Below are 144,179 nucleotides of genomic sequence, written 5' to 3'. Positions count from 1 at the left end.
TACAGAGTCAATGTGGAGGCTATATACAGGGGGGTACTGGTACAGAGTCAATGTGGAGGCTATATACAGGGGGTACTGGTACAGAGTCAATGTGGAGGCTATATACAGGGTATTACGGTACAGAGTCAATGTGGAGGCTATATACAGGGGGTACCTGTACAGAGTCAATGTGGAGGCTATATACAGGGTGTTACGGTACAGAGTCAATGTGGAGGCTATATACAGGGTGTACCGGTACAGAGTCAATGTGGAGGCTATATACAGGGGGTACCTGTACAGAGTCAATGTGGAGGCTATATACAGGGGGGTACTGGTACAGAGTCAATGTGGAGGCTATATACAGGGGGTACTGGTACAGAGTCAATGTGGAGGCTATATACAGGGTATTATGGTACAGAGTCAATGTGGAGGCTATATACAGGGTGTACCGGTACAGAGTCAATGTGGAGGCTATATACAGGGTATTACGGTACAGAGTCAATGTGGAGGCTATATACAGGGGGTACTGGTACAGAGTCAATGTGGAGGCTATATACAGGGTATTACGGTACAGAGTCAATGTGGAGGCTATATACAGGGGGTACTGGTACAGAGTCAATGTGGAGGCTATATACAGGGTATTACGGTACAGAGTCAATGTGGAGGCTATATACAGGGTATTACGGTACAGAGTCAATGTGGAGGCTATATACAGGGTATTACGGTACAGAGTCAATGTGGAGGCTATATACAGGGTATTACGGTACAGAGTCAATGTGGAGGCTATATACAGGGTGTACCGGTACAGAGTCAATGTGGAGGCTATATACAGGAGGTACCGGTACAGAGTCAATGTGGAGGCTATATACAGATGGTACCGGTACAGAGTCAATGTGCTGGCTATATACAGGTGGTACTGGTACTGAGTCAATGTGCTGGCTATATACAGGTGGTACTGGTACTGAGTCAATGTGGAGGCTATATACAGATGGTACCGGTACAGAGTCAATGTGGAGGCTATATACAGGGGGTACTGGTACTGAGTCAATGTGGAGGCTATATACAGATGGTACCGGTACAGAGTCAAATGTGGAGGCTATTACAGGGGGTACCGGTACAGAGTCAGTGTGGAGGCTATATACAGGGGGTACCCGGTACAGAGTCAATGTGGAGGCTATATACAGGGGGTACCGGTACAGAGTCAATGTGGAGGCTATATACAGGGGGTACCGGTACAGAGTCAATGTGGAGGCTATATACAGGGGGTACCGGTACAGAGTCAATGTGGAGGCTATATACAGGGGTACCTGGTACAGAGTCAATGTGGAGGCTATATACAGGGGGTACCGGTACAGAGTCAATGTGGAGGCTATATACAGGGGGTACCGTACAGAGTCAATGTGGAGGCTATATACAGGGGGTACCGGTACAGAGTCCATGTGGAGGCTATATACAGGGGGTACCGGTACAGAGTCAATGTGGAGGCTATATACAGGGGGTATCGGTACAGAGTTCACATGTGGAGGCTATATACAGGGGGTAACCGGTACAGAGTCAATGTGGAGACTATATCAGGGTATTAACGATACAGAGTTAATGTGGAGACTATATACAGGGGGTACCGGTACAGTGTCAATGTGGAGGCTATATACAGGGGGTACAGTACAGAGTCCAATGTGGAGACTATATACAGGTAGTACCGGTACAGAGTCCAATGTGGAGGCTATATACAGGGGGTACCGGTACAAGTCAATGTGGAGGCTATATACAGGGGTACCGGTACAAGAGTCAATCAGTGTGGATGCCTATTACAGGGGTTACCGGTACAGAGTCAATGTGGAGGCTATATACGGGGGTACCGTACAGAGTCAATGTGGAGGCTATATCAGGGGGTACCGGTACAGAGTCAATGTGGAGGCTATATACCAGGGGGTACCGGTACAGAGTCAATCAAGTGCCCGTACAAGACAACAAACATATTACCAGGGGGTACCGGTACAGAGTCAATGTGGAGGCTATATACAGGGGGTACCGGTACAGAGTCAATGTGGAGGCTATATACAGGGGGTACCGGTACAGAGTCAATGTGGAGGCTATATACAGGGGTACCGGTACGAGTCAATGTGGAGGCTATATACAGGGGGTACCGTACAGAGTCAATGTGAGGCTATATACACAGGGGTACCGGTACAGAGTCAATGGGGGTGGCAGGCTATATACAGGGGGTACCGGTACAGAGTCAATGTGAGGCTATATACAGGGGGTACCGGTACAGAGTCAATTTGGAGGCTATATACAGGGGGTACCGTACACAGAGTCAATGTGGAGGCTATATACAGGGTACCGGTACAGAGTCAATGTGGAGGCTATATACAGGGGTACCGGTACAAGAGTCAATGTGGAGGCTATATACAGGGGGTACCGGTACAGAGTCAATGTGGAGGCTATATATACAGGGGGTACCGGTACAGAGTCAATGTGGAGGCTATATACAGGGGGTACCGGTACAGAGTCAATGTGGAGGCTATATACAGGGGTACTGGTACAGAGTCAATGTGGAGGCTATATACAGGGGGTACTGGTACAGAGTCAATGTGGAGGCTATATACAGGGGGGTACCGGTACACAGAGTCAATGTGGAGGCTATATACAGGGGGTACCGGTACAGAGTCAATGTGGAGGCTATATACAGGGTGTACCGTACAGAGTCAATGTGGAGGCTATATACAGGGGTACCGGTACAGAGTCAATGTGGAGGCTATATACAGGGGGTACCGGTACAGAGTCAATGTGGAGGCTATATACAGGGGGTACCGGTACAGAGTCAATGTGGAGGCTATATACAGGGGGTACCGGTACAGAGTCATGTGGAGGCTATATACGGGGGTACCGGTACAGAGTCAATGTGGAGGCTATATACAGGGTGGTACCGGTACAGAGTCAATGTGGAGGCTATATACAGGGGGTACCGGTACAGAGTCAATGTGGAGGCTATATACAGGGGTACCGGTACAGAGTCAATGTGGAGGCTATATACAGGGGTACCGGTACAGAGTCAATGTGGAGGCTATATACAGGGGGTACCGGTACAGAGTCAATGTGGAGGCTATATACAAGGGTACCGGTACAGAGTCAATGTGGAGGCTATATACAGGGGGTACCGGTACAGAGTCAATGTGGAGGCTATAACAGGGGGTACCGGTACAGAGTCAATGTGGAGGCTATATACAGGGTGTACCGGTACAGAGTCAATGTGGAGGCTATATACAGGGGGTACCGGTACAGAGTCAATGTGGAGGCTATATACAGGGGTACCGGTACAGAGTCAATGTGGAGGCTATATACAGGGGGTACCGGTACAGAGTCAATGTGGAGGCTATATACAGGGGGAGCTATATCCAGGGGTACCGGTACAGAGTCAATGTGGAGGCTATATACAGGGGTACCGGTACAGAGTCAATGTGGAGGCTATATACAGGGGGTACCGTACAGAGTCAATGGGAGGCTATATACAGGGGTACGGGTCAGAAGGAATGTGGAATATACAGGGGGTACACAGAATGTGGAGGCTATATACAGGTACCGACACGAGTCAATGTGGAGGCTATATACACAGGGGGTACCGGTACAGAGTCAATGTGGAGGCTATATACAGGGGGTACCGGTACAGAGTCAATGTGGAGGCTATATACAGGGGGTTGTAAGGTACAAGAAGATGAGGATCAATGTGGAGGCTATATACAGGGGGTACCGGTACAGAGTCAATGTGGAGGCTATTACAGGGGGTACCGGTACAGAGTCAATTAGGCTATATAGGTGGTACCGGCTACATACAATGTGGGGGGGTATGGGGGTACCGGTACAGAGTCAATGTGGAGCTATATACAGGGGGTACCGGTACAGAGTCAATGTGGAGGCTATATACAGGGGGTACCGGTACAGAGTCAATGTGGAGGCTATATACAGGGGGTACCGGTACAGAGTCAATGTGAGGCTATATACAGGGGGTACCGGTACAGAGTCAATGTGGAGGCTATATACAGGGGGTACCCGGTACAGAGTCAATGTGGAGGCTATATACAGGGATGGTACAGAGTCATGTGGGGCTATATCAGGGGGTACCGGTACAGAGTCAATGTGGAGCTATATACAGACAGGGGTACGGTACAGAGTCAATGTGGAGGCTATATACAGGGGGTACCGGTACAGAGTCAATGTGGAGGCTATATACAGGGGTACCGGTACAGAGTCAATGTGGAGGCTATATACAGGGGGTACCGGGGTTACTGGTACAGAGTCAGATGTGTAGGGTCTATATACGGGGGTACCGGTACAACAGAGAAGAGTCAATGGGAGAGGCTATATACAGGGGGTACCGGTACAGAGTCAATGTGGAGGCTATATACAGGGGTTACCGGTACAGAGTCATGTGGAGGCTATTACAGGGGTGGGGTACCGGTACAGAGTCAATGTGGAGGCTATATACAGGGGGTACCGGTACAGAGTCAATGTGGAGGCTATATACAGGGGGTACCGGTACAGAGTCAATGTGGAGGCTATATACAGGGGGTACGGACAGAGTCAATGTGGAGGCTATATACAGGGGTACCGGTACAGAGTCAATGTGGAGGTATATACAGGCTATATACAGGTTGTACCGTTACAGGAGGTACAGAGTCAATGTGGAGGCTATATACAGGGAGGGGTGTGACAACAGAGGATACAGGGGGTGGGTATGAGGAACAGGACAGGGGACAATGGGACAGGGAAGGGCAGGGGGGTACCGGTACAGAGTCAATGTGGAGGCTATATACAGGGGTACCGGTACAACAGTGTCAATTGGAGGCTATATACAACATATGAGGAATGGGGGGTACTGGTACACGAGTCAATGTGGAGGCTATATACAGGGGTACCGGTACAGAGTCAATGTGGAGGCTATATACAGGGGTACGGTACAGAGTCAATGTGGAGGCTATATACAGGGGTACCGGTACAGAGTCAATGTGGAGGCTATATACATAGGAACTAGGGGGGTACCGGTACAGAGTCAATGTGGAGGCTATATACAGGGGTACCGGTACGAGTCAATGTGGAGGCTATATACAGGGGGTACCGGTACAGAGTCAATGTGGAGGCTATACTATAGACAGGGGGTACCGGTACAGAGTCAATGTGGAGGCTATATACAGGGGTACCGTACAGAGTCAATGTGGAGGCTATATACAGGGGGTACCGGTACAGAGTCAATGTGGAGGCTATAGGAGGGTACATACAGGTGGAGGCTATATACAGGGGTACCGGTACAGAGTCAATGTGGAGGCTATATACAGGGGTACCGGTACAGAGTCAATGTGGAGGCTATATACAGGGGGTACCGTACAGAGTCAATGTGGAGGCTATATACAGGGGGTACCGGTACAGAGTCAATGTGGAGGCTATATACAGGGGTACCGGTACAGAGTCAATGTGGAGGCTATATACAGGGGGTACCGGTACAGAGTCAATGTGGAGGCTATATACAGGGGGTACCGGTACAGAGTCAATGTGGAGGCTATATACAGGGGGTACCGGTACAGAGTCAATGTGGAGGCTATATACAGGGGGTACCGGTACAGAGTCAATGTGGAGGCTATATACAGGGGTACCGGTACAGAGTCAATGTGGAGGCTATATACAGGGGTACCGGTACAGAGTCAATGTGGAGGCTATATACAGGGGGTACCGGTACAGAGTCAATGTGGAGGCTATATACAGGGGGTACCGGTACAGAGTCAATGTGGAGGCTATATACAGGGGGTACGGTACAGAGTCAATGTGGAGGCTATATACAGGGGGTACCGGTACAGAGTCAATGTGGAGGCTATATACAGGGGTACCGGTACAGAGTCAATGTGGAGGCTATATACAGGGGTACCGGTACAGAGTCAATGTGGAGGCTATATACAGGGTCCGGTACAGAGTCAATGTGGAGGCTATATACAGGGGTACCGTACAGAGTCATGTGGAGGCTATATACAGGGGGTACCGGTACAGAGTCAATGTGGAGGCTATATACAGGGGTACCGGTACAGAGTCAATGTGGAGGCTATATACAGGGGTACCGGTACAGAGTCAATGTGGAGGCTATATACAGGGGTACCGGTACAGAGTCAATGTGGAGGCTATACAGGGGTACCGGTACAGAGTCAATGTGGAGGCTATATACAGGGGGTACCGGTACAGAGTCAATGTGGAGGCTATATACAGGGGTACCGGTACAGAGTCAATGTGGAGGCTATATACAGGGGTACCGGTACAGAGTCAATGTGGAGGCTATATACAGGGGTACCGTACAGAGTCAATGTGGAGGCTATATACAGGGGGTACCGGTACAGAGTCAATGTGGAGGCTATATACAGGGGTACCGGTACAGAGTCAATGTGGAGGCTATATACAGGGGGTACCGGTACAGAGTCAATGTGGAGGCTATATACAGGGGTACCGGTACAGAGTCAATGTGGAGGCTATATACAGGGGGTACCGGTACAGAGTCAATGTGGAGGCTATATACAGGGGTACCGGTACAGAGTCAATGTGGAGGCTATATACAGGGGGTACCGGTACAGAGTCAATGTGGAGGCTATATACAGGGGGTACCGGTACAGAGTCAATGTGGAGGCTATATACAGGGGTACCGGTACAGAGTCAATGTGGAGGCTATATACAGGGGGTACGGTACAGAGTCAATGTGGAGGCTATATACAGGGGTACCGGTACAGAGTCAATGTGGAGGCTATATACAGGGGGTACCGTACAGAGTCAATGTGAGGCTATATACAGGGGGTACCGGTACAGAGTCAATGTGGAGGCTATATACAGGGGGTACCGGTACAGAGTCAATGTGGAGGCTATATACAGGGGGTACCGGTACAGAGTCAATGTGGAGGCTATATACAGGGTACCGGTACAGAGTCAATGTGGAGGCTATATACAGGGGGTACCGTACAGAGTCAATGTGGAGGCTATATACAGGGGTACCGGTACAGAGTCAATGTGGAGGCTATATACAGGGGGTACCGTACAGAGTCAATGTGGAGGCTATATACAGGGGTACCGGTACAGAGTCAATGTGGAGGCTATATACAGGGGTACCGGTACAGAGTCAATGTGGAGGCTATATACAGGGGGTACCGTACAGAGTCAATGTGGAGGCTATATACAGGGGTACCGTACAGAGTCAATGTGGAGGCTATATACAGGGGGTACCGGTACAGAGTCAATGTGGAGGCTATATACAGGGGGTACCGGTACAGAGTCAATGTGGAGGCTATATACAGGGGGTACCGGTACAGAGTCAATGTGGAGGCTATATACAGGGGGTACCGGTACAGAGTCAATGTGGAGGCTATATACAGGGGGTACCGGTACAGAGTCAATGTGGAGGCTATATACAGGGGTACCGGTACAGAGTCAATGTGGAGGCTATATACAGGGGGTACCGGTACAGAGTCAATGTGGAGGCTATATACACAGGGGGTACCGGTACAGAGTCAATGTGGAGGCTATATACAGGGGGTACCGGTACAGAGTCAATGTGGAGGCTATATACAGGGGTACCGGTACAGAGTCAATGTGGAGGCTATATACAGGGGTACCGGTACAGAGTCAATGTGGAGGCTATATACAGGGGTACCGGTACAGAGTCAATGTGGAGGCTATATACAGGGGGTACCGGTACAGAGTCAATGTGGAGGCTATATACAGGGGGTACCGGTACAGAGTCAATGTGGAGGCTATATACAGGGGGTACCGTACAGAGTCAATGTGGAGGCTATATACAGGGGTACCGGTACAGAGTCAATGTGGAGGCTATATACAGGGGGTACCGGTACAGAGTCAATGTGGAGGCTATATACAGGGGGTACCGGTACAGAGTCAATGTGGAGGCTATATACAGGGGGTACCGGTACAGAGTCAATGTGGAGGCTATATACAGGGGGTTGGTACATCAATGGGGTACCGGTAAACACAGAGTCAATGTGGAGGCTATATACAGGGGGTACCGGTACAGAGTCAATGTGGAGGCTATATACAGGGGGTACCGGTACAGAGTCAATGTGGAGGCTATATACAGGGGTACCGGTACAGAGTCAATGTGGAGGCTATATACAGGGGTACCGGTACAGAGTCAATGTGGAGGCTATATACAGGGGTACCGGTACAGAGTCAATGTGGAGGCTATATACAGGGGGTACGGGTACAGAGTCAATGTGGAGGCTATATACAGGGGGTACCGGTACAGAGTCAATGTGGAGGCTATATACAGGGGGTACCGGTACAGAGTCAATGTGGAGGCTATATACAGGGGGTACCGTACAGAGTCAATGTGGAGGCTATATACAGGGGTACCGGTACAGAGTCAATGTGGAGGCTATATACAGGGGTACCGGTACAGAGTCAATGTGGAGGCTATATACAGGGGTACCGGTACAGAGTCAATGTGGAGGCTATATACAGGGGGTACCGGTACAGAGTCAATGTGGAGGCTATATACAGGGGGTACCGGTACAGAGTCAATGTGGAGGCTATATACAGGGGTACCGGTACAGAGTCAATGTGGAGGCTATATACAGGGGGTACCGGTACAGAGTCAATGTGGAGGCTATATACAGGGGGTACGGTACAGAGTCAATGTGGAGGCTATATACAGGGGGTACCGGTACAGAGTCAATGTGGAGGCTATATACAGGGGGTACCGGTACAGAGTCAATGTGGAGGCTATATACAGGGGGTACCGGTACAGAGTCAATGTGGAGGCTATATACAGGGGGTACCGGTACAGAGTCAATGTGGAGGCTATATACAGGGGGTACCGTACAGAGTCAATGTGGAGGCTATATACAGGGGGTACGGTACAGAGTCAATGTGGAGGCTATATACAGGGGTACCGGTACAGAGTCAATGTGGAGGCTATATACAGGGGGTACCGGTACAGAGTCAATGTGGAGCTATATACAGGGGGTACCGGTACAGAGTCAATGTGGAGGCTATATACAGGGGGTACCGGTACAGAGTCAATGTGGAGGCTATATACAGGGGGTACCGTACAGAGTCAATGTGGAGGCTATATACAGGGGTACCGGTACAGAGTCAATGTGGAGGCTATATACAGGGGGTACCGGTACAGAGTCAATGTGGAGGCTATATACAGGGGGTACCGGTACAGAGTCAATGTGGAGGCTATATACAGGGGGTACCGGTACAGAGTCAATGTGGAGGCTATATACAGGGGGTACCGGTACAGAGTCAATGTGGAGGCTATATACAGGGTACCAGTACGGTACAGTCAATGTGGAGGCTATATACAGGGGTACCGTACAGAGTCAATGTGGAGGCTATATACAGGGGGTACCGGTACAGAGTCAATGTGGAGGCTATATACAGGGGGTACCGGTACAGAGTCAATGTGGAGGCTATATACAGGGGTACCGGTACAGAGTCAATGTGGAGGCTATATACAGGGGGTACCGGTACAGAGTCAATGTGGAGGCTATATACAGGGGGTACCGGTACAGAGTCAATGTGGAGGCTATATACAGGGGTACCGGTACAGAGTCAATGTGGAGGCTATATACAGGGGTACCGGTACAGAGTCAATGTGGAGGCTATATACAGGGGTACCGGTACAGAGTCAATGTGGAGGCTATATACAGGGGTACCGGTACAGAGTCAATGTGGAGGCTATATACAGGGGTACGGTACAGAGTCAATGTGGAGGCTATATACAGGGGGTACCGGTACAGAGTCAATGTGGAGGCTATATACAGGGGTACCGTACAGAGTCAATGTGGAGGCTATATACAGGGGGTACCGGTACAGAGTCAATGTGGAGGCTATATACAGGGGTACCGGTACAGAGTCAATGTGGAGGCTATATACAGGGGTACCGGTACAGAGTCAATGTGGAGGCTATATACAGGGGGTACCGGTACAGAGTCAATGTGGAGGCTATATACAGGGGTACCGGTACAGAGTCAATGTGGAGGCTATATACAGGGGTACCGTACAGAGTCAATGTGGAGGCTATATACAGGGGTACCGGTACAGAGTCAATGTGGAGGCTATATACAGGGGTACCGGTACAGAGTCAATGTGGAGGCTATATACAGGGGTACCGGTACAGAGTCAATGTGGAGGCTATATACAGGGGGTACCGGTACAGAGTCAATGTGGAGGCTATATACAGGGGGTACCGGTACAGAGTCAATGTGGAGGCTATATACAGGGGGTACCGGTACAGAGTCAATGTGGAGGCTATATACAGGGGTACCGGTACAGAGTCAATGTGGAGGCTATATACAGGGGGTACCGGTACAGAGTCATGTGGAGGCTATATACAGGGGGTACCGTACAGAGTCAATGTGGAGGCTATATACAGGGGGTACCGGTACAGAGTCAATGTGGAGGCTATATACAGGGGGTACCGGTACAGAGTCAATGTGGAGGCTATATACAGGGGGTACCGGTACAGAGTCAATGTGGAGGCTATATACAGGGGGTACCGGTACAGAGTCAATGTGGAGGCTATATACAGGGGTACCGGTACAGAGTCAATGTGGAGGCTATATACAGGGGGGTACCGGTACAGAGTCAATGTGGAGGCTATATACAGGGGGTACCGTACAGAGTCAATGTGGAGGCTATATACAGGGGTACCGGTACAGAGTCAATGTGGAGGCTATATACAGGGGTACCGGTACAGAGTCAATGTGGAGGCTATATACAGGGGTACCGGTACAGAGTCAATGTGGAGGCTATATACAGGGGTACCGGTACAGAGTCAATGTGGAGGCTATATACAGGGGTACCGGTACAGAGTCAATGTGGAGGCTATATACAGGGGGTACCGTACAGAGTCAATGTGGAGGCTATATACAGGGGGTACCGGTACAGAGTCAATGTGGAGGCTATATACAGGGGTACCGGTACAGAGTCAATGTGGAGGCTATATACAGGGGTACCGGTACAGAGTCAATGTGGAGGCTATATACAGGGGGTACCGGTACAGAGTCAATGTGGAGGCTATATACAGGGGTACCGGTACAGAGTCAATGTGGAGGCTATATACAGGGGGTACCGGTACAGAGTCAATGTGGAGGCTATATACAGGGGGTACCGGTACAGAGTCAATGTGGAGGCTATATACAGGGGTACCGGTACAGAGTCAATGTGGAGGCTATATACAGGGGGTACCGTACAGAGTCAATGTGGAGGCTATATACAGGGGGTACCGGTACAGAGTCAATGTGGAGGCTATATACAGGGGGTACCGGTACAGAGTCAATGTGGAGGCTATATACAGGGGGTACGGTACAGAGTCAATGTGGAGGCTATATACAGGGGTACCGGTACAGAGTCAATGTGGAGGCTATATACAGGGGGTACCGGTACAGAGTCAATGTGGAGGCTATATACAGGGGGTACCGGTACAGAGTCAATGTGGAGGCTATATACAGGGGGTACCGGTACAGAGTCAATGTGGAGGCTATATACAGGGGGTACCGGTACAGAGTCAATGTGGAGGCTATATACAGGGGGTACCGGTACAGAGTCAATGTGGAGGCTATATACAGGGGTACCGGTACAGAGTCAATGTGGAGGCTATATACAGGGGTACCGGTACAGAGTCAATGTGGAGGCTATATACAGGGGTACCGGTACAGAGTCAATGTGGAGGCTATATACAGGGGGTACCGGTACAGAGTCAATGTGGAGGCTATATACAGGGGGTACCGGTACAGAGTCAATGTGGAGGCTATATACAGGGGGTACCGGTACAGAGTCAATGTGGAGGCTATATACAGGGGTACCGGTACAGAGTCAATGTGGAGGCTATATACAGGGGTACCGGTACAGAGTCAATGTGGAGGCTATATACAGGGGGTACCGGTACAGAGTCAATGTGGAGGCTATATACAGGGGTACCGGTACAGAGTCAATGTGGAGGCTATATACAGGGGTACCGGTACAGAGTCAATGTGGAGGCTATATACAGGGGGTACCGGTACAGAGTCAATGTGGAGGCTATATACAGGGGTACCGGTACAGAGTCAATGTGGAGGCTATATACAGGGGGTACCGGTACAGAGTCAATGTGGAGGCTATATACAGGGGGTACCGGTACAGAGTCAATGTGGAGGCTATATACAGGGGTACCGTACAGAGTCAATGTGGAGGCTATATACAGGGGTACCGGTACAGAGTCAATGTGGAGGCTATATACAGGGGGTACGGTACAGAGTCAATGTGGAGGCTATATACAGGGGTACCGGTACAGAGTCAATGTGGAGGCTATATACAGGGGTACCGGTACAGAGTCAATGTGGAGGCTATATACAGGGGTACCGTACAGAGTCAATGTGGAGGCTATATACAGGGGTACCGGTACAGAGTCAATGTGGAGGCTATATACAGGGGGTACCGGTACAGAGTCAATGTGGAGGCTATATACAGGGGGTACCGGTACAGAGTCAATGTGGAGGCTATATACAGGGGTACCGGTACAGAGTCAATGTGGAGGCTATATACAGGGGTACCGGTACAGAGTCAATGTGGAGGCTATATACAGGGGTACCGTACAGAGTCAATGTGGAGGCTATATACAGGGTACCGGTACAGAGTCAATGTGGAGGCTATATACAGGGGTACGGTACAGAGTCAATGTGGAGGCTATATACAGGGGTACCGGTACAGAGTCAATGTGGAGGCTATATACAGGGGGTACCGTACAGAGTCAATGTGGAGGCTATATACAGGGGGTACCGGTACAGAGTCAATGTGGAGGCTATATACAGGGGGTACCGGTACAGAGTCAATGTGGAGGCTATATACAGGGGTACCGGTACAGAGTCAATGTGGAGGCTATATACAGGGGTACCGGTACAGAGTCAATGTGGAGGCTATATACAGGGTACCGGTACAGAGTCAATGTGGAGGCTATATACAGGGGTACCGGTACAGAGTCAATGTGGAGGCTATATACAGGGGGTACCGGTACAGAGTCAATGTGAGGCTATATACAGGGGTACGGTACAGAGTCAATGTGGAGGCTATATACAGGGGGTACCGGTACAGAGTCAATGTGGAGGCTATATACAGGGGGTACCGTACAGAGTCAATGTGGAGGCTATATACAGGGGGTACCGGTACAGAGTCATGTGGAGGCTATATACAGGGGGTACCGGTACAGAGTCAATGTGGAGGCTATATACAGGGGTACCGGTACAGAGTCAATGTGGAGGCTATATACAGGGGGTACCGTACAGAGTCAATGTGGAGGCTATATACAGGGGGTACCGGTACAGAGTCAATGTGGAGGCTATATACAGGGGTACCGGTACAGAGTCAATGTGGAGGCTATATACAGGGGGTACCGGTACAGAGTCAATGTGGAGGCTATATACAGGGGGTACCGGTACAGAGTCAATGTGGAGGCTATATACAGGGGGTACCGGTACAGAGTCAATGTGGAGGCTATATACAGGGGGTACCGGTACAGAGTCAATGTGGAGGCTATATACAGGGGGTACCGGTACAGAGTCAATGTGGAGGCTATATACAGGGGTACCGGTACAGAGTCAATGTGGAGGCTATATACAGGGGTACCGTACAGAGTCAATGTGGAGGCTATATACAGGGGGTACCGGTACAGAGTCAATGTGGAGGCTATATACAGGGGGTACCGGTACAGAGTCAATGTGGAGGCTATATACAGGGGGTACCGGTACAGAGTCAATGTGGAGGCTATATACATAGGGGGGTACCGGTACAGAGTCAATGTGGAGGCTATATACAGGGGGTACCGGTACAGAGTCAATGTGGAGGCTATATACAGGGGGTACCGGTACAGAGTCAATGTGGAGGCTATATACAGGGGGTACCGGTACAGAGTCAATGTGGAGGCTATATACAGGGGTACCGTACAGAGTCAATGTGGAGGCTATATACAGGGGGTACCGGTACAGAGTCAATGTGGAGGCTATATACAGGGGTACCGGTACAGAGTCAATGTGGAGCTATATACAGGGGGTACCGGTACAGAGTCAATGTGGAGGCTATATACAGGGGTACCGGTACAGAGTCAATGTGGAGGCTATATACAGGGGGTACCGGTACAGAGTCAATGTGGAGGCTATATACAGGGGGTACCGGTACAGAGTCAATGTGGAGGCTATATACAGGGGGTACCGGTACAGAGTCAATGTGGAGGCTATATACAGGGGGTACCGGTACAGAGTCAATGTGGAGGCTATATACAGGGGGTACCGGTACAGAGTCAATGTGGAGGCTATATACAGGGGGTACCGGTACAGAGTCAATGTGGAGGCTATATACAGGGGGTACCGGTACAGAGTCAATGTGGAGGCTATATACAGGGTGTACCGGTACAGAGTCAATGTGGAGGCTATATACAGGGGGTACCGGTACAGAGTCAATGTGGAGGCTATATACAGGGGTACCGGTACAGAGTCAATGTGGAGGCTATATACAGGGGGGTACCGGTACAGAGTCAATGTGGAGGCTATATACAGGGGGTACCGTACAGAGTCAATGTGGAGGCTATATACAGGGGGTACCGGTACAGAGTCAATGTGGAGGCTATATACAGGGGTACCGGTACAGAGTCAATGTGGAGGCTATATACAGGGGGTACCGGTACAGAGTCAATGTGGAGGCTATATACAGGGGGTACCGGTACAGAGTCAATGTGGAGGCTATATACAGGGGGTACCGGTACAGAGTCAATGTGGAGGCTATATACAGGGGGTACCGGTACAGAGTCAATGTGGAGGCTATATACAGGGGGTACCGGTACAGAGTCAATGTGGAGGCTATATACAGGGGTACGGTACAGAGTCAATGTGGAGGCTATATACAGGGGGTACGGTACAGAGTCAATGTGGAGGCTATATACAGGGGGTACCGTACAGAGTCAATGTGGAGGCTATATACAGGGGGTACCGTACAGAGTCAATGTGGAGGCTATATACAGGGGTACCGGTACAGAGTCAATGTGGAGGCTATATACAGGGGTACGGTACAGAGTCAATGTGGAGGCTATATACAGGGGGTACCGGTACAGAGTCAATGTGGAGGCTATATACAGGGGTACCGGTACAGAGTCAATGTGGAGGCTATATACAGGGGGTACCGGTACAGAGTCAATGTGGAGGCTATATACAGGGGGTACCGGTACAGAGTCAATGTGGAGGCTATATACAGGGGTACCGGTACAGAGTCAATGTGGAGGCTATATACAGGGGGTACCGGTACAGAGTCAATGTGGAGGCTATATACAGGGGTACCGTACAGAGTCAATGTGGAGGCTATATACAGGGGGTACCGGTACAGAGTCAATGTGGAGGCTATATACAGGGGGTACCGGTACAGAGTCAATGTGGAGGCTATATACAGGGGGTACCGGTACAGAGTCAATGTGGAGGCTATATACAGGGGTACCGGTACAGAGTCAATGTGGAGGCTATATACAGGGGGTACCGGTACAGAGTCAATGTGGAGGCTATATACGGGGGTACCGGTACAGAGTCAATGTGGAGGCTATATACAGGGGTACCGGTACAGAGTCAATGTGGAGGCTATATACAGGGGTACCGGTACAGAGTCAATGTGGAGGCTATATACAGGGGTACGGTACAGAGTCAATGTGGAGGCTATATACAGGGTGTTACGGTACAGAGTCAATGTGGAGGCTATTACAGGGTGTACGGGTACAGAGTCAATGGTGGAGGCTATATACAGGGGGTACCAGGTAACAGAGTCCAATGTGGAGGCTATATACAGGGGGTACCGGTAAGAGTCAATGTGGAGGCTATATACAGAGGGTACCGGTACAGAGTCAATGTGGAGGCTATATACAGAGGGTACCGGTACAGAGTCAATGTGGAGGCTATATACAGGAGGGTACCGTACAGAGTCAATGTGGAGGCTATATACAGAGGGTACCGGTACAGAGTCATGTGGAGGCTATATACAGAGGGTAACCGGTACAGAGTCAATGTGGAGGCTATATACAGGGGTACACGGTACAGAGTCAATGTGGAGGCTATATACAGAGTGGTACCGTACAGAGTCAATGTGGAGGCTATATACAGGTAGTACCGGTACAGAGTCAATGTGGAGGCTATTACAGGTAGTTAACCGGTACAGAGTCAATGTGGAGGCTATAATACAGGGTAGTACCGGGGTACAGAGTCAATGTGGGAGGCTATATACAGGGAGTACCGGTACAGAGTCAATGTGGAGGCTATATACAGGGGTTACCGGTACAGAATCATGTGGAGCTTTACAGGGGGTACCGGTACAGAGTCAATGTGGAGGCTATATACAGGGTGCCGGTACAGAGTCAATGTGGAGGCTATATACAGGGGTGTACAGTACAGAGTCAATGTGGAGGCTATATAACAGGGGTACCGGTACAGAGTCAATGTGGAGGCTATATACAGGTGGTACGGTACAGAGTCAATGTGGAGGCTATATACAGGTAGTACCGGTACAGAGTCAATGTGGAGTGCTATATACAGGTGTACCGGTACAGAGTCAATGTGGAGGCTATATACAGGGGTACGGTACAGAGTCAATGTGGAGGCTATATACAGGGTGTACCGGTACAGAGTCAATGTGGAGGCTATATACAGGGTAGTACCGGTACAGAGTCAATGTGGAGGCTATATACAGGGTCGTACCGGTACAGAGTCAATGTGGAGGCTATATCAGGGCTGTACCGGTACAGAGTCAATGGGAGGCTATATACAGGGGGTACCGGTTACAGAGTCAATGTGGAGGCTATATAAGGGTGTACGGTACAGAGTCAATGTGGAGGCTATATACAGGGTGGTACCGGTACAGAGTCATGTGGAGGCTATAGAGGCAGGGGTACCGGTACAGAGTCATGTGGAGGCTATATACAGGGTGTACCGGTACAGAGTCCATGGTGGAGGCTATATACAGGGTGGTACCGGTACAGAGTCAATGTGGAGGCTATATACAGGGGGTACCGGTACAGAGTCAATGTGGAGGCTTATATACAGGGTGTACCCGTACAGAGTCCATGTGGGAGGCTATATACAGGGTGTTAGCGGTAACAGAGTCATGTGGAGGCTATAATACATGGTGTACTGGTACAGAGTCAATGTGGAGGCCATATACAAGGGGGTACCGGTACAGAGTCAATGTGGAGGCTAATACAGGAGGTACTGGTACAGAGTCAATGTGGAGGCTATATACAGGGTGTAAGGTACAGAGTCAATGTGGAGGCTATTACAGGGGGTACCGGTACAGAGTCAATGTGGAGGCTATATACAGGGTGTACCGGTACAGAGTCAATGTGGAGGCTATATACAGGGGGGTAACGGTACAGAGTCACTGTGGAGGCTATATACAGGGGGTACCGGTACAGAGTCAATGTGGAGGCTATATACAGGGGGTACTGGTACAGAGTCCATGTGGAGGCTATATACAGGGTGTACCGGTACAGAGTCCATGTGGAGGCTATATAAGGGTTGTACCGGTACAGAGTCAATGTGGAGGCTATATACAGGGGGTACCGGTACAGAGTCAATGTGGAGGCTATATACAGGGTGTACCGGTACAGAGTCCATGTGGAGGCTATATACAGGGTGTTACGGTACAGAGTCAATGTGGAGGCTATATACAGGGTGTACCGGTACAGAGTCAATGTGGAGGCTATATACAGGGGGTACCGGTACAGAGTCAATGTGGATGCTATATACAGGGGTACCGGTTCAGAGTCAATGTGGAGGCTATATACAGGGTGTACCTGTACAGAGTCAATGTGGAGGCTATATACAGGGGGTACCGGTACAGAGTCAATGTGGAGGCTATATACAGGGGGGTACCGGTACAGAGTCAATGTGGAGGCTATATACAGGGGGTACCAGTACAGAGTCAATGTGGAGGCTATATACAGGGGGTACCGGTACAGAGTCAATGTGGAGACTATATACAGGGGGTACAGCTACAGAGTCAATGTGGAGGCTATATACAGGGGGTACCGGTACAGAGTCAATGTGGAGACTATATACAGGGGGTACAGGTACAGAGTCAATGTGGAGGCTATATACAGGGGGTACAGGTACAGAGTCAATGTGGAGACTATATACAGGGGGTACAGGTACAGAGTCAATGTGGAGGCTATATACAGGGGGTACAGGTACAGAGTCAATGTGGAGACTATATACAGGGGGTACAGGTACAGAGTCAATGTGGAGGCTATATACAGGGGGTACCAGTACAGAGTCAATGTGGAGGCTATATACAGGGGGTACCGGTACAGAGTCAATGTGGAGACTATATACAGGGGGTACAGGTACAGAGTCAATGTGGAGGCTATATAAAGGGTGTACAGGTACAAAGTCAATGTGGAGGCTATATACAGGGGGTACAGGTACAGAGTCAATGTGGAGGCTATATACAGGTAGTACCGGTACAGAGTCAATGTGGAGGCTATATACAGGTAGTACCGGTACAGAGTCAATGTGGAGGCTATATACAGGTAGTACCGGTACAGAGTCAATGTGGAGGCTATATACAGGTAGTACCGGTACAGAGTCAATGTGGAGGCTATATACAGGGGGTACAGGTACAGAGTCAATGTGGAGACTATATACAGGGGAAACAGGTACAGAGTCAATGTGCAGGGGCACCGGTTAGTCGAGGTAATATGTACATGTAGGTAAAGCTATTAAGGTGACTATGCATAGATAATAGACAGTAGCAGCGTAGAAAGGGGGGGAAATGCAAGTAGTCTGGGTAGCCATTTGATTAGATGTTCAGGAGTCTTATGGCTTGGGGGTAGAAGGCTGAAGACACTCCTGCGTTGTCTAGGCTGTGTGCGTAGGGTCGTTGTCCTGTTGGAAGGTGAACCTTCGCCCCAGTCTGAGGTCCTGAGCGCCCTGAATCAGGTTTTCATCAAGGATCTCTCTGTACTCAGTTCATCTTTCCCTTAATCCTGACTAGTCTCCCAGTCCCTGCCACTGAAAAACATCCCACAGCATGATGCTGCCACCACCATGCGTCACTGTAGGGATGGTATTGGCCAGGTGATGAGCGGTGCCTGGTTGCCTTCAGATGTGACACTTGGCATTCACGCCAAAGAGTTCTATCTCAGAGACTCTTGTTTCTCATTGTTGAAGAGTCGTCATGGCTTGGTTTTTGCTCTGACATTCACTGTCAACTGTGGGACCTTATATAGACAGGTGTGTGCCTTTCTAAATCATGTCCAATCAATTGAATTTACCACAGGTGGACTCCAATCAAGTTGTAGAAACATCTCAAGGATGATTAATGGAAACAGGATGCACCTGAGCTCAATGTCAAGTCTCATAGCAAAGGGTCTGAATACTTATGTAAATAATGTATTTCAGTTTTTATTTGTAATACATTTCAAAGAAATTATGAAAACCTGTTTTCGCTTTGTCATTGTGGGGTATTGTATGTAGATAATTAATTAAATTAATTATTTAATCCCATTTTAGAATACAGCTGTAACCAGCTTTGTGGAAAAAGTCAAAGGGTCTGGATACTTTCCCAATGCGCTGTATATATCTATATATATATTTACTGTAGAGACTCACTCAGACGTGCAGTCATGTGCCTTTCCTGTCTTCACACATTTAAAAATACGATGTGACGTTCTATGACACAATCACACAGAGCACAGGAAGCAGCCAGTCAGACACCTGCAACGTTCTTCCCAAAATATATGCAGTTACCATGAGCTTTTTCTTCGTCAATTAAAGGGATACAGATATTTAGTATTATATTTCAACACTGAAATTAGAACTCAGTGATGTATTATTATTAACTTTCCTTTCATTTTGTTTTATGCGTTACTTTAAATGTTCCCAACAAGTGCTACACCTGTGTTGGTTTGGTAGCTTGTTAGTGGGGAGGTGTTACACCTGTGTTGGTTTGGTATCTTGTTAGTGGGGAGGTGTTTCACCTGTGTTGGTTTGGTATCTTGTTAGTGGGGAGGTGTTTCACCTGTGCTGGTTTGGCATCTTGTTAGTGGGGAGGTGTTTCACCTGTGCTGGTTTGGCATCTTGTTAGTGGGAAGGTGTTTCACCTGTGTTGGTTTGGTATCTTGTTAGTGGGAAGGTGTTTCACCTGTGCTGGTTTGGCATCTTGTTAGTGGGAAGGTGTTTCACCTGTGCTGGTTTGGCATCTTGTTAGTGGGGAGGTGTTTCACCTGTGCTGGTTTGGCATCTTGTTAGTGGGAAGGTGTTTCACCTGTGCTGGTTTGGCATCTTGTTAGTGGGGAGGTGTTTCACCTGTGCTGGTTTGGCATCTTGTTAGTGGGAAGGTGTTTCACCTGTGCTGGTTTGGCATCTTGTTAGTGGGAAGGTGTTTCACCTGTGCTGGTTTGGCATCTTGTTAGTGGGAAGGTGTTTCACCTGTGCTGGTTTGGCATCTTGTTAGTGGGGGAGGTGTTTCACCTGTGCTGGTTTGGCATCTTGTTAGTGGGGAGGTGTTTCACCTGTGCTGGTTTGGCATCTTGTTAGTGGGGAGGTGTTTCACCTGTGCTGGTTTGGCATCTTGTTAGTGGGGAGGTGTTTCACCTGTGCTGGTTTGGCATCTTGTTAGTGGGGAGGTGTTTCACCTGTGCTGGTTTGGCATCTTGTTAGTGGGGAGGTGTTTCACCTGTGCTGGTTTGCCATCTTGTTAGTGGGGAGGTGTTTCACCTGTGCTGGTTTGGCATCTTGTTAGTGGGAAGGTGTTTCACCTGTGCTGGTTTGGCATCTTGTTAGTGGGAAAGTGTTTCACCTGTGCTGGTTTGCCATCTTGTTAGTGGGGAGGTGTTTCACCTGTGCTGGTTTGCCATCTTGTTAGTGGGGAGGTGTTTCACCTGTGCTGGTTTGGCATCTTGTTAGTGGGGAGGTGTTTCACCTGTGCTGGTTTGGCATCTTGTTAGTGGGGAGGTGTTTCACCTGTGCTGGTTTGGCATCTTGTTAGTGGGGAGGTGTTTCACCTGTGCTGGTTTGGCATCTTGTTAGTGGGGAGGTGTTTCACCTGTGCTGGTTTGGCATCTTGTTAGTGGGAAGGTGTTTCACCTGTGCTGGTTTGCCATCTTGTTAGTGGGAAGGTGTTTCACCTGTGCTGGTTTGGCATCTTGTTAGTGGGGAGGTGTTTCACCTGTGCTGGTTTGCCATCTTGTTAGTGGGAAGGTGTTTCACCTGTGCTGGTTTGGCATCTTGTTAGTGGGGAGGTGTTTCACCTGTGCTGGTTTGGCATCTTGTTAGTGGGGAGGTGTTTCACCTGTGCTGGTTTGGCATCTTGTTAGTGGGGAGGTGTTTCACCTGTGCTGGTTTGCCATCTTGTTAGTGGGAAGGTGTTTCACCTGTGCTGGTTTGGCATCTTGTTAGTGGGGAGGTGTTTCACCTGTGCTGGTTTGGCATCTTGTTAGTGGGGAGGTGTTTCACCTGTGCTGGTTTGGCATCTTGTTAGTGGGGAGGTGTTTCACCTGTGCTGGTTTGGCATCTTGTTAGTGGGGAGGTGTTTCACCTGTGCTGGTTTGCCATCTTGTTAGTGGGAAGGTGTTTCACCTGTGCTGGTTTGGCATCTTGTTAGTGGGAAGGTGTTTCACCTGTGCCGGTTTGGCATCTTGTTAGTGGGAAGGTGTTTCACCTGTGCTGACCCAGGTGCCATTTAAGAGTGGCTGGCCCAGTCCTCCTGTTGTCTGGAGAGATGTGGATGGTTGACACCTTTTAGTGGGTGAGCCCTATTTTTGATTTCTACACAAACAATCCTTTTATCTGATTTCCCTGGTTTAGTTTTGCTCTACTTTTTTTGGTTTGTTTCCTGTCTTGTACTTTGGTGTGGGTTTTTCTTTTGTTTCCCTGTTCTTGGGGAAATGTCGTTGTCGCTCGCGGTGGTTGTCTTCGGTTGCAGTTGTTGTTGCTAGTGGACTATCAGTGGACACCTCCATGAGTGTATTTCAGAACCCCTCCTAAAAAAACACCTGTTTAGTTTTGGTTATTGTCAGTGATTCTCTGTTTGTTCCCCTTTCTGTTTGAGTGACGATTTATTTTCTGGCTGGGGAACGTAAGTTGCCTTAACAGTCATCACACTCGAGACCCCACTGATCCTGACTAAGGCTATGGAGACATGATCCTTGAAAAGGTTATATGCCCACCTCCACTTGATGGTCAATTCTCTGTTTAAGAACAACAATGTAATCTACTGTATGCAAATGTTTTTGATGCTTCAAATGAACAGTATTGAATGCCATGTATTGATTTGGATTCAAGAAAAGACACTGGCACCCACTACTGGTGAGCCTGTCTGAAACAGAACAGCGTAACGGCAACAGATATCCACAGCAATCATAAGGACATGTGAAGCTTTCCCATCTCATCTAGCATTGCCTTCTGTTCCAACCATCTCCAGCCTACCATTTCTATATGTTACAAATGACATACGATCTAAATCGGTACGTATCATACTGTACGTATCCTGATAAATGCTACAGTTTAAAACCCAACCCGAGCAGCTGCCGCAGCACGTGTACGCCAGTCTGTTTTCCTAATGAAGCACCTGCTAGTTACACATGTTAGCATCTGTTGCCAGTGCCCTGTTTTTGAGGTTTGAATTTGGGAGGTTCTGAGTGGGGCGGCCATGGGGCAGATGGCGAAGAGGATTATCTGACTAAGCCTTTGTCATCTGGTGCTATAAGCTACGCAGCACAGAGCCACGTTGTCTGTGGAGAAATAGGTGGACGGACGCCTTCTGTTCCATCCAGCACATTGCCGTCTAGTTAGACCCAGGGCCACAAAGGTCAGCAGACGTTCAGACAAGGTTCAGATGATCTTTAATATTTTCAATATCGCCTCTCTAGGATACCAGTAAAGACTGATCTTGTTTTTTCTGGACTATACATTGGGCTCCCGAGTGGCGCAGCGGTCTAAGGCCACTGCATCCATGTGTAAGAGGCGCCTCTACAGACTCCGGTTTGATTCCAGGCTGTATCACGACAGGCCGTGATTCGGAGTCCCATAGGGTGGCGCAAAATTGGCCCAGCATCGTTAGGGTTTGGCTGTGGGTAGGCCTTCATTGTGAATTAGAATTGGTTCTTATTAACTGACTTGCCAAGTTAAATTAAACTAAATGTAAATTGCCAGACAGTGCACTAACATCCTAGAACTATACATTAACTGTATGTTAATCGCACTATCTCTGCACGTTGTTGTATATATTAAATGCAGAACCTACGTTTTACGTGACAGTTAGTGTTGGCAATAGCCCAAAAATTAAGGAAATGCTAAATTGGCAGCCCTACCCTAAATTTCACATACACACTAAAGTATAACAGCAATCAGATTATTACACATGCTACTGCTATTGATGTGCCTCAAATGCATTAAGAAGGAAGAAAATTGCCATAAATAACTTTTAACAAGGCACACCTGTTAATTGAAATGCATTCCAGGTGACTACCTCATGAAGCTGGTTGAGAGAATGCCAAGAGTGTGCAAAGCTGCCATCAAGGCAAACAGTGGCTACTTTGAAGAATCTCAACTATAACATATAGTTGGATTTGTTTAACACTTTTTTTTGGTTACTGCATGATTCCATATTTGCTATTAATGAGTAGGTGTGTCCACACTTTTGATTGGTACTGAATGTAAGAAGAACTTTCCTACCCCAAAGCTGCATTGCCCAATCAACACTTACTATAGTGGTGACTTGCCACTATAATATATGCAACTTCCAATTTGCGCTCTGCTACTGAATGACTGTTTTATATATTTTCCACTCTGTAGCACATCCTCTACAGTGAATGTACCCCCTCTACTATAACCTTCATGGTTATTATCTGACCCTCTACTATAACCTTCATGGTTATTATCTGACCCCCTCTACTATAACCTTCATGGTTATTATCTGACCCCCTCTACTATAACCTTCATAGACTGTCACTAACAGGCTACCACCCAGCCATACCATTGTCTCTGACTGTATGGACTCTAGCCAGCCATTCTCATGTCTCTGACAGTATGGACTCTAGCCAGCCATTCCCATGTCTCTGACTGTATGGACTCTAGCCAGCCATTCTCATGTCTCTGACTGTATGGACTCTAGCCAGCCATTATCATGACTGACTGTATGGACTCTAGCCAGCCATTATCATGACTGACTGTATGGACTCTAGCCAGCCATTCTCATGACTGACTGTATGGACTCTAGCCAGCCATTCTCACGTCTCTGGCAAGTCAGAGTCCTTTCCGAACAAATTCTTATTTACAATGACGGCCAAACCCGGACGACGCTGGGCACATTTGTGCGCCGCCCTATGGGACTCCCAATCACGGCCGGTTGTGATACAGCCTGGAATCGAACCAGTCTGTAGCGACACCTCTAGCACTGAGATGTAGTGCCTTAGACCCCTGCGCCAGATGGATAACGGATGCCAGGGTCTTTAGTGACGCCTCTAGCACTGAGATGTAGTGCCTTAGACCCCTGCGCCAGATGGATAAGGCACATCTCAGTGCTAGAGGTGTCACTAAAGACCCTGGCATCCGTTATCCATCTGGCGCAGGGGTCTAACGGATGCCAGGGTCTTTAGTGACACCTCTAGCACTGAGATGTAGTGCCTTAGACCCCTGCGCCAGATGGATAACGGATGCCAGGGTCTTTAGTGACACCTCTAGCACTGAGATGTAGTGCCTTAGACCCCTGCGCCAGATGGATAACGGATGCCAGGGTCTTTAGTGACGCCTCTAGCACTGAGATGTAGTGCCTTAGACCCCTGCGCCAGATGGATAACGGATGCCAGGGTCTTTAGTGACACCTCTAGCACCGCTTCGACCGCTGTGATACTTCTTTGAACGGCGTAGAATCAACACTTCAGGGGAAAAGGAAAAGAGATGCAGAACTCTGCTAAACAAATGTCCCTGGACCAAAGATGATGAGTAGAGAAAAGATCCCTCATTCCTGGGGAACCAGCGTACATATGTCCCTACTTCCTGAGCTTGATTATAGGGACAAACTGATTTGTTGCAGAATGTAATAAATGAAGACTGAGGTAGTGTCTAAAATGGTACCCTGTTTCCCCATAGGGCTCCGATCAAAAAGTTACACACTGTCGAGAAAAGGGTACCATTAGGATGGATAAAGATGCCCCAGAGGTCCCCACAGAAGGAGGATGCTATGTAAGGTGTTACCAGAATGAACAGTACCCGAGCATCAATAAAGACTTTATAGTTGAAACAAGATAGATCCAATACAGACACAGGACAGTGTTTACCAACCGGAATACTTTCTAAACACGGGCGACATGTCGGATCTACAATTGACATGATCACGAGTGTTGGAGACGGTTTCCAGAGTGGCATTCTTTAATCACAGTAGGGCCCTACAGACGGAGGATGCTATGTAGGGTGTTACCAGAATGAACAGCATCAATAAAGACTTTATAGTTGAAACAAGATGGATCCAATACCATAATCACAGGAAGCAAAAAAAACACACAAAAAAACGTTTTCATGTCTAAATTATCCAGATGCATATAAAATAGATTGCTCTCGTCTAAGATAATAGGGCTGGTAGAACATCTAGATCATCCAAACATTTTGTCAGATGTTATGACAATGACTTCTTTAAAAATGTTTGAAGAGTGAAAATGAACTAAAACAATTTGATGAACTTCTATTTCTGCACAAAAAAAGTGTGTGTGTGTGTGTGTGTGTCTGTGCGCATTACAAAAACACCAGTGGCTCATGAGTCACGTGTCCATGGTAACAAGTGATAAGGCGCTGCTTGTACCTATCAGGTACTTTCAGACAGGTGCACATAGAAAAGGGGGCCAAGGAACCGTGGTAGAGGCCAGTGAGGAACCAGCCCCTGGTGTTGCTCCACCTCCTCTCAGCTGAGTTTGGGTCCTTTTGACTGATGGCCATCAAAGCTTTTCTGCTGGCCGCGACCTGGCGTGCGTTGGCCGCGACCTGGCGTGTGTTGGCCGCGATCTGGCCTGTGCTGGCCGCGACCTGGCGTGCGGTGGCCGCGATCTGGCCTGTGCTGGCCGCGACCTGGTGTGTGCTGGGGGGCACGTCCCGGCGTGTCCTGAGCGTCACAACCCGGCGTGTCCTTTGACCTCCCTTCCTCAAGTTTCCACAATGCGTTCCTGAGGAAGCGAGACGCCGCTGCCTTGTCCAGACGGGCTGCTTTCCTCCTGTCAGTGATCTCCTTCACACGGTTCATATACGTCCTGATCCTCTCCTAGTCAGGTGACAAGAAAACAAAGGATTTAGAAAGAAAAAATATTACATGTCACCTATCTACAGTAGGCACCGAGTGTACAAAATATTAGGAACACCTTCAATAGGTCAGGACATGGACTCCACAAGGTGTCGAAAGCGTTCCACAGAGACGCCGACCCATGTTGACTCCTGTGCTTCCCACTATTGTGTCAAGTTGGCTGAATGTCCTGTGTGTGGTGGATCATTCTTGATACACACGGTAACTGTTGAGCGTGAAAAACCAGCAGCGTTGCAGTTCTTGACACAAACCGGTGCCTCTGGCACCTACTACCATACTCCGTTCAAAGGCACTTCAATCTTTTGTCTTGCTCATTCACCCTCAATGGGACACATACACAACCAATGTCTCAAGGCTGAAAAATCCTTCTTTAACCTGTCTCCTCCCCTTCATCTACAGTGATTGAAGTGGATTCAACAAGTGTCATCAATGAGGGATTATAGCTTACCCCTGGATTCACCTGACCAACGTTACATGCAAACAATATGATTATTGTGGGTCGTCAGCTTAATATAATAGCTTGTTTAAAATGTTTACATGCTATGCAAGAAGAACGATTTCCTTAACAATCATGTTTACATGGACATCTGAAATCAGGCTACTGAGGGGACATTTGATAAATGCTGAAAAATGTGTTTAAATCGACATATGTTTACTTCCATTATAACCATACATACAGTGTACAAAACATTAGGAACGCCTGCTGTTTCCATGACAGATAAGCAGAGTAAGGTGTTTACATGGCTAATGTTACGCCATACTCGGCCTTCTGCCATAATTTAATATTGAATTATTAGTGTGTATGTAAACATGCTCTGTCGTGGAAAGAGCAGGTTGTCCTAATGTTTTGTACACTGTGTATGTGGGGTTTTGAATGCAGGTTATGCAAGTTGACAATTGACTGAACAAAATAGGTTTGGGAGGAGTGGAATTCTCTTCAGGGTAAAAATGTAATATCTTACCAACTCTTGTTTGATTGCATGTTCTTTTGGGTTTATTCCTTGTGTGACCAAGTACACTGTAAACAAGAATGACACTGTAATTTAACATGGGGTGTGTTGTGGTGACAAATCATTTCAACATCTTTACACCTCCCCAAAAAATGTGCAGACTGGATATCATTTTATAATATTAACTTGGATTTGCAGGAAAACGAAGCACACTTACTCCAGAAAAGAGAGTTGAGGCTATATGCAGACATTAGGTCTAGCTTGGCTTGTTCCAGAGGATCCAGCTATTAAGAAAACAAGAGACACATTGAGAGGGGTTTGTTTTAGCTCGCCCAGTTCGATAGGTAGGCAGAGTTAGAGTTAAAAGTGATTTGTATTCGTTTTGTAACCAGGCTGCACCCCGGGCATGAGCTGAGAGCCACTGGTGAAATTGGCAAGCAGTAATGAGTTAGTATTCCCTGTTTTCACATGAATAAGTGTTTGATAGAAAACACACATGATTTATCTGCCTTCTGAAGCAAAACTATACTGAACAAAAATAAACAACATGCAACAATTAACAATTTTACTGAGTTACAGTTCATATAAGGAAATCAGTCAGTCAAAATGAATTCCTTAGGCCCTAATCTATGGATTTCACATAACTGGGCAGGGGCGGAACCATGGCATAGGCCCACCCACTTGGGAGCCAGGCCCAGTCAATCAGTTTTTCCACACAAAAGGGCTTTAATTACAGACAGAAATACTCCTTGGTTTCATCAGATTTCCAGGTGGCTGGTCTCAGACAATCTTACAGGTGAAGAAGCCGGATGTGGAGGTCCTGGGTTGGCATGGTTACACGTAGTCTGCGGTTGTGAGGCAGGTTGAAAGTCAAATTCTCTAAAACGACGTTGGAGGCGGCGTATGGTTGAGAAATGAACATTAAATTATCTGGCAACAGCTCTGGTGGATATTCCTGCAGTCAGCATGCCAACTGCACGCTCCCTCAAAACTTGAGACTTCTGTGGCGTTGTGTGACAAAACTGCACATTTTAGTGTGGCCTTTTATTGTCCCCAGCACAAGGTGGACCTGTGTAATGATGCCATTTAATCAACTTCTTGATATGCCACACCTGTCAGGTGGATAGATTATCTTGGCAAAGGTGAAATGCTGACTAACAAGGATGTAAACAAGTTTGTGCACAAAATTGGAGAGAAATGCTTTTTGTGCACATTTCTGGGATCTTTTATTTCAGCTCATGAAACATGGGACCAACACTTTACATGTTGCGTTTATATCTTTGTTCAGCATAGTTTGAGAATTCAAACAAATGTATTTTATAGAAAATACATGTTGTAGCCTGTTTCTGAAGCATGCCTTATGCTGCCTGCCTTGTTGACAATATGACCCGGAGCTGTAGATTTGAGCAGGGCGCTATGTGCACACCAGTTCAGTAATGTAATTAAACCTCTTAATTGGTGAGGGTTTAACAGCAGAGGCCTAAATATTGCTGTTCTGTTCGTTTGAATATGTGACCGACTCAGAGTGACATCCCCAATAATCAGGGGTGTATTCATTACGCCGATACTGTTGAAAAACTTTTTGCGACAGAAACCGTTAAACTACAAACGGAAAATGTGTTGCATCGAAAACTAGAGTTTCTATTGGACAAATTCAGCTAGGTCTCGTTTCGTTTGTGCTCCGTTTGGTTCTTAAGCGGTAATCAACTGAATACACCGCAGGACTTCAGAGGAACTCAATACCAAGTCCTTCTACCCAGTCAGTCTGAAAACATACTTTTTTCACCAGCTCATTTCTTGGCATGGATAGGATGGTTTGCACCATGTTGTTGACAGCACCGACTGATGACTCAAACCCTGTGAGCTGCTCCTCAATCTCAGTAGGGTAGTCTTCCACAGGGATGTCCTCTGCCATGTTGTCTGGGGAAAATTGAGAAAGACAAATTAACATTAGCTAGACAGACATAGTACATTTTATTCACTTAGCAGACGCTCTTATCCAGAGGGACTTAAAGTATTGAGTGTACTGTAGACACTAGACAAGGTGGCTAGCTAGCTACTAATGATACCATGAGTCGTTCCACCTCAACAAGAAGAAGAGGCTCGACACTCACCATCGCAGATAGTTCTGAAATCATTTTGGTTGTTAGAAACAAAAGATTTGCATTCCTGCAACATTATTTTGTTTAAATATAATTTGATTGCATCCAAATTTATAAGATTCATGTAACGCTCAATATATTAGTAATTTATTTATGTTTTCAAAAAACATTGGAGACGGAACATACTTTACACGTTAACAACAATCTAAACCAACCCGTCTGTTTTACACGCGTCGGTTTTGTTGCTAAACTACCAACCCATCTATATATACCACCTGCTTTGATGTAGCCAAGATGAATAGGAAGAGGCGAAGCAATATCATTGATAATGTGGCCAAAATAGCCATGCATATTGCTGGCTAGCTAGCGTTTAAGCAAGCTACGGCTCAGCGAAAACACTTTATTCCTGTCAATGACATATCCCCTCGCAATACTCCGTTAACTACTCATTGTTGAATAGTTTGTCTATTATATTATATATTATATTATCTGGTTAATGTAATAATGAGAAGCTAGCTAGCTACCTGTTTCTCCACACGTTGTTGTCCAACCAGAAATACGTAAGCGGCAACATTCTCTTCTTCTATGTTTTGTGTTTCTCCTATCGACACTACACCGATGCTCAATAGCGTCCTCTACTGTGTTGGATTGCAGAAAACAAAATGTACATTCAATCGCTAAAAGTGCATATTGTGAGGGGCTATCCTGGCTATTTTAAAATTAAAGTTAGTAGAATGTGATTCATTTAGTTGGCAATGGCTTAATAAACAGGACCGTTAACATCATTTGAGTGCTAGCAAAGCGCTGCACAGAGAACAAAATTATGGTTTCCAACATAGACAGTGAGCGTCGGAGGAAACGCTGTAAAATATTACACACTGAGGACATAAGCCATAATTTGTTCTTCATGCTCTTGCAAATTGATGCATTTTTTTTCAGCTGTGTGGTGATAATTTAGTTTGATGGAATTTGAACTAAGGTTTGAATGGGGTTGCGATTGAGGTGGTAGCCGATTGTGACACCTCCATGAAATATTGCACGGTCAACTACAACCTACATTTTCCCCAAACATCTATGATTACCTACTCAAATGAGAGGAGGATAGCCATAACCTTAAGAAAGTAAAGTACTATTCTAATGACTTATACAATGACATGTAATGTGCTGTTTTTTTTTTTGTACCTCATTTAGGCACAGTTTCATTCTACTGTAACTCCAGTGACTGTAATGCCCAAGGTTCCTGATAAAAACATGAATGTTTCAGTGAATGGAGAAAGTGATTCCCAACATTCCCCATTGAAAGTTGGTGAAACTGTTGTCAGTATCAAGGTTTTATCAGCAGATGGCAGCAATTCTCAGGTAAGATGATTTCACAGACTGCTACAGTATCGGCAAAATGTGTCTGGAAACCTTTGGTAAATCTTTGTACTTTAGATAATAACATCAACTATTGAATGAGGCCTAAAGGATTAGAGTGTCTCTTTTCAAATCTCATCCAGATGTAATATGTGCTGGTCACACGAGCAGAATCCCATGGCTGTGGCTTTTAGGGATCTGAAAGAGCAGATCTAGTATGAATGTCCTGTCACTCTGACCGCCCTCTACAGAGTTACTATAACACAGAGGTATTCTAATCCTACCCTGACAGAACAGCCGAGGCCCATTGCAATTTAGAATTTTCTTCAGATGGATAATGGAATCCACTGCTTCTCAGTGCTAGAGATGTCGCTACAGACCCTGGTTAGATTCCAGGCTGTATCACAACCGGCCGTGATTGGGAGTCCCATAGGGTGGTGCATAATTGGCCCAGCGACGTCCGGGTTAGGGTTTGGCCGGGGTTGGCTGTCAACTGACTAGCCTAGTTAAATAAAAATAAAAATGAATAATGGTATTTTATTTTATTATTTAATAAATACATTGATTTGAAGAAGATATTTTATTCTTCAGCCTGCAAGCAAGAGTTTTCATCAAGCTCGCTAACACAGCTAGTTAGCTAGCCAGGGTCTTTAGCTTGCCACCACAACATGCAGTGTGACTGACCAAGGTAAGAATTGTTTTAGATATTAAAGCTCTGAGTTAATGTCATGTAGCTATGTGTTAGATATAATTGAATTGCTAGCTAGTTAATGTTAAATGTTGCTTGCTAGCTAGCTAGCTAGCAAGATATTCTTCAATGTAGCCACCCTTTGCCTTGATGACAGCTTTGCACACTCGGCATTCTCTCAACCAGATTATTGAGGTTGTTAAAAGTGAATTTGTGGAATTTCTATCCTTCTTAATAATGCATTTGAGCCAATCAGTTGTGTTGTGACAAGGTAGGGTTGGTATACAGAAGATAGCCCTACTTGGTAAAATACCAAGTATATATTAAAAATTAAACCAGGAAGTTACTGTGACTCGCTCAATTTGGAAGTGGTCAGATGACGTGAATGCTACACTACAGGACTGTTTAGCTAGCACAGACTGGAATATGTTCCGGGATTCATCCAATGGCATTGAGGAGTACACCACATCAGTCATCAGCTTCATCAATAAGTACATTGACGACGTCGTCCCCACAGTGACCGTACGTACATATCCCAACCAGAAGTCATGGATTACATCCGCATTGAGATAAAGGCTAGAGCTGCCGCTTTCATGGAGCGGGACACTTTTAAGAAATCCTGCTACGCCCTCAGACGAACCATCAAACAGGCAAAGCATCAATACAGGATTAAGATCGAATCCTACTACACCGGCTCTGACACTCGTCGGATGTGGCAGGGCTTAAAAACTATTACAGACTACAAAGACAAACCCAGCCTGCGAGCTGCCCAGTGACGCGAGCCAACCAGATGAGCGAAATGCCTTTTATGCTCGCTTCGAGGCAAGCAACACTGAAGCATGCATGAGAAAACCAGCTGTTCCGGATGACTGTGTGATAACGCTCTTGGTAGCTGATTTCTATTTTTTTTTATTTCACCTTTATTTAACCAGGTAGGCCAGTTAAGAACAAGTTCTCATTTACAACTGTGACCTGGCCAAGATAAAGCAAAGCAGTGTGACAAAAACAACAGCACAGAGATGCACATGGGATAAACAAACATACAGTCAATAACACAATAGAAAAATCTATATGCAGTGTGTGCAAATGTAGAAAGGCAATAAATAGGCCACAGTGGCGAAATAATTACAATTTAGCATTAACACTGGAGTGATAGATGTGCAGATGATGATGTGCAAGTAGAGATACGGGGGTGCAAAAGAGTAAAAAAATGATGTGGGGATGAGGTAGTTGGGTGGGTTATTTACAGACTGGCTGTGTACAGGTGCAGTAATCAGTAAGCTGCTCTGACAGCTGATGCTTATAGTTAGTGAGGGAGATGTAAGTCTCAAGCTTCAGTGACTTTTGCAATTCATTCCAGTCATTGGCAGCAGAGAACTGGAAGGAAAGGCAGCCAAAGGAGGTGTTGGCTTTGGGGATGACCAGAGAAATATACCTGCTGGGAGTACGTGATACGGGTGGGTGTTGCTATGGTGACCAGTGAGCTGAGATAAGTCTTTGCTAGGTAAAGCCCCGGCTTATAGATGACCTGGAGCCAGTGGGTTTGGAAATGGATATGTAGTGAGGGCCAGCCAACGAGAGCATACAGGTCGCAGTAGTGGATAGTATGTGAGCAAGACTTTTAAACAGGTCAACATTCACAAAGCCGCGGGGCCAGACGGATTACCAGGACATGTACTCAAAGCGCTGACCAACTGGCATCTGTCTCCTCTGACATTTTCAACCTCTCCCTGACCGAGTCTGTAATACCTACATGTTTCAAGCAGACCACTATAGTCCCAGTGCCCCAGGAAGCGAAGGTAACCTACAGTGGTAGGCCTGATTACCGCCCCGTAGCACTCACGTCGGTAGCCTGATGTGCTTTGAAAGACCGGTCATGGCTCATATCTACAGCATCATCCTGGATACCCTTGACTAGAGCTGCCCAACCCTCTTCCTGGAGATCTACCGTCCTGTGGGTTTTCAGTTCAACCCTAATTTAACACCTGATTATTCTTATTAGCTGCTCAACAGGACCTTAACTAGCTGAATCAGACATGCTAAATTAGGGTTGGACTGAAAACCTACAGGACAGTAGATCTCCAGGAAGAGGGTTGGGCAGCCCTGCCCTAGATCCACTCCAATTCGCATACCGCCCCAACAGATCCACAGATGATGCAATCTTAATCGCACTCCACACTGCCCTTCTCCACCTGAACAAAAGGAACACTTATGTGAGAATGCTGTTCATTGACTACAGCTCAGCGTTCAACACTATAGTGCCCACAAAGCTCATCACTAAGCTAAGGACTCTGGGACTAAACACCTCCCTCTGCAACTGGGTCCTGGACTTCCTGATGGGCCGCCCCCAGGAGGTACGGGTAGGCAACAACACGTCTGCCACGCTGATTCTCAACACTGGGGCCCCTCGGGTGCGTGCTCAGTTCCCTCCTGTACTCCTCTTTCACCTACGACTGCGTGGCCAAACACGAATCCAACACCATCATTAAGTTTGCTGATGACACAACAGTGGAAGGCCTGATTACCGACAACGATGAGACAGCCTATAGGGAGGAGGTAAGATACCTGGCAGTGTGGTGCCAGGACAACAACTGCTCCCTCAATGTGAACTAAACAAAGGAGCTAATCGTGAACTACAGGAAAAAGCGGGCCGAACAGGCCCCAATTATCATCAACAGGGCTGTAGTGGAGCAGGTCGAGAGTTTCAAGTTCCTTGGTGTCCACATCACCAACAAACTATCATGGTCCAAACACACCAAGATAGTCGTGAAGAGGTCACCTTTTCCTCCTCAGGTGACTGAAAAGATTTGGCATGGGTCCCCAGATATTCAAAAAGTTATACAGCTGCACCATTGAGAGCATCCTGGCCGGTTGCATCACCCCCGGTATGGCAACTGCTTGGGCATCTAACCGTAAGGCGCTAGAGAAGGTAAAGCTACCCCCTTTACAACCCCTACCTACATGTACAATTACCTTAACTAACTGTACCCCCTCACATTGACTCGATACCCCCAGTATATAGCCTCGTTATTGTAACTTTTTACTTTAGTTTATTTGGTAAATATTTTCTTTATCTAGGGGCGAAAGAAACGCACACCTATTTAGGCGAGGGGCTGGCTAGCGGAGTAGAACACTTGAAAAACGTACATCTTTCTTGAACTGCATTGTTGGTTAAGGGCTTGTAAGTAAGCATTTCACGGTAAGGTCTAAACCTGTTGTATTCGGCGCATGTGATTTGAAAGGAAGACTCAGAGTTACCTCTGCTGCAGAGGATAAGTTCATTAGTGTTAACTGCACCTCAGATTGCAGCCCAAATAAATGCTTCACAGAGTTCAATAACAGACACATCAACATCAACTGTTCAAAGGAGACTGAGTGAATCAGGCCTTCATGGTCAAATTGCTGCAAAGAAACCACTACTAGGTGAAGATGGTCAGTTTCCTCTGGGCGGTCTGGAGAAGGCTGCCATCCACTATACCTCAGCCATCAAGCTCAAGCCCAAAGACCCAGGACTCTACTTCTTCCTGGAGTTGGTCCTGGAGAAGCAACACTATTCAACAGAGAAGTATGGATGGAGGAGCTAGAACAGCAGGAGCCCATCTCCTGATTCTGTAGCGTGAGGCAGCTTGATGTACCAAGCACACCCCCTGGATAGGATGCTAATCTACCGCAGGTCCTGCGATAGGAAGGTACATCGTTGTAATCCAAAGCATTTTTTAACGATTCCCTGTATTCCAGAACATAATTTGAATATGTATATGAATCAGTGCATTTCTTCTTCTTACATTTGAGTCATTTAGCAGACGCTGTTATCCAGAGCAATTAGGGTTAAGTACCTTGCTGAAGGGCATAACAACTGACATTTCACCTAGTCGGTTCGGGGATTTGATCCAGCAATCCTTTTAGTTACAAGCCCAAAACTCTTAACCCGCTAGGCTACCCGCCACCCTTCTTCTTCCAGTCTGACGGCGACGGTGAGGACCTGAGCAGTGCCAAGTCCACGGCACGTCAGGATGACATCCTGGCACGCCTACCATAGAGAACCAGCTACAGGCCCGGGACACAGAATACCACTAGCTGAAAGAGCAGGGTAAGTTGGGCAAGGCAGACTTCACCCAGATCCTGTTCATCTTCCTCTCCAAGAATACAGGCAAGATCAGAGGCACCATACATACAAAGACATAAACTCAGCCAAAAAAGAAATGTCCCTTTTTCAGGATTCTGTTTTTCAAAGATAATTCGTAAAAATCCAGATAACTTCACAGGTATTCATTGTAAAGGATTTCAACACTGTTTCCCATGCTTGTTCAATGAACCATAAACCATTCATGAACATGCACTTGTGGAACGATCATTAAGACACTAACAGCTTACAGATGGTAGGAAATTAAGGTCACAGTTATGAAAAATTCAGACACTAAAAGAGGCCTTTCTACTGACTCTGAAAAAACACCAAAAGAAAGATGCCCAGGGTCCCTGCTCATCTGCGTGAATGTGCCTTAGGCATGCTGCAAGGAGACATGAGGACTGCAGATGTGGCCAGGGCAATAAACTGCAATGTCCGTACTGTAAGATGCCTAAGACAGCGCTACAGGGAGACAGGACGGAGAGCTGATTGTCCTCACAGTGGCAGACCAAATGTAACAAGCCCTGCACAACAACTGCCCGAGTTACACCAGGAACGCACAATCTCTCCATCAGCGCTCAGACTGTCCACAATAGGCTGAGAGAGGCTGGACTGAAGGCTTGTAGGCCTGTTGTAAGGCAGGTCCTCACCAGACATCACCGGCAACAACATCGCCAGACAGGACTGACAAAAAGTGCTCCACTGACGAGTCACGGTTTTGTCTCACCAGGGGGGATGGTCGGATCCGTGCCTATCGTTGAAGGAATGAGCGTTACACCGAGGCCTGTACTCTGGAGCGGGACCGATTTGGAGGTGGAGGATCCGTCATGGTCTGGGGCGGTGTGTTACAGCATCATCGGACTGAGCTTGTTGTCATTGCAGGCAATCTCAATGCTGTGCGTTACAGGGAAGACATCCTCCTCCCTCATGTGATAGCCTTCCTGCAGGCTCATCCTGACATGACCCTCCAGCATGACAATGCCACCAGCCATACTGCTCGTTCTGTGTGTGATTTCCTGCAAGACAGGAATGTCAGTGTTCTGCCATGGCCAGCGAAGAGCTTGGATCTCAATCCCATTGAGCACATCTGGGACCTGTTGGATCGGAGGGTGCGGGCTAGGGCCATTCTCTCCAGGAATGTCTGGGAACTTGCAGGTGCCTTGGTGGAAGAGTGGGGTAACATCTCACAGCAAGAACTGGCAAATCTGGTGCAGTCCATGAGAAGGAGATGCACAACAGTACTTAATGTAGCTGGTGGCCACACCAGATACTGACTGTTACTTTTGACCCCCCTCCCCCTTTGTTCAGGGACAAATTATTCCATTTCTGTTAGTCAAGTCTGTGGAAATTGTCTTAGTTGTTGAATTTTATGTTCATACAAATATTTACACATGTTAAATTTGCTGAAAATAAACGCAGTTGACAGTGAGAGGACGTTTCTTTTTTTTGCTGAGTTTATGTTAAAGTAATGACACTACATGCATGATGCTTTCTAGTCAGTGGGACTGACATTCTAGACAGATAGATTAGACTTGACACTGAGATCACAGGACCTGGCTCTATGAGGAACAACCCCATAGGGTGCAGGCCAGGCAGCAGGCTGTTAGCCAGCCTGCCAGCATAGTGGAGTCTGCCATTAGCACAGTCAGTGTAGTCAGCTCAGCTATCACCATTGAGACCGTGTCTGTGCCTCGACCTAGGTTGGGCAAAACTAAACATGGCGGTGTTCGCCTTAGCAATCTCACTAGGATAAAGACCACCTCCATTCCTGTCATTACTGAAAGAGATCATGATACCTCACATCTCAAAATAGGGCTACTTAATGTTAGATCCCTTACTTCAAAGGCAATTATAGTCAATGAACTAATCACTGATCATAATCTTGATGTGATTGGCCTGACTGAAACATGGCTTAAGCCTGATGAATTTACTGTTTTAAATGAGGCCTCACCTCCTGGCTACACTAGTGACCATATCCCCCGTGCATCCCGCAAAGGTGGAGGTGTTGCTAACATTTACGATAGCAAATTTCAATTTACACAAAAAGAAATGACATTTTCGTCTTTTGAGCTTCTAGTCATGAAATCTATGCAGCCTACTCAATCACTTTTTATAGCTACTGTTTACAGGCCTCCTGGGCCATATACAGCGTTTCTCACTGAGTTCCCTGAATTCCTATCGGACCTTGTAGTCATAGCAGATAATATTCTAATCTTTGGTGACTTTAATATTCACATGGAAAAGTCCACAGACCCACTCCAAAAGGCTTTCAGAGCCATCATCGACTCAGTGGGTTTTGTCCAACAGGTCTCTGGACCCACTCACTGTCACAGTCATACGCTGGACCTAGTTTTGTCCCATGGAATAAATGTGGTGGATCTTAATGTTTTTCCTCATAATCCTGGACTATCGGACCACCATTTTATTACGTTTGCAATTGCAACAAATAATCTGCTTAGACCCCAACCAAGGAACATCAAAAGTCGTGCTATAAATTCACAGACAACACAAAGATTCCTTGATGCCCTTCCAGACTCCCTCTGCCTACCCAAGGACGCCAGAGGACAAAAATCAGTTAACCACCTAACTGAGGATCTCAATCTAACCTTGCGCAATACCCTAGATGCAGTTGCACCCCTAAAAACAAAAAAAATGTCTCATAAGAAACTAGCTCCCTGGTACACAGAAAATACCCGAGCTCTGAAGCAAGCTTCCAGAAAATTGGAACGGAAATGGCGCCACACCAAACTGGATGTCTTCCGACTAGCTTGGAAGGACGGTACCGTGCAGTACCGTAGAGCCCTTACTGCTGCTCGATCATCCTATTTTTCTAACTTAATTGAGGAAAATAAGAACAATCCGAAATTCCTTTTTAATACTGTCGCAAAGCTAACTAAAAAGCAGCATTCCCCAAGAGAGGATGACTTTCACTTTAGCAGTGATAAATTCATGAACTTCTTTGAGGAAAAGATTATGATTATTAGAAAGCAAATTACGGACTCCTCTTTAAACCTGCGTATTCCTCCAAACCTCAGTTGTCCTGAGTCTGCACAACTCTGCCAGGACCTAGGATCAAGAGAGACGCTCAAGTGTTTTAGTACTATATCTCTTGACACAATGATGAAAATAATCATGGCCTCTAAACCTTCAAGCTGCATACTGGACCCTATTCCAACTGAACTACTGAAAGAGCTGCTTCCTGTGCTTGGCCCTCCTATGTTGAACATAATAAACGGCTCTCTATCCACTGGATGTGTACCAAACTCACTAAAAGTGGCAGTAATAAAGCCTCTCTTGAAAAAGCCAAACCTTGACCCAGAAAATTTTAAAAACTATCGGCCTATATCGAATCTTCCATTCCTCTCAAAAATTTTAGAGAAGGCTGTTGCGCAGCAACTCACTGCCTTCCTGAAGACAAACAATGTCTACGAAATGCTTCAGTCTGGTTTTAGACCCCATCATAGCACTGAGACGGCACTTGTGAAGGTGGTAAATGACATTTGAATGGCATCGGACCGAGGCTCTGCATCTGTCCTCGTGCTCCTAGACCTTAGTGCTGCTTTTGATACCATCGATCACCACATTCTTTTGGAGAGATTGGAAACCCAAATTGGTCTACACGGACATGTTCTGGCCTGGTTTAGATCTTATCTGTCGGAAAGATATCAGTTTGTCTCTGTGAATGGTTTGTCCTCTGACAAATCAACTGTAAATTTCGGTGTTCCTCAAGGTTCCGTTTTAGGACCACTATTGTTTTCACTATATATTTTACCTCTTGGGGATGTTATTCGAAAACATAATGTAAACTTTCACTGCTATGCGGATGACACACAGCTGTACATTTCAATGAAACATGGTGAAGCCCCAAAATTGCCCTCGCTAGAAGCATGTGTTTCAGACATAAGGAAGTGGATGGCTGCAAACTTTCTACTATTAAACTCGGACAAAACAGAGATGCTTGTTCTAGGTCCCAAGAAACAAAGAGATCTTCTGTTGAATCTGACAATTAATCTTAATGGTTGTACAGTCGTCTCAAATAAAACTGTGAAGGACCTCGGCGTTACTCTGGACCCTGATCTCTCTTTTGAAGAACATATCAAGACCATTTCGAGGACAGCTTTTTTCCATCTACGTAAATTTGCAAAAATCAGAAACTTTCTGTCCAAAAATGATGCAGAAAAATTAATCCATGCTTTTGTCACTTCTAGGTTAGACTACTGCAATGCTCTATTTTCCGGCTACCCGGATAAAGCACTAAATAAACTTCAGTTAGTGCTAAATACGGCTGCTAGAATCCTGACTAGAACCAAAAAATTTGATCATATTACTCCAATGCTAGCCTCTCTACACTGGCTTCCTGTCAAAGCAAGGGCTGATTTCAAGGTTTTACTGCTAACCTACAAAGCATTACATGGGCTTGCTCCTACCTATCTCTCTGATTTGGTCCTGCCGTACATACCTACACGTACGCTACGGTCACAAGACGCAGGCCTCCTAATTGTCCCTAGAATTTCTAAGCAAACAGCTGGAGGCAGGGCTTTCTCCTATAGAGCTCCATTTTTATGGAACGGTCTGCCTACCCATGTCAGAGACGCAAACTCGGTCTCAACCTTTAAGTCTTTACTGAAGACTCATCTCTTCAGTGGGTCATATGATTGAGTGTAGTCTGTCCCAGGAGTGGGAAGGTGAACGGAAAGGCTCTGGAGCAACGAACCGCCCTTGCTGTCTCTGCCTGGCCGGTTCCCCTCTTTCCACTGGGATTCTCTGCCTCTAACCCTATTACAGGGGCTGAGTCACTGGCTTGCTGGGGCTCTCTCATGCCATCCCTGGAGGGGGTGCGTCACCTGAGTGGGTTGATTCACTGTTGTGGTCATCCTGTCTGGGTTGGCGCCCCCCCCCCCTTGGGTTGTGCCGTGGCGGAGATCTTTGTGGGCTATACTCAGCCTTGTCTCAGGATGGTAAGTTGGTGGTTGAATATATCCCTCTAGTGGTGTGGGGGCTGTGCTTTGGCAAAGTGGGTGGGGTTATATCCTTCCTGTTTGGCCCTGTCCGGGGGTGTCCTCGGATGGGGCCACAGTGTCTCCTGACCCCTCCTGTCTCAGCCTCCAGTATTTATGCTGCAGTAGTTTATGTGTCGGGGGGCTGGGGTCAGTTTGTTATATCTGGAGTACTTCTCCTGTCCTATTCGGTGTCCTGTGTGAATCTAAGTGTGCGTTCTCTAATTCTCTCCTTCTCTCTTTCTTTCTCTCTCTCGGAGGACCTGAGCCCTAGGACCATGCCCCAGGACTACCTGACATGATGACTCCTTGCTGTCCCCAGTCCACCTGGCCATGCTGCTGTTCCAGTTTCAACTGACCTGAGCCCTAGGACCATGCCCCAGGACTACCTGACATGATGACTCCTTGCTGTCCCCAGTCTACCTGGCCATGCTGCTGCTCCAGTTTCAACTTCCACCTGACTGTGCTGCTGCTCTAGTTTCAACTGTTCTGCCTTATTATTATTCGACCATGCTGGTCATTTATGAACATTGAACATCTTGACCATGTTCTGTTATAATCTCCACCCGGCACAGCCAGAAGAGGACTGGCCACCCCACATAGCCTGGTTCCTCTCTAGGTTTCTTCCTAGGTATTGGCCTTTCTAGGGAGTTTTTCCTAGCCACCGTGCTTCTACACCTGCATTGCTTGCTGTTTGGGGTTTTAGGCTGGGTTTCTGTACAGCACTTTGAGATATCAGCTGATGTACGAAGGGCTATATAAATAAATTTGATTTGATTTGATTCACATGCATTACATGGAACAGAATCATCAGGGGGGGGGGGGCTGTATCCAACAGGCCCGCCCTGCTGAGGTACCTGGCTCTATGAGGAACAACCCCATTCACATACATTACATGGAACAGAATCACCGCCTTGCTGAGGTACCTGGTCCCAACGGGCCCTGCTGAGGTACCTGGTCCCAACGGGCCCTGCTGAGGTACCTGGTCCCAACGGGCCCTGCTGAGATACCTGGTCCCAACGGGCCCTGCTGAGATACCTGGATCCAACGGGCCCTGCTGAGGTACCTGGATCCAACGGGCCCTGCTGAGGTACCTGGATCCAACGGGCCCTGCTGAGGTACCTGGATCCAACGGGCCCTGCTGAGGTACCTGGATCCAACGGGCCCTGCTGAGGTACCTGGATCCAACGGGCCCTACTGAGGTACCTGGATCCAACGGGCCCTGCTGAGGTACTTGGTTAATGAGCCAAGACTTCTGGGACTACAACTTTCATGTGGGGCATCTGCTGCTGCGACAGAGGCGTAGGGAGGTATTGCAGCACCTCCAGACTGGGTTGGCCCTGCGGCCCTCACTCAGGTCAGCACACTGTGGTATACCCCTACTCACCAGACGGGCCGCGGTCCGGACCCAGAACAAGGTCAATACGGACCTTGGTCCAGACAGCAACAAAATATGTTCTAGACAAAAAAATAAATGCAACATGGAACAATTTCAACAATTTTACTGAGTTACAGTTCATAAGGAAATCAGTCAATTGAAATTAATTCATTAAACCATAATCTATGGATATCACATAACCGGGAAGGGGCGGAGCCACAGGTGGGCATAGGCCTACCAACTAGGGAGCCAGGCCCAGCCAATCAGGATTAGTTTTTCCCCACAACAGAGCTTTATAACAGAAAGAAATACTCAGTTTCATCAGCTGTCCGGGTGGCTGGTGTCAGACGATCTTGCAGGTGAAGAAGCTGGATGTGAAGGTCCTGGGTTGGCGTGGTTACACATGGTCTGTGGTTGTGAGGCCGGTTGGACGTACTGCCGACATTGGAGGCGGCTTATGGTCAAGAAATGAACATTCAATTCTCTGGCAACAGCTCTAGTGGACATTCCTGCAGTCACCATGCCAATTACCCACTCATTCAAAGTCTAATCTGTAGCACTGTGTTGTGACAAAACTGCACATTTTAGAGTGCCCTTTTATTATCCCCAGCACAAGTTGTACCTGTGTAATGATCATGCTGTTTATAATCAGCTTCTTCATATGCCACACCTGTCAGGTAGAAGGATTATCTTGGCCGATGAGAAATGATCACCAACAGGGATGTAAACAAATTTGCATATGGAACATCTCTACAAGCTTTCAGCCCATAAAACACAGTACCTTTACATCACTTTATACATATACATTTAGGTCACAGACTTGAGTATTAAAATTCCAAAGCAATAAGACAATACTAGTTCTCAAAAAGGCCATTTTAATCTGGAACAAGTCCTCCCCAGTAGGGGGGTTTTATAACAAGTCACAGTAAGAACATTTGTAGGCAGAACTGGAGGCATGTGCCAATCAAACACACCCTGCCTCGTAAAATATAATGACCACAAGCATTTTTTTTTCTCAAGCAGCAAAATATGCTAAACTTCATTTAGCAAAGCATTTTTGTTCAGAGTATCAACCCGCCATTAGAAACATAGGCTACACGTGGTTTGAACAGGAGAAAGGATGGCTGGAAGAGAGAGAAACAAAGGATATCGAGTTCCACAAAATCCTCTGTGTGACTTCAATAGAAACTGTTTGATGAGACGAGAGAGGGAGGGCGACTGGAGATAGAGAGAGGGACACTAGAGAGAGTGAGAGAGCGCTTCTACTGAGTTACCAGGAGGAGCGTTTCTCACTGCCATCCGTGGAGGCCAACTGGGTATTCTGTTAGTCATTTTAACTTGGAATAGCAGGCCTTGAAGATAGATAGCTAGTTGGGTCACAGTTCTGCTGGGGTTCACCTCTTCCTTACTGACATTACTTTGCTAATCATACATCTGCTTCTGATGTACCCCCTTCACCATCTGGGGGGGGATGCAAAACTGACCCAAGATCAGAGTCTAGGGGGTACTCCACCGTACACCTCACACACGGTTGAGCTTGGTCACGATGAGGACGCGGACGGACTGGTCAAAGGCGGAGCAGACGCACAGACCCTGCTTGTCGGGGCTCCAGTCCAGGCTGGCGATTGGCTGGGTGGACAGAGTGACGTTCTGCAGCAGGGTGACAGTGCCGGCCACGCCCATGTCCACCTCATCTGAGTCCTTCTTACTTCTCTGAGCCGGGTATTCACTGTTAACAGGACAAAGGCAGCGGGAATCAAGGATGCATCTACACACTAGTCTAGACTCATTCAGGGATACATCCTACATGTAACTTGAGATAAAAGCACATAACTCAGACTGTCACATACAGTACATCATACACTGATGCCAATTATGCATGTTAATCTCAAATTAGGATTCAGACCACACACTGTAACAGGAGTGAAGAGCATTGATTTTGACTCTTACCTAACCGTGTTTGATGTTAGTTATTATTATAGTTACCATTATAGAGACATGTTTCTGAGGTTATGGGTTGAAATCCATTTTACCAAGTTAGTGGAGAATCGATAACGTGACTTACTATTTCCATAGATGAAGGTTTCCAGCTCCCCCTGCTGTCATAAAGATGTCTCTGTTCTGGGGCAGATGTCTCACTTGCCAGATCGTTGATTTATGGGCCTTGGGATGAAATGGAAAGAAACCATTACATACAAAACAATGTGCTAATCCTCTTAAAATGTTCACCTAACATGACATACCCAAATCTAACTGCCTGTAGCTCAGGCCCTGAAGCAAGGATATGCATTTTCTTGGTACCATTTGAAAGGAAACACTTTGACGTGTATGGAAATGTGAAAGGAAAGGAATGTAGTAGAATATAACACAATAGATCTGGTAAAAGATAATACAAAGAAAAAATAAACATTTTGTATTTATTTTTTTACCATCAGAAACTCCATTATTCCAGCCCAGGTGCAATTTAGATTTTGGCCACTAGATGGCATCAGTGTATGTCCAAAGTTTTAGACTGATCCAATGAACCATTGCATTTCTGTTCAAGATTTTGTACCAAGACTTCCTAAATGTGCCTAATTTGTTTATTAATAACTATGTTCAAAATTGTGCACTCTCCTGAAACACTATCATGGTATTATTTCACTGTAATAGCTACTGTAAAATGACAGTGCAGTTAGATTAACAAGAATGTAAGCTTTCTGCCAATATCAGATATGTCTATGTCATGGGAAATTCTCTTGTTACTTACAACCTCATGCTAATCGCATTAGCCTGTGTTAGCTCAACTGTCCCGTGGAACGGACACCAATCCCGAAGAATTAAACATTTTTTAAATGGATATTGCAAGCAGAGAAATATAATTCATAGAATGGGATTTGCATTCAAGTTAATGGGTGGTCATTCTATTTCTGTGATTGCAAGTTCAATCCAAAGGTCTAGTAGCATTTATTCAGCCAAAGGTTAGTAATATCCCATGTCGGTGGCAGATGTACAAGCCAACAACTTTGATTAGGGAAAGAGGCATGAAACTACAAACAACAACTCAACAAATCGGAGTGGATTGAAAAACACTTCCAACCTTCAAATCCCATCCAATATGAGATTAGATATATTTAATGTGCAGACTGTTGATCGCTCAATGAACAACACAAATATTTTAAAGAGGTATAGAGGCAAAGTCCTCTCTGATCTCCCCAAAACACCAGACGAACGGAGCCAAGGTCACGTCACATAGTACCCTAATCCCTAAAAGAGCACTACTTTTGATCAGGGCCCAAAGGGTTCTGGCTAAAATAATACTTTGGTGGGTGTATTATATTTGTCCTATTTCATACATGTGCTAGTGTGTATTAATATGCATGTGTATATGCAAATATAAAAATTGCACATCCCAACTCTCCCTATGACAGACACCCTTGGAGAGCCGGGTCATGGCCAGGATTTGACCCTGGAGCAATTGGGGTTAAGTGTCTTGCTCAAACGCACATTCACAGATTTTTCACCTTGTCGGGTCCTGGATTCGAACTAGCAACCTTTCGGTTACAGGCCCAATGCTCGAACCGCAAGGCTACCCACAGAGCTCTGGTCAAACCGCAAGGCTACCCACAGAGCTCTGGTCAAACCGCAAGGCTACCCACAGAGGTCAAAAGGTTCTCTCTGGTCAAAAGTAGTGCACTATATAGGGAATATGGTCTAAAGTAGTGCACTATATAGGGAATATGGTCTAAAGTAGTGCTACAACAGCTCCCGGAGGAATAGCAACTTTGCATAACTTTCTTCACACATCTCAGTTAAGGAAAAAAATGTCAGTAAGACATTTCTTCTTAAGGTTTTGTGAGGGCTTTAACGCAAGTTTGTCAAGTGTGTTTTCATTTCATGGAGGAACGATTAAAAAGCCACACTCTCCACAGGCCTTATGTGATCTTTGGCAGGCAGCTTCATGGACATGAGCGTGTAAGAAAAACATGGCCGCCACACTGATCCAGTTGTGAAAACAGTCAAAATAATTCTCTCTCCCCATCCGTAACCACAACTGACTCACCGCCACCAGGGGATGAAAAATAACCTTTGACACTTTTTATCGCCTAATTCGGCCAATTACCTTTTCGGAGACGGAGTCGAAGCCCTTGGTGGGGTGCTGGGTCCTCATGTCAAAGACGTGGAATTTCCCCTCCAACGAAGTGGCCACTAGCTTGTTCATGTTGATATCTTTCCTGTCAAACTCCACGTGGCATACCTGCAGGACAGTAATAAGATAACAATCAGGCACGGAGTCCCTGGAGTGGACAGCCGGACAGCCGAGCCATCCTAGAGAAATGACCTCAGTAGAACTAACTTCAGCTCCTGGCACCGAGACAAATGACCTCTGAACCTTTTACTCATCAATCTACACACAATACCCCACAATTACAAAGAAAAACAGGTTTTTAGAATTGTTTGCAAATGTATAAAAAAAATATATATATCACATTTATACAAGTATTCAGACTAAGTACTTTGTTGAAACACTTCTGGCAGTGATTACAGCCTCGAGTGTTCTTGGGCAAGACACTACAAACTTGGCACACCTGTATTTGGGGAGTTTCTCCCATTCTTCTCTGCAGATCCTCTCAAGCTCTTTCAGGTTAGATGGGGAGCGTTGCTGCACAGCTATTTTCAGGTCTGTCCAAAGATGTTTGATTGGGTTCAAGTCCGGGCCCTGGCTGGGCCAATCAAGGACATTCAGAGACTTGTCCCGTGCCACTCCTGTGTTGTCTTGGCTGTGTGCTTAGGGTTGTTGTCCTGTAGAAGGTGAACCTTCGCTCCAGTCGGAGGTCCTGAGCAGGTTTTCATCAAGGATCTCTGTACTTTGCACCGTTCATCTTTCCCTTGATCCTGACTAGTCTCCCAGTCCTTGTCACTGAAATACATCCCCACAGGATGATGCCACCACTACGTTTCACTGTAGGGATGGTGCCAGGTTTCCTCCAGATGTGACTCGTGGCATACAGGCCAAAGAGTTCAATCTTGGTTTTATCAGAGCTGAGAATCTTTGTTCTCATGATCTGAGAGTCCTTTAGGTAGCTTTTGGCAAACTCCAAGTGGGCTGTCATGTGCGGAGTAGCTTCCATTTGGCCACTCTACCATAAAGACCTGATTAGTGGAGTGCTGCAGAGATGGTTGTCCTTCTGAAAGGATCTCCCATCTCCACAGAGGAACTCTGGAGCTCTGTCAGAGTGACCATCCGGATCTTGGTAACCTCTCCCCCAATTGCTCAGTTTGGTCAGCTCTAGAAAGAGTCTTGGTGGTTCCAAACTTCTTCCATTTAAGAATGATGGAGGCCACTGTGTTCTTGGGGCCCTTCAATGCCGCAGGAATATTTTGGTACCCTTCCGCAGATGCTGTCTCGGAGCTCTAGAACAATTCCTTCGACCTCGTGGCTTGGTTTTTGCTCTGACATGCACTGTCAACTGTGGGACCCTATATAGACAGGTGTGTGCCTTTCCAAATCATATCCAATCAATAGAATTTACCACAGGTGGACTCCAATCAAGTTGTGGAAACATCTCAAGGATGATCAATGGAAACAGGATGCACCTGAGCTTAATTTAGAGTCTCATTGCAAAGGGCCTGAATACCTATGTAAATAAGGTTTTTATTTTTAATACATTTGCAAAAATGTCTAAACCTGCTTTCGCTTTGTCATTATGGGGTATCGTGTATCGATTTGACGAGGATTTGTTTTTTTTGTCATCCATTTTAGAATAAGGCTGCAACGTAACAAAATGTGGGAAAAGGCAAGGGGTCTAAATACTTTCTGAATGGACTGTATGGGGAATTGGAAACTATGAAGAAAATTACATTGATAGAAGCTATCTACAATATTAAAGCTGATCTACCCCCTAGGAGAAAAAAAACACAACAACAACATGGAAGGTCATTGTTCCCCATTACTGTGTGCATCAATGTATTGCAGGGTAATGATAGTGAACATGTAGTATACTAAAATAGTATTTATTTAAAGTACAGTTTTAATATGTGTATTGAAGTGAAATGATAGTATGTGTAAAGCATACGTACAGATGTACTTCACTAGTATATCTCATTTCTGAAGTAAATTCTGTTACATTTGTAGTGTATTTAAGTATACATGTAATATATAAAAAATTTACTTTTTCCTCGCTTGGGTCTCAGTGTTGAAAGGGGGGGGGGGGGGGGCCCTTATAGATGTATAACACCATGAAACACTACATATACAACAATTATCCAGGAAACACATTTAAAAATGTCCAATGTAGAGGTTGGAAATTAGGCTTATACTGGGGTATTTTGACGACTTTTTAAGTCAATACCCCCAGTCAGTTTGTGCACTGGGTTATAAGCTTGCCTTCATTTGGCCTGTTACATGATTATTTCCATTCTGAAACTTACCGGTTGTCCCCAGTCACATGACAAGAGACCGGAGCCTCGTGAGTCATTCACTGTTGTGCAGCACGAGCCAGGTGACCTAGTTACTGTATGGAATTCACACTTAAATGTATGCCAACTATTAAGTGAACTGTCTAAAATGTGCTAAATGCGCTGCAGTTGTACATTTGGTTTTATCTGGCTATGTGGTTAGCTTCTTGCAAAATCCGAGAGGGGAAAACTTAACTAGCTGTTATTGGCAGAGAGGTTTGGGACTCATTGTTATTGGTCTACTACACAGGCCAAAACTCCCGCCCATTCAAACAGGCTGATTAGAAGGTCCAGTGTAGATTATATTTTCAACCAGCAACTATCAGGAAATAAGACTGATTGACATTTTTTTTTACACTTTTACAGCTTTAGTTTCAGCCGCTGTTGTACAATATGATACAAAACACAGGTAAAACTGAATTTTGACTGCACAGGACCTTTAATGAATATAAAAGGTTGGCTGTTCACCATTTGAAGGTTTGGGTTGTTACTGTGTCAATATCGATAGGACCAAAAAGCAGGTATAGACCACCACTACCATATCATTCTACAGACAGAAAGGGCCGGTTTCCCGGACACAGATTAAAGGCTCTATTCAGTCGGTAAAGCTGAAACGTTACAGATTCCGCGATGTGAAGGTCATTTCCGATTTGAGTCGACATATGCAGCGCTTACCCTGAATGCAGTCTCCGGCTAAAGCGGGAACATTACCTTTAAATTTCAATCACGCTGTAAAGCTGAACTTCCTGGATGTGGATAGAACAGAACCTCATCATTTTTCTCACCTAAAATCCCCATTGAAAGTGCATTTCTGAATAGAACTGGGTTTAAAGGGACAGTGTGAGATTTTAGTTGAGAAGAAGGCTTAATCTGTGTCCAGGAAGCCAGCCCTAATTTCTATTTACCCAGAGTCAAATGAACTAATTGATTACATTTTTATGTCTCTGTATCCACTATGAAGGAGGTTGTAGGTAATTTTGTGAGCTGTTGCTAACTAGCGTTAGCACAATGACAGAAGGTATACAGGTACTGCTAGCACACTGCACACTTAGACATAAAATTGGTACCCATCAGTTAATCAGACTTTGGGTAAATAGAAAAGGCTTAATTGCCAAACTCTTGCACTTTCCCTTTAATCTGGGTGCAGGACCCCAGCCATTGGTATCTTCAGTTGGTCTCACCCCATTTCTAATGTTGGTTTCCCACCGGAGAGACATGTTCCTGAGGTCAAAGAGCTTGATGTCTCCGTTGTCGTATCCAGCACACACACAGCGGTCCTGGTCGTTGAAGGCGTGGCCTGGGAAAGAAATGGTCAAACGGACCTTAGACGGGTTAACTGATCACTATGATGGGATTTTAAAATGTTGTAACTTGAACATTTAGGACCTATGCTTTGCTACATTCTGTAAGCGAAGGACAACATGAGATCTATTAATTCTGCGGCCCAATGCAGATTTGAGATGAGCGCAGATGAGTGAAGTGACAGGAGCGACGCAGCTTGGGAAACCATGGGTTACCAGTATGCTAGCATTTCTCTCTCATACGTACCAAAAGCTACAGTCCAGCAATCTCTCTTGGCCTCCCCCTCCCCTGGCTCCATGTTAGCCACAGGTGAGTCCTTCTGTCTGGGGTCCCACACCTTCACTGTCCCTGGAAGACAGAAAACAGACAGCAGGGATAACATTTAAAAACCTATTATGATGCCTCACATAAGATGCCGGCTTTGCAGGCCTGTTTTGAGATTACAGATTGGAACATGTTAAAAGATTCACCCATCCAGGACTCATCCATCAACATTGAGGAATACACAAGAAGCTGACAAAATAAAGGAAACACACAGCGAGATACAGTCAGTTTGGACACACCTACTCATTGCAGGGTTTTTCTTTATTTTTAACTATTTTCTACATTGTAGAATAATAGTGAAGACATTAAAACTATGAAATAACACATATGGAATCATGTATTAACCAAATATATATTTTAAATTTGAGATTCTTCAAAGTAGCCACCGTTTGCCTTGACGACAGCTTTTTGCACACTCTTGGCATTCTCTCAACCAGCTTCATGAGGTAGTCACCTGGAATGCATTTCAATTAGGAGGTGTGCATTGTTAAAAGTTAATTTGTGGAATTTCTTTCCTTCTTAATGCATTCCAGCCAATCAGTTGTGTTGTGCCAAGGTAGGTATAGTATACAGAAGACAGCCCTATTTGGTAAAAGACCAAGTCCATAGTATGGCAAGAACAGTTCAAACACGCAAAGAGAAACGACAGTCCATCATTACCTTAAGACATGAAGGTCAGTCAATCCGGAAAATTTCAAGAACTTATAAAGTTTCTTCAAGTAGTCACAAAAACCATCACGCGCTATAATGAAACTGGCTCGCATGAGGACCGCCACATGAAAGGAAGACCCAGAGTTACCTCTGCTGCAGAGGACAAGTTCATTAGAGTTACCAGCCTCAGAAATTGCAGCCCAAATAAATGCTTCACAGAGTTCAAGTAACAGACACATCTCAACATCAACTGTTCAGAGGAGACTGTGTGAATCAGGCCTTCATGGTCGAATTTCTGCAAAGAAACCACCACTAAAGGACACCAATAATAAGAGACTTGCTTGGGCCAAGAAACACAACAGACATTAGACCGGTGGAAATCTGTCCTTTGGTCTGATGAGTCCAAATGTGAGATTTTTGGTTCCAACCGCCGTGCCTTTGTCAGACGGTTTCGGAGCATGAGGTCTGATACCAACAGGTTCAGTGACAGTTTATATCTACAAGCTATCAGACTGCACTTGAACTGGACTGACCACCTGCACATACACTCACTCATGGACACACCCACACATACACAGTAATACTACACACACACACACACACACACACACACACAACTGCTGCTACAAGACTCGTATTTATTATTGCTAAACACTGCACAACTTAAATACTGTGCAATTTAAACATTCACCTCGACTTTTTTTCCACATTTTGTTGTTCCAGCCTGAATTTAAAATAGATTAAAGAGAGATGTGTTTTCAATGGCCTACACACAATACCCCCATAATGTCAAAGTGGAATTGTGTATTTTCAAAACTTTTACAAACGAATGACAAATTAAAAGCTGAAATGTTTTGAGTCAATAAGTATTCAGCCACTTTGTTATGGAATGCCTAAATAAGTTGAGGAGTAAAACTTTATTTAACAAGTCACATAATAAGTTGCATGGACTCACTGTATGCAATAATAGTGTTTAACATGATTTTTCAATAACTACCTAATCTCTGTACCCCACACATACAATTGTCCCCTCTGTCGAGCACAGATTCAACCACGAAGACCTTGGAGGTTTTCCAATGCCTCACAAAGAAGGGCAACTATTTAGTCGGTGAGTATTTTTTAAATATTTTTTAAAAATCTGACATTGAATATCCCTTTGAGCATGGTGAAGTTATTTATTGCACTTTGGATGGTGTATGAATACACTTAGTTACTACAAAGATACAAGCGTCCTCCCTAACTCAAAAACACTGTAATTACTCCACAATACTAACCTAATTGACAGAGTGGAAAGAAGGAAGCATACATCCTGTTTGCATTAAGGCACTGAAGTAAAACTGCAAAAGATGTGGCAAAGAAATTAACTTTATGTCCTGAATACAAAGCATTATGTTTGGGGCAAATCAAAACACCAGTGACCCCTCCATATACTTTCCAGCTTGGTGGTGTCTGCATCATGTTATAGGTATGTTTGTCATCGGCAAGGACTAGGGAGTTTTTTTTATATAATAAAAAGAAATGGAATAGAGCTAAGCACAGGCAAAATCCTAGAGGAAAACATGGTTCAGTCTGCTTTCCAACAGACACTGGGAGACAAATTCACCCTTCAGCAGGAAAATAACCTAAAACACAAGGCCAAATATACACTGGAGTTGTTTACCAAGACGACGTTGAGTGTTCCTGAGTAACCTAGTTACAGTTTTGACTTAAATCGCCTTGAAAATCTATGGCAAGACTAGAAAATGGCTGTCTAGCAATGATCAACAACCAACTTGACAGAGCTTGAAGACTTTTAAAAAGAATAATGTGCAAATATTGTACAATTAGGTGTGGAAAGCTCTTAAGAGACTTACCCAGAAAGACTCACAGCTGTAATCGCTGCCAAAGGTGATTCTAAAACATATTGACTCTGGGGGTTAAATACTTATCTAATCAAGATGAGTTATTATTGTTTTGTATTTTAAAAAATTAAAAAAATATTCAAATGTTAGGATTTTTCTTCCAGTTTGACATTAACGTATTTTGTGTAGATCATTGACCAACCAAAAATTACAATTTATTCTATTTTAATCCCTCTTTTTGTAACAACAAAATCTGGAAAAATTCAAGGAGATTAAATCCTTTCTGAAGGCTCTGTAAATATTATACTATAAATTGTGCCTTCCTGTATTATATTTATGCTAAAATGTTTATTCTATTCTACTGAGCCATTTACTTGTTGGTATTCTTATCTTTTATTATTGTTGTTGGGTTGTCTAGAAGGAACCTGCGTGAAAGCATTCAGTTGGACGGTGTACACTGTACACCATGTGTACTTGAAACTAAAACACAGTTGATGTTATTGCATTTATGACTTCTGTCTGTATTCTATCTTCTACTACAGCATCCTACGAGTGACTGCCTAAGAATCCTAGCCACACCCTCAGGATTAAAGTAATCTTAAAAAAAAAATGTCATAATTACCATCTCTGCTCCCAGTTACAATCTCTGGGGCCCCGTCACCGATCCCTAGGCCCCCGACACCATCTATGCTGTTCACGATCTCCTTGTGGGCCTTCACAGAGTACACAGACACGTCAGGCACCTCCAGGTTCCTACAGACAGACAAGGGGATATCAGGATCAGATGACTATTGCACGGCAAGCGGTACCACAGCACCAAGTCTGGAACCAACAGGAACTGCTTCTAAATAGCTGCTTCTAAATAGCTAATCAAAAGGCTAACCAGACTACCTGCATTGACCCTTTTTCCACCAACTCCCTTTTACTGACTCTATGGACACATACTGGACTCTACCCACACACATACTGGACTCTACCCACACCCAGACACATACTGGACTCTACCCACACCCAGACACATACTGGACTCTACCCACACCCAGACTGGACTCTACCCACACCCAGACACATACTGGACTCTACCCACACCCAGACACATACTGGACTCTACCCACACACACCCAGACACATACTGGACTCTACCCACACACACCCAGACACATACTGGACTCTACCCACACACACCCAGACACATACTGGACTCTACCCACACACACCCAGACACATACTGGACTCTACCCACACCCAGACACATACTGGACTCTACCCACACCCAGACACATACTGGACTCTACCCACACCCAGACACATCCTGGACTCTACCCACACACCCCGACACATCCTGGACTCTACCCACACACCCCGACACATCCTGGACTCTACCCACACACCCCGACACATCCTGGACTCTACCCACACACCCCGACACATCCTGGACTCTACCCACACACCCCGACACATCCTGGACTCTACCCACACACCCCGACACATCCTGGACTCTACCCACACACCCCGACACATCCTGGACTCTACCCACACACCCCGACACATCCTGGACTCTACCCACACACCCCGACACATCCTGGACTCTACCCACACACCCCGACACATCCTGGACTCTACCCACACACCCCGACACATACTGGACTCTACCCACACACCCCGACACATACTGGACTCTACCCACACCCAGACACATACTGGACTCTACCCACACCCAGACACATACTGGACTCTACCCACACCCAGACACATACTAGACTCTACCCACACCCAGACACATACTGGACTCTACCCACACACTCACACATACTGGACTCTACCCATACTGGACTCTACCCACACATACTGCCTAGGCACCTTACCCCTACCTATATGTACAGTACCCCTGCACAACAACTTAGTACAGGTACTCCCTATATATATACACCTGTTAATGCTGTATAGCCACCATCTCCTATGTGGTCGCAAAGGAGTTGGCTAGTACAAACAGACCTGGGACCAGGCGTCTGGACCAATGTCCTTATTAGGGATAGCTTTTATGGTGTATAGCAGAACATGCTGGTGGTAGGGTAAATCTATATGACAAGACATGTGATGTGTCTTTTCAGATAGTTGGTAAATAAATAGGCTACCATATATTGAGATTTCCGTCAAAGTCCCCAGTTGCTATATGTCTTTGTTGTAGAGAGCTGGCCCCGAATGTCCCACACTTGATGGGCTTTGCTTTCTCAATCTGTGAAAGATAACAGGACACTGTTATGCTTGTCCATAACTGAAATTCATTAGATGAATTGCCTAAAAAAAAAGTTACTCTCTTGTCTTTGGGAAACAAGGGTCTAAATAGTTATCGCTAAACGAATGCAACGGATAACAACATGAACATGCATGGTTGCTATTCGTGTATGTTTGTTCTTGACATGGCACTGTTAACAACAGTCAAGTGACCGTAGAAACCAATCTAGCTACAATCGCTGCTGCAGTATCACAGACGGACAGGGGGTCCTTGTGTTACTAGTTGCTATGGTAACGAAAGGTATCCGAACGACATTTCTAGAACAAACTAGAAAGCTAACGTGGCTGGCTAGGTAAAAGCTTGAACTAGCTCGAAAACAAAGCACAAAACAATACAACATGAGCTACCTCTTTTATGAGTTTAACCTCTCCATGTTCCACCTCGTATATTTGCATCACTCCGGTGCCCCTTGCATAGTTTCCCAGACAGACAAACTTTGCACTACAAGGAATCCATTTGCTGTCAAACACTGTGTAGTTTAAACTTCTCTGAACGTGAGCTATAATTTGTGGCTTCTCAAATGGCGTCGACATTTCTTCCCTGGAATGACAATAACGACGATGAGAACGTTATGAGCGCTAATAATGAAAAATAGAAATAGATTTTTCTGACATTAATATAATAGCAAGCTTGTTTTTTGGTTCGGCAACTTTGTCAACACGATTTTGTAGCAAAACGAACGACATGGAAGACCACAAAGTGCTGCCTACATTTTAGCCGGATGAAAAATAGCAAAGACAATATATTTGTTGAATACTTGTGAATGTCGTTATATTTTGCAAAACATTACATACTATTCCCTAGCCAGCATTGAATATATATATAATGCCATATAAACATGTGTTTTTTTAATCCATACAGAATTAAACACTGCACTCAGGCGCATGTTGAACAGACTTTGGGTCCTTTCGAAAACACGGGAACAACCTCGTGTACAACTTCATGTACCTCTCCTAACATTTTGGCTTTATTTACTGTTAAAAAACGAAATTCGTTATGGACACTGATAATAATCCAACAACGGAGGTAGCTGCTACTACTATAGACAGTGAAGACACAACAGAAGCGTTCGTCAAGGTGAAATCAAAGAAGACATCGAAGCGAAAACGCGAGATGGATGGAGTCGATATGGAGGCTGAGGACTCCGTAGCATGCAAGCGGCCTCAGTTTCCACCCATTTCAGGCGACAAACTTAAGGTAAAGTAAATCCCACATTTTTATATATTAGTACATATGTTACTGAATTATTACACTTAGCTTGAATTTTGCCTGTTAGGGTAGAACATTTTTCTCGTCCCGTGTAAGGTCTGGGTCTTGCACATGCGCAATGTCACGCTATTGCTATGATTATTCTTACACTGCCTAAATTGAAGCCTTTAGCCCGCACAAATATTAAGTAGCACTGTCTCACAAGACTACATTTTAGTCAGCCGGGTTTTCTGATAGTGTAGGCTACACAACAATGTCATGAATCTGCGCATACCACTGTGAGAAGTTGCGATGATAGTTCTAACATTTCCACTGTCATATTTTTTTTGTCTCCTTGTTTCAGGGTGGTTCTGATGAGATGCGTAAGGTTGCTGTCCCGGCCCACAGGTATACCCCTCTGAAGGAGAACTGGCTGAAGATATTCACACCCATCGTCGAGAACCTACAGCTCCAAGTCAGATTCAACCTCAAAACCAGAAATGTGGAAATTAAAGTAAATGCAATGAGATTACCTGAGCAATGTTTATTTGTATTGGTGTCTAGAAAGTAGGCCATAATAAGAACGTGTCTTTCATTGCAGACATGTAAAGACACACAGGACATTGGCTCTCTCACGAGAGCTGCAGACTTCGTACGAGCCTTCGTTCTAGGATTCCAGGTTGAGGTAAGCAGCAGCACCTTCTGGGAAAGGAAGGCATTATCTTGTTGGGGTGATGAAATGAGAAGGATCCAGTCATCCAACAGCACTCTACTATCTCTGCTCTATATTGATAGAGTGAGAATTACAGGCCATCTCCCTTCTTTCAAGTCAAATATGTTTAAAGGAATAGTGAGAGATTGTAGAAATTATTGGTACGTTTTTCTACGTATCCAGAGTCAGATGAACTCATGGATACCATTTGTCACTGCGTGGAGTTTAAGGCAGTTTTGTGAGCCATTGCTAACTAGCATTAGCGCAATGCCTGGAAGTCTACCAGAACCGCTAGCATGCACTAGTCTACTGGCCTAAAGCCTAATGTCTATTGAGAATACAACCCCACTGTTTATCATGTGAAAGGAATCTGACACCATGTCTCTCTTTCCCTTGGGAGGCCTCTTAAAGTTCAGTCTAAATATAGGCTATTAATTAACCCTAACGTCTATTGACAATACAACTCCCATGTTCTGTTGAATCTAAACAACACTTTGTCTGTCTCCCCAGGATGCCCTTGCTCTCATCAGATTGGATGAACTTTTCCTGGAAACCTTTGATGTCACAGACGGTAACTAAGGGCCTGCCTGGCTCTACCTTTACAACCTACAATATTTGTAGTCACAATGTGTACTTGCCCCGGTGACATTCTGTGCCATGCGATATCTGAAAAGTCAACATTTCACTAGTCATCGAGCTAGTTAGGCACACTTTCTACTAGCCCGGTCTGAAAAGTACTAGCCTTGGGCTAGTGTGTTATCTTAATTTCATCCCTGTTTGTAGTATGCAAGCTCTTTTCACTACTAAGTGCACATTTTTCACTGACTGTCTTGGTTCTTTCTTTCAATTAATAGTTTTTATTGTCAGTAAAACCAGTCTTATTGTCTACCTTTTTAATATTTTGTGCCCCGGGACAACAGATGAAAACTAGCCAGCTGGCTAAAGATGGCACATTTTTGTAACTTTTGATTGATGTACATTGTCACTGTCAAATAAATAAAGAATGCACGGTCTCTGCCCATACTAAGTGAACATTTTCTCACCGTACTATTTTTTCCTGTTTCGTTGACAGTAAAACCACTGAAAGGAGACCATTTGTCCAGAGCTATTGGCAGGATAGCAGGGAAAGGAGGCAAAACAAAATTCACCATTGAAAATGTGACCAAGACCAGGATTGTTCTGGCAGACTCGTGAGTAGTGCTATATGGCCCCATGTTATGACGTAATAGTTAGAATTCTAGGTCTACATTCAAAGACTATTATTTATGGTTTCATCATGGCCTTTTTTTGTTGTTGGTGTCTTTAATATTTTACAGAAAAGTACACATATTAGGATCTTTCCAGAATATTAAGATGGCACGGACAGCGATATGCAACCTCATCTTAGGTAAGACTGAAACAGATGTGGAAGTTAGTAGAGTGGTGGTGAGGAAGGGGAGGATACAGTGTCCGGAAGTGACGCCATTCATTTTCAGGTTTCACTCATACGTCTTCTCAAGCTTTGTTTTACTGTTGACAGTTACAACTGATTTCGAGATTGAATATCGATTCGATCACCTTAAATATACGTCATCTGATTTGTTTCTCTGAATTGTTTCATCAAACTTATCGCCGCCAGCTCCTGATATCAGGGCATACAAACTGTCTCCTGAATTAGCTTAAGTGCGCATGTGCACCCGGCTGGGCTCACAAGCGAACGAGGCCAGAGTTAGTTTTTCCTGGCTAAACTAGCTGGATAGCTAAAATATGCCACTTTTCGTCCTCATTGCCAAACTTAATGAATACCGCGTCCTCAACTGCAAAATTCTGGAAAGAAACTTAAATGATTTATTTTGTTGAATGGTTTGAAATATGTATCGTAAGATGACGTGGCGAAGGTTTTCATTGCTACTAACCTCAGATACACGTTCAGTTTTGAGATCCATTGGCATCAGCTTAGCTAGACATTTCTTACTGGTCTTGGAACTGACAATGTGCAGCCTCTCCCCGCTTGGCTCGATGGGATATGTAGTGATTTTGCCAACACATCCAGATATGTACACAGTCTTGTACCCTTAACCTGTTTTTAAACTGACTATCGTATTTGTTAATTGAATCAGACATTTATTAATATAATGATTAATCCAGACATGCCAATGACTAAATTACTTCCAGACACGAAGGATCGGCGGCGCTTCTCCACACCACACTCTCATGTGAATTCGTCATATGGTCACGTCTCACCATTGCCCCAAGTCCCATGTATTAAAATGGGAAGTGTTTTAGGAAATGGCACACAGTGTTGTTAGAGCATGGCGCTTGTAACACCAGGATTGTGGGTTCGATTCCCGGGTCACCCATACGAATAGTGTGCTTTGGGTTTAAAAAAAACACCTGCTAATTAGCATATTATATACAGTACCAGTCAAAAGTTTGGACACCTACTCATTTCAGGGGTTTTCTTTATGTTTTACTGTTTTCTACATTTTAGAATAATAGTGACGACATCAAAACTATGAAGTAACACGTGTCATGTGGTAATTCTTGCCATAATGTGGACTTAGTCCTATTTGGTAAAAGACCATCTTCTGTATACCACCCCTACCTCTTCACAACAACTGATTGGCTCAAACGCATTAAGGAAAGAAATTCCACAAATTAACTTAACAATGCACACCCGTTAATTGAAATGCATTGCAGGTGTCACCTCAAAAAGTTACATTACAGGTTGTACAAACTTGTCAAACTAAATATAGAATCAATCTTTATTGAACATTTATGATAAAAACATCCTAATGTTCCAACCGGAGAATTCCATTGTCTGTTGAAAAGCAATGGAACGAGAGCTGCCTCTCATGAGAAATGTGTGTGACTGAGAACGAGTCTGCTGCCAGACCCCTTAGTCAAACAGCTCTCATTCTCTCCCCCTTCACAGTAGAAGCCTGAAACAACGTTCTAAAGACGGTTGACATCTAGTGGAAGCCTTAGGAAGTGCAACATAACCCATATCCCACTGTGTATTCGATAGGGCCTGAGTTAAAAAAACTACAAACCTCAGATTTCCCATTTTGATTTTTTTTCTCAGGTTTTTACCTGCCATATGAGTTCTGTTATACTCAGACATCATTCAAACAGTTTTAAAAACTTCAGTGTTTTCTATCCAATGCTAATAATAATAATATGCATATATTAGCATCTGGTACTGAGTCGGAGGCAGTTTACTCTGGGCACGCTATTCATCCAAAAGTGAAAATGCTGCCCCCTATCCCAAAGAAGTGAATACTTTTTTCCCCGTTACTACATAGTTTTAATGGTTTGGGATGAGTTGGACCGCAAAGTGAAGGAAAACAGCCAACAAGTGCTCAGCATATGTGGGAAGTCCTTCAAGACTGTTGGAAAAGCATTGAAGCTGGTTGAGAGAATGCAAAGATTGTGCAAAGCTGTCATCAAGGCAAAGGATGGATACTTTGAAGAATCTCAAATATAAAATATATTTTGATTTGTTTAACACTTTGCCATATGTGTTATTTAATAGTTTTAATGTCTTCACTATTATTCTACAATGTAGAAAATAGTCAATAAGAAAGAAAAACCCTTGAATGAGTAGGTGTGCAAACTTTTGACTGGTACTATGTTATTGATATTATACATGTCTATTTCCCCATACAGGAAGTCCCCCTTCTAAGGTGTACGGTAACATCAGGGTCGTGGCCAGCAGGACAGCAGAGAGATTCTAAAGTCACATGTGGATTTATATTCTCGTCTCCTGATGAAAGTCAGGTATTCCCCAAGATTCTGATCGAAGACCGGTTTTGCCTTTTTTTAAACCTAAGGTAATATGAATGGGTGGACCTGGTCCTGGATCAGCACTCCTGAGATGTTTTTTGGATGTGGGCCCTTGCCTGACATCTTCCAGGACTTTTGTTGTTGAAGCTGGACATATTGATCTGGGGAATGCCTACCTGCCTTCGACATCTGGACTGGCCTGTCTCTTCCCACAGGGGATATTTGCATGTAAATGATTTGCCCCTGGATTTCAGTTTGATTTAAATAAAATCTGAACCTAAAAGTATTTGGAGGCCAACAATGAATTGTTACACATGAAGTGAAAATTTGAGTTAATGTAAATAAAAATGCAGAAACCCTAATGTGAGACTGTAAAGTGCCAAATTGATCCAGAAACCCTAATGTGAGACTGTAAAGTGCCAAATTGATCCAGAAACCCTAATGTGAGACTGTAAAGTGCCAAATTGATCCAGAAACCCTAATGTGAGACTGTAAAGTGCCAAATTGATCCAGAAACCCTAATGTGAGACTGTAAAGTGCCAAATTGATCCAGAAACCCTAATGTGAGACTGTAAAGTGCCAAATTGATCCAGAAACCCTAATGTGAGACTGTAAAGTGCCAAATTGATCCAGAAACCCTAATGTGAGACTGTAAAGTGCCAAATTGATCCAGAAACCCTAATGTGAGACTGTAAAGTGCCAAATTGATCCAGAAACCCTAATGTGAGACTGTAAAGTGCCAAATTGATCCAGAAACCCTAATGTGAGACTGTAAAGTGCCAAATTGATCCAGAAACCCTAATGTGAGACTGTAAAGTGCCAAATTGATCCAGAAACCCTAATGTGAGACTGTAAAGTGCCAAATTGATCCAGAAACCCTAATGTGAGACTGTAAAGTGCCAAATTGATCCAGAAACCCTAATGTGAGACTGTAAAGTGCCAAATTGATCCAGAAACCCTAATGTGAGACTGTAAAGTGCCAAATTGATCCAGAAACCCTAATGTGAGACTGTAAAGTGCCAAATTGATCCAGAAACCCTAATGTGAGACTGTAAAGTGCCAAATTGATCCAGAAACCCTAATGTGAGACTGTAAAGTGCCAAATTGATCCAGAAACCCTAATGTGAGACTGTAAAGTGCCAAATTGATCCAGAAACCCTAATGTGAGACTGTAAAGTGCCAAATTGATCCAGAAACCCTAATGTGAGACTGTAAAGTGCCAAATTGATCCAGAAACCCTAATGTGAGACTGTAAAGTGCCAAATTGATCCAGAAACCCTAATGTGAGACTGTAAAGTGCCAAATTGATCCAGAAACCCTAATGTGAGACTGTAAAGTGCCAAATTGATCCAGAAACCCTAATGTGAGACTGTAAAGTGCCAAATTGATCCAGAAACCCTAATGTGAGACTGTAAAGTGCCAAATTGATCCAGAAACCCTAATGTGAGACTGTAAAGTGCCAAATTGATCCAGAAACCCTAATGTGAGACTGTAAAGTGCCAAATTGATCCAGAAACCCTAATGTGAGACTGTAAAGTGCCAAATTGATCCAGAAACCCTAATGTGAGACTGTAAAGTGCCAAATTGATCCAGAAACCCTAATGTGAGACTGTAAAGTGCCAAATTGATCCAGAAACCCTAATGTGAGACTGTAAAGTGCCAAATTGATCCAGAAACCCTAATGTGAGACTGTAAAGTGCCAAATTGATCCAGAAACCCTAATGTGAGACTGTAAAGTGCCAAATTGATCCAGAAACCCTAATGTGAGACTGTAAAGTGCCAAATTGATCCAGAAACCCTAATGTGAGACTGTAAAGTGCCAAATTGATCCAGAAACCCTAATGTGAGACTGTAAAGTGCCAAATTGATCCAGAAACCCTAATGTGAGACTGTAAAGTGCCAAATTGATCCAGAAACCCTAATGTGAGACTGTAAAGTGCCAAATTGATCCAGAAACCCTAATGTGAGACTGTAAAGTGCCAAATTGATCCAGAAACCCTAATGTGAGACTGTAAAGTGCCAAATTGATCCAGAAACCCTAATGTGAGACTGTAAAGTGCCAAATTGATCCAGAAACCCTAATGTGAGACTGTAAAGTGCCAAATTGATCCAGAAACCCTAATGTGAGACTGTAAAGTGCCAAATTGATCCAGAAACCCTAATGTGAGACTGTAAAGTGCCAAATTGATCCAGAAACCCTAATGTGAGACTGTAAAGTGCCAAATTGATCCAGAAACCCTAATGTGAGACTGTAAAGTGCCAAATTGATCCAGAAACCCTAATGTGAGACTGTAAAGTGCCAAATTGATCCAGAAACCCTAATGTGAGACTGTAAAGTGCCAAATTGATCCAGAAACCCTAATGTGAGACTGTAAAGTGCCAAATTGATCCAGAAACCCCACGACACAACAGGGAAACAAAGTGATCACACACACAACTTGTACTTAAAATGTTTCAAAGTGTTTTATTTTTTAAATTTTCATACAATATCAAGTTTCCAACAGTCCCACAGCATCAGATGCACCATGCAGAGAAAGGGGAGAATAACTATTAGTCAAACTTAACCGTTTCAGTTTCCACACAAAACTAAAAGAGCACCGAGTCCCCTTCAAAGAAAATAGAGAAAGTAGTACTTGCAGAACTAAAAATCTGAACTATATTTGATAACGGAATGGAAAGCTTCTATACAAAACTGTGTCGAGTACAGTGAGTGGCAGTTGACTTTGGGACCAGCTTTTTACAGGAAAAGAATCCTCATCGCGCTGATCCGGGGGGGGGGGGGGGGGTGAATACAAAGTTAACATGTAGTTCAGTTCGTTTGGATTACTGCTCCATAATGTGAACATTTAACAAAGTTAGGACAAAATCCAATATGTTTCCCAGTAGATTATTAAATATAGTTTTTACTGACCTCACCATTCACGTGTTTTAACGAGGATTATTTAAATGGATCATCTACATGCACAAGGAAAATCATCATGCAAACATAGGAGGCCCAAGAAAAGCCACTTGTACAGTGCCCTATATATGATGCACTCATTTTGACCTGCGCTATGGGCCCTGGTTAAAAAGTAGTACACTATGCAGGGAGGCATTTGAGACGTCTCACTAAAAACAATGGTTTCCAAACCAACTATCAAATCATTAAAATACAACCCGCCGCCATTTTGTTACATTTATATTCTCGGGATGCCCATTTCACCATAAACTTGTGTCAGTCTCCCTACTGTGAATACCACAGAGGGAGAGGACCGATGAGGCGATCGTGATAGGTTCTTAAATCTTCACTTTCTAATGTACTCTCAAATGTACCGTATGTCCATTGATCATGTCAAACGTTTACGAGTAACTCTGTTGTTGCATTAGAAAGAACCCTGTACTGTAAATGCACTACTGATGGGGGGTGGGTTTGACATTGGCTGCTGCAGCCTCTCTCTCTACTAAGATGAGCAAACATTGACCTAATATACAGTTACTATGCTGCCTGCAGTTGAGCCTCAATAACATGCCAGAACATTCTATATTCCCTCAATAACTCACTGACATTCATTAAATCTTTCTCATCTCGATATTTTAGGATATTCCTCAGTTTAAGATATAAAATACAAATACATAGATGGTCCATGTTAAAGAGATTATTATTATTTTTTTGAACAAGATTCTTTTATACGTTCGATTGTACACAAGGTGCAACAGAACATTTGACTTTATCCCAAGACACACACAGGTTAGAGCAGGGGACTCTGCCATACTACGGCGCCCATGGAGCAGTTGCTGTGGGGGGGTTGTTAAGGGTCTTGCTCAAGGGTACAACGGCAGGTTATGCCATCTAGGATTTGACACCAGCAGCAACCCTCTGGTTACCAGCTCACTTCCCTTCAGATTTTTCCCGTCAGACCCGGGATTCAAACTAGCAACCCTCCGGTTGCTGGCTCGCCTCTGACTGCTAGGCTACCTGCCGCCCATTTATTTTGCATTGGGGGATTGTCATATGGTTCAACGTAAAAACGTGTCGTTAAAGTAAGTAAAATACAAATAAGTATACCAGGACATCACTTTCTTGGCATCTATCTCTACGCTTAGAGTAATAATCTCAAAGTATGAACATATAATAAAACAGCCCATCACTCTAAACTTCCAACAGGTTTAATGTGATCGGAAGCTTAATGTATCTAATCCAACCTGCTCAAGAGTCAAATGTCTTAATGTATCTAATCCAACCTGCTCAAGAGTCAAATGTCTTAATTTATCTAATCCAACCTGCTCAAGAGTCAAATGTCTTAATTGATCTAATCCAACCTGCTCAAGAGTCAAATGTCTTAATTTATCTAATCCAACCTGCTCAAGAGTCAAATGTCTTAATTTATCTAATCCAACCTGCTCAAGAGTCAAATGTCTTAATTGATCTAATCCAACCTGCTCAAGAGTCAAATGTCTTAATTTATCTAATCCAACCTGCTCAAGAGTCAAATGTCTTAATTTATCTAATCCAACCTGCTCAAGAGTCAAATGTCTTAATGTATCTAATCCAACCTGCTCAAGAGTCAAATGTCTTAATGTATCTAATCCAACCTGCTCAAGAGTCAAATGTCTTAATGTATCTAATCCAACCTGCTCAAGAGTCAAATGTCTTAATTTATCTAATCCAACCTGCTCAAGAGTCAAATGTCTTAATTTATCTAATCCAACCTGCTCAAGAGTCAAATGTCTTAATTTATCTAATCCAACCTGCTCAAGAGTCAAATGTCTTAATTTATCTAATCCAACCTGCTCAAGAGTCAAATGTCTTAATTGATCTAATCCAACCTGCTCAAGAGTCAAATGTCTTAATTGATCTAATCCAACCTGCTCAAGAGTCAAATGTCTTAATTGATCTAATCCAACCTGCTCAAGAGTCAAATGTCTTAATTGATCTAATCCAACCTGCTCAAGAGTCAAATGTCTTAATTGATCTAATCCAACCTGCTCAAGAGTCAAATGTCTTAATTGATCTAATCCAACCTGCTCAAGAGTCAAATGTCTTAATTGATCTAATCCAACCTGCTCAAGAGTCAAATGTCTTAATTGATCTAATCCAACCTGCTCAAGAGTCAAATGTCTTAATTGATCTAATCCAACCTGCTCAAGAGTCAAATGTTTTAATTGATCTAATCCAACCTGCTCAAGAGTCAAATGTTTTAATTTATCTAATCCAACCTGCTCAAGAGTCAAATGTCTTAATTGATCTAATCCAACCTGCTCAAGAGTCAAATGTTTTAATTTATCTAATCCAACCTGCTCAAGAGTCAAATGTCTTAATTGATCTAATCCAACCTGCTCAAGAGTCAAATGTCTTAATTGATCTAATCCAACCTGCTCAAGAGTCAAATGTCTTAATTGATCTAATCCAACCTGCTCAGGAGTCAAATAGTGCAAAAGAAACAGCTGTTTATTTTAGAAAATGAAATTTGCAGCTGACCATTAGTGATCTTGCAGCGAGCATTTGACTCATCACAGACCAGTCCATCACTGACCGCAATGGTGGATACTTAATAATAACAATACCATATGTCCTGGTTGGCACTTTATACCCTACGTTTTGAATTGTAACCCAAATCAAGTATATTATTTAAACGCAACACCTCAGATAATGACACATTTCCCCACTAAATATACATTTATAGATATACTTCGTCTATAAAAAAAAGAGACCAGAACAAAAATAAATATTTAAAAAAAAAATAACATTACAATTTTTGGGGGACAAAATATAGTCAAGCCAACCTTTCCCCTCCCTCCCTCAAAATAGCTGTCCTTCAGGTTATCGAGAGGATCGGAGTTCAATAACACAACTAAATTGGCTTCGCAAAGCTTGTGGCTTGTTTAGGGGAAAAAAGTGGCTTCACGGGGAGAGAGAATACTTCCATTGATACACGAAGTGTTTGCCAGACGTCTTGAGCAGATCTTCAGAGACCGATGGAGAAGAAAGCAGAGGGGAGGGAGAGGAGCGGAGGGACATGCTCACACGTCTACCACCATCTTTTTGTGTATGTCAAGGCCACCCACCACCTAGGGGAAGAGAGAAGGAACAAAACCAAATAGTTCTTATTGTAGTTCTAATTCCAATTCTAGAGTAAAAGCAGGCGGGAACAGATTGATTCTTCATGCTATTCAAAATCACGCAACATGATTCCAACTAAGAGAGGCAACTTAACACTAGTATAACTACAGTATCCTGTTAACACTAGTATAACTACAGTATCCTGTTAACACTAGTATAACTACAGTATCCTGTTAACACTAGATAACTACAGTATCCTGTTAACACTAGTATAACTACAGTATTCTGTTAACACTAGTATAACTACAGTATCCTGTTAACACTAGTATAACTACAGTATTCTGTTAACACTAGATAACTACAGTATCCTGTTAACACTAGTATAACTACAGTATCCTGTTAACACTAGATAACTACAGTATCCTGTTAACACTAGTATAACTACAGTATTCTGTTAACACTAGTATAACTACAGTATCCTGTTAACACTAGTATAACTACAGTATTCTGTTAACACTAGATAACTACAGTATCCTGTTAACACTAGTATAACTACAGTATTCTGTTAACACTAGTATAACTACAGTATCCTGTTAACACTAGTATAACTACAGTATTCTGTTAACACTAGATAACTACAGTATCCTGTTAACACTAGTATAACTACAGTATCCTGTTAACACTAGATAACTACAGTATCCTGTTAACACTAGTATAACTACAGTATTCTGTTAACACTAGATAACTACAGTATCCTGTTAACACTAGTATAACTACAGTATTCTGTTAACACTAGTATAACTACAGTATCCTGTTAACACTAGTATAACTACAGTATTCTGTTAACACTAGATAACTACAGTATCCTGTTAACACTAGTATAACTACAGTATTCTGTTAACACTAGTATAACTACAGTATCCTGTTAACACTAGTATAACTACAGTATTCTGTTAACACTAGATAACTACAGTATCCTGTTAACACTAGATAACTACAGTATCCTGTTAACACTAGTATAACTACAGTATTCTGTTAACACTAGTATAACTACAGTATCCTGTTAACACTAGTATAACTACAGTATCCTGTTAACACTAGTATAACTACAGTATCCTGTTAACCCCCTTGTATTTTCTGTAATACTGTCTTACACTCAGCTATTTTATTGAATGAGTCTCTTCAAATGAAGTCACACAGTCCCTTCACGACAACCTTGGGCTGCTCCAGCACAAACCAACTATAACCACGGTCCAACAGTTGTCCTGAAGATAATACTCCCACAAGAACAGTGTTTCAGTTCAAGACTCTAGAGCAGTGTTTTCCAACCTGTGTTCAGCCAATTATTTTTGATAAATGTAATAAAATACAAAATGGATTTTTTTCTTCCAAAGAAAATAACAGTTGGGAGTATTAATTGTATTATAAGCAATTTGACATTACTTTTCAAAATTCCAATAGTTTAGAATAATCGGACTAATTTGTTAAATTCACTGCTAAATTTTCTGCCAATGGTGGTCCTCGAGAGTTTTTGACTGTGATTTGGTGGTCCCCGGAACGGAAAAGTTTGGGAACCGCTGCCTTAGAAAAATATGTGCCAAATATAGCTTATTCAGAAGACTGAAACAGAATACAGAACTTTCTTAGTGAAATGGGGCTGGAATCATGCTCTATACATAACATTACCCTCCAATGAATGAGCCATCTGGTGTGTTCGAGCTGGGTAGGAGAAGCCATCAACCAGAATTGGAGTTACCCCCCCAATAGGGTTGCACAATTCTGGAAAATGTCCTCTGCGTGCAGTATGAAGGAAGTTAGAGGTAGTTTCGCAAGCCAATGCTAACTGGCTAAAGTCTACAGGTACAGTAGCATCCTGTAGTATCCTTTTCACCCCCCAGCCACCCACGACCCCAGCCACCCACCACCCCAGTTCCCCAGCCACCCACCACCCCAGTTCCCCAGCCACCCACCACCCCAGTTCCCCAGCCACCTACCACCCCAGTTCCCCAGCCACTCACCACCCCAGTTCCCCAGCCACTCACCACCCCAGTTCCCCAGCCACCTACCACCCCAGTTCCCCAGCCACCCCAGTTCCCCAGCCACCCACCACCCCAGTTCCCCAGCCACCCACGACCCCAGTTCGCCTGCCACCCACGACCCCAGTTCGCCTGCCACCCACCACCCCAGTTCCCCAGCCACCCACCACCCCAGTTCCCCAGCCACCCACCACCCCAGTTCGCCTGCCACCCACGACCCCAGGTCCCTAGCCAACCACCACCCCAGTTCCCCAGCCACCCACCACCCCAGTTCCCCAGCCACACACCACCCCAGTTCCCCAGCCACCCACCACCCCAGTTCCCCAGCCACCCACCACCCCAGTTCGCCTGCCACCCACGACCCCAGTTCCCCAGCCACCCACGACCCCAGACTTACTAAGCAGAACTCTTCAAAGGATATCCTGCCGTCTCCGTCCTTGTCTGCGTTGATGATGGTCTTGTCCACGATCTGCTGCAGCTGGGTGTCCTTCAGATTGTTTCCTACCATCATCTTCAGCACCTGGAAGAGCTCTCCGTTGGAGATGTAGCCATCCTTGTCCATGTCGTAGATCCGGAAGGCAACTAGGGGGGGAGAGAAACGTGGAAGGATGTGTAGGTAAGTCAGCGATCCTGAACACAGACCTTTTTGGTTTTGTATTTTGGAGAAAGCCTCATCATTGATGCTATCAGGCATTCCGTTTCTACCCAGGCAAGTGGGGGACAGGGGATGGGTTTTGTCTTTGTAGATCAGATCATTTAACTTTGTGTGGTGAGAGGTGTATAGATGTAGGATGGAGTAGATTTGTCTACTTACACCGAAGTTTTGACTCCTTGTCCCCCTTGACACTGAATTGTGAGACTCCCTCAATGAATTCTGATGGGGGAGACAGATGGTTTAGAGTCAGACATTATTTGACTTCTTATACTGTACGCAATCATTTTATATATATCGGAGTGATCAAATACACTACTTATGCATTCATAAGTTCAATCAAAATATCAGTAGCAAACTACTACAATCCATATTTAGGGCTATATCCAATCAGAACGCCCCTTTTCCTCTATGCACCTTCTATAGGCAATGTTTCCACGGAGACCGCATTCACGGTAAACGATGGACATGTCGGCTCAATCGGAAGTGATCTTTAAAATGTAAATCGTGTTGTATCCGGGCTGTATCCGGATGGAATCCGGGCTGTATCCGGATGGAATCCGGGCTGTATCCGGATGGAATCCGGGCTATCTAGTCCTGACTGTCCTGTGTTAAGTGTTACTACTTCCTCTGCAGGTTCGGCAAAGTAGACCGAGAGAAACACTGGAAGTCTGAACCAGTCCAGGCCAAAGTACCAACTTCTCTCCCTGGTCATCAAGATCCTTTTTTGTTAATCATGCAATGTGATTAAAGGCCCAATGCAGCCATTTTATATCAATATAAAATTATTTCTGGGTAACAACTAAGTACCTTACTCTAATGATTTCCATTCAATTGTGTAAAAATAGCTATTTCTCAAGTGAGATTCTTGCTAGGACTGTCTGGATATGTTCGGAGTGGGGAGGGGAAAACTGAGAACTAGGTTCAGAACTCTCTTTGTTATTGGTCTATTAATGAATTTACTGCATGGTGATATGGAAACCTGCTGATTAGAAGGTCCTGTGTAGATTGTATATTTAACCAACAACTATGGTCAAAATTGTAATTATTTGCCTACCTCCTCATGCCTTTTGCACACATTGTATATAGACCCCCCCTTCGTTTTCTACTGTGTTATTGACTTGTTAATTGTTTACTCCATGTGTAACTCTTTGTTGTATGCTCACACTGCTATGCTTTATCTTGGCCAGGTCGCAGTTGCAAATGAGAACTTGTTCTCAACTAGCCTACCTGGTTAAATAAAGGTGTTCTCAACTAGCCTACCTGGTTAAAAAGTGTTTCTCAACTAGCTACGTAAGGTGTTCTCAACTAGCCTACCTGGTTAAATAAAGGTGTTCTCAACTAGCCTACCTGGTTAAATAAAGGTGTTCTCAACTAGCCTACCTGGTTAAATAAAGGTGTTCTCAACTAGCCTACCTGGTTAAATAAAGGTGTTCTCAACTAGCCTACCTGGTTAAATAAAGGTGTTCTCAACTAGCCTACCTGGTTAAATAAAGGTGTTCTCAACTAGCCTACCTGGTTAAGTAAAGGTGTTCTCAACTAGCCTACCTGGTTAAATAAAGGTGTTCTCAACTAGCCTACCTGGTTAAATAAAGGTGTTCTCAACTAGCCTACCTGGTTAAATAAAGGTGTTCTCAACTAGCCTACCTGGTTAAATAAAGGTGTTCTCAACTAGCCTACCTGGTTAAATAAAGGTGTTCTCAACTAGCCTACCTGGTTAAGTAAAGGTGTTCTCAACTAGCCTACCTGGTTAAATAAAGGTGTTCTCAACTAGTCTACCTGGTTAAATAAAGGTGTTCTCAACTAGCCTACCTGGTTAAATAAAGGTGTTCTCAACTAGCCTACCTGGTTAAATAAAGGTGTTCTCAACTAGCCTACCTGGTTAAATAAAGGTGTTCTCAACTAGCCTACCTGGTTAAATAAAGGTGTTCTCAACTAGCCTACCTGGTTAAATAAAGGTGTTCTCAACTAGCCTACCTGGTTAAATAAAGGTGTTCTCAACTAGCCTACCTGGTTAAATAAAGGTGTTCTCAACTAGCCTACCTGGTTAAATAAAGGTGTTCTCAACTAGCCTACCTGGTTAAATAAAGGTGTTCTCAACTAGCCTACCTGGTTAAATAAAGGTGTTCTCAACTAGCCTACCTGGTTAAATAAAGGTGTTCTCAACTAGCCTACCTGGTTAAATAAAGGTGTTCTCAACTAGCCTACCTGGTTAAGTAAAGGTGTTCTCAACTAGCCTACCTGGTTAAATAAAGGTGAAATAAAAAAAATAATAAAAAATAAAATAAAAACTATCAGGAAGCAGGATCAATGAGTTAGCCAGCTAACTTTGATGAACAGACAGAAATAATCTTCTGGTTAATTAAGAAAGCTAAACTTAGATGTGTGTGTGTGTTTGGTTGTTGAGTCAATGAGACAATGCCCATATCAAGCTTTTCTTGCTAAACAATAAAAAGTTATTTCAGACCATTCATTTTCTGGACCACTCATTGATCCTGGTTTGTATTATACCCCTCTGGTGTAGGCCACCATGTACTGTGCTGGGACATTCTCAGACAGGAGGACAATAGACACGTTAACCAACACTGATGTCCCTGATATTATTGACCTTGATTTGTCGGTTGTCGGTCCCAAGCATTTATTCACTAGTAAAAATTGTGATACCCAATGGTATAGGCAAAAGCACAAACAGATCTGGGACCAGGCTATAGGAGACACCAGATCTGGGACCAGGCTATAGGAGACACCAGATCTGGGACCAGGCTATAGGAGACACCAGATCTGGGACCAGGCTATAGAAGGAGACACCAGATCTGGGACCAGGCTATAGGAGACACCAGATCTGGGACCAGGCTATAGAAGGAGACAACAGATCTGGGACCAGGCTATAGAAGGAGACACCAGATCTGGGACCAGGCTATAGAAGGAGACACCAGATCTGGGACCAGGCTATAGAAGGAGACAACAGATCTGGGACCAGGCTATAGAAGGAGACAACAGATCTGGGACCAGGCTATAGAAGGAGACACCAGATCTGGGACCAGGCTATAGAAGGAGACAACAGATCTGGGACCAGGCTATAGAAGGAGACAACAGATCTGGGACCAGGCTATAGAAGGAGACACCAGATCTGGGAACAGGCTATAGGAGACACCAGATCTGGGACCAGGCTATAGGAGACAACAGATCTGGGACCAGGCTATAGAAGGAGACACCAGATCTGGGACCAGGCTATAGAAGGAGACAACAGATCTGGGACCAGGCTATAGAAGGAGACAACAGATCTGGGACCAGGCTATAGAAGGAGACACCAGATCTGGGACCAGGCTATAGAAGGAGACACCAGATCTGGGACCAGGCTATAGAAGGAGACACCAGATTTGGGACCAGGCTATAGAAGGAGACACCAGATCTGGGACCAGGCTATAGGAGACACCAGATCTTGGACCAGGCTATAGAAGGAGACAACAGATCTGGGACCAGGCTATAGAAGGAGACAACAGATCTGGGACCAGGCTATAGAAGGAGACAACAGATCTGGGACCAGGCTATAGAAGGAGACAACAGATCTGGGACCAGGCTATAGAAGGAGACACCAGATCTGGGACCAGGCTATAGAAGGAGACAACAGATCTGGGACCAGGCTATAGAAGGAGACAACAGATCTGGGACCAGGCTATAGAAGGAGACACCAGATCTGGGACCAGGCTATAGAAGGAGACACCAGATCTGGGACCAGGCTATAGGAGACACCAGATCTGGGACCAGGCTATAGGAGACACCAGATCTGGGACCAGGCTATAGAAGGAGACAACAGATCTGGGACCAGGCTATAGAAGGAGACAACAGATCTGGGACCAGGCTATAGAAGGAGACACCAGATCTGGGACCAGGCTATAGAAGGAGACACCAGATCTGGGACCAGGCTATAGAAGGAGACACCAGATTTGGGACCAGGCTATAGAAGGAGACACCAGATCTGGGACCAGGCTATAGGAGACACCAGATCTTGGACCAGGCTATAGAAGGAGACAACAGATCTGGGACCAGGCTATAGAAGGAGACACCAGATCTGGGACCAGGCTATAGGAGACACCAGATCTGGGACCAGGCTATAGAAGGAGACAACAGATCTGGGACCAGGCTATAGGAGACACCAGATCTGGGACCAGGCTATAGAAGGAGACAACAGATCTGGGACCAGGCTATAGAAGGAGACACCAGATCTGGGACCAGGCTATAGAAGGAGACAACAGATCTGGGACCAGGCTATAGAAGGAGACAACAGATCTGGGACCAGGCTATAGAAGGAGACAACAGATCTGGGACCAGGCTATAGAAGGAGACACCAGATCTGGGACCAGGCTATAGAAGGAGACAACAGATCTGGGACCAGGCTATAGAAGGAGACAACAGATCTGGGACCAGGCTATAGAAGGAGACAACAGATCTGGGACCAGGCTATAGAAGGAGACACCAGATCTGGGACCAGGCTATAGAAGGAGACACCAGATCTGGGACCAGGCTATAGAAGGAGACACCAGATTTGGGACCAGGCTATAGAAGGAGACACCAGATCTGGGACCAGGCTATAGGAGACACCAGATCTTGGACCAGGCTATAGAAGGAGACAACAGATCTGGGACCAGGCTATAGAAGGAGACACCAGATCTGGGACCAGGCTATAGGAGACACCAGATCTGGGACCAGGCTATAGAAGGAGACAACAGATCTGGGACCAGGCTATAGGAGACACCAGATCTGGGACCAGGCTATAGAAGGAGACAACAGATCTGGGACCAGGCTATAGAAGGAGACACCAGATCTGGGACCAGGCTATAGAAGGAGACAACAGATCTGGGACCAGGCTATAGAAGGAGACAACAGATCTGGGACCAGGCTATAGAAGGAGACAACAGATCTGGGACCAGGCTATAGAAGGAGACACCAGATCTGGGACCAGGCTATAGAAGGAGACAACAGATCTGGGACCAGGCTATAGAAGGAGACAACAGATCTGGGACCAGGCTATAGAAGGAGACACCAGATCTGGGAACAGGCTATAGGAGACACCAGATCTGGGACCAGGCTATAGAAGGAGACACCAGATCTGGGAACAGGCTATAGAAGGAGACACCAGATCTGGGACCAGGCTATAGAAGGAGACAACAGATCTGGGACCAGGCTATAGAAGGAGACACCAGATCTGGGACCAGGCTATAGAAGGAGACACCAGATCTGGGACCAGGCTATAGGAGACACCAGATCTGGGACCAGGCTATAGAAGGAGACACCAGATCTGGGAACAGGCTATAGGAGACACCAGATCTGGGACCAGGCTATAGGAGACAACAGATCTGGGACCAGGCTATAGAAGGAGACACCAGATCTGGGACCAGGCTATAGAAGGAGACAACAGATCTGGGACCAGGCTATAGAAGGAGACACCAGATCTGGGACCAGGCTATAGAAGGAGACACCAGATCTGGGACCAGGCTATAGAAGGAGACACCAGATCTGGGACCAGGCTATAGAAGGAGACAACAGATCTGGGACCAGGCTATAGAAGGAGACAACAGATCTGGGACCAGGCTATAGAAGGAGACACCAGATCTGGGACCAGGCTATAGAAGGAGACAACAGATCTGGGACCAGGCTATAGAAGGAGACAACAGATCTGGGACCAGGCTATAGAAGGAGACAACAGATCTGGGACCAGGCTATAGAAGGAGACACCAGATCTGGGACCAGGCTATAGAAGGAGACAACAGATCTGGGACCAGGCTATAGAAGGAGACAACAGATCTGGGACCAGGCTATAGAAGGAGACACCAGATCTGGGAACAGGCTATAGGAGACACCAGATCTGGGACCAGGCTATAGGAGACAACAGATCTGGGACCAGGCTATAGAAGGAGACACCAGATCTGGGACCAGGCTATAGAAGGAGACAACAGATCTGGGACCAGGCTATAGAAGGAGACAACAGATCTGGGACCAGGCTATAGAAGGAGACACCAGATCTGGGACCAGGCTATAGAAGGAGACACCAGATTTGGGACCAGGCTATAGAAGGAGACACCAGATCTGGGACCAGGCTATAGGAGACACCAGATCTTGGACCAGGCTATAGAAGGAGACAACAGATCTGGGACCAGGCTATAGAAGGAGACAACAGATCTGGGACCAGGCTATAGAAGGAGACAACAGATCTGGGACCAGGCTATAGAAGGAGACACCAGATCTGGGACCAGGCTATAGAAGGAGACAACAGATCTGGGACCAGGCTATAGAAGGAGACAACAGATCTGGGACCAGGCTATAGAAGGAGACACCAGATCTGGGAACAGGCTATAGGAGACACCAGATCTGGGACCAGGCTATAGGAGACAACAGATCTGGGACCAGGCTATAGAAGGAGACACCAGATCTGGGACCAGGCTATAGAAGGAGACAACAGATCTGGGACCAGGCTATAGAAGGAGACAACAGATCTGGGACCAGGCTATAGAAGGAGACACCAGATCTGGGACCAGGCTATAGAAGGAGACACCAGATCTGGGACCAGGCTATAGAAGGAGACACCAGATTTGGGACCAGGCTATAGAAGGAGACACCAGATCTGGGACCAGGCTATAGGAGACACCAGATCTTGGACCAGGCTATAGAAGGAGACAACAGATCTGGGACCAGGCTATAGAAGGAGACACCAGATCTGGGACCAGGCTATAGGAGACACCAGATCTGGGACCAGGCTATAGAAGGAGACAACAGATCTGGGACCAGGCTATAGGAGACACCAGATCTGGGACCAGGCTATAGAAGGAGACAACAGATCTGGGACCAGGCTATAGAAGGAGACACCAGATCTGGGACCAGGCTATAGAAGGAGACAACAGATCTGGGACCAGGCTATAGAAGGAGACAACAGATCTGGGACCAGGCTATAGAAGGAGACAACAGATCTGGGACCAGGCTATAGAAGGAGACACCAGATCTGGGACCAGGCTATAGAAGGAGACAACAGATCTGGGACCAGGCTATAGAAGGAGACAACAGATCTGGGACCAGGCTATAGAAGGAGACACCAGATCTGGGAACAGGCTATAGGAGACACCAGATCTGGGACCAGGCTATAGGAGACAACAGATCTGGGACCAGGCTATAGAAGGAGACACCAGATCTGGGACCAGGCTATAGAAGGAGACAACAGATCTGGGACCAGGCTATAGAAGGAGACAACAGATCTGGGACCAGGCTATAGAAGGAGACACCAGATCTGGGACCAGGCTATAGAAGGAGACACCAGATCTGGGACCAGGCTATAGAAGGAGACACCAGATTTGGGACCAGGCTATAGAAGGAGACACCAGATCTGGGACCAGGCTATAGGAGACACCAGATCTTGGACCAGGCTATAGAAGGAGACAACAGATCTGGGACCAGGCTATAGAAGGAGACACCAGATCTGGGACCAGGCTATAGGAGACACCAGATCTGGGACCAGGCTATAGAAGGAGACAACAGATCTGGGACCAGGCTATAGAAGGAGACAACAGATCTGGGACCAGGCTATAGAAGGAGACACCAGATCTGGGACCAGGCTATAGGAGACACCAGATCTGGGACCAGGCTATAGAAGGAGACAACAGATCTGGGACCAGGCTATAGAAGGAGACAACAGATCTGGGACCAGGCTATAGAAGGAGACAACAGATCTGGGACCAGGCTACTCTTGCGCTCTGGCTTACCCTTGAAGTCCACCTCTCCGTTTCCATCGGTGTCGAAGATGTCGATGACCCTCTGGACCAGCGGGTTCTGCTGGAGTTCAGGGAGGGACATGAACTCCTCCACGCTAAGGGACCCAGAGTTATCAAGGTCCAGTTTCTTAAACCTCTTTCCCAGACGCTTAATCTCATCAGCATCGACTGGAGTAGAGAGAGAGAGACGAGAGACGGGAGAAAAAGAGAGAGACGAGAGAGAGAGATGAGAAAAGAGAGACCGACAGACAGATGGGAGAAAAGAGAGAGCGACAGACAGATGAGAGAGCGACAGACATGGGAGAAAAGAGAGACCGACAGACAGATGGGAGAAAAGAGAGAGCGACAGACAGATGAGAGAGCGACAGACATGGGAGAAAAGAGAGACCGACAGACAGACAGGAGAAAAGAGAGACCGACAGACAGACAGGAGAAAAGAGAGACCGACAGACAGATAGGAGAAAAGAGAGACCGACAGACAGATGGGAGAAAAGAGAGACCGACAGACAGATGGGAGAAAAGAGAGACCGACAGACAGATGGGAGAAAAGAGAGACCGACAGACAGATGGGAGAAAAGAGAGACCGACAGACAGATGGGAGAAAAGAGAGACCGAGACAGGAGAAAAGAGAGACCGAGACAGGAGAAAAGAGAGACCGGCAGACAGACAGGAGAAAAGAGAGACCGACAGACAGATGGGAGAAAAGAGAGACCGACAGACAGATGGGAGAAAAGAGAGACCGACAGACAGATGGGAGAAAAGAGAGACCGAGACAGGAGAAAGAGAGAGCGACAGACAGACGGGAGAAAAGAGAGACCGAGACAGGAGAAAAGAGAGAGCGACAGACAGATAGGAGAAAAGAGAGACCGACAGACAGACGGGAGAAAAGAGAGACCGACAGACAGACGGGAGAAAAGAGAGACCGACAGACAGACGGGAGAAAAGAGAGACCGACAGACATACGGGAGAAAAGAGAGACCGACAGACAGATGGGAGAAAAGAGAGACCGACAGACAGATGGGAGAAAAGAGAGACCGACAGGAGAAAAGAGAGACCGACAGACAGATGGGAGAAAAGAGAGACCGACAGACAGATGGGAGAAAAGAGAGACCGACAGACAGATGGGAGAAAAGAGAGACCGAGACAGGAGAAAAGAGAGAGCGACAGACAGATAGGAGAAAAGAGAGACCGACAGACAGATGGGAGAAAAGAGAGACCGACAGACAGATGGGAGAAAAGAGAGACCGACAGACAGATGGGAGAAAAGAGAGAGTGACAGACAGATGGGAGAAAAGAGAGACCGACAGACAGATGGGAGAAAAGAGAGACCGACAGACAGATGGGAGAAAAGAGAGACCGAGACAGGAGAAAAGAGAGTGACAGACAGATGGGAGAAAAGAGAGACCGAGACAGGAGAAAAGAGAGAGCGACAGACAGATAGGAGAAAAGAGAGACAGACAGGAGAAAAGAGAGAGTGAGAGACAGACAGGAGAAAAGAGAGAGTGACAGACAGATGGAAGAAAAGAGAGACCGACAGACAGACGGGAGAAAAGAGAGACCGACAGACAGACAGGAGAAAAGAGAGACCGACAGACAGACAGGAGAAAATAGAGACCGACAGACAGATAGGAGAAAAGAGAGAGTGACAGACAGATGGGAGAAAAGAGAGCGACAGACAGATGGAAGAAAAGAGAGACCGACAGACAGATGGAAGAAAAGAGAGACCGACAGACAGATAGGAGAAAAGAGAGACCGACAGACAGACAGGAGAAAAGAGAGACCGACAGACAGACAGGAGAAAAGAGAGACCGACAGACAGACAGGAGAAAAGAGAGCGAGAAAGGAGAAAAGAGAGCGAGAAAGGAGAAAAGAGAGAGCGAGACAGGAGAAAAGAGAGAGCGACAGACAGATAGGAGAAAAGAGAGAGCGAGAAAGGAGAAAAGAGAGAGCGAGAAAGGAGAAAAGAGAGAGCGAGAAAGGAGAAAAGAGAGAGCGACAAAGGAGAAAAGAGAGAGCGAGAAAGGAGAAAAGAGAGAGCAAGACAGGAGAAAAGAGAGAGAGCGAGACAGGAGAAAAGAGAGAGAAGGATCATGAACAAAATTACATGAGTAGAGATGTTACATTTTGGTAATTATTTGACACTTATCCAGAGCGACTTCCAGTCAGTGTATTCAACCAACGTAGGCAAGACAACCACATACAGTATCACAGTCATAGCAAGTAAAAACCTTTGCCGTTAAAAGTAACCGTCAGCTTACCTAGATCTCCTGGAATATGGACACGCAACACATTACCACATTAACACTGGTAGATCTATGCAGGTAGGCACCCAGAGAACCCTGTACCCACACACATACATAATGTGGTCTAATGACGGTATGTAGGCGAGGACTACTCTCTTCCTCCCCACCTACACCGACCCAACACGGCAACTGACCTGACACGGCAACAGTGCCTTTAAAACACAGGCGGGGGGGGGGGGTCAAGTTAACTACACAAACATTGCCTGAAATCTTCCAGTTGAGTGAACTCACATCTGTTGTTGGCCATGTCGATGTGGGTCGTACAAACAGCCCTAGCTTTCCCAGTCCCCGAGGAGAGCTTGATGCCCTGTGCCTTGTGAGCTCCTGCCATTACAGAGAGTACTGATCCCACCTAGTTTCTGTCGTCCCTTCTCACAGTAGCATGGGGGTAAGCCTTGTAATAACATAGATACTAACTACAGTATAAGCTTATTCAGACACGCTATGATCACGTGAACCGGTCTACTGCCCCCCCCCCCCCCCCCCACACACAATACTACTCTAATCTGTCCTACCTTATAGTCAGATATAGCTATTCATCTTTAGACAAACCTCACAGAATGGAGAGAGTGAGAGGAGGGGGGAGTTCAACTGAGAAGGTAGGTAGGAGAGAGAGAGAGGAGGGGGGAGTTCAACTGAGATGGTAGGTAGGAAAGAGAGAGAGGAGAGAAAACAGAGACACTTAGCTGTTGCAGAAAGCTATGAGCCAGAGAGAAATGGAATGAGTGTGAGAGAAAGGGAGATGTGTGTGTGTGCATTTTGGGTTGGACGACGCCACCATGCATTAGCCTGATGACTAAACAGAAGCTAGAGGGATGACTGTGTGAGTGGTATACGAGTATAGAGGCAGCATTTGCTGCAGGCACTCCACAGCCAGATCTCTGGGGAACAAATCTGCCTTGTGCCATCTGTCTCACTACTTTTTCTTACTTTTTCTTTTATACATTGACAATGTACCAACTGACATTTGTTTAGGCCTAATGAAAGTGGTTAACTAGATTGCAGTACACAGATACAGTAGATTATGATATTTCTGTGTGTGGGACTGAACCCAATGTCTGAGATTATCCCCTAATGCAGGGCTATTCACATATTCCTGTTCTACCTGATAATTAAGTGTTTTTTCAAGTTATGTAACTTTCAAAATACAGATATCATCTCCGTATGATGCTGTGTTTTACATCACACGATGCTGTGTTTTACATCACACGATGCTGTGTTTTACATCACACGATGCTGTGTTTTACATCACACGATGCTGTGTTTTACATCACACGATGCTGTGTTTTACATCACACGATGCTGTGTTTTACATCACATGATGCTGTGTTTTACATCATGATGCTGTTTTACATCACACGATGCTGTGTTTTACATCACACGATGCTGTGTTTTACATCACATGATGCTGTGTTTTACATCATGATGCTGTTTTACATTACACGATACTGTGTTTTACATCATGATGCTGTGTTTTACATCACACGATGCTGTGTTTTACATCACACAATGCTGTGTTTTACATCACACGATGCTGTGTTTTACATCACACGATGCTGTGTTTTACATCACACGATGCTGTGTTTTACATCACACGATGCTGTGTTTTACATCACACGATGCTGTGTTTTACATCACACGATGCTGTGTTTACATCACACGATGCTGTGTTTTACATCACACGATGCTGTTTTACATCACACGATGCTGTGTTTTACGTCACACGATGCTGTGTTTTACATCATGATGCTGTTTTACATTACACGATGCTGTGTTTTACATCATGATGCTGTGTTTTACATCACACGATGCTGTGTTTTACATCACACGATGCTGTGTTTTACATCACACGATGCTGTGTTTTACATCACACGATGCTGTGTTTTACATCACACGATGCTGTGTTTTACATCACACGATGCTGTGTTTTACATCACACGATGCTGTGTTTTACATCACACGATGCTGTGTTTTACATCACACGATGCTGTGTTTTACATCACACGACGCTGTGTTTTACATCACACGACGCTGTGTTTTACATCACACGACGCTGTGTTTTACATCACACGACGCTGTGTTTTACATCACACGACGCTGTGTTTTACATCACACGACGCTGTGTTTTACATCACACGACGCTGTGTTTTACATCACACGATGCTGTGTTTTACATCACACGACGCTGTGTTTTACATCACACGACGCTGTGTTTTACATCACACGACGCTGTGTTTTACATCACACGACGCTGTGTTTTACATCACACGATGCTGTGTTTTACATCATGATGCAAAATACATCATACATGGATGATGATTACATTTGAAAAGGTACAACTTTTAAACTTGATTGCTAAAAAGCAAAACATTTTAGGACTATGTCAACAATGGATTAATGAAACAAATACCAAAAGATATTTCCTTTAATTTATGCCTTGCTACTTCACACTTACAGTAAACTGTCCCTTACTCCAAATTGAGTATTTGAGTCTGGCTGACACCATTATTAGGTGACATCATGTGTTTGAGTCTGGCTGACACCACTATTAGGTGACATCATGTGTTTGAGTCTGGCTGACACCATTATTAGGTGACATCATGTGTTTGAGTCTGGCTGACACCATTATTAGGTGACATCATGTGTTTGAGTCTGGCTGACACCACTATTAGGTGACATCATGTGTTTGAGTCTGGCTGACACCACTATTAGGTGACATCATGTGTTTGAGTCTGGCTGACACCATTATTAGGTGACATCATATGTTTGAGTCTGGCTGACACCATTATTAGGTGACATCATGTGTTTGAGTCTGGCTGACACCACTATTAGGTGACGTCATATGTTTGAGTCTGGCTGACACCACTATTAGGTGACATGTGTTTGAGTCTGGCTGACACCATTATTAGGTGACATCATGTGTTTGAGTCTGGCTGACACCATTATTAGGTGACATCATGTGTTTGAGTCTGGCTGACACCATTATTAGGTGACATCATATGTTTGAGTCTGGCTGACACCATTATTAGGTGACGTGTTTGAGTCTGGCTGACACCACTATTAGGTGACGTCATTATGTTTGAGTCTGGCTGACACCACTATTAGGTGACGTCATATGTTTGAGTCTGGCTGACACCACTATTTGGTGACATCATGTGTTTGAGTCTGGCTGACACCATTATTAGGTGACATCATGTGTTTGAGTCTGGCTGACACCATTATTAGGTGACATCATGTGTTTGAGTCTGGCTGACACCATTATTAGGTGACATCATGTGTTTGAGTCTGGCTGACACCACTATTCGGTTGTACACTGGACTGTTAGTTAAAGTCTGTACTAGGAGTGGTAGACTATACAGGTATACATACATACATATATATACAGTATATCACAAAAGTGAGTACAATTTTTGTAAATATTTGAGTATATCTTTTCGTGTTACAACACTGAAGAAATGACACTTTGCTACAATGTAAAGTAGTGAGTGTACAGCTTGTATAACAGTGTAAATTTGCTGTCCCCTCAAAATAACTCAACACACAGCCATTAATGTCTAAACCGCTGGCAACAAAAGTGAGTACACCCCTAAGTGAAAATGTCCAAATTGGGCCCAATTAGCCATTTTCCCTCCCCGGTGTCATGTGACTCATTAGTGTTACAAGGTCTCAGGTGTGAATGGGGAGCAGGTGTGTTAAATTTGGTGTCATCGCTCTCACACTCCCTCATACTGACTGGTCACTGGAAGTTCAACATGCCACCTCATGGCAAAGAACTCTCTGCGGATCTGAAAAAAAGAATTGTTGCTCTACATAAAGATGGCTTGGGTTGTAAGAAGATTGCCAAGACTCTGAAACTGAGCTGCAGCACAGTGGCCAAGACCATACAGCGGTTTAACTGGACAAGTTCCACTTAGAACAGGCCTCGCCATGGTCGACCAAAGAAGTTGAGTGCACGTGCTCAGCATCATATCCAGAGGTTGTCTTTGGGAAATAGACGTATGAGTGCTGCCAGCATTGCTGCAGAGGTTGAAGGGGTGGGGGGGGTCAGCCTGTCAGTGCTCAGACCATACGCCGTACACTGCATCAAATTGGTCTGCATGGCTGTCGTCCCAGAAGGAAGCCTCTTCTAAAGATGATGCACAAGAAAGCCCGCAAACAGTTTGCTGAAGACAAGCAGACTAAGGACATGGATTACTGGAACCATGTCCTGTGGTCTGATGAGACCAAGATGAACTTATTCGGTTCAGATGGTGTCAAGTGTGTGTGGCGGCAACCAGGTGAGGAGTACAAACACAAGTGTGTCTTGCCTACAGTCAAGCATGGTGGTGGGAGTGTCATGGTCTGGGCCTGCATGAGTACTGCCGGCACTGGGGAGCTACAGTTCATTGAGGGAACCATGAATGCCAACATGTACTGTGACATACTGAAGCAGAGCATGATCCCCTCCCTTTGGAGACTGGGCCGCAGGGCTGTATTCCAACATGATCACGACCCCAAACACACCTCCAAGATGACCACTGCCTTGCTAAAGAAGCTGAGGGTAAAGGTGATGGACTGGCCAAGCACGTCTCCAGACCTAAACCCTATTGAGCATCTGTGGGGCATCCTCAAACAGAAGGTGGAGGAGTGCAAGGTCTCTAACATCCACCAGCTCCGTGATGTCGTCAAGGAGGAGTGGAAGAGGACTCCAGTGGCAACCTGTTGAAGCTCTGGTGAACTCCATGCCCAAGAAGGTTAAGGCAGTGCTGGAAAATGATGGTGGCCACACAAAATATTGACACTTTTGGCCCAATTTGGACATTTTCACTTAGGGGTGTACTCACTTTTGTTGCCAGCGGTTTAGACATTAATGGCTGTGTGTTGAGTTATTTTGAGGGGACAGCAAATTTACACTGTTATACAAGCTGTACACTCACTACTTTACATTGTAGCAAAGTATAATTTCTTCAGTGTTGTCACATGAAAAGACATACTCAAATATTTACAAAAATGTGAGGGGTGTACTCACTTTTGTGATATACTGTACATACATATACATGTTCAACTGTACAGTTGAAGTTGGAAGTTTACATACACTGTAGCCAAATACATTTAAACTCAGTTGGTCACAATTCCTGACATTTAATCCTACTAAGAATCCCCTGTCTTAGTTCAGTTAGGATCACCACTTTATTTTAGGAATGTGAAATGTCAGAATAATAGGAGAGAGAATTATTTATTTCAGCTTTTATTTCTTTCATCACATTCCCAGTGGGTCATAAGTTTACATACACTCAATTAGTATTTGACAGCATTGCTTTTAAATTGTTTAACTTGGGTCATACGTTTCGGGTAGCCTTCCACAAGCTTCCCACAATAAGTTGGGTGAATTTTGGCCCGTTCCTCCTGACAGAGCTGGTGTAACTGAGTCAGGTTTGTAGGACTACTTGCTCGCACACGCTTTTTCAGTTCTGCCTATAGGATTGAGGTCAGGACTTTGCGATGGCTACTCCAATACCTTGACTTTGTTGTCCTTAAGCCATTTTGCCACAACTTTGGGAGTATGCTTGGGGTCATTGTCCATTTGGAAGACCCATTTGCGACCAAGCTTTAGACTGATGTCTTGAGATGTTGCATCAATATATCCACATAATTTTGCTTCCTCATGATGCCATCTATTTTGTGAAGTGCACCAGTCCCTCCTGCAGCAAAGCACCCCACAACATGATGCTGCCACCCCCGTGCTTCACGGTTGGGATGGTGTTCTTTGGCTTGCAAGCCTCCCCCTTTTTCCTCCAAACATAATGATGGTCATTATGGCCAAACAGTTGTATTTTCGTTTCATCAGACCAGAGGACATTTCTCCCAAAAGTACGATCTTTGTCCCCATGTGCAGTTGCAAACCATAGTCTGGCTTTTTTTATTGTGGTTTTGGACTCGTTTTACTGTGGATATAGATACTTTTGTACCTGTTTCCTCCAGCCTCTTCACAAGGTCCTTTGCTGTTGTTCTGGGATTGATTTGCACTTTTCGCACCGAAATACGTTCATCTCTAGGAGACAGAACACGTCTCCTTCCTGAGCGGTGTGACGGCTGCGTGGTCCCATGGTGTTTATACTTACGTACTATTGTTTGTACAGATGAATGTGGTACCTTCAGGCATTTGGAAATTGCTCCCAATGATGAACCAGACTTGCGGAGGTCTACAATAATTTTTCAGAGGTCTTGGCTGATTTCTTTTGATTTTCCCATGATGTCAAGCAAAGAGACACTGAGTTTGAAGGTAGGCCTTGAAATACATCCACAGGTACACCTCCAATTGACTCAAATGATGTCAATTAGCCTATCAGAAGCTTCTAAGCCCTGACATCATTTTCACAGTCAACTTAGTGTATGTAAACTTCTGACTCACTGGAATTGTGATACAGTGAAGTATAAGTGAAATAATCTGTAAACAATTGTTGGAAAAATGACTTGTGTCATGCACAAAGTAGATGTCCTAAACCGACTTGCCAAAACTATAGTTTGTTAACAAGAAATTTGTGGAGTGGTTGGAAAACAAGTTTCAATGACTCCAACCTAAGTGTATGTAAACTTCTGACTTCAACTGTATATTTTATCGCTTGGTGATGTAATTCAGAAACATAATGTTAACTTTCACTGCTGATGATACACAGCTGTACATTTTCAATGAAATGTGGTGAAGCCCCAAAATTGCCCTCCCTGGAAGCCTGTGTTTCAGACATAAGGAAGTGGATGGCTTCCTGTTAAGGCTAAGGCTGATTTCAAGGTTTTACTGCTAACCCACACAACTTTACATGGGCTTGTTCCTACCTATCTTTCTGATTTGGTCTTGCTGTACATGCGTACGCTACGGTCACAAGATGCAGGCCTCCTAATTGTCCCTAGAATGTCTAAGCAAACAGCTGGAGGCAGAGATTTCTCTTATAGAGCTCCATTTTATGGAACGGTCTGCCTACCCATGTCAGAGACACAGACTCGGTCTCAACCTTTAAGTCTTTACTGAAGACTCATCTCTTCAGTGGGTCGTATGATTGTGTGTAGTCTGGCCCAGTAGTGTGAATGTGAACGTAAAGGCACTGGAGTGACGAACCACCCTTGCTGTCTCTGCCTGGCTGGTTCCCCTCTCTCCTCTGGGATTCTCTGCCTCTAACCCTTTTACGGGGGCTGAGTCACTGGCTTACTGGTGCTCTTCCATGCCGTTCCTAGGAGGGATGAGTCACTTGAGTGGGTTGAGTCACTGACGTGATCTTCCTGTCCGGGTTGGCACCCCCCTCGGGATTGTGCGGTGGGGGAGATTTTCGTGGGCTATACTCGGCCTTGTCTCAGGGTAGTAGGTTGGTGGTTGAAAATATCCCTCTAGTGGTGTGGGGGCTGTGCTTTGGCAAAGTGGGTGGGGTTATATCCTTCCTGTTTGGCCCTGTCCGGGGGTGTCATCGGATGGGGCCACAGTGTCTCCCGACCCCTCCTGTCTCAGCCTCCAGTATTTATGCTGCAGTAGTTTATGTGTCAGTGGGCTAGGGTCAGTCTGTTATATCTGGAGTATTTCTCCTGTCTTATCCGGTGCCCTGTGTGAATTTAAGTATGCTCCCTCTAATTCTCTCTTTCACTTCTCTCGGAGGACCTGAGCCCTAGGGTCATGCCTCAGGACTACCTGGCCTGACTCCTCCTTGCTGTCCCCAGTCCACCTGGCCGTGCTGCTGCTCCAGTTTCAACTGTTCTGCCTGCGGCTATGGAACCCTGATCTATTCACCGGATGTGCTACCTTGTCCCAGACCTGCTGTTTTGGAACCTCTCCACCGCACCTTCTGTCTCTATCTCTGAATGATTGTCTATGAAAAGCCAACTGACATTTACCCCTGAGGTGCTGACCGGTTGCACCCTGTACAACTACTGTGATTATTATTATCTGACCCTGCTTGACATCTATGAACATCTGAACATCTTGGCCATGTTCTGTTATAATCTCCACCCGGCACAGCCAGAAGAGGACTGGCCACCCCTCAGAGCCTGGTTCCTCTCTAGGTTCCTGCCTTTTCTAGGGAGTTATTCCTAGCCACTGTGCTTCTACATCTGCATTGCTTTCTGTTTGGGGTTTTAGGCTGGGTTTCTGTACAGAACTTTGTGACATCGGCTGATGTAAAAAGGGCTTTATAAATAAATTTGATTGATTGTTTGACTGTCGGTTAAAGTCTGTGCTAGGAATAGTAGACTGGATTGTCAGTTAAAGTATGACAACATTTGAGGCCATCAGTATGAGCAAACATAACAGAGTTGTTATCCTCTGTAGCTCAGTTGGTAGAGCATGGCACATCGCTAAGACGTGTATATATATATATATATATTTAACCTTTATTTAACTAGGCAAGTGTTAAGTGTTAAGTGTTAAGAACTAATTCTAATTTACAATGACTGCCTAACCCCCGGCCAACGCTGGGCCAATTGTGCGCCGCCCTATGGGACTCCCAATCACGGCTGGATGTGAACCAGGGACCCCTCTTCCACTGAAATGCAGTGCCTTAGACCGCTGTGCCACTCGGGATCCCAATACTATACTGTGATGTCTGATACACAAGGCAAGACGTAGGATCACTAATCAGAAGCCCTTACTGAAATGCAGTCCACATTTTTGATTAGTCTCGTTGAGATATGCTAATGATGTCCTGCTTGGAGGGATGTCCTCCTTAGTGACTAAAATAATTATGATGATACTCCACACAGCAGAAAGAGACCATTTGCTCATCAATACTGGATTCACTTTTAACTGTGTTACTAGGCAACAAGAACCTGCTGCTAGCCACCCCAAACCACACACACACAAACACAAACAAACAAACAAACAAACACAGAAATGAGCACACAGAGACACACACACACGGACATAAATAGACATATAAGCTGAACATTTGACAGACAGCATTTAAATTGACCAGACCCATATGTGTTGGGTCAGTAACCTGATTAGGGCGTCCACCCATATGTGTTGGGTCAGTAACCTGATTAGGGTGTCCACCCATATGTGTTGGGTCAGTAACCTGATTAGGGCGTCCACCCATATGTGTTGGGTCAGTAACCTGATTAGGGCGTCCACCCATATGCGTTGGGTCAGTAACCTGATTAGGGCGTCCACCCACATGCGTTGGGTCAGTAACCTGATTAGGGCGTCCACCCACGGTGCGTTGGGTCAGTAACCTGATTAGGGCATCCACCCACATGCGTTGGGTCAGTAACCTGATTAGGGCGTCCACCCACGGTGCGTTGGGTCAGTAACCTGATTAGGGCGTCCACCCATATGAGTTGGGTCAGTAACCTGATTAGGGCATCCACCCACATGCGTTGGGTCAGTAACCTGATTAGGGCGTCCACCCATATGCGTTGGGTCAGTAACCTGATTAGGGCGTCCACCCATATGAGTTGGGTCAGTAACCTGATTAGGGCGTCCACCCATATGCGTTGGGTCAGTAACCTGATTAGGGCGTCCACCCATATGCGTTGGGTCAGTAACCTGATTAGGGCGTCCACCCACATGCGTTGGGTCAGTAACCTGATTAGGGCGTCCACCCATATGCGTTGGGTCAGTAACCTGATTAGGGCGTCCACCCATATGCGTTGGGTCAGTAACCTGATTAGGGCGTCCACCCACATGTGTTGGGTCAGTAACCTGATTAGGGCATCCACCCACGGTGTGTTGGGTCAGTAACCTGATTAGGGCGTCCACCCACGGTGCGTTGGGTGGCAGTGTAGCCTAGTGGTTAGAGCATTGGACTAGTAACCGAAAGGTTGCAAGTTCAAATCCCCGAGCTGACAAGGTACAAAATCTGTCGTTCTGCCCTTGAACAGGCAGTTAACCCACTGTTCCTAGGCCGTCATTGAAAATAAGAATTTGTTCTTAACTGACTTGCCTAGTTAAATAAAGGTAAAATAAAATAATAAAAAAAACCTGATTAGGGTGTCCACCCACGGTGCGTTGGGTCAGTAACCTGATTAGGGCGTCCAACCACGGTGCGTTGGGTCAGTAACCTGATTAGGGCGTCCACCCACGGTGCGTTGGGTCAGTAACCTGATTAGGGCGTCCAACCACGGTGCGTTGGGTCAGTAACCTGATTAGGGCGTCCACCCACGGTGCGTTGGGTCAGTAACCTGATTAGGGCGTCCACCCACGGTGCGTTGGGTCAGTAACCTGATTAGGGCGTCCACCCACGGTGCGTTGGGTCAGTAACCTGATTAGGGCGTCCACCCACGGTGCGTTGGGTCAGTAACCTGATTAGGGCGTCCACCCACGGTGCGTTGGGTCAGTAACCGGATTAGGGCATCCCCCCATATGCGTTGGGTCAGTAACCTGATTAGGGTGTCCACCGATATGTGTTGGGTCAGTAACCTGATTAGGGCGTCCACCCATATGTGTTGGGTCAGTAACCTGATTAGGGCGTCCACCCATATGCGTTGGGTCAGTAACCTGATTAGGGCGTCCACCCACATGCGTTGGGTCAGTAACCTGATTAGGGCGTCCACCCACGGTGCGTTGGGTCAGTAACCTGATTAGGGCGTCCACCCACATGTGTTGGGTCAGTAACCTGATTAGGGCATCCACCCATGGTGTGTTGGGTCAGTAACCTGATTAGGGCGTCCACCCACATGCGTTGGGTCAGTAACCTGATTAGGGCGTCCACCCATATGCGTTGGGTCAGTAACCTGATTAGGGCGTCCACCCACATGCGTTGGGTCAGTAACCTGATTAGGGCGTCCACCCACGGTGTGTTGGGTCAGTACCTGATTAGGGCATCCACCCACGGTGCGTTGGGTCAGTAACCTGATTAGGGCATCCACCCACGGTGCGTTGGGTCAGTAACCAGATTAGGGCATCCACCCATATGCGTTGGGTCAGTAACCTGATTAGGGCGTCCACCCACGGTGCGTTGGGTCAGTAACCTGATTAGGGCGTCCACCCACGGTGCGTTGGGTCAGTAACCTGATTAGGGCATCCACCCACATGCGTTGGGTCAGTAACCTGATTAGGGCGTCCACCCACGGTGCGTTGGGTCAGTAACCTGATTAGGGCGTCCACCCATATGAGTTGGGTCAGTAACCTGATTAGGGCATCCACCCACATGCGATGGGTCAGTAACCTGATTAGGGCGTCCACCCACGGTGCGTTGGGTCAGTAACCTGATTAGGGCGTCCACCCATATGAGTTGGGTCAGTAACCTGATTAGGGCATCCACCCACATGCGTTGGGTCAGTAACCTGATTAGGGCGTCCACCCATATGCGTTGGGTCAGTAACCTGATTAGGGCGTCCACCCATATGAGTTGGGTCAGTAACCTGATTAGGGCGTCCACCCATATGCGTTGGGTCAGTAACCTGATTAGGGCGTCCACCCATATGCGTTGGGTCAGTAACCTGATTAGGGCGTCCACCCACATGCGTTGGGTCAGTAACCTGATTAGGGCGTCCACCCATATGCGTTGGGTCAGTAACCTGATTAGGGCGTCCACCCATATGCGTTGGGTCAGTAACCTGATTAGGGCGTCCACCCACATGTGTTGGGTCAGTAACCTGATTAGGGCATCCACCCACGGTGTGTTGGGTCAGTAACCTGATTAGGGCGTCCACCCACGGTGCGTTGGGTGGCAGTGTAGCCTAGTGGTTAGAGCATTGGACTAGTAACCGAAAGGTTGCAAGTTCAAATCCCCGAGCTGACAAGGTACAAAATCTGTCGTTCTGCCCTTGAACAGGCAGTTAACCCACTGTTCCTAGGCCGTCATTGAAAATAAGAATTTGTTCTTAACTGACTTGCCTAGTTAAATAAAGGTAAAAAAATAAAAAATAAAAAAACCTGATTAGGGCGTCCACCCACGGTGTGTTGGGTCAGTACCTGATTAGGGCGTCCACCCACGGTGCGTTGGGTCAGTAACCTGATTAGGGCGTCCACCCACGGTGCGTTGGGTCAGTAACCTGATTAGGGCGTCCACCCACGGTGCGTTGGGTCAGTAACCGGATTAGGGCATCCACCCATATGCGTTGGGTCAGTAACCTGATTAGGGCGTCCACCCACGGTGTGTTGGGTCAGTAACCTGATTAGGGCGTCCACCCACATGTGTTGGGTCAGTAACCTGATTAGGGCGTCCACCCACATGCGTTGGGTCAGTAACCTGATTAGGGCGTCCACCCACATGCGTTGGGTCAGTAACCTGATTAGGGCGTCCACCCACATGCGTTGGGTCAGTAACCTGATTAGGGCGTCCACCCATATGTGTTGGGTCAGTAACCTGATTAGGGCGTCCACCCACATGCGTTGGGTCAGTAACCTGATTAGGGCGTCCACCCACGGTGTGTTGGGTCAGTACCTGATTAGGGCGTCCACCCACGGTGCGTTGGGTCAGTAACCGGATTAGGGCATCCACCCATATGCGTTGGGTCAGTAACCTGATTAGGGCGTCCAACCACGGTGCGTTGGGTCAGTAACCTGATTAGGGCGTCCACCCACGATGTGTTGGGTCAGTAACCTGATTAGGGCGTCCACCCACGGTGCGTTGGGTCAGTAACCTGATTAGGGCATCCACCCACGGTGCGTTGGGTCAGTAACCTGATTAGGGCGTCCACCCACGGTGCGTTGGTTCAGTAACCTGATTAGGGTGTCCACCCACGGTGCTCAGAATGACAGAAATCCCCTTCAGATGATGGTAATTCATAATAACAGAACATGCAAGTCTAGGATGCAACGATGTGCGCTAATTCTTACCTAATTCTGATGAGCACATTGAAGATGTTTGAAGGACTGTCCACATGAACTTTTCCTCAGATAACAAGACAAGTAACGAACATCAAAATCACTAGCCTGTCAATCTACTGTCCCCCATAGAAGAAAAGGTTGATCTATTCTATTAGTCAGGGGCAGCAGCTAGCCTAGTGGTTGAGAGTGTTGGGCCAGTAACTTAAAAGGTCACTGGTTTGAATCCCAGAAACGACTAGGAGAAAAATCTGTCGATGTGCCCTTGAGCAAGGCACTTAATTCTAATTGCTCTGGATAAGAGCGTCTGCTAAATGACTAAAACATCAGCTTGTCAAGAAAAATATTTCAAAACAAACTGTGGGATGATAGATCCCAAATGCATTTTTTTTTTTTTTCATTCTTCTTCTCCCGGATGGGAGGCAATTTTATTTATTGACTTTTCAATAACAAAAAAATATATATATATAAAAAAATGTATTGGCCAAAAGCCGGCTATTACTGGAAAAAACCCTGGTATGCAGGCACACACACAGCTCCTGGCTTTCATTTTTCAGAGAAGAAAAAAACTGTTGCGCAACGAGCAATCAAATGAGCATTGTAGCAGTACATTAATCTCAACACACAGAAAGATTACATCATCGTTTTGTCCATTAAACCCCTGTGTCTGTGGGGGTGTGTGTGTACTTTTAAATGAGCAGCCTTGTACTTATGCTGCCAGGCCAACACATGACACCAACCCTATTAGCATAATGGATTTTTATTGAGCCAATGAGACTGTGTGTGTGGTGTGGAGGGGGATGGATTCTGGATTCTAGTGCAACTGACAGAATGAAGGCTAGTGGATGGATAATGGCTAGGACAGCAGTATGGAATGAAGGCTAGTGGATGGATAATGGTTAGGACAGCAGTATGTAATGAAGGCTAGTGGATGGATAATGGCTAGGACAGCAGAATGTAATGAAGGCTAGTGGATGGATAATGGCTAGGACAGCAGTATGTAAAGAAGGCTAGTGGATGGATAATGGCTAGGACAGCAGTATGGAATGAAGGCTAGTGGATGGATAATGGCTAGGACAGCAGTATGGAATGAAGGCTAGTGGATGGATAATGGCTAGGACAGCAGTATGTAATGAAGGCTAGTGGATGGATAATGGCTAGGACAGCAGTATGTAATGAAGGCTAGTGGATGGATAATGGCTAGGACAGCAGTATGGAATGAAGGCTAGTGGATGGATAATGGCTAGGACAGCAGTATGGAATGAAGGCTAGTGGATGGATAATGGCTAGGACAGCAGTATGTAATGAAGGCTAGTGGATGGATAATGGCTAGGACAGCAGTATGTAATGAAGGCTAGTGGATGGATAATGGCTAGGACAGCAGTATGGAATGAAGGCTAGTGAATTGATAATGGCTAGGACAGCAGTATGGAATGAAGGCTAGTGGATGGATAATGGCTAGGACAGCAGTATGGAATGAAGGCTAGTGGATGGATAATGGCTAGGACAGCAGCATGTAATGAAGGCTAGTGGATGGATAATGGCTAGGACAGCAGCATGTAATGCTCCCTACAGGGATTCTGTTGTGCAGCAAACTCTACATTAAATGTATACGCAAGGTTTTCAGCATTCAGACTGATAGTAATATCTCCACATTCATTGGACTGCAGGCTACATCATTCAGTAGAACAGTTCTAATACAATAGCTTTAGGCTCATAAATCTATGGGAGTGGGTGTCCTGTCCTCCTTATAAACCATTGTAATGGACCCCCCCCCCCCCCCTCTCCCCTCTCCTCGACAACCGTTGCTCCGGCTCTGGGAAACCCCTAGCAACAAGGAACTCCAACAAGCAGGCCTTGGTTATTTTGGGAGGCTGTATACAGGCACTGGCTGTTGCTAGTGCTATGCGTGTTTGTGTGTGTTTCATTGGGAGTGGAGCATGGGCTGTGGGGAGTGGGAGGGGGCGGGTCCTTGCAAAGCTGGAAATATCCAGGAATGGTGAAGTCCTTCCTCGGTCTCGGCTCGCCACGGGTCAGGGTCACACACCTCCTTATCCTCGGTCTACCGCGGCAACTACTGTTGGGCTGCCTGCTTGTCCCCGAGTGTGTCCCTGAGTCTCCTCTGAGTGTGTCCCTGAGTGTGTCCCTGAGTGTCCCATGAGTGTGTCCCTGAGTCTCCCCTGAGTGTGTCCCTGAGTCTCCCCTGAGTGTGTCCCTGAGTCTCCCCTGAGTGTGTTCCTGAGTCTCCCCTGAGTGTGTTCCTGAGTCTCCCCTGAGTGTGTCCCTGAGTGTGTTCCTGAGTCTCCCCTGAGTGTGTTCCTGAGTCTCCTCTGAGTGTGTCCCTGAGTCTCCTCTGAGTGTGTCCCTGAGTCTCCTCTGAGTGTGTCCCTGAGTGTTTTCCTGAGTCTCTCCTGAGTGTGTCCCTGAGTCTCCCCTGAGTGTGTCCCTGAGTCTCCTCTGAGTGTGTCCTGGCTCCAGTAGAAAGCCCCTGTGTGGTGTTAGTCTAATCTATATATGCTGTCCTTTTGTTGGGTTGCATTTGAGCATATGAAGCTCTGTTATAATGTTGAATACTCAATACAAGCTCAGACAAGCAGAGAGCGGAGGGGAGTGAGGATAGTTTCATTTTCTGATGTTGATGCCGGACAAACAAAAAGCAGTTAGTTAGTAAATCAAAGATACTTACAATGCGAGCACATTTCCAGGGGGTAACTTGCCTCATTTCCCTGAAGAGGAGAAACAGGAGACCATAGGTGAGACATACAGGAGACAATAGGTGAGATATACAGGAGGCAAAGGTGAGATATACAGGAGGCAAAGGTGAGATATACAGGAGGCAAAGGTGAGATATACGGGAGGCAAAGGCGAGATATACAGGAGGCAAAGGTGAGATATACAGGAGGCAAAGGTGAGACATACGGGAGGCAAAGGTGAGACATACGGGAGGCAAAGGTGAGATATACAGGAGACAATAGGTGAGACATACAGGAGGCAAAGGTGAGATATACAGGAGGCAAAGGTGAGATATACAGGAGGCAAATGTGAGACATACGGGAGGCAAAGGTGAGACATACGGGAGGCAAAGGTGAGATATACAGGAGACAATAGGTGAGACATACAGGAGGCAAAGGTGAGATATACAGGAGGCAAAGGTGAGATATACAGGAGGCAAAGGTGAGACATACAGGAGACATTAGGTGAGACATACAGGAGGCAAAGGTGAGATATACATGAGGCAAAGGTGAGACATACGGGAGGCAAAGGTGAGACATACGGGAGGCAAAGGTGAGATATACAGGAGACAATAGGTGAGACATACAGGAGGCAAAGGTGAGATATACAGGAGGCAATAGGTGAGATATACAGGAGGCAAAGGTGAGATATACAGGAGACAATAGGTGAGACATACAGGATGCAAAGGTGAGACATACAGGAGGCCAAGGTGAGATATACAGGAGGCAAGGTGAGATATACAGGAGGCAAAGGTGAGATATACAGGAGGCAAAGGTTAGACATACAGGAGACAATAGGTGAGACATACAGGAGGCAAAGGTGAGATATACAGGAGACAATAGGTGAGACATACAGGAGGCAAAGGTGAGATATACATGAGGCAAAGGTGAGATATACAGGAGGCAAAGGTGAGATATACAGGAGGCAAAGGTGAGATATACAGGAGGCAAAGGTGAGACATACAGGAGACAATAGGTGAGACATACAGGAGGCAAAGGTGAGATATACAGGAGACAATAGGTGAGACATACAGGAGGCAAAGGTGAGACATACAGGAGGCAATAGGTGAGACATACAGGAGGCAAAGGTGAGACGTTTGCATTATGAAAACAGAAATACTGGTCAAACATAGGAAATCATTGGGATACATTCATTATGATGTATTCTTGTCAGGTCTTTCAGACTGTACTGCAGAGAATCTACTGCTAGCTTATTCCAGTGCTACTATCTCAAAATGGAGGTTAATACACATCCTAGTAATTGCAGGTCAACCCTCCCAGGGACTAGAGCTACAACATGTGTTCGTGTTCATAAGGGCACACGGTAGCAAAAAGTTTTACAACAATAAAAAACGGGAAAAAATGAAAAATTTGCATTTCTTATCATTTGTTATATTAGCATTTCCACAAAGCTCACTTCAAACGCACATCAATATGCAACAGCTACAACTCAGTGACAACCGACGTGGCCCACATTTACACATCATACAATGGCCTGTCTCGTTAACACGGGGATGACTCGGGCAGATGGATAACCTCTCCTGGTTGTGTTTAGGAGGTCAAAACGGGGCTAAAGACAACAGGCAAGCTAGCGAGTAATAAATGACATGCCATTTAGCAGCTGCTTTTATCCAAAGCGACTTAAGTCATTTGTGCATACATTTTACATATGGGGGTGGTCCCCGGAATCAAATCCGAAATCCTGGCATTGCAAGCGCTATACTCTACAAACTGAGCCATCAAATCAAAGTTCAAATCATAGTATTGCAGATGTTATCGCAGGTGCAGTGAAATGCTTATGTTTCTAGCTCCAACAGTGCAGTAATATCTAGCAAAAAGTGCAATAATCCCCCCCCAATTTTAAAAAAATAAATAATTTAAGACCAGAATATAAATATACATGTACAGTAACTTCAGAAAGTATTCATGCCCCTTGACTTATTCCACATTTTGTTGTTACAGCCTGAATTAAAAATTGATTAAATATATGTTTGTAAATGGATTGAAAATGAAATACAGAAATATCTCATTTACATAAGTATTCACCTTTGGCGGAGAGATTACAGCCTTGAGTCAGTTTAGGTATGTCTGTATCAGCTTTGAGTCAGCTTAGGTATGTCTGTATCAGCTTTGAGTCAGCTTAGGTATGTCTGTATCAGCTTTGAGTCAGCTTAGGTATGTCTGTATCAGCTTTGAGTCAGCTTAGGTATGTCTGTATCAGCTTTGAGTCAGCTTAGGTATGTCTGTATCAGCTTTGAGTCAGCTTAGGTATGTCTGTATCAGCTTTGAGTCAGTTTAGGTATGTCTGTATCAGCTTTGAGTCAGCTTAGGTATGTCTGTATCAGCTTTGAGTCAGCTTAGGTATGTCTGTATCAGCTTTGAGTCAGCTTAGGTATGTCTGTATCAGCTTTGAGTCAGCTTAGGAATGTCTGTATCAGCTTTGAGTCAGCTTAGGTATGTCTGTATCAGCTTTGAGTCAGCTTAGGTATGTCTGTATCAGCTTTGAGTCAGCTTCGGTATGTCTGTATCAGCTTTGAGTCAGTTTAGGTATGTCTGTATCAGCTTTGAGTCAGCTTAGGTATGTCTGTATCAGCTTTGAGTCATCTTAGGTATGTCTGTATCAGCTTTGAGTCAGCTTAGGTATGTCTGTATCAGCTTTGAGTCAGCTTAGGTATGTCTGTATCAGCTTTGAGTCATCTTAGGTATGTCTGTATCAGCTTTGAGTCAGCTTAGGTATGTCTGTATCAGCTTTGAGTCAGCTTAGGTATGTCTGTATCAGCTTTGAGTCAGCTTAGGTATGTCTGTATCAGCTTTGAGTCAGCTTAGGTATGTCTGTATCAGCTTTGAGTCAGCTTAGGTATGTCTGTATCAGCTTTGAGTCAGCTTAGGTATGTCTGTATCAGCTTTGAGTCATCTTAGGTATGTCTGTATCAGCTTTGAGTCAGTTTAGGTATGTCTGTATCAGCTTTGAGTCAGCTTAGGTATGTCTGTATCAGCTTTGAGTCAGTTTAGGTATGTCTGTATCAGCTTTGAGTCAGCTTAGGTATGTCTGTATCAGCTTTGAGTCAGCTTAGGTATGTCTGTATCAGCTTAGGTATGTCTGTATCAGCTTTGAGTCAGCTTAGGTATGTCTGTATCAGCTTTGAGTCAGTTTAGGTATGTCTGTATCAGCTTTGAGTCAGTTTAGGCATGTCTGTATCAGCTTTGAGTCAGTTTAGGTATGTGAGTCAGTTTAGGTATGTCTGTATCAGCTTTGAGTCAGTTTAGGTATGTGAGTCAGTTTAGGTATGTCTGTATCAGCTTTGAGTCAGCTTAGGTATGTCTATCAGCTTTGAGTCAGCTTAGGTATGTCTGTATCAGCTTTGAGTCAGTTTAGGTATGTGAGTCAGTTTAGGTATGTCTGTATCAGCTTTGAGTCAGCTTAGGTATGTCTGTATCAGCTTTGAGTCAGTTTAGGTATGTCTGTATCAGCTTTGAGTCAGCTTAGGTATGTCTGTATCAGCATTGAGTCAGCTTAGGTATGTCTGTATCAGCTTTGAGTCATCTTAGGTATGTCTGTATCAGCTTTGAGTCAGTTTAGGTACGTGAGTCAGTTTAGGTATGTCTGTATCAGCTTTGAGTCAGCTTAGGTATGTCTGTATCAGCTTAGGTATGTCTGTATCAGCATTGAGTCAGCTTAGGTATGTCTGTATCAGCTTTGAGTCAGTTTAGGTATGTCTGTATCAGCTTTGAGTCAGTTTAGGCATGTCTGTATCAGCTTTGAGTCAGCTTAGGTATGTCTGTATCAGCTTTGAGTCATCTTAGGTATGTCTGTATCAGCTTTGAGTCAGTTTAGGTATGTCTGTATCAGCTTTGAGTCAGCTTAGGTATGTCTGTATCAGCTTAGGTATGTCTGTATCAGCATTGAGTCAGCTTAGGTATGTCTGTATCAGCTTTGAGTCATCTTAGGTATGTCTGTATCAGCTTTGAGTCAGTTTAGGTATGTGAGTCAGTTTAGGTATGTCTGTATCAGCTTTGAGTCAGCTTAGGTATGTCTGTATCAGCTTAGGTATGTCTGTATCAGCATTGAGTCAGCTTAGGTATGTCTGTATCAGCTTTGAGTCAGTTTAGGTATGTCTGTATCAGCTTTGAGTCAGTTTAGGCATGTCTGTATCAGCTTTGAGTCAGCTTAGGTATGTCTGTATCAGCTTTGAGTCATCTTAGGTATGTCTGTATCAGCTTTGAGTCAGCTTAGGTATGTCTGTATCAGCTTTGAGTCAGTTTAGGTATGTCTGTATCAGCTTTGAGTCAGCTTAGGTATGTCTGTATCAGCTTAGGTATGTCTGTATCAGCATTGAGTCAGCTTAGGTATGTCTGTATCAGCTTTGAGTCATCTTAGGTATGTCTGTATCAGCTTTGAGTCAGCTTAGGTATGTGAGTCAGTTTAGGTATGTCTGTATCAGCTTTGAGTCAGCTTAGGTATGTCTGTATCAGCTTAGGTATGTCTGTATCAGCATTGAGTCAGCTTAGGTATGTCTGTATCAGCTTTGAGTCAGTTTAGGTATGTCTGTATCAGCTTTGAGTCAGTTTAGGCATGTCTGTATCAGCTTTGAGTCAGCTTAGGTATGTCTGTATCAGCTTTGAGTCATCTTAGGTATGTCTGTATCAGCTTTGAGTCAGTTTAGGTATGTCTGTATCAGCTTTGAGTCAGCTTAGGTATGTCTGTATCAGCTTTGAGTCATCTTAGGTATGTCTGTATCAGCTTTGAGTCAGTTTAGGTATGTCTGTATCAGCTTTGAGTCAGCTTAGGTATGTCTGTATCAGCTTTGAGTCAGCTTAGGTATGTCTGTATCAGCTTTGAGTCAGCTTAGGTATGTCTGTATCAGCTTTGAGTCAGTTTAGGTATGTCTGTATCAGCTTTGAGTCAGCTTAGGTATGTCTGTATCAGCTTTGAGTCAGCTTAGGTATGTCTGTATCAGCTTAGGTATGTCTGTATCAGCTTTGAGTCAGCTTAGGTATGTCTGTATCAGCTTTGAGTCAGTTTAGGTATGTCTGTATCAGCTTTGAGTCAGTTTAGGCATGTCTGTATCAGCTTTGAGTCAGTTTAGGTATGTGAGTCAGTTTAGGTATGTCTGTATCAGCTTTGAGTCAGTTTAGGTATGTGAGTCAGTTTAGGTATGTCTGTATCAGCTTTGAGTCAGCTTAGGTATGTCTATCAGCTTTGAGTCAGCTTAGGTATGTCTGTATCAGCTTTGAGTCAGTTTAGGTATGTGAGTCAGTTTAGGTATGTCTGTATCAGCTTTGAGTCAGCTTAGGTATGTCTGTATCAGCTTTGAGTCAGTTTAGGTATGTCTGTATCAGCTTTGAGTCAGCTTAGGTATGTCTGTATCAGCTTAGGTATGTCTGTATCAGCATTGAGTCAGTTTAGGTATGTCTGTATCAGCTTTGAGTCAGCTTAGGTATGTCTGTATCAGCTTAGGTATGTCTGTATCAGCATTGAGTCAGCTTAGGTATGTCTGTATCAGCTTTGAGTCAGTTTAGGCATGTCTGTATCAGCTTTGAGTCAGCTTAGGTATGTCTGTATCAGCTTTGAGTCATCTTAGGTATGTCTGTATCAGCTTTGAGTCAGCTTAGGTATGTCTGTATCAGCTTTGAGTCAGTTTAGGTATGTCTGTATCAGCTTTGAGTCAGCTTAGGTATGTCTGTATCAGCTTAGGTATGTCTGTATCAGCATTGAGTCAGCTTAGGTATGTCTGTATCAGCTTTGAGTCATCTTAGGTATGTCTGTATCAGCTTTGAGTCAGCTTAGGTATGTGAGTCAGTTTAGGTATGTCTGTATCAGCTTTGAGTCAGCTTAGGTATGTCTGTATCAGCTTAGGTATGTCTGTATCAGCATTGAGTCAGCTTAGGTATGTCTGTATCAGCTTTGAGTCAGTTTAGGTATGTCTGTATCAGCTTTGAGTCAGTTTAGGCATGTCTGTATCAGCTTTGAGTCAGCTTAGGTATGTCTGTATCAGCTTTGAGTCATCTTAGGTATGTCTGTATCAGCTTTGAGTCAGTTTAGGTATGTCTGTATCAGCTTTGAGTCAGCTTAGGTATGTCTGTATCAGCTTTGAGTCATCTTAGGTATGTCTGTATCAGCTTTGAGTCAGTTTAGGTATGTCTGTATCAGCTTTGAGTCAGCTTAGGTATGTCTGTATCAGCTTTGAGTCAGCTTAGGTATGTCTGTATCAGCTTTGAGTCAGCTTAGGTATGTCTGTATCAGCTTTGAGTCAGTTTAGGTATGTCTGTATCAGCTTTGAGTCAGCTTAGGTATGTCTGTATCAGCTTTGAGTCAGCTTAGGTATGTCTGTATCAGCTTAGGTATGTCTGTATCAGCTTTGAGTCAGCTTAGGTATGTCTGTATCAGCTTTGAGTCAGTTTAGGTATGTCTGTATCAGCTTTGAGTCAGTTTAGGCATGTCTGTATCAGCTTTGAGTCAGTTTAGGTATGTGAGTCAGTTTAGGTATGTCTGTATCAGCTTTGAGTCAGTTTAGGTATGTGAGTCAGTTTAGGTATGTCTGTATCAGCTTTGAGTCAGCTTAGGTATGTCTATCAGCTTTGAGTCAGCTTAGGTATGTCTGTATCAGCTTTGAGTCAGTTTAGGTATGTGAGTCAGTTTAGGTATGTCTGTATCAGCTTTGAGTCAGCTTAGGTATGTCTGTATCAGCTTTGAGTCAGTTTAGGTATGTCTGTATCAGCTTTGAGTCAGCTTAGGTATGTCTGTATCAGCTTAGGTATGTCTGTATCAGCATTGAGTCAGTTTAGGTATGTCTGTATCAGCTTTGAGTCAGCTTAGGTATGTCTGTATCAGCTTAGGTATGTCTGTATCAGCATTGAGTCAGCTTAGGTATGTCTGTATCAGCTTTGAGTCAGTTTAGGCATGTCTGTATCAGCTTTGAGTCAGCTTAGGTATGTCTGTATCAGCTTTGAGTCATCTTAGGTATGTCTGTATCAGCTTTGAGTCAGTTTAGGTATGTCTGTATCAGCTTTGAGTCAGTTTAGGTATGTCTGTATCAGCTTTGAGTCAGCTTAGGTATGTCTGTATCAGCTTAGGTATGTCTGTATCAGCATTGAGTCAGCTTAGGTATGTCTGTATCAGCTTTGAGTCATCTTAGGTATGTCTGTATCAGCTTTGAGTCAGTTTAGGTATGTGAGTCAGTTTAGGTATGTCTGTATCAGCTTTGAGTCAGCTTAGGTATGTCTGTATCAGCTTAGGTATGTCTGTATCAGCATTGAGTCAGCTTAGGTATGTCTGTATCAGCTTTGAGTCAGTTTAGGTATGTCTGTATCAGCTTTGAGTCAGTTTAGGCATGTCTGTATCAGCTTTGAGTCAGCTTAGGTATGTCTGTATCAGCTTTGAGTCATCTTAGGTATGTCTGTATCAGCTTTGAGTCAGTTTAGGTATGTCTGTATCAGCTTTGAGTCAGCTTAGGTATGTCTGTATCAGCTTTGAGTCATCTTAGGTATGTCTGTATCAGCTTTGAGTCAGTTTAGGTATGTCTGTATCAGCTTTGAGTCAGCTTAGGTATGTCTGTATCAGCTTTGAGTCAGCTTAGGTATGTCTGTATCAGCTTTGAGTCAGTTTAGGTATGTCTGTATCAGCTTTGAGTCATCGTAGGTATGTCTGTATCAGCTTTGAGTCAGTTTAGGTATGCGAGTCAGTTTAGGTATGTCTGTATCAGCTTTGAGTCAGCTTAGGTATGTCTGTATCAGCTTTGAGTCAGTTTAGCTGATCAGCTTTGAGTCAGCTTAGGTATCGCTGTATCAGCTTTGAGTCAGTTTAGGTATGTCTGTATCAGCTTTGAGTCAGCTTAGGTATGTCTGTATCAGCTTAGGTATGTCTGTATCAGCTTTGAGTCAGCTTAGGTATGTCTGTATCAGCTTTGAGCCAGTTTAGGTATGTCTGTATCAGCTTTGAGTCAGTTTAGGCATGTCTGTATCAGCTTTGAGTCAGTTTAGGTATGTGAGTCAGTTTAGGTATGTCTGTATCAGCTTTGAGTCAGTTTAGGTATGTGAGTCAGTTTAGGTATGTCTGTATCAGCTTTGAGTCAGCTTAGGTATGTCTGTATCAGCTTTGAGTCAGTTTAGGTATGTGAGTCAGTTTAGGTATGTCTGTATCAGCTTTGAGTCAGCTTAGGTATGTCTGTATCAGCTTTGAGTCAGTTTAGGTATGTCTGTATCAGCTTTGAGTCAGCTTAGGTATGTCTGTATCAGCTTAGGTATGTCTGTATCAGCATTGAGTCAGCTTAGGTATGTCTGTATCAGCTTTGAGTCATCTTAGGTATGTCTGTATCAGCTTTGAGTCAGTTTAGGTATGTGAGTCAGTTTAGGTATGTCTGTATCAGCTTTGAGTCAGCTTAGGTATGTCTGTATCAGCTTAGGTATGTCTGTATCAGCATTGAGTCAGCTTAGGTATGTCTGTATCAGCTTTGAGTCAGTTTAGGCATGTCTGTATCAGCTTTGAGTCAGCTTAGGTATGTCTGTATCAGCTTTGAGTCATCTTAGGTATGTCTGTATCAGCTTTGAGTCAGTTTAGGTATGTCTGTATCAGCTTTGAGTCAGTTTAGGTATGTCTGTATCAGCTTTGAGTCAGCTTAGGTATGTCTGTATCAGCTTAGGTATGTCTGTATCAGCATTGAGTCAGCTTAGGTATGTCTGTATCAGCTTTGAGTCATCTTAGGTATGTCTGTATCAGCTTTGAGTCAGTTTAGGTATGTGAGTCAGTTTAGGTATGTCTGTATCAGCTTTGAGTCAGCTTAGGTATGTCTGTATCAGCTTAGGTATGTCTGTATCAGCATTGAGTCAGCTTAGGTATGTCTGTATCAGCTTTGAGTCAGTTTAGGTATGTCTGTATCAGCTTTGAGTCAGTTTAGGCATGTCTGTATCAGCTTTGAGTCAGCTTAGGTATGTCTGTATCAGCTTTGAGTCATCTTAGGTATGTCTGTATCAGCTTTGAGTCAGTTTAGGTATGTCTGTATCAGCTTTGAGTCAGCTTAGGTATGTCTGTATCAGCTTTGAGTCATCTTAGGTATGTCTGTATCAGGTTTGAGTCAGTTTAGGTATGTCTGTATCAGCTTTGAGTCAGCTTAGGTATGTCTGTATCAGCTTTGAGTCAGCTTAGGTATGTCTGTATCAGCTTTGAGTCAGTTTAGGTATGTCTGTATCAGCTTTGAGTCATCTTAGGTATGTCTGTATCAGCTTTGAGTCAGTTTAGGTATGCGAGTCAGTTTAGGTATGTCTGTATCAGCTTTGAGTCAGCTTAGGTATGTCTGTATCAGCTTTGAGTCAGTTTAGCTGATCAGCTTTGAGTCAGCTTAGGTATGTCTGTATCAGCTTTGAGTCAGTTTAGGTATGTCTGTATCAGCTTTGAGTCAGCTTAGGTATGTCTGTATCAGCTCAGGTATGTCTGTATCAGCTTTGAGTCAGCTTAGGTATGTCTGTATCAGCTTTGAGTCAGTTTAGGTATGTCTGTATCAGCTTTGAGTCAGTTTAGGCATGTCTGTATCAGCTTTGAGTCAGTTTAGGTATGTGAGTCAGTTTAGGTATGTCTGTATCAGCTTTGAGTCAGTTTAGGTATGTGAGTGAGTTTAGGTATGTCTGTATCAGCTTTGAGTCAGCTTAGGTATGTCTATCAGCTTTGAGTCAGCTTAGGTATGTCTGTATCAGCTTTGAGTCAGTTTAGGTATGTGAGTCAGTTTAGGTATGTCTGTATCAGCTTTGAGTCAGCTTAGGTATGTCTGTATCAGCTTTGAGTAAGTTTAGGTATGTCTGTATCAGCTTTGAGTCAGCTTAGGTATGTCTGTATCAGCTTAGGTATGTCTGTATCAGCATTGAGTCAGCTTAGGTATGTCTGTATCAGCTTTGAGTCATCTTAGGTATGTCTGTATCAGCTTTGAGTCAGTTTAGGTATGTGAGTCAGTTTAGGTATGTCTGTATCAGCTTTGAGTCAGCTTAGGTATGTCTGTATCAGCTTAGGTATGTCTGTATCAGCATTGAGTCAGCTTAGGTATGTCTGTATCAGCTTTGAGTCAGTTTAGGCATGTCTGTATCAGCTTTGAGTCAGCTTAGGTATGTCTGCATCAGCTTTGAGTCATCTTAGGTATGTCTGTATCAGCTTTGAGTCAGTTTAGGTATGTCTGTATCAGCTTTGAGTCAGTTTAGGTATGTCTGTATCAGCTTTGAGTCAGCTTAGGTATGTCTGTATCAGCTTAGGTATGTCTGTATCAGCATTGAGTCAGCTTAGGTATGTCTGTATCAGCTTTGAGTCATCTTAGGTATGTCTGTATCAGCTTTGAGTCAGTTTAGGTATGTGAGTCAGTTTAGGTATGTCTGTATCAGCTTTGAGTCAGCTTAGGTATGTCTGTATCAGCTTAGGTATGTCTGTATCAGCATTGAGTCAGCTTAGGTATGTCTGTATCAGCTTTGAGTCAGTTTAGGTATGTCTGTATCAGCTTTGAGTCAGTTTAGGCATGTCTGTATCAGCTTTGAGTCAGCTTAGGTATGTCTGTATCAGCTTTGAGTCATCTTAGGAATGTCTGTATCAGCTTTGAGTCAGTTTAGGTATGTCTGTATCAGCTTTGAGTCAGCTTAGGTATGTCTGTATCAGCTTTGAGTCATCTTAGGTATGTCTGTATCAGCTTTGAGTCAGTTTAGGTATGCGAGTCAGTTTAGGTATGTCTGTATCAGCTTTGAGTCAGCTTAGGTATGTCTGTATCAGCTTTGAGTCAGTTTAGCTGATCAGCATTGAGTCAGTTTAGGTATGTCTGTATCAGCTTTGAGTCAGCTTAGGTATGTCTGTATCAGCTTTGAGTCATCTTAGGTATGTCTGTATCAGCTTTGAGTCAGTTTAGGTATGTCTGTATCAGCTTTGAGTCAGCTTAGGTATGTCTGTATCAGCTTTGAGTCAGCTTAGGTATGTCTGTATCAGCTTTGAGTCAGTTTAGGTATGTCTGTATCAGCTTTGAGTCAGCTTAGGTATGTCTGTATCAGCTTTGAGTCATCTTAGGTATGTCTGTATCAGCTTTGAGTCAGTTTAGGTATGTGAGTCAGTTTAGGTATGTCTGTATCAGCTTTGAGTCAGCTTAGGTATGTCTGTATCAGCTTTGAGTCAGTTTAGGTATGTCTGTATCAGCTTTGAGTCAGCTTAGGTATGTCTGTATCAGCTTTGAGTCAGCATAGGTATGTCTGTATCAGCTTTGAGTCAGTTTAGGTATGTCTGTATCAGCTTTGAGTCAGCTTAGGTATGTCTGTATCAGCTTGAGTCATCTTAGGTATGTCTGTATCAGCTTTGAGTCAGTTCAGGTATGTCTGTATCAGCTTTGAGTCAGCTTAGGTATGTCTGTATCATCATTGAATCAGCTTAGGTATGTCTGTATCAGCTTGGAGATGTCTGTATGAGCTTTGAGTCCGCTTAGGTATGTCTGTATCAGCTTTGAGTCAGTTTAGGTATGTCTGTATCAGCTTTGAGTCAGCTTAGGTATGTCTGTATCAGCTTTGAGTCGGCTTAGGTATGTCTGTATCAGCTTTGAGTCAGCTTAGGTATGTCTGTATCAGCTTTGAGTCAGCTTAGGTATGTCTGTATCAGCTCTGAGTCAGCTTAGGTATGTCTGTATCAGCTTTGAGTCAGTTTAGGTATGTCTGTATCAGCTTTGAGTCAGCTTAGGTATGTCTGTATCAGCTTTGAGTCAGCTTAGGTATGTCTGTATCAGCTTTGAGTCATCTTAGGTATGTCTGTATCAGCTTTGAGTCAGCTTAGGTATGTCTGTATCAGCTTTGAGTCATCTTAGGTATGTCTGTATCAGCTTTGAGTCAGCTTAGGTATGTCTGTATCAGCTTTGAGTCAGCTTAGGTATGTCTGTATCAGCTTTGAGTCAGCTTAGGTATGTCTGTATCAGCTTTGAGTCAGCTTAGGTATGTCTGTATCAGCTTTGAGTCAGCTTAGGTATGTCTGTATCAGCTTTGAGTCATCTTAGGTATGTCTGTATCAGCTTTGAGTCATCTTAGGTATGTCTGTATCAGCGTTGAGTCAGTTTAGGTATGTCTGTATCAGCTTTGAGTCAGCTTAGGTATGTCTGTATCAGCTTTGAGTCAGTTTAGGTATGTCTGTATCAGCTTTGAGTCAGCTTAGGTATGTCTGTATCAGCTTTGAGTCAGCTTAGGTATGTCTGTATCAGCTTAGGTATGTCTGTATCAGCTTTGAGTCAGCTTAGGTATGTCTGTATCAGCTTTGAGTCAGTTTAGGTATGTCTGTATCAGCTTTGAGTCAGTTTAGGCATGTCTGTATCAGCTTTGAGTCAGTTTAGGTATGTGAGTCAGTTTAGGTATGTCTGTATCAGCTTTGAGTCAGTTTAGGTATGTGAGTCAGTTTAGGTATGTCTGTATCAGCTTTGAGTCAGCTTAGGTATGTATATCAGCTTTGAGTCAGCTTAGGTATGTCTGTATCAGCTTTGAGTCAGTTTAGGTATGTGAGTCAGTTTAGGTATGTCTGTATCAGCTTTGAGTCAGCTTAGGTATGTCTGTATCAGCTTTGAGTCAGTTTAGGTATGTCTGTATCAGCTTTGAGTCACCTTAGGTATGTCTGTATCAGCTTAGGTATGTCTGTATCAGCATTGAGTCAGCTTGGGTATGTCTGTATCAGCTTTGAGTCATCTTAGGTATGTCTGTATCAGCTTTGAGTCAGTTTAGGTATGTGAGTCAGTTTAGGTATGTCTGTATCAGCTTTGAGACAGCTTAGGTATGTCTGTATCAGCATTGAGTCAGCTTAGGTATGTCTGTATCAGCATTGAGTCAGCTTAGGTATGTCTGTATCAGCTTTGAGTCATCTTAGGTATGTCTGTATCAGCTTTGAGTCATCTTAGGTATGTCTGTATCAGCTTTGAGTCAGTTTAGGTATGTCTGTATCAGCTTTGAGTCAGCTTAGGTATGTCTGTATCAGCTTTGAGTCATCTTAGGTATGTCTGTATCAGCTTTGAGTCAGTTTAGGTATGTCTGTATCAGCTTTGAGTCAGCTTAGGTATGTCTGCATCAGCTTTGAGTCATCTTAGGTATGTCTGCATCAGCTTTGAGTCATCTTAGGTATGTCTGTATCAGCTTTGAGTCAGTTTAGGTATGTCTGTATCAGCTTTGAGTCAGTTTAGGTATGTCTGTATCAGCTTTGAGTCAGTTTAGGTATGTCTGTATCAGCTTTGAGTCAGCTTAGGTATGTCTGTATCAGCTTAGGTATGTCTGTATCAGCATTGAGTCAGCTTAGGTATGTCTGTATCAGCTTTGAGTCATCTTAGGTATGTCTGTATCAGCTTTGAGTCAGTTTAGGTATGTGAGTCAGTTTAGGTATGTCTGTATCAGCTTTGAGTCAGCTTAGGTATGTCTGTATCAGCTTAGGTATGTCTGTATCAGCATTGAGTCAGCTTAGGTATGTCTGTATCAGCTTTGAGTCAGTTTAGGTATGTCTGTATCAGCTTTGAGTCAGTTTAGGCATGTCTGTATCAGCTTTGAGTCAGCTTAGGTATGTCTGTATCAGCTTTGAGTCATCTTAGGAATGTCTGTATCAGCTTTGAGTCAGTTTAGGTATGTCTGTATCAGCTTTGAGTCAGCTTAGGTATGTCTGTATCAGCTTTGAGTCATCTTAGGTATGTCTGTATCAGCTTTGAGTCAGTTTAGGTATGTCTGTATCAGCTTTGAGTCAGTTTAGGTATGTCTGTATCAGCTTTGAGTCATCTTAGGTATGTCTGTATCAGCTTTGAGTCAGTTTAGGTATGCGAGTCAGTTTAGGTATGTCTGTATCAGCTTTGAGTCAGCTTAGGTATGTCTGTATCAGCTTTGAGTCAGTTTAGCTGATCAGCATTGAGTCAGTTTAGGTATGTCTGTATCAGCTTTGAGTCAGCTTAGGTATGTCTGTATCAGCTTTGAGTCATCTTAGGTATGTCTGTATCAGCTTTGAGTCAGTTTAGGTATGTCTGTATCAGCTTTGAGTCAGCTTAGGTATGTCTGTATCAGCTTTGAGTCAGCTTAGGTATGTCTGTATCAGCTTTGAGTCAGTTTAGGTATGTCTGTATCAGCTTTGAGTCAGCTTAGGTATGTCTGTATCAGCTTTGAGTCATCTTAGGTATGTCTGTATCAGCTTTGAGTCAGTTTAGGTATGTGAGTCAGTTTAGGTATGTCTGTATCAGCTTTGAGTCAGCTTAGGTATGTCTGTATCAGCTTTGAGTCAGTTTAGGTATGTCTGTATCAGCTTTGAGTCAGCTTAGGTATGTCTGTATCAGCTTTGAGTCAGCATAGGTATGTCTGTATCAGCTTTGAGTCAGTTTAGGTATGTCTGTATCAGCTTTGAGTCAGCTTAGGTATGTCTGTATCAGCTTTGAGTCAGCTTAGGTATGTCTGTATCAGCTTTGAGTCATCTTAGGTATGTCTGTATCAGCTTTGAGTCAGTTTAGGTATGTCTGTATCAGCTTTGAGTCAGTTTAGGTATGTCTGTATCAGCTTTGAGTCATCTTAGGTATGTCTGTATCAGCTTTGAGTCAGTTTAGGTATGCGAGTCAGTTTAGGTATGTCTGTATCAGCTTTGAGTCAGCTTAGGTATGTCTGTATCAGCTTTGAGTCAGTTTAGCTGATCAGCATTGAGTCAGTTTAGGTATGTCTGTATCAGCTTTGAGTCAGCTTAGGTATGTCTGTATCAGCTTTGAGTCATCTTAGGTATGTCTGTATCAGCTTTGAGTCAGTTTAGGTATGTCTGTATCAGCTTTGAGTCAGCTTAGGTATGTCTGTATCAGCTTTGAGTCAGCTTAGGTATGTCTGTATCAGCTTTGAGTCAGTTTAGGTATGTCTGTATCAGCTTTGAGTCAGCTTAGGTATGTCTGTATCAGCTTTGAGTCATCTTAGGTATGTCTGTATCAGCTTTGAGTCAGTTTAGGTATGTGAGTCAGTTTAGGTATGTCTGTATCAGCTTTGAGTCAGCTTAGGTATGTCTGTATCAGCTTTGAGTCAGTTTAGGTATGTCTGTATCAGCTTTGAGTCAGCTTAGGTATGTCTGTATCAGCTTTGAGTCAGCATAGGTATGTCTGTATCAGCTTTGAGTCAGTTTAGGTATGTCTGTATCAGCTTTGAGTCAGCTTAGGTATGTCTGTATCAGCTTTGAGTCATCTTAGGTATGTCTGTATCAGCTTTGAGTCAGTTCAGGTATGTCTGTATCAGCTTTGAGTCAGCTTAGGTATGTCTGTATCATCATTGAATCAGCTTAGGTATGTCTGTATCAGCTTGGAGATGTCTGTATGAGCTTTGAGTCCGCTTAGGTATGTCTGTATCAGCTTTGAGTCAGTTTAGGTATGTCTGTATCAGCTTTGAGTCAGCTTAGGTATGTCTGTATCAGCTTTGAGTCGGCTTAGGTATGTCTGTATCAGCTTTGAGTCAGCTTAGGTATGTCTGTATCAGCTTTGAGTCAGCTTAGGTATGTCTGTATCAGCTCTGAGTCAGCTTAGGTATGTCTGTATCAGCTTTGAGTCAGTTTAGGTATGTCTGTATCAGCTTTGAGTCAGCTTAGGTATGTCTGTATCAGCTTTGAGTCAGCTTAGGTATGTCTGTATCAGCTTTGAGTCATCTTAGGTATGTCTGTATCAGCTTTGAGTCAGCTTAGGTATGTCTGTATCAGCTTTGAGTCATCTTAGGTATGTCTGTATCAGCTTTGAGTCAGCTTAGGTATGTCTGTATCAGCTTTGAGTCAGCTTAGGTATGTCTGTATCAGCTTTGAGTCAGCTTAGGTATGTCTGTATCAGCTTTGAGTCAGCTTAGGTATGTCTGTATCAGCTTTGAGTCAGCTTAGGTATGTCTGTATCAGCTTTGAGTCATCTTAGGTATGTCTGTATCAGCTTTGAGTCATCTTAGGTATGTCTGTATCAGCGTTGAGTCAGTTTAGGTATGTCTGTATCAGCTTTGAGTCAGCTTAGGTATGTCTGTATCAGCTTTGAGTCAGTTTAGGTATGTCTGTATCAGCTTTGAGTCAGCTTAGGTATGTCTGTATCAGCTTTGAGTCAGCTTAGGTATGTCTGTATCAGCTTAGGTATGTCTGTATCAGCTTTGAGTCAGCTTAGGTATGTCTGTATCAGCTTTGAGTCAGTTTAGGTATGTCTGTATCAGCTTTGAGTCAGTTTAGGCATGTCTGTATCAGCTTTGAGTCAGTTTAGGTATGTGAGTCAGTTTAGGTATGTCTGTATCAGCTTTGAGTCAGTTTAGGTATGTGAGTCAGTTTAGGTATGTCTGTATCAGCTTTGAGTCAGCTTAGGTATGTATATCAGCTTTGAGTCAGCTTAGGTATGTCTGTATCAGCTTTGAGTCAGTTTAGGTATGTGAGTCAGTTTAGGTATGTCTGTATCAGCTTTGAGTCAGCTTAGGTATGTCTGTATCAGCTTTGAGTCAGTTTAGGTATGTCTGTATCAGCTTTGAGTCACCTTAGGTATGTCTGTATCAGCTTAGGTATGTCTGTATCAGCATTGAGTCAGCTTGGGTATGTCTGTATCAGCTTTGAGTCATCTTAGGTATGTCTGTATCAGCTTTGAGTCAGTTTAGGTATGTGAGTCAGTTTAGGTATGTCTGTATCAGCTTTGAGACAGCTTAGGTATGTCTGTATCAGCATTGAGTCAGCTTAGGTATGTCTGTATCAGCATTGAGTCAGCTTAGGTATGTCTGTATCAGCTTTGAGTCATCTTAGGTATGTCTGTATCAGCTTTGAGTCATCTTAGGTATGTCTGTATCAGCTTTGAGTCAGTTTAGGTATGTCTGTATCAGCTTTGAGTCAGCTTAGGTATGTCTGTATCAGCTTTGAGTCATCTTAGGTATGTCTGTATCAGCTTTGAGTCAGTTTAGGTATGTCTGTATCAGCTTTGAGTCAGCTTAGGTATGTCTGTATCAGCTTTGAGTCAGCTTAGGTATGTCTGTATCAGCTTTGAGTCATCTTAGGTATGTCTGTATCAGCTTTGAGTCAGTTTAGGTATGCGAGTCAGTTTAGGTATGTCTGTATCAGCTTTGAGTCAGCTTAGGTATGTCTGTATCAGCTTTGAGTCAGTTTAGCTGATCAGCATTGAGTCAGTTTAGGTATGTCTGTATCAGCTTTGAGTCAGCTTAGGTATGTCTGTATCAGCTTTGAGTCATCTTAGGTATGTCTGTATCAGCTTTGAGTCAGTTTAGGTATGTCTGTATCAGCTTTGAGTCAGCTTAGGTATGTCTGTATCAGCTTTGAGTCAGCTTAGGTATGTCTGTATCAGCTTTGAGTCAGTTTAGGTATGTCTGTATCAGCTTTGAGTCAGCTTAGGTATGTCTGTATCAGCTTTGAGTCATCTTAGGTATGTCTGTATCAGCTTTGAGTCAGTTTAGGTATGTGAGTCAGTTTAGGTATGTCTGTATCAGCTTTGAGTCAGCTTAGGTATGTCTGTATCAGCTTTGAGTCAGTTTAGGTATGTCTGTATCAGCTTTGAGTCAGCTTAGGTATGTCTGTATCAGCTTTGAGTCAGCTTAGGTATGTCTGTATCAGCTTTGAGTCAGTTTAGGTATGTCTGTATCAGCTTTGAGTCAGCTTAGGTATGTCTGTATCAGCTTTGAGTCAGTTTAGGTATGTCTGTATCAGCTTTGAGTCAGTTTAGGTATGTCTGTATCAGCTTTGAGTCAGTTTAGGTATGTGAGTCAGTTTAGGTATGTCTGTATCAGCTTTGAGTCAGTTTAGGTATGTGAGTCAGTTTAGGTATGTCTGTATCAGCTTTGAGTCAGCTTAGGTATGTATATCAGCTTTGAGTCAGCTTAGGTATGTCTGTATCAGCTTTGAGTCAGCTTAGGTATGTCTGTATCAGCTTTGAGTCAGTTTAGGTATGTCTGTATCAGCTTTGAGTCAGCTTAGGTATGTCTGTATCAGCTTTGAGTCAGCTTAGGTATGTCTGTATCAGCTTTGAGTCAGTTTAGGTATGTCTGTATCAGCTTTGAGTCAGCTTAGGTATGTCTGTATCAGCTTTGAGTCAGTTTAGGTATGTCTGTATCAGCTTTGAGTCAGCTTAGGTATGTCTGTATCAGCTTTGAGTCATCTTAGGTATGTCTGTATCAGCTTTGAGTCAGTTTAGGTATGTCTGTATCAGCTTTGAGTCAGCTTAGGTATGTCTGTATCATCATTGAATCAGCTTAGGTATGTCTGTATCAGCTTGGAGATGTCTGTATGAGCTTTGAGTCCGCTTAGGTATGTCTGTATCAGCTTTGAGTCAGTTTAGGTATGTCTGTATCAGCTTTGAGTCAGCTTAGGTATGTCTGTATCAGCTTTGAGTCGGCTTAGGTATGTCTGTATCAGCTTTGAGTCAGCTTAGGTATGTCTGTATCAGCTTTGAGTCAGCTTAGGTATGTCTGTATCAGCTCTGAGTCAGCTTAGGTATGTCTGTATCAGCTTTGAGTCAGTTTAGGTATGTCTGTATCAGCTTTGAGTCAGCTTAGGTATGTCTGTATCAGCTTTGAGTCAGCTTAGGTATGTCTGTATCAGCTTTGAGTCATCTTAGGTATGTCTGTATCAGCTTTGAGTCAGCTTAGGTATGTCTGTATCAGCTTTGAGTCATCTTAGGTATGTCTGTATCAGCTTTGAGTCAGCTTAGGTATGTCTGTATCATCATTGAATCAGCTTAGGTATGTCTGTATCAGCTTTGAGTCAGCTTAGGTATGTCTGTATCAGCTTTGAGTCAGCTTAGGTATGTCTGTATCAGCTTTGAGTCATCTTAGGTATGTCTGTATCAGCTTTGAGTCAGCTTAGGTATGTCTGTATCAGCTTTGAGTCATCTTAGGTATGTCTGTATCAGCTTTGAGTCAGCTTAGGTATGTCTGTATCAGCTTTGAGTCAGCTTAGGTATGTCTGTATCAGCTTTGAGTCAGCTTAGGTATGTCTGTATCAGCTTTGAGTCAGCTTAGGTATGTCTGTATCAGCTTTGAGTCAGCTTAGGTATGTCTGTATCAGCTTTGAGTCATCTTAGGTATGTCTGTATCAGCTTTGAGTCATCTTAGGTATGTCTGTATCAGCTTTGAGTCAGTTTAGGTATGTCTGTATCAGCTTTGAGTCAGCTTAGGTATGTCTGTATCAGCTTTAAGTCAGTTTAGGTATGTCTGTATCAGCTTTGAGTCAGCTTAGGTATGTCTGTATCAGCTTTGAGTCAGCTTAGGTATGTCTGTATCAGCTTAGGTATGTCTGTATCAGCTTTGAGTCAGCTTAGGTATGTCTGTATCAGCTTTGAGTCAGTTTAGGTATGTCTGTATCAGCTTTGAGTCAGTTTAGGCATGTCTGTATCAGCTTTGAGTCAGTTTAGGTATGTGAGTCAGTTTAGGTATGTCTGTATCAGCTTTGAGTCAGTTTAGGTATGTGAGTCAGTTTAGGTATGTCTGTATCAGCTTTGAGTCAGCTTAGGTATGTATATCAGCTTTGAGTCAGCTTAGGTATGTCTGTATCAGCTTTGAGTCAGTTTAGGTATGTGAGTCAGTTTAGGTATGTCTGTATCAGCTTTGAGTCAGCTTAGGTATGTCTGTATCAGCTTTGAGTCAGTTTAGGTATGTCTGTATCAGCTTTGAGTCACCTTAGGTATGTCTGTATCAGCTTAGGTATGTCTGTATCAGCATTGAGTCAGCTTGGGTATGTCTGTATCAGCTTTGAGTCATCTTAGGTATGTCTGTATCAGCTTTGAGTCAGTTTAGGTATGTGAGTCAGTTTAGGTATGTCTGTATCAGCTTTGAGACAGCTTAGGTATGTCTGTATCAGCATTGAGTCAGCTTAGGTATGTCTGTATCAGCATTGAGTCAGCTTAGGTATGTCTGTATCAGCTTTGAGTCATCTTAGGTATGTCTGTATCAGCTTTGAGTCAGTTTAGGTATGTGAGTCAGTTTAGGTATGTCTGTATCAGCTTTGAGTCAGCTTAGGTATGTCTGTATCAGCTTAGGTATGTCTGTATCAGCATTGAGTCAGCTTAGGTATGTCTGTATCAGCTTTGAGTCAGTTTAGGTATGTCTGTATCAGCTTTGAGTCAGTTTAGGCATGTCTGTATCAGCTTTGAGTCAGCTTAGGTATGTCTGTATCAGCTTTGAGTCATCTTAGGTATGTCTGTATCAGCTTTGAGTCAGTTTAGGTATGTCTGTATCAGCTTTGAGTCAGCTTAGGTATGTCTGTATCAGCTTTGAGTCAGCTTAGGTATGTCTGTATCAGCTTAGGTATGTCTGTATCAGCATTGAGTCAGCTTAGGTATGTCTGTATCAGCTTTGAGTCAGTTTAGGTATGTCTGTATCAGCTTTGAGTCAGTTTAGGCATGTCTGTATCAGCTTTGAGTCAGCTTAGGTATGTCTGTATCAGCTTTGAGTCATCTTAGGTATGTCTGTATCAGCTTTGAGTCAGTTTAGGTATGTCTGTATCAGCTTTGAGTCAGCTTAGGTATGTCTGTATCAGCTTTGAGTCATCTTAGGTATGTCTGTATCAGCTTTGAGTCAGTTTAGGTATGTCTGTATCAGCTTTGAGTCAGCTTAGGTATGTCTGTATCAGCTTTGAGTCAGCTTAGGTATGTCTGTATCAGCTTTGAGTCAGTTTAGGTATGTCTGTATCAGCTTTGAGTCATCTTAGGTATGTCTGTATCAGCTTTGAGTCAGTTTAGGTATGCGAGTCAGTTTAGGTATGTCTGTATCAGCTTTGAGTCAGCTTAGGTATGTCTGTATCAGCTTTGAGTCAGTTTAGCTGATCAGCATTGAGTCAGCTTAGGTATGTCTGTATCAGCTTTGAGTCAGTTTAGGTATGTCTGTATCAGCTTTGAGTCAGTTTAGGCATGTCTGTATCAGCTTTGAGTCAGCTTAGGTATGTCTGTATCAGCTTTGAGTCATCTTAGGTATGTCTGTATCAGCTTTGAGTCAGTTTAGGTATGTCTGTATCAGCTTTGAGTCAGCTTAGGTATGTCTGTATCAGCTTTGAGTCAGTTTAGGTATGTCTGTATCAGCTTTGAGTCAGCTTAGGTATGTCTGTATCAGCTTTGAGTCATCTTAGGTATGTCTGTATCAGCTTTGAGTCAGTTTAGGTATGTGAGTCAGTTTAGGTATGTCTGTATCAGCTTTGAGTCAGCTTAGGTATGTCTGTATCAGCTTTGAGTCAGTTTAGGTATGTCTGTATCAGCTTTGAGTCAGCTTAGGTATGTCTGTATCAGCTTTGAGTCAGTTTAGGTATGTCTGTATCAGCTTTGAGTCAGCTTAGGTATGTCTGTATCAGCTTTGAGTCATCTTAGGTATGTCTGTATCAGCTTTGAGTCAGTTTAGGTATGTGAGTCAGTTTAGGTATGTCTGTATCAGCTTTGAGTCAGCTTAGGTATGTCTGTATCATCATTGAATCAGCTTAGGTATGTCTGTATCAGCTTGGAGATGTCTGTATGAGCTTTGAGTCCGCTTAGGTATGTCTGTATCAGCTTTGCACATCTGGATTTTGGGATTTTCTCCCATTCTTCCTTTCAGATTTCATCAAGCACTGTTAAGTTAGATGGGGGAGCAGTGATGATCTTCAAGTCGTTCCACAGATGTTCAATGGGATACAAGTCTGGGCTTTAGCTGGGCCAAGGACTTTTACATTTTTGTTCTGAAGCCATTCCAGTGTTGCTTTAGCTGTATGCTTGGGGGTCATTGTCCTGTTGGAACGTACATTTTTGCGCCACAGTCTAAGGTTGTTTGCACTCTGAAGCAGATTCCCTTTAAGGATTTGCCTGTATTTGGCTCAATTTATTTACTTACCAGTCTCCCAGTCCCTGCCGCTGAAAAGAATCCCCAGGGCATGATGCTGCCACCACCATGCTTCACAGTAGGGATGGTGTTAGACGGGTGATCGGCTGTTCCTGCTTTTCTCCAAACATTGCGCTTTGCATTCTGGCCAAATATATATCTTTTTTTTATTAACATGCCACAGAAACTTTTGCCTGGTGCCTTACAAGATTTGCACTTTTCACACCAAATGACGTGCATCTCTAGGAGACAGATTGCGTCTCCTTCCTGAGCGGTATGACGGCTGCGTGGTCCCATGGTGTTTATACTTGCATACTACTGACTTTTGCTAAGTCCAGGCGTGCTGTTATGTGACTTTTTCTCAGGAGTGGCTTCCGTCTAGCCACTCCCAAAAAGCCCAGATTGGTGAAGTGTTGTAGAGACTTGTCTTTCTGGCAGGTTCTCCCATCTCAGCCAAAGAACTCTGTAGTTCTGTCATTGGGTTCTTGGTCACCTCCCTTACCAAGGCCCTCCTTGCCTTGTTGCTCAGTGTGCCAAGATGGCCAGCTCTAGACAGAGTCTAGGTAGTTCCATATGTTTTCAATTTCCCAATGATGGAGACCACCGTGCTCTTGGAAACTTTCAACACTCTAGAACTTGTTTTATACCTTTCCCAAGATATATGCCTCATCACACTTCTACTTCGGGGATGTATGGACAGTTCCTTGAACTTCCTGGTATAGTTTATGCTCTGACATGTCAACTATATAGGCCTCTTTTTGTAAATTTTTCTTTACATAACATTTTTTTTTTCCTTTTTTGACCCGAATGATAATTTCTCTGTATGTATTTCATACTTTTGATTTATTTTGAGTGGCAGCTCGCGATTACCTGTTATATAAACGGAATAAATGAATTGAAATTGTACAAAACATTTTTTTTTTTTACTTGGTCCCAGAAAATATATCCACTGAGTGTACAAAACATGAATGACACCTGCTCTTTTCATAACATAGACTGACCAGGTGAATCCAGGTGAAAGCTGTGATACCCTATTGTTGTCACTAGATGTCACTAAATCCATGTCAATCAGTGTAGATGAAGGGGAGGAGACAAGGCTTGAAAACCCTTCTTTAACCTGAGACAATTGAGACATGGATTGTCTTGACAATTCAGAGGGTGAATGGGTAAGACAAAAGACACATGTATACACTGTTAATTGAAATGCATTCCAGGTGACTACCTCATTTTATTAAATTTTAACTAGGTAAGTCAGTTAAGTCAGTTAAGAACAAATTCTTGTTTACAATGACGGCCTTCACCGGCCAAACCCGAACGACGCTGGGCCAATTGAGCGCCGCCCTATGGAACTCCCAATCACGGCCGGATGTGATACAGCCTGTATTCAAACCAAGGCGTCTGTAGTGACCCCTCTAGCACTGAGATGCAGTGCCTTAGACCGCTGAACCAGGGTCCGTAATGACACCTTTAGCACTGAGATGCAGTGCCTTAGACCGCTGAACCAGGGTCTGTAGTGACGCCTCTAGCACTGAGACGCAGTGCCTTAGACCGCTGAACCAGGGTCTGTAGTGACCCCTCTAGCACTGAGATGCAGTGCCTTAGACTGCTGAACCAGGGTCTGTAGTGACGCTACGAGCACTGAGATGCAGTGCCTTAGACCGCTGAACCAGTGTCTGTAGTGACACCTCTAGCACTGAGATACAGTGCCTTAGACCGCTGAACCAGGGTCTGTAGTGACACCTTTAGCACTGAGATGCAGTGCCTTAGACCGCTGAACCAGGGTCTGTAGTGACCACTCTAGCACTGAGATGCAGTGCCTTAGACCGCTGGGCCACTCAGGAGCCCATGAAGCTGGTTGAGAGAACGCCAAGAGTGTGCAAAGCTGTCATCAAAGCAAAGGGTGGCTACTTAGAAGAATCTCAAATATATTTTGATTTATTTAATACTTTTTTGGTTACTACATGATTCCATGTACGTTATTTCATAGTTGTGATGTCTTCACTGTTATTCTAAAATGTAGAAAATAGTTTTAATAAAAATAAAAAAAACCTGGAATGAGTAGGTGTGTCCAAACTTTTTTACTGTATATACACTGAGTTTTCCAAACAGTAGGAACACACCTTCCTAATATTGAGTTGACCCCTCCCCCTTTTTGTCCTCAATACGTCATGGCATACACTCTACAAGATTTTCGAAAGCGTTCCACAGGGATGCATGTTGACTCCCAATACTTCCCAGAGTCTAGTCAATTTGACTAGATGTCTTTTTGGATGGTGGACCATTCTTGATACACACGGGAAACTGTTGAGCGTGAAAAACCAAGCAGTGTTGCAGTTCTTCACACAAACTGGTGCGCCTGGCACCTACTACCATACCCCTGTTCAAAGGCACTTAAATATTTTGTCTTGCCCATTCACCCTCTGATTGGCACACAGACACCATCCATGTCTCAACTGTCTCAAGACTTAAAAATCCTTCTTTAACCTGCCTCCTCCCGTTCATCTACACTGATTGTAGTACACCATTTTCGGGGACCACTTTTGTCTCGTGAGCGTTACTTTCAGAACTACTGGCTAGAAAGTATACAAAAGTCCTGGAGAATCTCTTTAAAACGCAAGTATGTTGGAGTATTGAAAAATACACTGTGTTTTTGAGTGTTTTTAAATACATGCCAAATGTCTTTGAAACACCCTAAATAGTATTTGAACCCAGGTCTGGTACTGTCTATAAGTCACCCTAAATAGTATTTGAACCCAGGTCTGGTACTGTATACAAGTCACCCTAAATAGTATTTGAACCCAGGTCTGGTACTGTCTATAAGTCACCCTAAATAGTATTTGAACCCAGGTCTGGTACTGTCTATAAGTCACCCTAAATAGTATTTGAACCCAGGTCTGGTACTGTCTATAAGTCACCCTAAATAGTATTTGAACCCAGGTCTGGTACTGTCTATAAGTCACCCTAAATAGTATTTGAACCCAGGTCTGGTACTGTCTATAAGTCACCCTAAATAGTATTTGAACCCAGGTCTGGTACTGTCTATAAGTCACCCTAAATAGTATTTGAACCCAGGTCTGGTACTGTCTATAAGTCACCCTAAATAGTATTTGAACCCAGGTCTGGTACTGTCTATAAGTCACCCTAAATAGTATTTGAACCCAGGTCTGGTACTGTCTATAAGTCACCCTAAATAGTATTTGAACCCAGGTCTGGTACTGTATACAAGTCACCCTAAATAGTATTTGAACCCAGGTCTGGTACTGTCTATAAGTCACCCTAAATAGTATTTGAACCCAGGTCTGGTACTGTCTATAAGTCACCCTAAATAGTATTTGAACCCAGGTCTGGTACTGTCTATAAGTCACCCTAAATAGTATTTGAACCCAGGTCTGGTACTGTCTATAAGTCACCCTAAATAGTATTTGAACCCAGGTCTGGTACTGTATACAAGTCACCCTAAATAGTATTTGAACCCAGGTCTGGTACTGTTTATAAGTCACCCTAAATAGTATTTGAACCCAGGTCTGGTACTGTATACAAGTCACCCTAAATAGTATTTGAACCCAGGTCTGGTACTGTCTATAAGTCACCCTAAATAGTATTTGAACCCAGGTCTGGTACTGTATACAAGTCACCCTAAATAGTATTTGAACCCAGGTCTGGTACTGTATACAAGTCACCCTAAATAGTATTTGAACCCAGGTCTGGTACTGTATACAAGTCACCCTAAATAGTATTTGAACCCAGGTCTGGTACTGTCTATAAGTCACCCTAAATAGTATTTGAACCCAGGTCTGGTACTGTCTATAAGTCACCCTAAATAGTATTTGAACCCAGGTCTGGTACTGTATACAAGTCACCCTAAATAGTATTTGAACCCAGGTCTGGTACTGTCTATAAGTCACCCTAAATAGTATTTGAACCCAGGTCTGGTACTGTCTATAAGTCACCCTAAATAGTATTTGAACCCAGGTCTGGTACTGTCTATAAGTCACCCTAAATAGTATTTGAACCCAGGTCTGGTACTGTCTATAAGTCACCCTAAATAGTATTTGAACCCAGGTCTTGTACTGTCTGTAAGTCACCATAAATAGTATATGAACCCAGGTCTGATACTATATACAAGTCACCCTAAAAAGTATATGAACCCAGGTCTGGTCACTTCTGCATTAGCTTGCTTGAAACAAGACAGTGACGTAGGGCCTAAGCCTGATTATGACATAGCGTGACATAGGCCAAAGCCTGATTATGACATAGCGTGACATAGGCCAAAGCATGAATGTTAGTGACTTCCGACATAGACCAAAGCCTGACTGTGCAAATGAGCCAGAGCAGAAAGAGAGAGATGTGTGTGTGTGTGTGTGTGTGTGTGCAGAGCCTCTGGTCTGAAATCTGTCACAAAACACAGCAGAACTGATCATTGGTGTAAATTCCACCCATTTAAGACACAACAGGCTATTATCTGGTTTGTTACAATGTGGGGCAGAATTCCTCAGATAGTCATTCAGACTATTATAACTAATGGAAGAACAAACAAAAGGAATGGCAAATCAGACCGGCCGCACAGCCTATGTAACACTTCCACATCTGGAGAGAAAGGTGACAGAGCTAGAGAGGTGTTTGTCAGACCCTGTGACATCCTGAGAATCAGTCTGTATCATCCAAGCGGTCTACAAACTTATTAGCCTACAACCTATTATGACCCTCTATGGAAAGACGAGACACTTACGAACACAATGGTGTTCTCCGTTTTGCTCTATGGCCTCCTCAAGTGTCAGGAAACTCGTGTCTCCGTAGCATCCAAACCATCCGGGCTAGACTCTAATATGACCCCCTAATATGACCCCTTCTGCACAACGGTGACTCTCACGAACATGTACTGTGCATGTTTTGCTCTAGGATACTCACAGGCCTCACAAAACTTGTCTGAAGCTCCGCCAGTACCAGTTGAAAAGATGTATGGAAGTACAGTATATATGGGGACAGTTTAATGCCAAAAATGTGGGGGGGGTGAAAGAAGAAAAAAGATTATAAATAAAAATTCCCAATCGTTCTTTTATCTCTCAGATAAGGAGAGACACTTCAGAACAAACTTCCCTTTGATATTTTTTTGGGGGGGGACTATCTGTTGTTCCATGCGTTTGAATGGGCTAATCGCAGGAAGACATGTTTTTTAATCAAATAAATGTTTTTTGTTGTTGTTGTTTTATTACTTCCAGGGGTCTTAAAATAAATAAATTGCTAAATGATCCTTGGTATGACCTACTTAAAACAATTCCAAATAGCTTAGTACCTTCTTAAAACAATTCCATATATCTTAGTAGAACCCCCATCCCCTGGCTTAGACTCTGATTGGTTAAATTAAATGTTGGGTAAAAAGGCGAACTCGTCGCCATCATTCATTGAATCAGATGCCTCTCATCACAAAACACACTGATATTGCCAACTACTTTAATGATTTATTCATTGGCAAGATTAGCTAACTTAGGCATGACATGATAACAACAAAATCCGAACCTACAAGACAAGCATTGTCATTTATATTCAGTAAAGTGCATGTGGACGAGGTGAAAAACAATTTATGCTGTCTATCAACAATGACAAGCCACCTCGGTCTGACAACTTTGGTGGAAAATTACTGAGGATGATAGCGGACGATATTGCCACTTGTTACGTATACGCCGGGAGTCAGGAAGCAGGTGCAGAAGGTGAGTTTAAGAATGAATAAATGCAGATAAACAAATGTAAGACGTGTGCAGAATGTGAATCAAAACAATACTACCTAGTGACTAATGGCTACTGAGGGTTAAATAAAGGGGAAGTAATCAAGGAAATAATGATGTCCAGGTGTACGTAGTTATGGTGAACAGGTGTGCGTAATGATGGTGAACAGGTGTGCGTAATGATGGTGAACAGGTGTGCGTAATGATGGTGAACAGGTGTGCGTAATGATGGTGAACAGGTGTACGTAATGCTGGTGAACAGGTGTGTGTAATGATGGTGAACAGGTGTGCGTAATGATGGTGAACAGGGGCGCGTAATGATGGTGAACAGGTGTGCGTAATGATGGTGAACAGGTGTACGTAATGACGTTTGACAGGGCCGGTGGTTAGTAGACCGGCGACGTCGAGCACCGGAGTGGGAGTAGGCATGACACCACTCCTATTAGCCACCTCTTCAAACTAAGCCTACAGAGAAAGTGTGTGCCCTCAGGCCTGGAGGGAAGCAAAAGTCATTCCACTACCTAAGAACAGCAAAGCACCCTTTACTGGCTCAAACAGCCAACCAATCAGCCTGTTACCAACACTTTTGGACAAAATTGTGCTTGTCCAGATACAATGCAATTTCACGATGAACAAATTAAAAAACAGACTTTCAGCACGCTCATAGTGAAGAGTATTCAACATGTACTGTGCTTACACAAATTTCTGATGATTGGCTGAGAGAAGATTGTGAGAGTACTGTTTTGTTAGACTTCAGTGCAACTTTTGACATTAACAATCCAAATCTGCTGCTGGAAAAACATTTGTGTAATGGCTTTACAGCCCATGTTATATTGTGGATTGAGAGTTACCTGTCTTAACAGAACACAGAGGGTGTTCTTTAATGGAAGCCTCTCCAATATAATCCAGGTAGAGTCAGGCATTCCCCAGGGCAGCTATCTAGGCCCCTTTCTTCTTTAAAATCTTTACTAAATGTCATGCCACTGACACTGACTAAAGCCTGTGTGTCTATGTATGCTGATGACTCAACACTACACACATCAGCTACCACAGCAATTGAAATCACTGCAAATGCTTAACAAAGAGCTGCAGTCAGTTTCAGAATGGTGTCAAGAAATAAGCTAGTCCTAAATATTTCAAAAAATAAAACCATTGTGTTTGGGACAAATTGTTAACTAAACCCTAAACCTCAACTAAATCTTGTAATGAATGATGTGGCAATTGAGCAACTTGAGGAGACTAAACTACTTGGAGTAACCCTGGATTGTAAACTGTCATGGTCAAACATACAGATGCAATGGTAGCTAAAATAGGGAGAGGTCTGGCCGTAATAAAGTGCTGCTCTGCTTTCTTGACACTGCTATCAACCAAACAAGCCCTACAGGCCCTAGTTTTGTCGTACCTGGACTACTGTCCAGTCATATGGTCAAGTGCCACAAAGAGGGACATAGGCAAATTAAAATTGGCCCAGAACAGAGCAGCACAGTTTACCCTTCAATGTACACAGAGAGCTAACATTAATAATATGCATGTCAATCTCTCCTAGCTCAATGTAGAGGAGAGATTGACTTCATCACTACTATTGACATGTTGAAAGCTGTCTGTTTAAACTACTAGCACACAGCTCAGACACTCATGAATAACCCACAAGACATGTCACCAGAGGTCTCTTCACAGTCCCCAAGGCCAGAACAGACTACGGGAAACACATAGTGCTACATAGGGCCATGACAATATGGAACTCCATTCCACATCATGCAACTCAGTCAAGCAGTACAATCAGATTTAAAGAAAAAGGTACAACTAGACCTTATGTAACAGCGTGGACTGTGGAGACACACACACACTTTACACACAGGTACCTATGGATTATGTATTGTAGATGTAGTCTGTAATAATGTGTTGTGAAGTGTAATGTTTTCACTGTTTTAACTGTATGTAAATTGACTGCACACACACACACACACACACGCACACACACTTTACACACACACGCACACACACTTTACACACACACGCACACACAGTGTTCCCTCCAGTCCAAGCGTGCTAAGGTATTTTAAGCAGCGAAAGAGCAAGGGGATACATGGGATTAGACTATTAGAATTTAACTTTCCTTTTTTCTCAGAACAACACAACGCTAACTTGGCTACTTCCCTGGTGTTACATACATACTAGAGGTCGACCGATTATGATTTTTCAACGCCGATACAGATACCGATTATTGGAGGACCAAAAAAAAGCGGATACCGATTAATCGGACGATTTTTTAAATTTATTTGTAATGACAATTACAACAATACTGAAATGAACACTTATTTGAACTTAATATAATACATAAATAAAATCAATTTCGCCTCAAATAAATAATGAAACATGTTCAATTTGGTTTAAATAATGCAAAAACAAAGTGTTGGAGAAGAAAGTAAAAGTGCAATATGTGCCATGTAAGAAAGCTAACGTTTAAGTTCCTTGCTCAGAACATGAGAACATATGAAAGCTGGTGGTTCCTTTTAACATGAGTCTTCAATATTCCCAGGTAAGAAGTTTTAGGTTGTAGTTATTATAGGAATTATAGGACTATTTCTCTCTCTCTTTGACTATTGGATGTTCTTATAGGCACTTTAGTATTGCCAGTGCAACAGTATAGCTTCCGTCCCTCTCCTACCTGGGCTCAAACCAGGAACACAACGACAACCCTCGAAGCAGAGTTACCCATGCAGAGCAAGGGGAACAACTACTCCAAGTCGCAGAGCGAGTGACGTTTGAAACGCTATTAGCGCACACCCTGATAACTAGCTAGCCATTTCACATCGGTTACACCAGCCTAATCTCGGGAGTTGATAGGCTTGAAGTCATAAACAGCGCAATGCTTGAAGCATTGCGAAGAGCTGCTGGAAAATGCACGAAAGTGCTGTTTGAATGAATGCTTACGAGCCTGCTGGTGCCTACCATCGCTCAGTCAGACTGCTCTATCAAATCAGACTTAATAACATAATAACACACAGAAATACGAACCTTAGGTCATTAAAAGGGTCGAATCCGGAAACTATCATTTCGAAAACAAAACGTTTATTCTTTCAGTGAAATACGGAACCATTCCATATTTTATCTAACGGATGGCATCCCTAAGTCTAAATATTGCTGTTACATTGTACAACCTTCAATGTTATGTCATAATTATGTACAATTCTGGGAAATTAATTATGGCCTTTGTTAGGAATAAATGGACTTCACACAGTTCGCAACGAGCCAGGCGGCCCAAACTCCTGCATATACCCTGACTGCTGCATATACCCTGACTGCTGCATATACCCTGACTGCTGCATATACCCTGACTGCTGCATATACCCTGACTGCTGCATATACCCTGACTCTGCTTGCACTGGAACGCAAGAGAAGTGACAATTTCCCTAGTTATAAGAAATTCATGTTAGCAGGCAATATTAACAAAATATGCAAGTTTAAAAATATATACTTGTGTATTGATTTTAAAGAAAGGCATTGATGTTTATGGTTAGGTACACATTGGTGCAACGACAGTGCTTTTTTCGCAAATGCGCTTGTTAAATCATCACCTGTTTGTCGAAGTAGGCTGTGATTCAATGAGAAATTAACAGGCACCGCATCGATTACATGCAACGCAGGACATGCTAGATAAACTAGTAATATCATCAACCATGTGTAGTTAACTAGTGATTATGTTTAGATTGATAATTTTTTATAAGATAAGTTAAATGCTAGCTAGCAACTTACCTTGACTTCTTGCAGCCCTCGCGTAACAGGTAGTCAGCCTGCCACGCAGGCTCCTCGTGGAGTGCAATGTAAAGCAGGTGGTTAGAGCGTTGGACGAGTAACTGGAAGATCGCAAAAACAAATCCCCGAGCTGACAAGGTAAAAATCTGTCGTTCTGCCCCTGAACATGGCAGTTAATCCACCGTTCATAGGCTGTCATTGAAAATAAGAATGTGTTCTTAACTGACTTGCCTAGTTAAATAAAGGTTAAATAAAAGGTATAAATTTAAAAAATAAATAATAATAATTTAAAAAAGTAAAATAAAAATTGGAAAATCGGTGTTCAAAAATACCGATTAACGATTGTTATGATAACTTGGAAATCGTCCCTAATGAATTGGCCGACCTCTAATACATACATACATTACACTTTGTCATACGGACAGCATCAATCCCATTCGAAAGACGTGGCAACGCACGCAACTAGGCCCGTTTTCAAAATAAAGGTTTACATCTGTTAATAAAAGAGAGCTATTTTTAGGATGTATAGAATTATGTGGAATACTTGTTTAGCCAGAGGAGGTAAGGTCAGTCTCATTCCAAGACGTGGCAAAGCATGATGTAACTATTTTCTAAATAAAGGTCTGTTTATAAAATTGCTCTAGGCGTATGTAGCCCTCACTGGTCAAATAAATGCAGGTTGAGTGAGCTAAGGATTTAGGCCTACAGGAAAGGAGATTGGGAGTGTTTAGGATTATAGAGTTACTAAGTTTAGGCCTCAGGTCAACTCTCTTACCGTTTGGTTGCTTCAGAAGTAACACATCGTCTGTGTCAGAAATAACATGGCTGGTTGTGTCAGAAGTAACGAGGCTGGTTGTGTCAGAAGTAACGAGGCTGGTTGTGTCAGAAGTAACGAGGCTGGTTGTGTCAGAAGTAACGAGGCTGGTTGTGTCAGAAGTAACGAGGCTGGTTGTGTCAGAAATAACGAGGCTGGTTGTGTCAGAAGTAACGAGGCTGGTTGTGTCAGAAGTAACGAGGCTGGTTGTGTCAGAAGTAACGAGGCTGGTTGTGTCAGAAGTAACGAGGCTGGTTGTGTCAGAAGTAACGAGGCTGGTTGTGTCAGAAGTAACGAGGCTGGTTGTGTCAGAAGTAACGAGGCTGGTTGTGTCAGAAGTAACGAGGCTGGTTGTGTCAGAAGTAACGAGGCTGGTTGTGTCAGAAGTAACGAGGCTGGTTGTGTCAGAAGTAACGAGGCTGGTTGTGTCAGAAGTAACGAGGCTGGTTGTGTCAGAAATAACATGGCCGGTTGTGTCAGAAGTAACGAGGCTGGTTGTGTCAGTAATAACGCGGCTGGTTGTGTCAGAAATAACGAGGCTGGTTGTGTCAGAAATAACGAGGCTGGTTGTGTCAGAAGTAACACCTCTTCTGTAATTTTACCTTTATTTAACTAGGAAAGTCAGTTAAGAACAAATTCTTATTTTCAATGACGGCCCTAGGAACAGTGGGTTAACTGCCTTGTTCAGGAGCAGAACGACAGATTTTTACCTTGTCAGCTCGGGGATTCAATCTAGCAACCTTTCGGTTACTAGTCCAACACTCTAACCACTAGGCTACGCGGTTGGTTGTGTCAGAAATAACATGGCTGGTTGTTTTGTTTTTCCTCTCATCAATAAACAAGTTGTGTTAATTAAAGCACACATCTTAATATGCTGCTTAAAATGTAAATGAAGCCTCTCAGAGGGTAGAGTTATGGAGAGGGTGACAGAGAAAGAGGCAGCTGGAGAGAGAGAGAGAGAGAGAGAGGGATTGAGAGAGCGAGAGCGAGCGAGCGAGAACGATCGAGACAGAGAAAGAGAGAGAGCCACCGACTGTGTTTTCTCATCAATAATGTATGATTCATTCAGAATCAATTAGCACACAGCGCAAAACACACATTTTTTTTTCATGATTAACAATCTGGCAACACTGTTGTTTCAGCTGATGGATCTCTACAGCAAACAACGCCTAGCTAATTAGAAGAGATACCTATCTGGATAAAGGGAACCCATAGGGAGAGGATGTGTGTCTGGTCTAACTCTCCTTGTTATTTCTATTCCGGTCCAAACAAACAGGAGTCGTGTCATCCAAATCACGACCAGGCCTTCAAAACGAACGCCAAAATAATCTCCCGTTTTGACCGTATCTCATAATAGTATTGTATATTACACATGCCAATTACAAGATAATATTTTAAGTAGAAGCTGCGAATGTTTATTGAATTGTTTTATTTCTGCCTTTTCTATTCCAGACATTCTGAAATTCACTAAAGCATCCCATGTATGTAACTTTAGTCTTTCACTTTTCAATATAATTGGCACCATTAACACTCACCACCTAGCCCGACACCCGACATGACATACAGAAATGTATTTACACAGATGATATGTTAGACTAACTAATGCAGAGAGCATGTATGTTGATTAGACTGATTTTCAAGCACTTCTTTGGGGGGGGGGGGGGGGTTGGAGGTTGAAACTAAGTCTGCGATTACACAGGCAGCCCAATTCTAATATTATGTCCAAATATTGGCAAAAAAAAAAAAACTCTGATCTGTTTGGTAAAAAAGACCAGTTTAGTTGAATCAGAGTTGGGCTGCCTGTCGGTCGTGGGTTCGATTCCCGCCGGGGTCGCCACACTAAAATGTATGCATGGACTACCGTTGGATCAAAGCGTTTTGGTGAGACTCTTTGGGTTAAAGCATCTGCTAAATAACACCATTCTTTCTTTACTATAATGACTCATTTGATTACAACTAACCTGCTTGATTTGTTTTACAGAATAGTTACCATTTGCCATCTTTGAGGTTATTATCTTGTCTCAATGAACTGTCTGTAGCAGCACCAGTCAGAACATGATTCCTGGCTGCTACCACATGAATGGAAGAGAGCTAGAGAAACACTATGTGGACGGATTACGTGCTAATCTGAAAAGAATAATCTAAATATCAGCAGGCTAAATACTCTCACTAGCTAATCCTCTCGTGTGTGTGTGTGTGTGTGTGTGTATAGGGCAGGGTGTCAAACTATACTCCTGCAGAAAGGGTTGTAAACCAGCTGACTTTCATCCTTCCATCGGATGCTTCTGTCAGAGTTGGTGGATGGTGTGGATTTGGTAGGGTTTGGGTGGGTGGTCAAGAGGGAATTGGTATGTATTAAGAATAAAATGCCTGAGTGTAAAGTCCAAGTCTGAGGCACAGAGGTGAGAAGGCCTACACGAGGCACTGTGACTGTAAAAGCTAGCTCTATATGGTATATACTGGCTTATGTTTGGCCAGACTGTGAAAAAGCTGAGATGCAGGATTGATCGATTGATTGATCGTTGGACTGTTTGATACCTTTTAGGCAGGAGGTCTTCAAAGCTCATTGGGGGAAAAAAAATCACATTTCCAAGAACGGATGGTGTATACACCTTTCATTGGGCTACCTGGACTCAAGAGATCTGCGTTTACACCCGGAAGCTGAATTCTGATCTTTTGCCCAATTAGTGGCTAAAGATCTGATCTGATTGGTCAAAATATCAATTAAGTGACTGAAGAGCCGATCTGATGGACCAATTAAGTGGCAAAATGTCAGAATGCCTGTGTAAATGCAACCTTAGCTCCTTGTTCTAGAACCCATTCAATGCACAGTTATCATACTATAGCCAAGATTTGTCCAGAGGTGCATGTTTCATTTGCTCACCTGGACTCATGAGATCATATAGGCCTGTTCACAATTGTATTAGCTCCTTGCGCTAAGAAGCAATACAACAGTTATGCTAATAAATCCTGTGTGAGTGGGCAGACATGCACTGACAGGCACCACACAGGGAGCGTCTCCAGGCAGCCAGGCAGGATGAATCATGACTTGTGTGGTAATTAGCCACGTCTTTTATCTCTTAGTTTAGTGCTACCCGGCTAGCGCTCAGTCGTTATGTATGTATGTGGGTGGTGCTCGATTGCTAGGCAGCATACGGTCCCTATATCAGGTCATTCATGCTTAAGCAAGTGCCGCCGTCCTCCTTGCACCCCACCTCAGTCACTCACAACCCAGAGTAGCCTAGCCGTGTAGCCTCCATCGATGGGGTAGCCTGTTGGCTAGCCTAAAATGATCTACACTATATATACAAAAGTATGAGGACACCCTTTCAAATTAGTGGATTCGGCTATTTCAGCCACACCCGTTGCTGACAGGTGTATAAAATGGAGCACACAGCCATGCAATCTCCATAGACAAACTTTGGCCACAGAATGGGCTTACTGAAGAGCTCAGTGACTTTCAATGTGGCAACAAGTCAGTTAATCAAACTCTGCCCTGCTAGAGCTGCTCCGGTCAACTATAAGGGCTGTTATTGTGAAGTGGAAACATCTAGGAGCAACAACGGCTCAGCCGCGAAGTGGTAGGCCACACATGCTCACAGAATGGGACCACTGAGTACTGAAGCGCGTAGTGCGTAAAAATCACCTGTCCTCAGTTACAACACTCACTACCGAGTTCCAAACTGCCTCTGGAAGCAACGTCAGCACAATAACTGTTCGTCTCGAGCTTCATGAAATGGGTTTCCATGGCCGAGCGGCCGCAAACAAGCCTAAGATCACCATTCACAATGCCAAGCGTTGGCTGGAGTGGTGTAAAGCTCGCCGCCATTGGACTCTGGAGCAGTGGAAAGGCGTTCTCTGGAGTGATGAATCACACTTCACCATCTGGCAGTCCAACGGACAAATCTGGGTTTGACGGATGCTAGGAGAACGCTACCTGCCCCAATGCATAGTGCCAACTGTAAAGTTTTATGGAGGAGGAATAATGGTCTGGGGCTGTTTTTCATGGTTTGGGCCCCTTAGTTCCAGTGAAGGGAAATCGTAATGTTACAGCATACAATGACATTCTAGATGATCCTGTGCTTCCAACTCTGTGGCAACAGTTTGGGGAAAGCCTTTTCCTGTTTCAGCATGACAATGTCACCGTGCACAAAGCGAGGTCCATACAGAAAGGGTTTGTTGAGATCTGTGTGGAAGAACTTGACTGGCCTGCACAGAGCCCTGACCTCAACCCCATCAAACACCTTTGGGATGAATTTGAACAGAGACTGCGAGCCAGGCCTTATCGCCCAACATCAGTGCCCGACCTCACTAATGCTCGAGGCTGAATGGAAGCAAGTCCCCTCAGCAATGTTCCAACATCTAGTGGAAAGCCTTCGCAGAAGAGTGGAGGCTGTTATAGCAGCAAAGGGGGGACCAACAACATATTAATGCCCATGGTTTTGGAATGAGATGTTGGACGAGCAGGTGTCCATGTTGTGCTGCTGCCATGTTGTTGTCATGTTGTGTTGCTACCGTGCTGTGTTGTCGTGTGTTACTGCCATGCTATGCTGTTGTTTTAGGTCTCTCCTATTGTCGTGTTGTCTCTCTTGTCAAGATGTGTCTTTCGTCCTATGTTTTTATTTTTCATCCCAGCCCCCGTTCCCGCAGGAGGCCTTTTTTCCTTTTGGTAGGGCGTCATTGTAAATAAGAATGTGTTTCTTAGTTAAATAAAGGTTAAATAAAGTTGCTAGAGCTCGAGAGCGCGACAGTAGCTACCTTGTAATCTTGATCAGAACTAAATCACACTGTAGCGAGACGAAATGAAAGGGGGTTATTGAGTGTTGCAACACCAAGGCTACATGCTTCGGTCTTTTCTCATCCCCTCTCCTTGATTTGTTTATGTCTAGTCCTAAATGCAACGTACACACCATGTAATCTTATTTATAAAGCAGATTACAGCAAATTAGGGTAGGCTACAGATCGGTCAAGATAGCCATTCACTCACGGTCAGAGGAAACAACATGAAAGCAGAACATGTCAAATCTCCTAGTGTCGCACAATATGTTTTTTTCCCTCAACATGTTATGATAGAGAGTGTTGACTTGAATCTACTTTAGGATAACAACATATCGCTGGATTTACAGCGTAGACAGGGTTACGACTGGGAAGGGCATATCTCGGCCATAGCACTGCCCAATAAACAGAGGCGAAATTGGCACGGAAAGCGTTTCCTCTTCCCTTGCGAGGGAGGGCGGTATGGTTTCGTCTCACTCTGCGACACATATAACACGGTAATAACACAACAAACTGTCAAAAAAAACGTAGACTATAGTCCCTCTACCTGCAGACATTTGACCATATTTACTGTGGCGTTTCTCTGTCGTTTGGTGGGTAACAATAAGAGTCGCGGCCGTTTGCTTACCATTTTGCCGGTTGGATGATGAAATAGGTTGACCCGGAGATGTGAACGAAAAGAAAAAAAACTATATAAACTGGGGGTCTCGCAATTACAAAACACGGCGCTCGTGATATTCAGGTTGTTGTTTACTTTTTTAACCAGATCCTCTTTTACAGTTGGTTTCACCGCAGTGGCACAGGGAAACCCGCAGGGCGGGTCAGTAACGAGGAGGAGGGACAAGGTAGGTGTGGAGGGGGATGAGAGGAGCCAGCAAGCAGCCTGCATTTCTAAATAAAAGTCCATATGTTTTAAAGGGAAAGTTCAACATGACTTATTTGTTTCCTTACTTTAGAGCAGTATATGGACAAGGAAAGACTGCAATTCATGCTTTGGGTCTAGCCACTGCCAGTCTTCCAATGTAGCCTACCCCAAATAGAAAAAGAGAGTGGGTTCTGCCAATGTTCAAGGGCACAATGGAAGGACAGCTCGCATGCACACTCCTCTCCCTTCAGTGCTATGTGAAACAGATCACTTTTATTTTGAAGATCTCAGCACATCCTCAACGCCATGTTGTGGATTAATGTTGCGTTCATAACACGTGGGAAACTCGTAAAATACTAGAATTACAGTACATCCGGGGAACTCAGGTCCATTTTTTTCTCATCCAATGTCTGTTTGCACAAGTGCACCACTCAGTGGTGGAAACTGTGCAGTGCATGCAAGAATATCCCCATTGTCCAGACCTACTGTTGGGCTACCACAATGTTTTGACAGGAGCCATAAGGGCCCTGTGGAGGTCGTAAGGGCCCTGTGGAGGTCGTGTCCAGTCCCCCCCATCCCTTTCGTTAGGGACAGGGGGTCCTATGGGCTTTATCATCCAGCATTGACCCCTAAAGTTCTCACATATCCTTGTGAGTGGCACAGCGATCTAAGGCACTGCATCTCAGTGCAAGAGGCGTCACTACAGTCCCTGGTTCGAATCCAGGCTGTATCACATCTGGCTGTAATTGGGAGTCCCATTCCATTGGGTGGCCACACAATTGGCCCAGCATCGCCCGGGTTTGGCAGCGGTAGGCAGTGTATTGGGGCAGCAGGGTAGCCTAGTGGTTAGAGCGTTGGACTAGTAACCAGAAGGTTGCAAGTTCAAACCCCCGAGCTGACAAGGTACAAATCTTAACCCACTGTTCTAGGCCGTCATTGAAAATAAGAATTTGTTCTTAACTGACTTGCCTAATTAAATAGATGTTAAAAATACAAATCCTGCCTAATCTCACATAGCCAACAGTAAAGCTAAGTAAGGTGTCACGCATGTATTTAACCAGGCAAGTCAGTTAAGAACAAATTCTTATTTACAATGACGGCCTACCGGGGAACAACGGGTTAACTGCCTTGTTCAGGGGCAGAAAGACAGATTTTTATCTTGTCAACTCGGGGATTTGATCTAACAACCTTTCGGTTACTGGCCCAACGCGCTAACCACTAGGCTACCTGCCGTCCCTACACTCTAACAACTAGGCTACCTGCCATCCCTACACTCTAACCACTAGGCTTCTTGCCGCCCCTACACTAACCACTAGGCTTCCTGCCGTCCCTACACTCTAACCACTAGGCTACCTGCCGTCCCTACACTCTAACCACTAGGCTACCTGCCGTCCCTACACTCTAACCTCTAGGCTTCCTGCCGTCCCTACACTCTAACCACTAGGCTACCTGCCGTCCCAACACTCTAACCACTAGGCTACCTGCCATCCCTACACTCTAACCTCTAGGCTACCTGCCGCCCCTACACTCTAACCACTAGGCTACCTGCCGTCCCTACACTCTAACCACTAGGCTACCTGCCGTCGCTACACTCTAACCACTACGCTACCTGCCGTCCCTACACTCTAACCACTAGGCTGCCTGCCGCCCCTACACTCTAACCACTAGGCTACCTGCCGTCCCTACACTCTAACCACTAGGCTGCCTGCCACCCCTACACTCTAACCACTAGGCTACCTGCCGTCCCTACACTCTAACCACTAGCCTACCTGCCGTCCCTACACTCTAACCACTAGCCTGCCGCATGTATTCTTTGTATGGGTGGTCCCAGTGGGAATCAAACACACAATCCTGGTGTTGCAAGCCACAGAGGACCACAACATTATTACGCAACCTACTTAAAGAGTGCATTTGCATGCAAGATTCATCACAGCAGAATGTTTTCATGCTTCATTTCCAAGGCATGCAAGTCCCCGACGTCATACCAGAATGCTACGGATGGATAAATAGCACGCTTCTTTCATGTTTTCTTAGACTATAAACCTAAGATTTTTTTAAATATTTTTTAAATAAAAAATAAGATGCAACTGACCCAAAACCACAATTAACTGGGTTGAACTATACTATATTCTAGGGTATAGAAATGTCCAGGTATTAAGAAATTACATGGGAAAATAGTAATTACATAGTAATAACCTAAGACTTACTTGTTGTTTCCTAGCATTCAAATGACCCAAAAAAAAGCACACAAATGTCTTCCCAAATATATTTACTATATTTACAAATACCTCCACAAAATGTTAAAACTACCAGGAATTAGATTAACAACATATCCACAATCTATTAAAGATGTCGTAACATTGCACAGTGCTCTGATAATTAAACAACATTTTGTTGCATTTTCACTACATATCTCATAGTAAGTTATATTGTTTAAAAAATATATATACTGAACAACAAAATAAATTCAACATTGCAACAATTTCAAAGATTTTGCTGAGTTACAGTTTGGCCCAAATCTATCTCACATTTTACATGTTGCGTATATATTGTTGTTCAGTATTGATAGTGTTTTCCCAACTAATATAATAAAACGTTTAATTTGACAAAAATAAAGAGAGAAATATGATACACAAGTGCTGGCTAACATCTTGTTAGAGAAATATGATACACAAGTGCTGGCTAACATCTTGTTAGAGAAATATGATACACAAGTGCTGGCTAACATCGATTTTTGATTAGTCAAAATCAGCCCAATTCAAAAATAAGATAATTTTAATGATTTAATTAGTGAAAATATTTAGTAAAATCTTGTAAAATGTAAACACTCACTTCTACAGATGTCCTATACTACTTGTACTCTGTCAACACATGGGAAAACGACACATGGGACAACATTTTAATTGAACAAAAAAAGCTAAAACAATTTTTAAATAAATAAATAAACACACAGACTGCTCATTACAGTACTATAACACACACACACACACACACACACACACACACACACACACACACACACACACACACACACACACACACACACACACACACACACACACACACACACACACACACACACACACACACACACACATCCATATTAACACACTGCCTTCATACATATAAATAGATAACACACACATACAAGCCCTCCATGGAACAGAATACACCCGAGGGTGAACATTATGCCACAACAGACTCTGAGGAAAAGATGTTTGGGTTAACAGTTTCACGAGTAGTCAGCAAATGATCCACTTTGAGGGGTTTACACGCTGGCTACAGCTGAAACACACAGCAGCTGATTGTCATCCATCTCTCATTTCAGTGACATCAGGGTCGTGTTCAATAGGGAACACCGTAGCAAAACATTTTGAAACGGAAAACTGTAACAGGTATTTTCATTGGCTAATTTCAGGTGAGGCGTTTTCCTTTCTGTTTTCCATGAGTTTGCCTACAACTCCAGCACCTGCGGAAAGTACCTAGATGTGCGTATGTTCTTCAGCTTTTGTCATTTCAGGTAGTGGTTAGAGCGTTGGACTAGTAACCAGAAGGTTGCAAGTTCAAACCCCCGAGCTGGCAAGGTACAAATCTGGTAAAGGTAAAAAAAATAAAAATTGTAACGCCCAGTTTCACTACGTTAACTTCTGTTTTGGTGCCTAATGAACACAACCCTGATGCTGTCTGTGTTGGTTGGTCCATCAGACGAACAGCTCCTTGTTGACCCACATCAGGCTGCGTGTCTCGTTGGGCTTGCACTCGTACTCGATGCTGTTGAAACTGTTGCCTCCCTGGCAGTGGTCCCTCTTGTTGTAGTTGTAGTACTTCACCTGCCACACCACTTCAAAAGAGCCCACCTCTGTGAACTGCGAGGGAAAATATTTAGGTCTGTCAGAGTTAATCAGTTAACTCAAGATAACGTTTTGTCATTTTAAGTGCACACATTTTTTATTTTTTTTGCGATTGTCTGAAAGAACTCAAAATACACTTAAAACATCCCAAAATACATCATCTATACAGCAAAAAATAAATAATGTAATGTCAAAACAAGTTGACATTAAGGTTAAAGAAGGTGTGACAGCCCTAAAAATAATACATTGACATTGACATGTTAGTCATTTAGTCCATTCATCTTAAGGTAACTAGGTGAGAGAACCACTTATCACAGTCACAGTTAGTACATTTCTACTCAATAAAGTAGCTAGCTATAAGCAAAGTCATGTCTAGTAAGAAAAGACAAATAATAATAGTAATAATAATAAACAGACGCTTCAGAGCTTTCCTCATAATTTGCATCATGAACAGTTGACGCCTGACAATGAATATCCTACATGCGTAATGGGCTATAGGGATTGTTGTGAATGTGTTCGTATGGATCATGCATAGCCTGGTTTCCAGATCTGTTTGTGCTGTCTTGCCCCAACACCTATGGTCATGGCATGACGACGCCCTTAGGAGTTGGCTATACCACACAAGCCGATCTGGGACCAGGCTATATGATACAGATATTAAACAGATCTGGGACCAGGCTATATGATACAGACATTAAACAGATCTGGGACCAGGCTATATGATACAGATATCAAAAAGATCTGGGACCAGGCTAGATGATACAGATCCGGGACCAGGCTAGATGATACAGATCTGGGACCAGGCTATATGATACAGATCTGGGACCAGGCTAGATGATACAGATCTGGGACCAGGCTATATGATACAGATATTAAACAGATCTGGGACCAGGCTATATGATACAGATCTGGGACCAGGCTATATGATACAGATATCAAACAGATCTGGGACCAGGCTATATGATACAGATCTGGGACCAGGCTATATGATACAGATCTGGGACCAGGCTAGATGATACAGATCTGGGACCAGGCTAGATGATACAGATCTGGGACCAGGCTATATGATACAGATATCAAACAGATCTGGGACCAGGCTATATGATGTAGATATACAGAAATGAAGTCTCAAATAGCCACCTGCCCCTTTTAATAGGCGGGCAACGGCCCACATTTCAGCAAATCAACGCCTGTTTCAAATTAACGCAGGGTCTAAATGAATTGTTTACGGGGTCAGCATTTAATTATCATGAATTGTTTTGCCAGGTTTAATTTGTAACATTAAATCATACAGTAATGACTCTAAAAAACGATGTCAATCATCCGTTTTTATCACCAGGAAGAAACTCCTAGCCATTGGCTGCTAAGATGCTGGCAAGCAAAAAAAAACTGTCAACAACTTCGGGAGTACAGACCCCAACAAATCGTCCAATCGCCCTCTAGTAACAAATGGAATAACAGTCAAAGAGGATACTTTTTTTTTTTACTAGAGGCATATTTTTTAATAATTTTTTGTAATGTTTTATGTAAGGTCTTTTTTATTTATTTTTTTACAATAAACAAAAACATACATAGACATAAACAATGGACAACTTGTCATGGAAATAATTACATTTCCTATTACCATGTCAATTACGGTTTCTATGCATTTAGTTTTCCATGTGGGGTCAATTTATCGGTGGATTCTGAAAAGCTAAATGACCCATTGTTCCTCTAGTGCATTTAACAATATATCGCAAGTAAAAGCCTTGGGTGGCGAGTTGACACAATTCCAAATCTGGAAGGTTAAAACCACCCTCAGATTTAGGGACATATTTCCAATTTATTCTATGAATTGTATTTGCCCATATGAAGTCTGTTATGGCCGAATATACTTTTTTAAAGAATGTCTTCGCTGAGGTAATTGGTATTACCGAAAATAAATGGGAGCCATGCCATTCTAAATGGGAGACATGCCATTCTAAATGGGAGTCATGCCATTCTAAATGGGAGCCATGCCATTCTAAATTGGACCCATGCCATTCTAAATGGGAGCCATGCCATTCTAAATGGGAGCCATGCCATTCTAAATGGGAGACATGCCATTCTAAATGGGAGCCATGCCATTCTAAATGGGAGCCATGCCATTCTAAATGGGAGCCATGCCATTCTAAATGGGAGCCATGCCATTCTAAATGGGAGTCATGCCATTCTAAATGGGAGACATGCCATTCTAAAGAGGTTTATTCTACCTGTATGGGGAGATTGTTCCATTTAATTAGGTCTGCTTTCATATTGTTGAGTAATGGGATAAAGTCATCTTTATATATTTCTTTGTTGTCACTTATTAAGCATCCTAAATATTTCATATTTGTTGTGGTCCACTTAAAAGATTGCTGTGGATCATGAGTTATTCTTTTTCCCATTGCCATTGTTTTGTTTTTTTCCCCACGTTCATTTTATATCCTGCGATTTTAGAGTATTCCGAAAATATTTTTAATAAGGTGGACATTGCGTTTTCAATATTAGTTTATTATATCAGGATATCGTCTGCAAATACGTTTATTTTATATTCATGTTTACCAATACTGATACCGGTTACATTTGGGTCCTGTCTATTTCTTTCTGCTAGTGGTTCAATTGCCAAATGCAAACAGGAGGGGGGAGAGATGACATCCTTGTCTCGTGCCCTTTTCTAAAGCTATTTCACTGGATAGTGTATTGTTTGTGTATATTTTTGCTTTAGGATATTTATTTATTATTTTTTATAAAATGTATTATTTCAGCTGGAAAGTTAAATGCTTCCAAAGATAAATAAAAAAGGCCACTCAAGCCGGTCGATAGCCTTTTCAGCATCAGCAGCAATTATTGATAAATCTACCATCTTGTACTTTAGCGTATTGTATTACACTGAAACATGTTTTTGTATTTGTTTTGTAAGTGTCTATTTTTAATAAACCTAGTTTGATTATTATGTAACAAGACTGGTAAGACTTTTACCATTCTGTTGCTTATGGGTTTTGTTATTTTATTGTCGCAATTGATTAAACGTATGGGTCTGTAAAAAAAGAGGTAAGTCTTTTGTCATTGGGAATAATAATCTCCAGATGTCGTGGAAAATATTTGTAGAGATTATATTGTTCAGTCTCTTTGGAGGCTCCTTGAATTCCCCTTTTTTTATTGCTATGTCTGACTAACTTGCTAAATGCTTGATTTAGGTCACCAGCTAAAAAAAAAATTATTGTCTGGGTTTGATCTAATATAGCTTGAATTCTATCAAAAAAAAAACACAAGGTTTACCCCTGCGGGGGATATACAATGGAGTCAATGTGGTTTTTATCCCTATTTAAGGAACAATCAAAAATTTGAACATATCCTTCTTGGTCCGTGTGCTGGTATATAAAGGGAAAAGGGTGTGTTCTTATTTATCAGGACGCCTACACCTCTGTTGTTACTACAGTAGGTGGCAGCATAGGCCTCTCCAACCCAGTTCCTCTTTAAATATTCTATTTCTCCTTTTTTGAAGTGTAGCTCTTGCAGGAAAACCCACATCTGCTGACAATCTAATTAAATGTTTAAAAACCTGATGCAGGCTTATGTCTTATGAGGACGGTGGACATCCCATGGATAATGGTCATAGTATGAATACATAGTTATTGTGTACATTACACATATAAAATATGTGAACGTGTAGACTGGGCAAACATTTAACAGAGAACACACAAAAAAACACAAAGCTAATAATTCTTTGTACTGTGAAGTACTATGCCTTTATAGGGCTTGAAGCTCCCTTTATTCTCAGACACATTTACACCCAATTCATACATCGATGGACTTACTCGTCCATTCTCCTTCATTCACATGCAGAACAACATATAACCTATGCATCCACACATCCATTCTCTCCCGGGCCTCCTACACATAAGTCATATTCACCCTCCCGCACACTCCCATTCATATGCACAGACACACTTACACCCACACCCATCCATAGAACAGATATTGACATACAGTATCGGGGATGTGCATGAGCCTCCCAGTATAGAGGCATACTAAGACAAACTAAACATTTTGACACAGTGTGTAAATGATAACACATTAGTGCAGGAAATGAACATTTGTATTTTAAAATGCAGGAAGTGAATGCTGAAATTAAACAATTAACTATGCAAATGAGCAAAAATCTGGTTTAGCTCTAATAAACGGATTTTGTGTTCAGTGATTTAAGCAAATAAATGCCCAAGCTAGTCATTGAAGTTAAGGTATTTGTAATGGGACTGGTGAACTGCTCTGAATTAACGTGTCTACTAGTTATTTGTTTTGTTTACAAGTTAATAGTTTTGTCTGTTTGTTAATTGTTTTGTCTATTTGTTAATTGACCCATCGCTAAGCCCCGCCCCATAATTTTGGGCAACCAATCACAGCGCTCCAATGGATAACAATCTCACAATTCAATCGCATGAAAGCCAGTGAGGGCTAAAGCAAAACAGAGTTTTCTTCCAAAAGTAAATGTTTAAATGGCTAAATAATTTAACCGTTTGTTCAATTATTTTCTACTGTACTTGCTAACAGGAGTAGTTGCTACTGTGATTCCTGAGCCTGTTAGAGAAGTTCTCTAATCCCAAATTATACTTGTGTTACATTGTTTGCAAGCTAAACTGCTTAACTCTCAGTCTCATTGGCCATCAAACGTTGCTAACGCTAGCTAGCTAGCCACTTAATATAACTTGTTTTCTCAAAATGTATTTTAGTTAGCTAAAATGAATACAACTTCCATCTGCTGTTGACATCAGGATACGATTTGAGAGCACTAATTATCTCCAAAGTGGTTATAGCTTTGACTATATGCAGGCATGGTGAATTGAGAGCCATTCAGTGGCTACCTACACTATAAACTTATTTTTTACTAGGTTCCCGTGAAGTAATTGTAATGACAGTCCACCACAACACACCCAAGAGTTTCCTTATTAGCAAGGGAAGGTCTGTGTTTCATTTCATTGTGTATTAGAAACACAATTTGAGATCTTTGTGAGGGAATTTCGCCAGTAGTTGAATGATGAATTGTCCTTTCTGGGAAAATGTTGTTCGAGGTTGCAACAGTAACCAAGGCGGGCGGAGCTTAGCGAAGGGTCAGTTGTTTCGTCTACTTGTTCATTAAAAAAAATATATGTAAAAGTACTTTATGTCTGTAATCCCAGGAAGACGACACACGTCGTCATGTCATAATTTGCCTTTATTACCTGCAAGCTGATCTGTACAGCTTGTCTGTCTCCACTCTTGGTGTGAGTCATGCCCTCTGTGTTGTAGACGCCAGTGTAGACTACAGACTGGGGGTCTCTAGACTTCTGCTCCAAGGGGAAGATGACTCCGCCTACACTCATAGTGCTGAGGACAGGACAGGACCATAACAGTTACATCACAGACAATACTTTGGTGACCGCTTGACTGGGGCAGGGGTTGGGGGGGGGGGGGGGGGGATTGGTGATACTGTGGTTGTTACATTGTAGCCGACAGCGCAGGAGACTGTCGAATGACTGACCTACAAATCACCTTGCATCATAAGTAACTACTCATTATTATTTGTAGATGAATCAGTCAAAGGAACGGATGGATGAAGGGGTGTGGATAGAGAGGTCAAAGATAGATCAGTGTAATTTATCATTCCAGAATAAATGGAATGATAAATTACAAAGACAGGAATGAATAAACAAATACAGAAACACATTTGAGTGCATGTTTATCCTACTACTGTAGAAAATGCACAACAAACTAGGTAGCCTTCAACCATGCTGGTCTCTGTCAAACATGCTGGAAGCCTAATGTCACACATGCTGGAGGCCAGGACAACAACCTCTACTTCAACATCTGCAAGATAAAGGAGCTGATCGGGGTCTACCGGAAACGGATGGCCGAGCACGCCCCACATCGATGGGGCTGTAGTGGAGCGGGTCGAGAGATTCCAGTCCCTAGGTGTCCACATCACTAAGGACCTACTGTATCATGGTCCACTCCAAACACACCAACCCAGTTGTGTAGAGGGCAGGAGAACACATATCCCCCCTTCAAGAGGCTGAAAAGATATGGCATGGGCCCTTAGATCCTCAAAAACTACAGCTGAACCATTGAAAGCATCTTGACTGGCCGCATCACCGCTTGGTATGGCAACTGCTTGGCATCTGACCGTAAGGCGCTAAAGAGGGTAGCAAGGAACGCCCTAAAAAATGGTCAAACTCAAGCCACCCAAGTCATATATTGTTCTCTGCTACCGCGAGGCAAGCGGTACCACACGGCAGGTATTTGACCAAAAGGCTCATAAACAGCTTCTACCTCCAAGCCATAAGACTGCTGAACAGTTAATCAAATGGCCACCTGGACTATTTGCGTATAACCCACTTTTTGTTGTTGTACTGACTCAATCAATACCCACACACTCACACATACTACACTGACACTCCAACACACACATACGGCTGCTAATCTGTTTATTATCTATCTTGATGGCCGAGTAACTTTCACCCCTACATACATGTACATGTTAATTCAATTAACTAACTTACGTCGTACCCCTGCACATTGACTCGGTACTGGTACTCATTGTATATTGCCTTGTTATTGTTATGTTATTGTGTTACTATTACAGAAAATTTGTTTAGCCACATTGTCTGACTTTAACTCTGCATTGTTGGGAAATGGCTCGTAAGTAAAGCATGTCTTGGTGAAGTCTTAACGTTACACGTATTCGGCATGTGACAAATCAAATTAGAATTGAATCGGTAGTGGATTTGACACAATCTGGCAGCGACTTCTGTCTCCCTGCACCTTCCGGACACAAACCTAAACCAAACCCTAACCTTAACCAAACTGCTTAACCCTTACCTTAAATTAAGTCCAAAAACGTATTCTTGTTCTTATACATTTGTAGTCTATGATATAGGCCTTGCCAATTTAGACTGCAGTTTGAACATCTAACGTTAGTGGGAACTCTTACCGCGCACTCTCTCACATAACTCCAACATCGAATCACAACCTCCTACGGCGTGTGTCCTATCAATGTTCTCAATGACCAATTTAATTAACCTATGCATTTAATTAGATTAAAGCAGCGACATAATATCCACGGGTTGTGATCTTTGCCAAGACAATGTGCCGAATCATATTATTCACACTATGAAACACTGAGTTAGTATAATAAAAACGGAGCAAAAACATAAACAGGCAGTGATGGACAGTGACAGAATATTGTTTTCCTCAACAGAGAAATTGTCACAATTTTACCTATTGAATTGGATAGACAGTATATTGCCTGCTGCGCGAGCGCCTGTAAACATTTCACCCCAACCATACTTACGTTGCCTCTGCAGCCCCAGGTTTGACAACCACTTCAATCTTGTACTTTGACCCCGTTAGCAATTTAATCGTCCTGGTTTGGCCAAATCTCCCACCGTCCGATTTGAAGAACACGGCACTGTTATTTGGTAGCATTTTCAATGAAATTCCGATCTTGACGATTGCGATAGCCATTCTTGTTGAGGTATGCGTTTGTGCTCAAATCCAATCCTACCTGAGTGAACAACAGAGAAGCGCAGATGTGAAGCCGCAGCTGCACGCTGAATTCCAACAGAACGATTGATGTAGAATATTGTTGTGACGTGAAAGCACGGGTTTACAATGTCAAAACTCACGGCAGGAGGCAGAGCCTAAAGTAATTTTCACTGCCCTAGCGCGTAATCCCATGTACACACACATAATCCTCCTATACATGCAATCTAACGAGACAAAGATAAAAGATTCGTTCTAAACAATAACGCCTTGTAGAGAAAAAATAAATCTGCATTTTGTTATAGTGGACTAGAGGACAGCCAGGCCCTGGGAGACCAGAGTGGACTAGAGGACAGCCAGGCCCTGGGAAACCAGAGTGGACTAGAGGACAGCCAGGCCCTGGGAAACCAGAGTGGACTAGAGGACAACCAGGC

General features: G+C 44.1%; 5 protein-coding genes across 6 annotated transcripts; 1 reads left to right on the top strand and 4 right to left on the bottom strand.

Annotated features, from left to right (window-relative positions):
* Positions 1-25,240: 25,240 nt before the first annotated feature.
* On the bottom strand, positions 25,241-30,012 carry c1d (C1D nuclear receptor corepressor). Its single transcript, XM_020477590.2, has 5 exons — positions 29,890-30,012; positions 29,041-29,183; positions 27,481-27,547; positions 27,276-27,331; positions 25,241-26,274 (listed from the first exon to the last, which is right to left on the bottom strand). The coding sequence occupies exons 2-5, from the start codon at positions 29,176-29,178 to the stop codon at positions 25,921-25,923; spliced, it is 615 nt and encodes a 204-aa protein (XP_020333179.1). The 5' UTR covers positions 29,179-29,183; positions 29,890-30,012; the 3' UTR covers positions 25,241-25,920.
* Positions 30,013-42,764: 12,752 nt separating this feature from the next.
* On the bottom strand, positions 42,765-55,487 carry dnaaf10 (dynein axonemal assembly factor 10). Its single transcript, XM_020477588.1, has 8 exons — positions 55,110-55,487; positions 54,602-54,702; positions 53,089-53,219; positions 49,897-49,998; positions 49,530-49,645; positions 46,013-46,147; positions 43,976-44,073; positions 42,765-43,639 (listed from the first exon to the last, which is right to left on the bottom strand). Exons 1-8 carry the CDS (start codon positions 55,293-55,295, stop codon positions 43,432-43,434), a joined length of 1,077 nt encoding a protein of 358 aa, XP_020333177.1. The 5' UTR covers positions 55,296-55,487; the 3' UTR covers positions 42,765-43,431.
* Positions 55,488-55,647: 160 nt separating this feature from the next.
* Positions 55,648-60,789, top strand: pno1 (partner of NOB1 homolog). The gene is made up of 7 exons (XM_020477589.2): positions 55,648-55,959; positions 56,315-56,464; positions 56,552-56,635; positions 57,173-57,233; positions 57,735-57,852; positions 57,979-58,049; positions 60,311-60,789. Exons 1-7 carry the CDS (start codon positions 55,759-55,761, stop codon positions 60,376-60,378), a joined length of 753 nt encoding a protein of 250 aa, XP_020333178.1. The 5' UTR covers positions 55,648-55,758; the 3' UTR covers positions 60,379-60,789.
* Positions 60,790-62,871: 2,082 nt separating this feature from the next.
* Positions 62,872-132,359, bottom strand: LOC109885783 (calcineurin subunit B type 1). Of its 2 annotated transcripts, XR_004204502.1 has the most exons (7): positions 132,140-132,354; positions 94,635-94,674; positions 76,907-77,083; positions 69,318-69,377; positions 68,901-69,085; positions 65,819-66,475; positions 62,872-65,779 (listed from the first exon to the last, which is right to left on the bottom strand). XR_004204502.1 is itself a non-coding variant. In XM_031799640.1 (6 exons), the coding sequence occupies exons 1-6, from the start codon at positions 132,140-132,142 to the stop codon at positions 66,428-66,430; spliced, it is 513 nt and encodes a 170-aa protein (XP_031655500.1). In that variant the 5' UTR covers positions 132,143-132,359; the 3' UTR covers positions 62,872-66,427. The 2 variants fall into 2 exon arrangements, 1 of the variants encoding a protein (XP_031655500.1); XM_031799640.1 differs by having other exon boundaries at positions 62,872-66,475; positions 132,140-132,359.
* A 2,271-nt stretch (positions 132,360-134,630) lies between these two features.
* Positions 134,631-143,832, bottom strand: cnrip1b (cannabinoid receptor interacting protein 1b). Its single transcript, XM_020453306.2, has 3 exons — positions 143,555-143,832; positions 141,447-141,591; positions 134,631-136,242 (listed from the first exon to the last, which is right to left on the bottom strand). The coding sequence occupies exons 1-3, from the start codon at positions 143,725-143,727 to the stop codon at positions 136,078-136,080; spliced, it is 483 nt and encodes a 160-aa protein (XP_020308895.1). The 5' UTR covers positions 143,728-143,832; the 3' UTR covers positions 134,631-136,077.
* Positions 143,833-144,179: the final 347 nt, after the last annotated feature.

Source organism: Oncorhynchus kisutch, linkage group LG20, assembly GCF_002021735.2.
Source record: "Oncorhynchus kisutch isolate 150728-3 linkage group LG20, Okis_V2, whole genome shotgun sequence".
NCBI lineage: Eukaryota > Metazoa > Chordata > Actinopteri > Salmoniformes > Salmonidae > Oncorhynchus > Oncorhynchus kisutch.
This window is presented reverse-complemented; position numbering and strand designations above follow the sequence as displayed.

Bases quoted from the DNA above. Each gene is read 5' to 3' on its own strand.
- c1d (XM_020477590.2), bottom strand. From the start codon at position 29,178: ATGGCAGAGGACATCCCTGTGGAAGACTACCCTACTGAGATTGAGGAG. The intron at 27,332-27,480 runs GTAAGTGTGCTT...TCTTGTTTACAG, and splicing joins CCTCAACTCTCTTTTCTGGA to TGTACTTGGTCACACAAGGA. The intron at 26,275-27,275 runs GTAAGATATTAC...TCACCTGACTAG, and splicing joins ATGCAATCAAACAAGAGTTG to GAGAGGATCAGGACGTATAT.
- dnaaf10 (XM_020477588.1), bottom strand. From the start codon at position 55,295: ATGTCGACGCCATTTGAGAAGCCACAAATTATAGCTCACGTTCAGAGA. The intron at 49,999-53,088 runs GTAATTATGACA...TCTGTCTTCCAG, and splicing joins TGTAACTGGGAGCAGAGATG to GGACAGTGAAGGTGTGGGAC. The intron at 44,074-46,012 runs GTAATTGGCCGA...TTTCATCCCAAG, and splicing joins TCGACTCCGTCTCCGAAAAG to GCCCATAAATCAACGATCTG.
- pno1 (XM_020477589.2), top strand. From the start codon at position 55,759: ATGGACACTGATAATAATCCAACAACGGAGGTAGCTGCTACTACTATA. The intron at 56,465-56,551 runs GTAAATGCAATG...CTTTCATTGCAG, and splicing joins CCAGAAATGTGGAAATTAAA to ACATGTAAAGACACACAGGA. The intron at 58,050-60,310 runs GTAAGACTGAAA...TTCCCCATACAG, and splicing joins GATATGCAACCTCATCTTAG to GAAGTCCCCCTTCTAAGGTG.
- LOC109885783 (XM_031799640.1), bottom strand. The intron at 77,084-94,634 runs GTAAGTATCTTT...TCTCTACTCCAG, and splicing joins CCTGGAAATGTGCTCGCATT to TCGATGCTGATGAGATTAAG. The intron at 66,476-68,900 runs GTAAGTCTGGGG...CTCTTCCCCTAG, and splicing joins CCTTTGAAGAGTTCTGCTTA to GTGGTGGGTGGCCTTGACAT.
- cnrip1b (XM_020453306.2), bottom strand. From the start codon at position 143,727: ATGGCTATCGCAATCGTCAAGATCGGAATTTCATTGAAAATGCTACCA. The intron at 141,592-143,554 runs GTAAGTATGGTT...TCCTGTCCTCAG, and splicing joins CCTGGGGCTGCAGAGGCAAC to CACTATGAGTGTAGGCGGAG. The intron at 136,243-141,446 runs GTAATAAAGGCA...TTTCCCTCGCAG, and splicing joins CTGTACAGATCAGCTTGCAG to TTCACAGAGGTGGGCTCTTT.